General features: G+C 38.9%; 2 protein-coding genes across 13 annotated transcripts; both read left to right on the top strand.

Moving 5' to 3' along the window:
• The first annotated feature begins 4,225 nt into the window (after positions 1-4,225).
• Positions 4,226-76,330, top strand: ncam1 (neural cell adhesion molecule 1). 12 transcript variants are annotated; one of them, XM_023961305.1, is made up of 24 exons: positions 4,226-4,533; positions 37,302-37,376; positions 38,057-38,269; positions 40,673-40,816; positions 42,882-43,019; positions 43,370-43,487; positions 45,007-45,167; positions 47,839-47,981; positions 49,546-49,569; positions 55,597-55,626; positions 59,184-59,334; positions 59,442-59,629; positions 59,963-60,059; positions 62,303-62,473; positions 62,962-63,090; positions 63,441-63,455; positions 64,482-64,514; positions 64,936-64,938; positions 66,434-66,558; positions 66,778-66,958; positions 69,109-69,307; positions 70,038-70,154; positions 70,947-72,005; positions 74,552-76,330. In XM_023961305.1, the coding sequence occupies exons 1-24, from the start codon at positions 4,482-4,484 to the stop codon at positions 74,646-74,648; spliced, it is 3,663 nt and encodes a 1,220-aa protein (XP_023817073.1). In that variant the 5' UTR covers positions 4,226-4,481; the 3' UTR covers positions 74,649-76,330. The 12 variants fall into 12 exon arrangements, with proteins under 12 accessions (XP_023817073.1, XP_023817074.1, XP_023817075.1 ...); XM_023961306.1 differs by lacking the exon at positions 49,546-49,569; XM_023961307.1 differs by lacking the exon at positions 55,597-55,626.
• Positions 76,331-82,466: 6,136 nt separating this feature from the next.
• Positions 82,467-101,764, top strand: LOC101167059 (zinc finger and BTB domain-containing protein 16-A). Its single transcript, XM_004075341.4, has 7 exons — positions 82,467-82,599; positions 83,705-84,970; positions 86,808-86,905; positions 88,902-88,988; positions 94,365-94,535; positions 95,537-95,704; positions 99,519-101,764. The coding sequence occupies exons 2-7, from the start codon at positions 83,814-83,816 to the stop codon at positions 99,746-99,748; spliced, it is 1,911 nt and encodes a 636-aa protein (XP_004075389.1). The 5' UTR covers positions 82,467-82,599; positions 83,705-83,813; the 3' UTR covers positions 99,749-101,764.
• Positions 101,765-102,032: the final 268 nt, after the last annotated feature.

The following is a 102,032-nucleotide window of genomic DNA, read 5'->3' as shown; positions in this document are numbered from 1 at the left end:
GGCACTCTTCTGGAGCGGGGCCCTGCGTTGGACCCTCCCTGCGCAGCGGGGGAGCTGCTCTCCTGGTTGAGCTGGAGCTGGACTCTCTCTCCCCCCATGCCTCTCTGCTCTCTGGATCCGGGGGCCCCGTGGCGGTCCTGCTGGCCCTGGCCTGGGTGGCGGATGTGATCACCCGGGGGGCGGTTGCTCTCCATCTGCTGCCGTGCGGGCATAGGAGGGTTCTGGCTACCGCAGCTGCTGCGGCAGGGATCTTGGTGTGGGGATGGCTAGGCACTCTCCCTCCTTCTTTTTACATTCCACCATCCATTTTAGAAGAACATAAACACTTACTTGAGCACAGGTGTTAGCTCAGATTTGCAGTAATATTTTGTGCGATTGAATGAAATATTTCACACTAGTTGTTTTGAAGGCATAAGTACCGGTATATGTGTGTGAATGATATTTGTATTGTGTACATGTTGACATGTGGACATTTTTGGAGCAAACAGTTATGTTTATAACATTTGAGTGTGTGTGTGGACAGGCCCCGCCCCTTCTAGATTTGTATTACATCTGAACCTGACCGTAATGATAAACATCCAGCAACTTCTTGCTTTATGCTGCTTCATGGTTTTACCCCCCCCCCCCACCCCACCCCCACTTCTATGATCCCCTCCTATCCCCCCCTCTCTAACATCCCTCTCTCTTCTTCCCTCTTTTTCTGTTTTGTCCGGTCTAACACAAAATATTTTTTAAATATGATTAAAATGAATAAAGTTTGGCCTCGATTACAAAAGGGGTTTATTCAGACATACCTCTGCTTTGTCAGAAGATTCATAACCCCTTTTGTTAAAGTAAAATATGTCCAACACAAGAGGCCTTCAGCTTTCATCTGTCTGACCAGTTGTTGGACAGGACAAGTTAAAAAAGAAAAGAAAAAAGTAGGTAGGTTAAATTTGTCATATCGAAAGTTCAACACTGTTATAATAGAATTATTGTAAAAATTTAAAGCTAAATTTTATAAATGAATGGATCAATGGCCACAGAAATGTTTTGAAAAAGCTTATTTTTCTAAATTCAAAAGTTGGATCTTGCATCTCTCTCTAAGATTTGGTCAGAAAGAAATTGGACAAAATGGGCTCTTTTAGCATTAAATGTTGCAGATCTCTGCAATTCCATACTGGTCTGTAGCCTTTGTTTGGTTTATTAATAAAACTTCAGGCCTTAAAATAACCAAATAAAAAATGTACGAAGCCTGAAGGTATTGTGCATACACTCAAAAAGCTCACACACAGGGCTTATTACTATTATTGTTGTTTGGTCCTATATGTGTGTTTGATATTAACAATTGTGTCTTTATTGTGCATCTGAATGTGAATTTCTGTAAATTGAAAAATGTGCCATAAAGTTTATTGAAAGAAAAAAAAATACACTCAAAAAGAAAGTAGATCATTTCTAAGACGGGTGTTTCCGAATCAGAAACTTTTATGAATGATCTCCTCCAAGTATGGCACACCTGCTAATAAATCATACACAAAATCTAATATTTTAACTTTCCCATAAACTATTGTATGAAAAAAATCAGTCAACAAATTGTTATTTAACTTCAAACAAAATCAATGGGAAAAAAACCTTCATTTACAATAACATCCTGGACCTCTCAAGCGTGTTTTTTTGGACTTATTGTAAAGATTGCAGCTCCAGTATATCAAAAAGAGCTTGATGGTGAGCTGATGCTTGGCACTGTCATCTCTGAAGAGCACGGTTTCAGGTTTCAGACTGAACATTCTCAGTTTGTTTGTTTTCCATGTTTAATAGCTTCCATTTCCAAATAAATGTGTGTCAGGATGACATGACGTTCCAAACTGTCTTGGAGTGAGCATGCATCAGCGTCCATATTTGCCTTTTTTTTTTTTCAGTTTTGTGATGGACTTGCTGTCTGTCTTGGGTGTACCTCGCCTCAATGACAGCTTGGATGGAAAAAATGATGGATATAGTTTGTTACCCGAGTTAGCTTTTTTCCCCTGATGCTGAAGCACAAACACCTCTCCCCTTTTCCCTACAATTGAGCAGATTTTCTTCTGCCTGTTTTTTTCTCCTTCATTTCTAAACTGTTCTTTTTTCTGATTTTTTTAGAAGAAGAAAGTGTTATATGCACATTTTTAGGGCCACAGTCAGGGGTCCTGTATTTGGGGAGAATTGCTGTAAAAAGCTGAACTGAGGTAAATAAGCACAATTTTCCCCAAATGCAATTCCAGCCAGCCTTCAGATTGATTTAAGTGCAGATGCACTCTGGGTGATCAGCACTGGAGTATGATTTGTCGTTGTTGACAGCGTGATCACTCTCCTCTTGTACTGTTTCTCTTTACCTGTTTTCTTGATAGCTAAAAATGAATAATGCTACATCAGATCCTGTTTGATTTGTGATGGAATGAACTGTCAGGTTTTTATTTTACAGGCATAGCAGGGCTATTCTTAAAGGATGCATTAATTTAAATCATAATCTGTTTTTGTTTTCCTGTCCTTAAAAACATAAAAGTGGTTGGGTTAAGATTTAGATATTTTTTTTTTACATTTCTGATTTGATCAAATAAGATTTTCCAAGATTCAAGCTGTTTGTGTTTTTTACTTGACTCAAAAACGAAGTCATGACATGATGAAATTCTGGATCCATTTAGACAGCGAGACTGAAAGGCATCCAACCTACTAACTACAGTTGAATTTTCCAAGGCTTTAAATATTCTCCAGCATCAGTTATCATTTATTTAATTGAGAGTCTGCAAACTACAGGACATGTCTGTGTTAATGCTGATGACACATTTATTTCAGCATGTTTCTGTTTGTATACTTCTCCCTTTTCACCAAAAATCAGATCAATTAATGCCTTTTTAAAATGACAAATACATTCAACAAAAAGTTCTGATCTTCAAGAATGTTCAAAGCTAGTTTAGTTGCTCACAGGCAACATTCTCCTCTGATGTTTACATGATCCTGTATGTTGGCTGCTGTAATTTGCTGACTAAAGCTAAATCAGCTTTCTTCAATGTAATGAATCTTCATTGACACATACTGCTACCCAGCTTTAGGTTAAAATTTCAGCCCTCCCAATGATGGATGATAGATATGTTATGTAAAGATCAGCTCCAAAAACCCTTTTGCACAAACTTAAGATAACTTAATAGGCTGTCATCCTATGTGTTACCGGAGCGCATCATACCCATCATTGCAGTCTGCATTTACTGGCTAACTGACATTTATAATTTTATTTCATTATTTTCAATCTTTTTGACAAACCCATTGAAATTCCAAACGCCAAAATACCACTTTATCTGTGCATTTCCTCAATATTCACAGCAGTACTCACACCCTCTATTTACCCATCCCTAAAGCCCACAAAGACTCAGGACAAACCTCATCCTAATTTTCTGCTGCAAGTGATGGGAAAATCTCACAAAAGACATTCACATTGATCTTATTTCTATCTTTTGAAACATTGGCGAAAATATTCTTCACAGATTGTTGCACTTGGATTTAAAAATCTTATTTCATGAAGCATGTGCTTATCATATGTGAGCGTGAATGTATACAGGACCAGATTTAGCCAGTCCCACCATGGGTTGCAGGTAGAGTATGGGTGGAGGGAGGGGGGCAAGTCCGAGTGTGCTGAAGGTTTGGGGTGTCATCTCCCTCCAAGCCCCTAAAGTGCGTTGAAAACCGTTTTATCAGTTCATCCATCAATTTATTTATGCTTCATAAGCTTTACGTTGAATGCTTTTCCTATCCACTATCCTCTGCATTTACCGGGTCTTGGGACATGCACAAGAAGGACACTATTTGTGCCCTGTTGAGGCTGTATTTATCTTTTTTGTATGTGTCAGTCTATGTATGTATCTGTCAATTTCCTGGATAGTTTAACAAATGAAATAAAAAGAAACAATGTTGAAATGTTAAAAACGAATAAATCACGCCACTTCCTGTTCTGATAGTTAGAATATGGTGGTTGCAGCTTGTGAATCTTGAGAGGACCCTCCCATATGTCCTGCCAGGAATAATAAATGTATGAACTGTTTTTGTTGGTGAAAATAGTGGATTTTTTGGGTGACGAATTAGACACATCCTCATGTAAGTCATAGCTTTTTTTCGTGAAGTGAACATCGCATTTCCCACGTTCCCGCACGGGTTTCCCTGTGTATCCTTTTCAGCCACGCGCACTATTTGCCAGCCTAATCTTCATTGAGTGTGCGGAGTGATCCGAGTGTGTGAGGAGGCTTTGCTTGTCAGTCAGACTTTGAACTGAGCACTGGCGCTCATCGCTGTTTATCTGTGACCGCTGCTTGTCATCAAATACGCTCTCGCTGACACTTATCACCGAGCGCCTCAGATACCTAGATTAGGATGAACAGTTGCTGAGCGGAGTCTCGAGGAGAGCACCGTTCCAGGGGCCGAGCTGAGATTAAGCCGTTAGCAACGACGCTTCACGTACACCTTGCTCGGGAGTTGAGATGGTCCAGACCAGGGATGTTTTTTTAGCCTTGCTCTTAGTGGGCTGTACAGGTATGCATTTATTTCTTCAAACATTTCTTGCTTGAGCTGTACTACGACATCTTATACATGGTTGTGACGTGAATATCCTGATTATTTCAGTTATTTTTTAAATGTGGTCAAGAGCCTGCGGGCGGAGGAGGCAAGTCCGCACGCGCTCACTTGCCCCCTCCGCCCGCAGGCTCTTTTTTATATTTGGCAGGTGCATCCGCGGTGGCACTGCGACCGCTGCTAATTAGCTTACTGTTTAAGTAAAGACAGCCTGCTCGCTGATGTGTTGCTATTTTGGTCGGTCCACGAGCAACACAACGAACGATGCTGCTCGCATGACACAAGGGCGCTGCTGACTTAGCACTATTACAGAATCTGACATGATTCAGGAGAGGAAACGTGCTTTAAAAATGTACGAGGATTAATAATCATGTTAGCTACATTGGTGAAGAATGGAAGAATTAGTTGTCTGTGCTTTTGGTGGGACCTGCTTGTTGTTGTCGGTGGAGGGATGCTCGGGGCGCGTGCGCCCGCGCGCACACACTCACTCGGTCACTCCCGCACACTAAGCCTCCTGGGTCGTCTCCCTATCCCTCTCGTCAAAGGTGTACTGTGCCTAAAATAAGCCCGGCGTGCCACTGTGCACTCTCCGTTACTGCTTAACCATATGCACTGACGATTTGAACGTTTTTGGAGGGGAGAAAAAAATGCTGGTGGGGGCTTTTCTGTTTTTCTGGCAGGCATTTACACCAAAGAACAACTTCTACTCTGAATCATTTGTTATGTAATGTGGCACCGCGATACATCCTTTGGAAATGAGATCCTCCAAGTCCAAGTTGTTAAGCGTGTCCTTATGTAAAACTAATTGAGGTGTAAACTACATTAAATGCCATCTAAACACACAAATGTATTTTAATGTGAACCTCAGTAATTTGAAGTGTGAGATGCTTGTTGAAGGCAGTGTTCTTAACTACAGAAGGTTCAGGATTTTCCGTGGGATAGCCTCTTTAATCCCTCATGTTCAATCCGATGTGCAGGGGTGTTCCTCGGGCAAGACAAGGAACATGCAGTGGGAGTAGAGCTTTTGCTGCATTGTATAAAAAATGCACTCTTATTTATTCATTTATTTTTTGCATGGCTTTTCCTAAAACATCAAGCTAAACCTATTCATGAATTATACATTTGATGCATCTAACATTTACTTCCACATTGACTTTTCTTCTTTTATTTTGAAGGCTTGGTCCATTTTGTTGCAATTATTAGCATTTTTTTGGGTACAGCTGGTTTACTTTTCATAACAAAGTTAGATAAACTTTGGTTGATATAAAAATCCAGACAACCTGTTATTAGCTCTTTTTGGGAAATTCCTTTGTGCTTTTAATGTTTTTTAAAAGGCATAAATTATGCTTTTGTTGTTAAGCCTTTCAGAGTAAACTATTTCCATATATAAGTTGAGTTTTGCATGATCTGGGGCCCTTTAATGTTTTTAAATTGTACAGTCGTGCAAACTAGGGATAGACCCAGTCCAATGACAATAGTATTTTTGGTGTTTTTTAACATGTTTTTGTTGCATTTTTTCATGATAGAGGACATAAGCTTAAAATTTATTTTCTGTAAAAGTATTTCTTTATTCAAATCGTTGTGTATCAGGTGCAGACGAAAAAGTGCAGTTTGACAAAGCTTGTAGTTGTTATGTAAACTTTACAATTGGCAGACCACAGGTTCCCTGCTATGCTTTATTTGGATGCATCCACTTGTAGGTGAATAGATCCTTGTACTTCTTTTTTTGTACTTCTTTTTTTCCTCATCCTTGTTGGCATCTGCCTCAAAACTGTACGGCTGGATAGCGCCAATATTGCTCGTCCATTTTTTGTTGCACAGATAATGGTATTTTGGGGTAGTGAGGGACTGTAAGATAGCAGGAGAACGTTTAAACTGAGAGCTCTCAGTAACATGGAGGGGTAGGGGGCAGGGTTATTCCACAACATCAATCCCGCCCACAACTCTTGAGGTGAATTGCTAATTAACTACTGCCGCTCTGCAGATAACTATGTCTTAGAAAACGGCAAAGTTTCTTTTTTAAATTTTGGCTAAAAATAGCATTATAATAGTCAACAAGCACTGAGAACATGTTGTAAATAGATCAAAAGATGATTGGAGTGGGTCTTTAAGCTACCTTGGAGCACATTTTATGTCTATGATTGTGTAGTTGTAGCACACTTGTGGTAAACGCTCTTTTGCTCTGATTTTGTATATACTTACCCACTAAAATGACTGAATTCCCAGAAACAGAAATGTTGTTAATTAGGTTAATGAATTTCAAGTCTCTTGTGACGGCTATCCAGCTGCATTTTGGTAATGAACCAATTAGTTTCTCACGTAGCATGTTTGCTATCTTGCAAGCTTGAAGACGTGATGCAAGCCAAGTGTTGTCTGGCTGCTGACCAGCGGTGTAGAACTCTCTTCTTTACAGGCCATTTCTATTCACCGGAATACCAATGTCCCAGGAATATTTCAGAATTTTTTTCCCCTCAGGTTAAGAGAATGCTCTAGGGGTGGATCATATTTCTGATGTCACAGTTGGATACGTTTACGTACATTTTAGTGGAAAAATTTGAAAAAAATGTAGAAATTTTGTTTTGTTTTTGTGAAGTCTAAATGAAACTTTAAAGATCAAACGGAAGAGAACATTTTGTATACTGCTTTAAGAAAAAAAAATACAATTTTCAGAATAGCATCAGAGGGATTTGTAATTTGCTTTCAGTGTATGTTGTAAAAATAGGTTTTAGGGAAATGGAGTATGCAAATGCTAGAAATTGTGCCAATAATAATGATGTTTTAAAATGTAAATAATGTAATTTAATGTAAAAAAAATCAAACTGTTGCAGCATACATGCTGGGAGCAATATGTAAAAGGGATTAACCCTGTTATGTGTCCTAGTATTGATCCTCTTTTAGGTAATAACCTGTGTTTTCAATCTCTTTTCAGAAATGAAATATAGTCTGATAGAAACTAAAATAGGCGTGATAAGAGAATCTAAGCCCTCAACCTGTAGAACGATAAGAGAATTACATCTCTGCATTTCACTGTACGGTTCTTTTGAACAGGCGAATTGAGGTTTGTCAGGTAGATTTTTTTTACAATGTCTGTGTTACATCATTAGTACAGTGGGAATTATGACATAGTTTCACGCTGGGCTGTATGCACAGCGAGATGGAAGCACGACTTACTGCAGGCAGACTCATACAGCCTCATTGCAAATGCTTTGTAAGAATGGAAACCAGCTTCCAAAAGCTATAACTAAAAGTCCAGAAGCACCATCTAGATAAAGTTACCATTTTCAACATTTAAACATTTTTGCACAGAAATGGCTGATTGTTCATTGAAAATACAACCACAAAAAAGTCTTATTTTATCCAATTTGGAGAAATTCATTTGCAGTAGAGTTGCTTCTTTTCAGGCGGATAATAATGAGTTAGATAATCACATGACTTTTTGAATTTAATAACCTATCAAGACCTACAGTATCACACTCAAAAACTTGCAGACAGACATATTTAGAGCTGAAGCTTATGCTTCATTTCATTGATGGTTAATGTTCCTTTATATTATTTGAACTAGCTGATAGTTTAGTATTAGTTATTATTTCTCGTGGATCTGTTAGGATACATCAATACCCTAAAGTCTTGCTTAAAGGTTGGTTACATTTGGTTTTTAAATTAATTATACAATTCTTTACGTGTTACAATCTCATCAAATTGGGGTGTGTGTGTAAAATTAACAGAGACTAAGAGGATTATTTAACTGTTATGTGTTCTGCTAATCTTACCAAGGATGCCAAATAAAACACAGCCCACTAGCTATCATGTTAAAGAGGTTACATTTGATTTATACCAGTAAACAGAATTATTTCACAAAAATATATTTTAGATAAATTGACACCAACATACAACATGAAAAATTAATATTTCTGAAAAGCTTTAAAAATGTGCCTTGCCAAGATGGAGACTGGAAGATGCCAATCTTTAGATTTAGTTTTTTTAAAGTTCTGAGCCTGAAGTGTTGACTCAGCTTTATCATTTTTTAACCCTTGTGCTATCCTAGGCACTTTAACATTGGTAGTTGGGTCATCTAGACCCACTAGACAGTGCACTGAACCTTTTTTCTTCAATGATTTGTGATCTTCACTGGTGTCCATAGATTACATGAAATCTTTCCACCTTTATCCACCCTTGTCATGGTAGGGAGAACACGTCAATGCAATGGTGGGGTCATAGGATAGTACAAGGGTTAAACAATATGGACTTTTTTTTTTCCTGAAAGTATACAGTTCAGGATTTTAGTGCTACCGTATTTGTGTGATGTCTTTTTTTTATTTTTATCAGTTCCATTGGAGATGCTAAGCATGTTTGTGTGCTTGCCAGGAGCCAGCAGTTCTAAAGTGCAGCCTTTAGAGAACGGCATCTGTAATGTGTTGCCAGACTGGTCTATAACATCCTACTTTGAAAAATGTTTTTGAAGATTTTCCCATCCTCCCAAAATATTTACCCTAACAATTTAACAGGTCCCTTCCCTAGCTCCTGCTGACCTATCACAGTTGACTAATGAATGCAATCTGTAACAAATGATGGATTTGCACAACTGTCCACAGCTGATTCTTAATATTTTTTGGTTTAGATTGGTAGTTTTTAAAATGCTGTTGTTTTACCTATTTTTTTTTACCTATTTTTGTGGATTCGACTTTTTCAGTTGTTCTTATATTTTAAGCTATTCGTCCATATTTCGGAAGAAGACGAAAGAGGAAGGAGGAGGTTTCTGTTCCAGCCAGGACATGACTCTGTTGATGGGTAGTGGAACAGACAGATCCAGGTCTGAGAGGGTTCAGAGGAGATTCTTTGCCTAAGGATACTAAAGAGATGACATTACATGTGCACGTGACCCTTTTTTTGGACTGCAGGAAGAACATAAACATCCTTTCCTGGGGGTTTGCTAGCAGAAGAGGCACAGGCTTTGGGATTAGCAGCTGTTTTATAGTGATTAGCCTCTGCTGTGTTATTATCTTTATATTATTCTTAAGGGGTTTAACTCGTCATATCAAGGACTGATATTCAAAATTAGGAAATTAGAATAGGGAAGAACATAAAAACTTGGTAATTAAACTGACTTGGCGGGCTTTAGTAACGTGCCTACAGTCCTGCTTTTTTAAATTATGCAAGCTATAGTCTTAATTGAAAATCTTTTAAGATCTTGAGAGTAGGGCTGCACGATATGAGGAAAACTCGCGATATGCGATATTGGTGATTAATATTGCGATAACGATATACTTCGCGGTATATAAACAAACAGCAAAACAACCAAAAACATCATTTCCATTTCACTGCAATAGTTTAAAAATGATACTCCAAATGACCCTCGTCAACGTAGGAGGCAAACATCAAACATAAAAGGGCTCATCTGATTGATCAACAACGTAAACGGGTCCTTCCGATTGGTTAAATGCATAAAGGGATTTATTTCATTTATTCAATATTTCAAGTTGCCATGAGATTGTTATAGCAGATTTAAGGTAACCATTTATTGCGATTTTCGCCGTCTTTTGCGGTATGCATATTGCACAGCTTAATGTCGCGATAACGATAAATTTTCGGTATATTGTGCAGGCCTACTTGAGAGTAATGTGGCCTTGTCATCCTTCATAAAAGGAAAGGATTGAAAAATGAAAGCACTGTGATTGTACAATCTTATTGGATATGTAGCTAAATACTGAAAAGTGTTTAGCTAAAACTCAGCTCCTTTAACTATATAAACCATTTTTATAAAAGTGTCAAACAGGCTGGTATTTCCATCGTGTTTGCATCTTTATTATTGTGAGATTATGTGAAACATTCGCGAGTCAGTCACTGCATATTATGCAGAGCGACTTGGTACGTGGAAACAACTATCTCTATAAATCCATACATACATGAGACTCCTGGTTATGTCTGTAAATAGCAGCTTTATGTTTCTTTGAAGGTGAAGGCTCTTCTTCAGTTTGTTCACTGGCAAAACCAAGAAACTTTCCAATTACATCTTTTGGTTTGGCTTTTAGCTTTGAGCTTATACTTGGCTTGCGCTCAGAGTGATCAAACGCTTTATGTCACGCAATACGGCTTGTCAGGCGGATGTGGTGAACAGATCCGGTAGTTTTCTACATAAAACATCCTTCTTAATCAGAAAATAAAAAAGCGGAAAGAATCAGATTTAGCGTATGCATTTTTTTTTTCCTGTCTGCGGCCTGGTACCATGCAGCCCTCGAACCGGTACTGGTTCACGGCTCGGGGGTTGGGGACCACCAATTTAATGGGTACAGGTAGCACGTTGAAAAACGACAAGTTGGGGACACCCAAAATGTCAAAAAGTGACGCAGAGAGGGCCCTGAAAATACGTCTATACATGACGAGTTGGGAGTGAGAATGTGATGGTTGCAATGACAAACAAGAGCTGCACCATTTAAAATGGAGGCACCCATCGTATTAGTTTTGCATCAAGTTCTGATCCGGGTCTGGGTTTGCATGACCCAGCGTCTGGGTCTGGATCCGGACCGCGGTCCGCTAGTTAGTGACGCCTGGTGTAGGGGCTCAAGTAGGTCTTTGGGGTCTTCAGGTGGGCAACCCTTCTATAAGTAGTGTTTGGTTATGCGATGCACTTCATCCATACCCCCAGCTATATTAACAAAACTGCTAATCACCCACCAAAAAGCAGTTACTATACTGACACTAGTGGTTATTGTGATGATTATGACAGTTTGATACACTAACAAAGTCAGCAAAGCTGAATCTACACATTAAGGCCTCATTTCTGTAATGAGAGTTGCTATAAAAGTGATCGTAAGAAAAAGTAAATGTAAATTTGAAAAATATTTCCAACAGTGAAATGATGAAACACAATTAAAGCTAAAATTGCGATGGTATCAAAGCTAGCAAAAAAGTAAACAATTATACAAATATTAACAATATTGGAATAACAGCATGAAAAAGTAAGAAAGACAAAAAAAAAAACATGTGTTTTGCGTTTTTAGTTGTTTTTGATTTAACGTTCTTGGCTTTAAACGTTGCTGTTTGATAAAAAAAGACTGTTTTTCAAGTCAGCCTTGTTACTGGTTTACTTTAAAAATATCACTCCGGTTTTTAAAAATCATGCTTCAAATTCATTGTTTTCCAATGCTTTTATCCCGTCAGTCTTTATTGTTTTATTTTTTTGTGTTTTTCACCCCATAATGCTTTTATATAATGAAAACCTATTTTGTTGAAGCTACAGATGACTAGATTGGATTTTTATATACAGACTTTACCAGGCCTTCTGGATGCGTTAATCTGAAAATAATGATGGTTTCTATGTCAGCAATATTTGCCCATTGGGCAAAAAAAGTTTTTCTCTTTAGATTTCATGTGTCTTGTTGTTGTTTTTTTGCATATAATGACAATATTTGTTTAAAAAAAAACCTTGTCACTTTCTATGGCATATATCAAATGGCTGATTCCCACATTTGCTTAGGCCAACTGAAATATATAGTGAAGGTGTTTGAGAGGTGAGACAGAGGCTCATGTTGTCATTGTAAGAGCAGGTGATTACTACAAATGTTTTTCTGGAACAAAAACTAAAATGTTTCCATGTGTACTTCTCTAGGTTCTCAGTCATCCAGGCTGCTGCCATAAAAATGGTAGGTCAAATACAGCAGTCAAGTGGACGTAGCTTTGCTATCAGATTTGAGAAACTTCTCAGAGAAGATGTGACATAACTTCAGTAACAAAAGATGGAACAAGTCCAGTTGACTGTTTTTTAAAATTTTTAGTATACTTCTTCCATGTGTAATAAACAATAGCATAAAAGCCTCAGAGCAGTTTAAATCTTCTTTCTGTACTGTTGTGGACATTATGATATGGTTGTTTTTTGGTATATTGAACTTACAACCTTCTGAATTAAATTTCTCATTGATGCATTACTTGTATGAGTAAGGAATGATTTTACACAAAAAAGCTGCTTGTTAGTGCTGTACCAAAAACATGGTTGGTCAGCCAGGTCTGGCATACCATTGGCTGGTCAATTTGGACTGGTTTGTCTCACACAGAACCCAAGCGCAAGCAGAAAAAAACCATCAGAGCCTTAAGGTTTGTAAAGAAAAAAGCTGCAACTGAACACAAAGAGAAAGATTTGAGCAGAAGCACAAGAATTCTGGGGAGGAAGAGCAAATTCAAAAGCCCAAATACAGATCAGGCACATTACGCAGATTAAGTACAAATGCTGCAGATCAGAGTGCAATCAGGGACATTTTGAATGTGAAGGACAGGTTTTAAGAGGAAGCACAATAATATTTAAACATACTAACATTAAAATGTGGTCAAAAATTTAGAAACGATGCCTTTGTTAAAAGTCTGGATCTTTGTGTTGTGGCGAGTTTTTCGTTTGACACACACATTACCTTCCCACTGTTAATGGTTCGATTAAAATAGAAAGAGGTTCACTGTCATCTGACATGACACTGCTGTTGCCTGCTGTTACTAGTTTAGAGTGAATTGGGGGGTAGACTAGGCACTGTGTCTGATTTAAGAAAATGAGTGTCTTATCAAAGCTTTATTAAGTAACATGCTTTTGGCTAGGATTTAGCTCTCAGTTTCTTTCATGTACTGTGAAGGGCGGACAGCGTGTGTCCCTTCATGCATGCATGCATGCACATCTTGGTGGAGTCATTACTGGAACACTATAGAATGCATCAACATGCATAGAACTGTAGGAATTTGGATTGCTGTGCCTTGGGCCCACTACCAGTCACTAGCTTATTTAGCTGCATTAATCATTGTTTGGCACTTAAAGATACCACCGTTTCATCATCTGTTAGTTCTGGGCAGTCATTAATATATTTGGGTGTTCTGCTAAGTAATTATTTGTGCGGGAATTCCTGAGCTTCCTAATAAATTGATTTTAAACTCTGTGTCAAGATCGCGCTAATCAGCAAAAGAAAGTATATAATCTGAAGACTGTCTTTGATTACTGTAATTTACTATAATTCAGTCTTTGATAAAAATAAAATCAGTTCAGGGCAAATTTATATGTAAGAGCTTATGAGTACCTGACAAAAAGAAAAGTAGACTCGAACATGAACTCTTCCTCTACCCCTCCGCTTTCTCCTTACTCCTACAGTTAGCCCTCCAAGCGCAGAGTTATGTGTCTTCAATTTCGGCCGTTACTACCACTCTAGGACAACATTAATAGTCGCCGGTCATCTACGTCAGTGCTAGGCCTGCACAATTAATTGCAAATTTATCTTTATCGTGATTTCAAGCTGTGCAATATCCATATCGCAAAAGTCAGCGAAAATTGCAATAAATGGTAAACCTTAAATGTGCTAAAACAATCTTATGCCAACTTGAACTATTTAATAACTTGAATGAATCCCTTTATGCATTTGACCAATCAGATGGAGCCCTTCCCATTGTTGACCAATCGAATGGAGCTTTTATGATAGATGTTGGCCTCCTAATTAGACGAGGGTCTTTTGGAGAATAATTTAAGGTGTTTTGACTCTTATTTAAAATTAAACTTTTGCGGTAAAATGAAATGTTTTTGTTGTTTTTGCTATTTATTTATCGCAAGTTATGTCGTCATCGCAATAGTGATCACTAATATCGCATATCGCAAGTTTTCCTCATATCGTACAGCCCTATTCAGCACCTTGCTGCCATCGCTCAGAACAATTTAACAACATCATGCTAAAACAAAAACTCAATACTTGCACTTGAATGTAAACAGCGAGACGCAGATCACCCTTCAGGCGGAGGGATACCTAGCCTTAAGTCCCTACAGCTTCCGCTTTAAAAAAACAAGTTCGGACGCCACTATAGCTCCAAATGCTATAGTAGTAATCGTATGATGCTGTAGTACTGTATTTGACCTTTTATCTTTGAGACTCTAAATGAAGTTCATATGATTCACCTTAAGTATTCTAAGTTATATAAAACACATAAAATGTGCACACCAGAGGCTTGATGACTGGAAGTATGTTTAGATCTGTTTCAGATCTAAATGTACATATATAAATCAAACATAAAAAGATACATAATCTGAGTAAAAAACTACTGGTAAGTAAAAGTTTTTTTTGTTTCTTGAGTGATTTTTTTTTTCTCCATTCCAAATTAAATAGTATACTTTTTAATCCTAAGTGAAACCCTAAAATGTAAGTGACACATAGATAGCTGACCTACAATGTAAACTATATTGAAAATATATTATTAATTATTCCTTGCTCAGCTAATAAAAAGCCTATAATCATAACTGTAGAAAGATTGGATTTTGGTTTTAATTTATAAATGCTTTTCCTGTAATCATATTGCCAGATAAATGTTGGATTTTTATTTAAGGTGTGAAAAAAGAAGAAGTAAAACATAAATGATTCCTGTTGATGTTGGAGCCCCTTGAGGTAAAGTTGCTTTAAATGCCTCAACCCCCAACACATTCAGCACCGTCTGCGGAGGGATGGACGAAGAGGCTAAACATAAATTAAATAGTGTTGCTTTTGTTTTTCTGGTAGCTGGATGATTAATTCATCCTAAGTGGATGAATGAAATTGTACCCATCCTGGCCGAACATGAACTGCAGCTTTTTTCTGAAAAGTACATATCAGATTCAGCTGCTAATCTGTTTGAAAAAGCCGGACAGAAAAAAAAAACTTTTTTTTTGGCTAAAAATATAACTTTCACAGTATACTGGTAAGTTGTCGTATGTTTAGCTTCAATTTGGAGTATAATAAATGATTGATGTGTCACGTTTATTTGAGTTATTCTAGTTTTTCAGGCTAAAAGGAGGAAGTGGTTCATTGATTCTTTTGATGGTTTATTTTAAAAAATCTAATTAGGTTATTCTATTCAAGCAAAATCTCCTGGGAAGAATTAGCAGCTATAGCTGGAACAGATCCATTCACCATGCTCTATCTACTTTTAAATGATTGCTATGATGACCACTCACTACTTAGGGTTCTCTTGACCCTAAGTGTATTTTTTTCAATTTACAAATTTAACTTTTAACATTTAGCATGACTGGGGTTAAGAATTGTGTTTTCATTTATTTAAGTAGAATTTGAGTAATTTTACACCCTAGTGACAACGATGATTTAGAAAGGAAATCAATGAAGCAACATGAAAGCTAGCAGCAGCAGCTCCTGCAAAGGCTGTGTGCTACCATCAATAAGTGTTTGGTTGCTATTTTAAGTAGCTGATTTAGAACTTCTTATATTCATGTTTGAAATTGTATGCATTAGCAAGCCTTTTGAGATTGTTTGGTAAAACATTCCTGTACGTATGATTTATAGCATAGCTTCTATTTTGACATTAAACTGTCCTGTGATTTTAACATCAATGTTAGACAATGAATTCTTTGTCGAGTGTTTTTTGATTGTCTTACTTGGTCTATGCATTGTCAGTGTGCTCAATTCACCAACATGCATGTTTTTGGGTGTCATACAGTGAGACAAGGTGCAGAGGGACCAACAAATAAATGTGGGAAAATGCTCATTATTTTTCTTTTGGCTTGTTGTGCCCTTCTTATTTTCATTGCTTATAAAGCTTTTACCTAAAACTTAATTACGAACCGTTTTCTTCCAGAAAATTGTAAGGATTGTTCCTAATGAATGTATATTTCTTATTCTGCTAATGGGAGATTACTGGCTGTGCGCTCAGCTTGCTTTAATAGCCTTCAAGGAGTCCTAATTAACCAGACAGTTGTGTAATTGCATGATGTTGTAGTACTATATATGACTTTTTGTAAAACTTTGGATTCTATGGTGCTCCTTCATTACACTGGTACCTTTGATACTTTAATACCAATAGCCTAAATGTATGAGTATTAAGAGTTTTTAAGGCATTCAAAATATAGTTTTTGATATTATTTTAATCTTTTTTTTTTTTTTTTTTAGAAGTGCATATCTCTACCAGGCAATATCATCTAAAACTGAACAGAGGACTTAATTTAATTTATGAAATTGTCACAACCAACCCACTGGACAAGAAACATGGCCGGAGCATTCTCTCTGAGGCAGACCTTGTTGGATTTCCACGGTTAACTCTTTTAGTAGCAGGTTGCTGGTGATGGATGAGAGTTATTCTAAATGGCTGTAGGGTTCACAGATATTAATGGGTTTGATAGCATCTACCTTGGAAATACACACGTAGAAAAAAAAACATACTCTGAGTTTTCATTCTGACTTGCTGAGGACAGTTGCTATAGTTGTGTTTTTGGCCTGTTTCATGTGTTGTATATTGCTTCATTCGAAGCGGGAATACTGGAATAGACATCTGAAAGATTTGTTAAAAAATTCAAAAAGAAACAGACCAATTTGTATTCACTGTGAAGAAAAAAGGAATCTTTATTCACTTTGTAATCATAATTCCAGTTTCATTGAAATTTAATGTTTCTAATATTTACTAGATTATTCTAGCTAATACTCAATTACTGTCAAAGGACACAGAATGCTTTCATTTTCTGTTTTTTTTTTTTAACAAGTAAATAATTTCCATAACGGTACTGTACCTTCATTAACTCTTCTGTCAGTTATAGCTCCTCATTTGTGCTTGGGATTTGTTGGTAGTGTTGTAACATGTACTCTGATACTTGCGATTTGCTCCTGAAAATACAAGTATGAATATTCGTGACGTCCAAGATCGGAGATTTGCGATCTTTATAAATATAGTAGTGTGTAGTAAGAATACAATTCGAAAATGATGTATTTATTGCTTTGAAATGTAAAATATTGTTGGATTTTAAGTTTATAAACTAAAAACAAGCCGAATCCGCAGCACTACTGTCACCAGCAGTAAACAAATCCTCAAAATAAAGTGTTGTTGAAGCTTACCGTTTTCAAAGTGAAACAAGCGAGTGTTTTTTTTTTTGCAGTTGGAAAAAAATGAGACTGAAGTTCCGCTTAGTGACATAAGTTTTGCAAAAACGAAGTTGCTTTAACACTAGAGCTTTACCGCCAGTGTCATTCTTGTGATTCTGTTAACACTTCCAACAGTTGACCCAATTAACGTAACTCCAGCTGATTCTAAAGCAGAGAAAAGCAGCCTTGCGCTAATATGCAGCGTTGCAGAGAAGTAAAGTGATTACGTAATCAATGTGGAACAACTGATTCTACCGTGGAGAAAAACGGCTTTTTGTAGCAGTGTGTGATGCTTTAGTACGTAAACTGTTGCAGAACATTGAGGATTCATCTTACTACTGACCTGAACTTTTTTTTTTTTTTTACCACTCCAAGGCTGCTACGATTTCATTGTATGAATATGTACAATGACAATAAAGAATTGTGATTCTGATTAACCCGAAGTTTGACGAAATAAACAACTGACAAACGCCATTTCTTTCAATTTAAATCTTTGTGATTGTATCCGTTTTGTTGATTCTGATGTCCTGTTCGAAATAAAGTTATAAATGATGGTGATTTACATATAATTTTAATTGTCATACATCCAGTAAGAAGACAAACATAGCAACTGTTAAGACATATTACATAAAAAGTAAGAATCGTGGTTCGATCTGTGAATCGTTTAATGCAGCCTAACATCCCACTGCTCAAGACATATTCTATGATTGTCTGCAACATTAATATACTAGTCTCATCCGTTATTTTCTCTGTCTGCCTTTTCCTGTTCAAAAACCTACAGGATCATGTGATAGCTGTCATGGGATTGGGTAAATCCTTGACCGTCCATTAATACTTTGTAGGACAAAGGAATGGGACATACAGACTTAAAACTATACAATAAAGAGAATTTTAAACCTTGGAAGACAACCCCCAGCTTTTTAGAATGTGGTTGAAAACCAGAGTATCAGGAATCAATTCAAGTCCAGACAGGAAAAATGCTACCTAGGATTTATATCTCAATGTTGTTGGGCATAATTCATAGCCAAACCTGTAACTCTGGTAAACTCTTGACTCTGAAAGATCTTTCAACATATTCTTCTGGGAGACTGATTTTGGTGTGTAGTTTTTATGTGTAGTTTTTATGAACTCTTTGAGCTGGAAGACTTGGACAGACATTTCAGAACAAACCCATTAAGGATACCAGAAAATCTTCGATAACATATTTGACTAGTCAGAGAGCACTCAAAGGAAAATAAATGTACTCTGAAGCAATTGGAAAGGTTTTTTCTTGCAAACATTTCTGTGCTCCAATTTCAACATATTTTGCAAACCCCTGATGATGCCTTAAAGGGGCAGTCCCATCAGTTGCAGTCTTTTATATGTTCTTCATTAAGAGATGCTAATTATACTGAAACTATGACCATAAATCTTGGTCAGCCAAAACTAAGACCGATTATGTGGTGAACCCAAAATGGAAAAATGATGCTGAAACCGACTTTCACATGACATTTGTGGAGAGCACATGTTGTTTGCATGCATATTATAGATAAAGCACACATTATTTATTAATCATTTGAATAGTTCATTGCAAATGTTACAGTACTTGTTTACAATAGGTTTTATTTGGTTTATACATTTATATATTTTACCAGACTTATGTCCAAGAAATAATAATTTCTCACAGGACAGTATGTCTTTGTTTTTGGTAGGCTTGATTCTGTTGGATCAGGTATGAGGCTTCAGCCTGTTGAACCAGCATTGTGTTTCGGGTTTGCCCCGTCTGGTGACAGCTGGGATGGACTCTACCAGTCCTCCAGAACAGGAAGAGGCATAATAAAAAAGAAAGTATTGACAGAGAGTCAAATACAGCTGATTTCTACATGTCTCAATTTCTTTTCCTCCATCAGCATTAAATTGTCAGGAGACTGGTGTTGGAGCCAGAAAAAATAGTTTTAAGGCAGTGATCAGCAGGGAGCCCTGAATGCTTTGCTTTATGGTGTAAAAGGGGAATTTATAAAGAAAATTGTTTTTCTGTGCTTGAAAACATTTTTGATGTACTGAAACAAAAACCAATTCAAAGGATTTAGGAAAACCTCTTTGATGTCTTTACTTTGTTTTGGGCGGTTTGTTTTTGAAAATGTTATACTTTGAGCCTTTCAGATTTACAGGTGCTGGTACATTACTGATTCACCTCTCCATCTGTACTTATGTCCTGTAGTCATTCTACCATTGCCGTGCATTGCAGGTGGAAAATTCAACGGTAGCTACTCACTTTGTTCTCGCTATGCTTTCTTTGTAGGACCAGGAATGACATAATGGGAAAGAAAGATCTTTTCTGTAATCATTCTTCTTTTTTTCCATTTAGTTCATTTCTTTGAATCCACATTTCTTTAATATCTCAGTTTAAACAACTCAATCATTAGTGGTTAAATCCTATTCTTGTCAGTGATGTTTTTGGTCTGTGTTATGTTTAATGTACATCTTTGGTTAAAATGGGATCAAGGTAATTACAAGAGGGCTAAACGGTATCAAATTAGCAATATTATGGGGTGGCCCTGGTACAGAGGTGGGCCAGCCGACCTCTGATCAAAGGACTGCAGGTTCGATACCCGCCTTGGCCCCCATGTGTCGAGTGCCCTTGGGCAAGACACCAAACCCCACATTGCCTCTGGTGGTCATAGGTTGTGCCAGTGGAGGCACCATCAGTGTGTGAATGTGTGCATGAATGGGACTTTGACTGTAAAGTGCTTTGGGCCTTAAAAGAAGGTAGAAAAGTACACGCCAGTTACCATTTTTTTTATGATAATAAACAAGACACAGGAGAAAAAATGTGTAAGATTCAGTGGTGTGCTAATAAGCCAGTTGTATGGAAAATTTGCTTCTATTGGTCACTATTTGATTGGTTGGTGCATCTTTAAACTGTTAAATGGATACATCAACATAATGCAATAAAATGAATGAACATATTTTAGAAGACTTTCAAATCTCTAGCTGAAGTGCAACATTTCCTTTAGAACTTCATCGAAAAATGTAAATAAATGTCAACATTTTCCATTCTGCTGCAGACTTAAATATGATGTTGTATGGATGAATTACCATCAGAGTTAAATATATCACTTCCCTGGGAATGTGCTGTGGTCCACTATGCAAACCATAATCATCATAAATGTCGATGCTATAAAATCAGCACAAACCGGGGTGACCTTACAGATGAATAAAACCAAATATGAATATATACATTTGTTTTTAAAAAATGCTCAAGTATTTGAAATAACCAACATCGTATTGCAAAGCCAAAATCTTGATTTTTTTTTTTTTGCTGTTTGTGCACAATGTGGGCTTTTCGGAATAAAGCAGCAAAATGAACATTCCTAAAAAGAATTGTTCCCTAGGTTGTGTTTTTTTATTTTTATTTTGGTTTCACTCTAATAGCTCACCACGAGATATAAAAAACAAAGTTTACAACTAGTGCCAAAGATGATCACATTAGAAGAATCAAATCCATCATGAAAAACGAACAGAAATTATAATGTACTACTATAAAGTCAATACTCAGTGTTATATATCACTGTGTTCTATGTGGAGGTAATAGAAAGCTTAGTGCTAGGATAGTTTTTCCCCATCCAAATAATATAGCTAGGATTTAATTGAATGTGCATTAAAATATGGTGTTTTCACTGTGGCATTATGAGTATTAGTAGTTTTTTTTTCTCTAAAGCAGCTCTTGGAATGGGATGGTCAAAAAGATTGTTTACAATGCTGTGCTGCATTTTCAACCTATTCTTTCTTTGTATGCATTAAAAGTGGGCCTCTTTTTGGCGTGTTTGTGATTGTTGACATTGTTCACACTTCTCCTGAAAGAATTTTCTCACAATGTGATTCAATGGCTCCTTCTGTCTGAACTCCCATCTTGCTCTCTTTGCCAGAAGAAGCCGGATGTGTCATGGCGTCTGTTGTGCAGCTCTTGTATAGAAAAAATAAATAAGAAGACTCCAAGACTGCTAAAGCAGATAGAACCAGTAATGTTTACCAAGCCAATTTAGACATTTTTACCTGTTGTCTAAGAATTGGAATATGGAAACAACAGGTGGTACTTCATTAAAGACTGCACATTGTTTGCTAATGGCATCAAGATTAGATTTTGCCAATGCACAATGAACATAATAGCTATGCTGATACTTTTCACAATGACATGCAAAAACATTTTTTTTAGCCTCTTATTACCTGGAAACTCAGTTGTGTCCAAAGAAGATGTTCAAAATTTAAACTTAGAAATCTATTAGATGTGGAATTTTATTTGTACATCCATCCGGTCTCATCCATCAGGCATCATGTTTTCTTAAATTATAGAAAGCTTGTCTTTTTTACGACTGTACAGAAACTTTGCTGTGCATCGCTAACTGGAACAACATTATGGTGATGGCAGTGTTTACTCCCCCTGTCAGTTTGGAGTAGGGCTGGGCCATATGGCCTAAAAATAAAATCTCCCATTTTATTTATTTTTTTAAATTCGATTTCCGATTTTTTTGGCTTCAGATGTTACACACTCAAATTTGTGTTTCAAAATGGACAGTGACTGACGGACGAAACCACTCGTATGAATGGTGAAATGTTTTAAAAGCGAAAATGTAAAGTTAAGTTGCCATAACTCAAAGACAAATTGGACAGTGGTTTTAAAATCTGATAGTCAAATTAGTTCAATGATAAGCCCCAGTCTCTTTATTTAAGGTAATTAGTGAGGACAAAGCCTCTTTTTTTTTCTCAAATCGGCACTTTAAAATAAACGTTGTCTTCATTGCATATAAGCATTGTGACTCCCTTTATTTTGCCATCAGTTAGTCGTCCCTTTCGTTTCCCCAACTAGTGCAGAATGCTACTACTCGTGACCTGGTTGGGATGCACAAGAAACTATATTGCACCAATTTTGGCTTCCCTTCACTGGCTACCAGTTAATTTTAGAGTTTATTTTAAGATTTGTTAAGTTGTATTGAATCTTGAGACAATTTTGTACCCTTGCTCCTCTCTGAGCTGCTCTCTCCCTACACTCCAGCTCAGTGCCTCAGGTCAGCTCATTAACTTTTGCCAAAAGTACCATGGTCCAGGAGGAAGCTCGGAGGGGAACAAGCTTTTTCTTTCTGTGCACCGAAGCTGTAGAACACTTTACCACAGGATAATCATCTTTCATCTTCACTGTCCATTTTTAAAGCATGTCTTAAAATCCTCGTTTGGTTTTTGGTTATCATTGTTGAGTTTCAGTGCAGGAAACGTATCAGTGTAGCAATAAAGTGGTCGAGAATATATCGTGTGTTGGTTAATTATACAATTTAAATAGCGATATGTATCTCAGTTTATATTTGGGAATCTATCCTAAAAGAAATTTCAGTCATGTGGTGAAAACACTTTAACTATTTTTTTATTCATGAAGTAATTACAGTGTAAAAAAAAAAGACAATGGCGCCGCTATCTGTATGGCCCTAGCAGAGAATAATTATTCCCTAAACTAGACCCACTTCTACTGGGTGATTTTCCATCCCATACACATTCATTACATTGCATACCTTCATTAGGAGAGAAAGGAGAAATGCCTGTAAATGGTTGTTCCCATTCATATGGCATGCCTGTCTTCTCTAACAGACTGCTGACATTCACAAACTATTAGAAGTAATTTTGACTGAACAGGGTCATGGAACTGTTCAGCTGGAGGAAGTAGGCTACCACTCTAAGATGTTAAGGATGTTTGACATCACCTGCTGTGGGATTCAGCTCAACTGTAGTGCACAGTATACTATGTTCACACAACGTTCTGTCTAACTGTTATCAATAAAACAATATATTCCTAAAGTAAAACACAAAACTGCATATCTGAAATATTGTTTGTGAAAAATTAGGTTTGCAATGAATGGGGAATTTGTTTATGTATTTATCATTTTTGATCTAGGCTCAGCTTTCTTTTAACTTGGATTTTAATAAAAAAATAGGTTTACAAGAATTTGTGGAAAATTTTCAATAGGAGAATGCCTTATTTGTAGCTTTAATTATGTGCTCTATAGCTAGATGACTGAATATTAATTAAATGACATGGTGACATCCCTTACTATAATATATTATGGTAAATGTGGAGGCAATTGCGATTAGGTCTGTAATATATTGAAGTAAATTTGTAAAAATATGTTAGACAGCAACTTCCTTTACTAGGGAAGAGAAGAAAGAAGATGCCATTTTCACATTCATTGGACTAAGGTCTTCAGTTAATATGTTTGCATATACATTTGACATCACTGTCTGTCATTGTGCATCAAGAACACCAATCACCTTCGGCATAGCGGAATGAAGATGCTTTCTACTTTTCGGGAGGAAAAAATGTGCAAACTCACTGTTTTTGAAAGGGTTTCTAACCTTTTGTTAATAATATTGAATCATTTGGCCAGAGCCTGGATCACAGGCAACACAATCTAGTAATATTCACTTAGAATTAACTTAAAACATCAATAGAATCTCAAATCCCTGTTAAACTAGGTTCCTTTGTAGTGTATCAACCATATCTAATGGACTAGAATAGCTTAATTTTAAGCATAGGATTGTGGCTATTGTGCATAATTTCATAGAATTATGTAAATGTTTGGCCCATAACGAGGGAAATTTCCACAGACCTTTTAAAAATATATAGGTTAATAGTGTTTTGTACTGTAGTGTCTGTCAGATGAACTTCATTTGTTTGTCCAAAATCTGTCCTGGACATCATGTTTGACATGCTTATTTTTTATTTTGTTTAAAACTATGGTTGCAGTATTTCTAAAAAGAAAAAATGGTGCTGTTTTATGCATACTCGAGTTCATGTGTAGCAAAAAAGTGACGTTTACCTTTCCTTGACAGCATTTAATGAATATTAGGTCAACTATTTCTGTGAAAAGTTGTCTTGAATAATTATTCAATTCTATTTTATTTATATAGCCCAAAATAACAACAACAGTCGTCTCAATGGGCTTCATACCGGTAATTGTATAATAAACATGAATTCCTGTTAAAACGAATCATTAGATAAAAGCCATTTATTCCTGAGAATTGGTTGTGCATTCATGTTGTCCTTGTGCATGTGCATTAGTAACAGGATTTGTCCAGAAACCTGCATGAAGCACTTAGTAAAAACCTGTAAAATGAAGAAAAAGCAGAAGAGAAGAGAAAAACATCCCCTCCTTCATATTAATTACAAACTTTTTTTTGTTAAAAATATTTAATTTCTTATTTCCCACTTTCTGCTATCTTCTCTGGAGACTTTATCCTCAAGAAACAAAGCTGTCAACTCTCTGGAGGCCAGCCATGTCCCTGTGTCTATTTTTACCGTCAAGCCTCTGATTGGTCAGCAAGGTGTGTGGATGCTCACGTTGTGTCATAAGGTACCTCTCTACCATCTGTTGCCCGAAGATGAGCTGTTTTAAATCTGACCACGCCTTACCAGCCTTCCTCAAAAGAACACAAAACACAACCTTAGGCTAGCTCTGCACTTTTGTGATACCAGCTATATATGGGGAAGCTGGACTTTCTTTACACTAAAATCAAGAAAATAGTAATTGAATCCCATTTGAGTTGGATAACTTTTTAACCCTTGTGCTATCTTAGGCACTTTAACGTTGGGAGGTGGGTCATCTAAACCCACTAGACGGTGCGCTGAAACTTTTTTCTTCAATGATTTGTGATCTTCACTGGTGTCCATGGATTACATGAAATCTTTACACCTTTATCCACCTTTGTCATGGTAGGGAGAACACGTCAATGTAAGGGTGGGGTCATCAAAGATAGCACAAGAGTTAAGTTTAATTTTCCTGCAAAGTATTTGTAAATATATGTATTTTGAAAAGCACAATAAATTTAAACTGCTTTTGGATATGTTGAATTATGCAAAAAGCAAATCAAACCTTAGCAACTAGAAGTAAAACATACAGATTAGTGTAGCAGGTGTATTAACAGGTGGCTTCTGACTCACTGTTTGCATCATCTATGAGCAGAATTCTTTATCTGTTTAGGTGGTTGTGTGGATTTTACTTCTATATGAATGCCTAACAAACTGAAAAATAGCAGGAGAGGCCATTTTCTTGTAGCTCTGTGAAGCAGGGCTCTGTCCAGATGTAGCATCTTACATTTTTTTAAGCTGATAATGTTTGAAAGGACCTACAGCAGCTGGAAAAAGGGTTGTTCTAGCAGGCTGGATAAACACGGATAAATAGCCCTAATTAAAGCATTAACCAAAATTGAATTACTTTCGGTTTGGGCACATAGAATGACCAACAAATTACCACAATGATGCTGCTATCAATTAAGGATATGCCGGACAGTAACCACTCAGATATAGCAGCCCACAGGGAGTTTGCTAAAAGGCACTTAACATTTTTTTATGCCACAAAGAGGAAAATCCTCTAATCTGAGTCAAGAGAGATACCATTTTTAATTAAAGCTAAAAGCGGTGTGCAAGCACCCACAAGGGAAGTAGCAGCCCCACCCAAAGCAGCCTACTGTCGTTCATCACGTTCTGCCATTTTTAGCAGAATTTTTAGGTTAAAGCTTTAAGACAACCTCATGCTCTGTAATTTTATAGTCCAGTAGACTATATAACACGTGTTTGCTTTATAGTGTAGTATTTTCTTAGCATACGCAGTATTTCATTTTTAATCCTTACAAACACACATTTGTCATTTAGGTTGGCTGCTGTTATAGATTGTATTGATATTTTCAGGCTGAGACCTCCTGGGAAATTTTCAATAACTTTCTATGTATTTGGGCTGCAGTATTGCAGGGTTTTTTTTCAATAGTGACACTTGGCATACCTATAGTGAATACTATAGTATAAACCCTATAACACTGTTTGGTAAATAAACAGCTCTGCTAACTACATGGAGATAGATGCCAGCACTCATGGTGTTTTTAAATCATGTCAGACAACATGAAAATGTCAGTTTTAGTACATTTCTGTGAATTTTATTTGGTAATAATGTTTACTTACAGTCAAAACAAATTGGTAGAATTGTGGTCCTTTCTGCAGCATGAAGTGAAAAACTGTTTGGGATTTCCAGAAAGGCATAGAACACTGATTTCTGATAAAAAAAAATCTCCCCAAGAGTTTCAGGATCTCCAGATGGGATCAAGGTTTACATTTAAACAAGACAGCTACATGCCAAGAAAACACAGACGTGGCTTTGGGAACTCTCTTTGAAAGTCCTGCAGTGACCCAACTAGCGCTTGGACTTGAGCCCAGTGGAGCATCTCTGGAGAAACCTGAAACATGGCTGAGCTGTACACATTGCTTTAGTTTGGACGGTTCTCCCCTGGTAGAGTAACTGCTACATTGTAAAAATCTTTCAAAATAAAATAATGTGTCATTAGGACTGTGTGGCTAAAAGTGGCAATTGTTTTCATGACATTGCTTAATTCGCATGGCTTTTCTTGGCTGATGTGGTTACAAATTCCACTGAAATCTCTGCTAATGATGCCTGCACTGTTGCTTTCCCAGTGGCGAGCTTTAAAAATCAAAAACAAGAAAAAAACTGGTAATTCTAAACAATTTCCTTCTGTATCTAAAGTTATCTTCAAGACTGATTATATTCAGAGAGGAAGCATCTTTAGAGAAAACGTAAGAGTGGCAAAAATGAAATGAAACAAATAAGCTTTTATGGGTAAAAAGATCAATTTTGTACTATGATCACAAGCCACTGCTCTGATTGTACAAAAGGCTACAGCGTTTCTGTTTTGTTTGGGATCTCATTCTGCCGTTTTAAATCAGGATTAATAAAAACAAAAAACTATAAAGAGATAAATATTTTTATTGTTTTTAACTTTATGTTCTTAATAAATGAATATGTGTTGCACTTTGAACAGGAAACAAAAGTACTTGTAACCAAAGGCATAATGTGAGGACAGGAAAACCCCAGCTGAGACATCATTTTTCTGGGTGACCCTTGTTTTTAAGCTGGCACTTGATGCCTAGCAGGATATTCCAAACTCTGTTAGATTTTGAAAAATCTCCACCAGCAGATGTCTGTGATTGACTGCTGGTGGTTGATGTCCAAATGCTCAGCTCTAGCCAACTGTTTCCATGCCAGCAAGCAGTGAAAAGAGAAGGCCACAGAGCCCATTTTTTAATATGCCACATATCTGGTCATGAAATCTGTTTATGCACCTGGATATTCTCCTTTTTATTAGACTGCTCTCATAGCTGTCTTTTTCATGTTGAGTTTTGATGGAGACATACTTGTACATACTTTTAGAATTGAATCCTAACACTCTGGCCTTATGCTTGATGTCGAGACGACTTTCAGATTTTCTTCCTATCTAATATATAACTGTAACTTTGTGTTTCCAAACACTGCCCCCCCCCCAAAAAAAAAAAAAATATATAAATATATAAACTAAATTCTCAAGCGCAGCCTCTTTGCCCTGCCTATTGCTCTGTCTGGCCCTATCCAAAATGATGCATTCCCTCTTATTGATCCTTTTTCCTGGTGGAGTCACAGGCAGGCTTTTCCGGCTCATCCCAGCTTGTCTGCCTCATGAATGGTCACACAGAGAGAGCTGTGTATAAGTGCCAGACTGGGGTTCTGTGTTGTCAGAGGCATCTTGTGGCTGAGTGCTCATTTTGTCTCCCTTTCTTCAGCCCTCCTTCTCTTGCAGTTCTCCTCGCCCCCCCTCATTGCTGCAACACTAATTATCATTGATGCATAAAATTTTGCAGAGGCGGCTGCTGTTGTTGTCTCATTTCCTTTTTCATCCTAATAGTTTTCTTTAAAGGTAACAAATTAGAGGGTTTCAGATTTTGAAGGGAGAATGTCGTGACTAGCACAAACAGGAAATCAGTGGTGGACTGTTGTAATGATTTATCTGGAAGAATGAGCTTCTTCTTTGTGACAGTCTGATGATTCATTGTGTTCACAGAGATGTTAACATTTCAGTCTTTATTCCCGCCACACAAGCTCTCTTTTCTTGTTTGTAATCACTACCCATGGCACTAGTTAAAAAAAATCTTTCAACCCTCAAAGGAATTCCATCCTTCTTCATCCGTTCTGCTTTTCTGAATATGCGTGCTTTTTTCTGACACACTGACAGATTACTTTCTCAGTCTTCATTGCAGTCTTGCTGCTCCGTTGAAGACTATTTTTTAAAATTAAAAATGAAGTAATAATTCCAATCTCTTTGCATCAAATATGAGTTTGCCTATCATACTGGGTTGTTGTCTTTGTAGTATTTGACATTTAATTTGCGTTATTTATTTATTTCGTGTCATTTTATTCCGAAAATAAATATATTTTTCCTGATATTTTTAGTGACCCCGTTTTCAAGCCATATAAACCCTGATTCATACGCAGCATGGCATGATGGGTCACTGACGCTCAGCTCTCTGCCTCCCTGGGTTTTTGTTGTATGGTACACAGCTGAGGCAGACGCTGAGGGGCATTTACACTAAATTGCCTAAATAAGGACAAATCCTATTGGCCATTGAAGCTCACTGTAGCTTATTGACTCACAGTGTATCTTTAGCGTAGTGAGGAAGAGGAATGTAACTCACAGAGCTAAATAACCATCAAAGTCACCTCATCTTAACTCTTTTTTTTTTTTTTTAAGAAAATAGATCTCTTGGCTGCACTTGCTCTATTGCAGCTTTAAAACACAATTTTAAAAGAGTGATGTCTAAACGCGTGTTCGATTTTTGCCCAATTGGATAAAACAGACAAATATAACCTTCACTAATCAGGCATAGCTTGGTTTTTCAGCTGAAGCAGACTAAACATTAATCAGGAGCAATAAAAACATGTTAATTTTATTTAAAATGTTGAAGTAAGAGAGATAAACATTTGATTCGTGATTTAATTTAAAATGCTTTTTACGTGTTTTAAAAAATACACAAGTGTGGTCATTTTTATAGAACCATAATACTTGATCCATGAGCAGAAAAAAACTTTCCTAATTTTCTCCAGTTATAAAATGAATTTGGGAAGAAATATGATGCTTTTTTATTTATTACAGCAGCCAAACATCTCTTCCAAAACAACAGAAAGTATGTTGCAATAACAGATGAAAATATGCATTGTCTCCGCTGGGACAGCTCAGCGTCTGCTGCCTCATCCCCTTTGTTCTGATCTGTGTTGTCTTATTATGTAACTCATGAGTATGACCATTACGTCAGTCCATCATCTGATAATTTACACCCTGGCTTTTAATATCCAAGTATCAGTTTATTTAAAATGTGTAATTTGCTTGTTGTCGTGACAAAATGTATTATAAATATCAATGCCTGTTATCAATTCTAAAATTGAACAACATGAAAAGGTGTGATGTCAGTACAGCATGCATTGTAAATAGTCCTGGAGAAAGGAATGGGATTTTAGATATTAAGTTAAAGTACAATATAAACCAGATGCTTTTGGACAGAATTTAATAAAATTCAGGTCATGTTTGTATTAATATTTCGTTTTGGATTCATATATTATTTCCCTATATGTTATTGTGCTGAAAATATTTGGTACTGGCTAACAATCTGTCATGATTGTGTGGTTTTGCAAGCTTAAATGAAATATGCTGTGTTGAAAGCCAAACAAATAGCTATGCTTAAGCCTGGGGCTATAACAAGAGAGGCAGGCGCTTGGTTTATTAACAATTATACATGCCACTGTGAGGAAGATAGCTGGTCCAGAAATGTTGTCTTTCCTATACAGAAGTTGGAGTAATGCATTACAAAAACCCTGCAGGAAGTTGTTGCGATCTCTTCTAATCTCTTTGTGTTGTTTTGACAATCTCCATAATGCAAATAGTCGTTCTTCTGAGGCTGTCCTTCTGCGTCCAATCAGACTGCCATAAAAGTGAGAGGGACCGCGGGAGAGGAGGAGAGCGAGGAGTGATGTCAAAGGAGGGGGGAGGGGAGCTGGGCAAGACGTTTCCATAACAACGAGTAGAAAATGAGTATAACTGTTGAGAGACACGACTAGCAAGCAAATATCCTCTTCTTCCTTAAAACTAGAAGGTCCTAAATACAATCACTTTAGATGTGCCAGTTCAGTTTAGGACTGGGATGTTAGTGGTGGTGCTTTTACGACTTAAAGGCTTTACAGCATCTACCATTCTTTCCACTATTTAAAGAATGGAAATGGGTGTAATGCATTCAAAGAGAAAGAAATCCTTATCAATGCTTTATTCAAAGCTCCTTTTAAGTTACAATTTCCATGCATACTTTTTTAATTTTATTGGTATGTCAAAAAAGGCTTCTAGTTATAAGTAGAAAATTGCTTAGATGTTGGCATTAAAAAATATTGGAAGAAAGTAAATAAATAATTCCTATTTTTGTGATGGATATACTGATGAGTTCAAAATAAGGCCCTTTATTTGTCTAATATTTGTATTTTTCTGCTCCTAACATCAGTATTTTCTCTTTGCTGCAATGTTGAAACCCTGCAATCATTGTCTTGTAATGTATTATTTGTATAGAGTAGTAGAATAACTGTGTCCTAATGTTTTACGGCGTCTTAGATCCTCTGATTCTTTTAATAAATGTTGATACAAGGTTAGCCACTCGATGGGAGTGTATCCAAAAACATTATCACTCTTACTGAAAGAGGCACTTCAATCTTGATGACTTCTTAAAAAATATTTTCTATTGTTTGCTTTGGCAAAGCTGTGGCATAATATTGGTTTTATACATGTTTTTTTTTGGTGTGCAATTTTAGTTTAGTCTTTTATTTAGTGAGGACTTTGGCTGTTTTCCTCATTAATTTAAGAAAAACCTCTCATTATTGGTTATCTTAAAGTGATTATCTTAAACTGGGCAGCAGTTTAGCTCAGGCGGTAAAGCGGGTCCTCCAACAACCGAAGGGTCGGGGAATCGATCCCCGCTCTCCCCAGCCAGCCGTCGCCCCTGTTGCGCGGCTAGTCTGTAGCTCACCGCTCCCCCCAGGAGTTTGGGTCAAAATGCTGAGAAGAATTTCCCCATTGTGGGATAAAGAAAGTATCAATTAAGCAATTAATTAATTATTATAGAGAGTTGATTAAACATTCTCATGTCCTACAGGGTTGACTATTCAGATATTTGGAACATTTTGAATCAATGTCCGCAATTCAGTACCATAACACGTCTAAAGATGTAAGCAACAGCAAGGCTGTAATAAACATGAGGAAATATTCAAAATGAAGTAAGTTCATGAAGAGCTGTGTTTAAATTTTAGATATAGAAAATTAGCATCCAGGTGGTGAGAGATGGAGCTTTCTCCCTATTGTTGAAAGACGCAAGCGTACCTCTATTCCTGAAGTCATGTACGGTACTTCACACAGAAATATCCAAATGTTTCAGACTTTGTGGTGGTACCGCAACAACCTAATCAGTAAAAATGTTTGCTTCTATGTTATATCTTTCTTCCAGTGTTAATTAGTTAAGTTCACTTTAACTTTACAATTGCTTTCATCTAACGATGGCATAGATGTAAGCATAAACCACCAACTTTTTAGAGTTTTCTAACAGCTGTTGAGCTTTTAAATATTTAGTGGAATGGTACATGTGAAGGAGGACGGCTGTTATCTAAGCAGCTCTTTTAAGGAGCAAATCATTAATGGTGTGGTCCTATGCAAGATGGAGGTTTAATTAGGCCTTAAAGTGAGTAATACCGAAACAGAGGAGAAGTTGGTGAGATGTAATGATAAAATATCATGCACAGGAAGACTGAGTAGTCCATGCTTCTATAAGCTAACATATTTCTTTCTGTAAGAATATTGCACATTTTGCTTTGACAGTTTGAATATTTTACTAGAAAAATGTTTTAAACAAATGCTGAGGCCAGCTTCAGAGAGAGAAATATATAGACTATAATACTTGGGCTCTCATAGGGCGATTGTTAGATTTCATTTGTCCTTTCACATGCAGGCAGCAACATTTTCACTTATTTAAGGCAGTCAACTTCACAATAGAAATGTTCAAACAGGTGTGGTTCCAACCCAATTTTCTTTTCTGGAGTTAGATGTGATTCACAGTGCAATTGTACTGGAGGTACATTTGTATTAATTTTGTTGATTTACTTTAATTTTGATATTGTAACTTAGCTGAACTAGAGGGCTGGTTATTTGATTCACAGGCAAAAGTAGAATTATTATGGCTTAGTCATAACTGCCCTTACAGCTAGATAAGGGCGGTCTGCAAGCAAAAAGCCTGTAGAGGTCAACCTCTGTGTAGGTGCATGTGACTGTGGCTCAAATATTTGCCCTTTCTTTTGTAAAGGTATGAATTAAATTACTTTTATAGCCAGCTAAGCCGGAAGTTTGACTTTGAATCAACCCAAGACAAACCTATGTGTGATTTGATCACAGGGTTTGCCTATCATTAAGTATGATGGCCACATGTCTTCTAATAGAAATTCATGCTTTGAAAAGTGCAACCCCAAAAATTCATTACTGAGAACTTTTAGGAGCTTGTTATGAAATGTTTTTGTGGCAAGTTTCTCACCAGAAGTTGTTTTCTTCCCCCTCTCTTTTAACATCAAACTGACGCTGATGTAGATACTCCTTCCACCATTTCTCCACCCTTTAACCCTAACTTTAACAGCCCCAGTTGAACCATATGTCCACCACACCCTACAAAAGCTGTTCATGGAAGCCTTACTTATCAAGATACAGCACTGTAGGCATCCGCCCTGCCTGCTAGCTTTCCAGACTGCAGTTTGATCATTCATCTGTTAAGCCATCCCACAGCTTTATTTTTTTTTTTTTTTATCAACAGGGCCCTTACCTCACAACCCACAGGACTCAAAATCTCTGCTGCTCCACACGAAATACAATTTTCCAAGTGGTTCTGTTTTTAGTCAAGCAATTGGTTTGGACTAGTTTTGGTAGCACAAGAACAATATTAAGAAATGGCAAATTTGTGATGCAAAATTAAGTGTTTCAGTCCTTTTGTTTCATAAACTACTATGTATGGAGGTATAGTAAATGAGTGTGCTCTTACATGAAAAATGGGCAGTGATACAACCATGGCTATGTGCAGCAGCATCCTGTCCAGTGTTTAGCTAGAAAAGTCCAGAGTGCATCAGAGATGTTCTAATACAACCACAAAGGCCAGATGAAAAAAAGCAGGCTGTGCTAGAATTCTCATCTGTATAGTATCCTTTACATTTTTGTGTGTTTTTTTTTTTTAAAGAAGGCAGTACCCTGCTGAAGGGGACTTACATTTGAGATCCAACTCATGCCAGGAAAGATGGGTTAAGGCTACATAAGACTGTTTAAGGTCTGCCAGCTGCAACTTCAGATTTTTTAAGCCCAAGGACATGTTTTCATTCATGATATAATCCCTTTCCACTACTTTTATTACTCATAGTCGCAAACATATCCATGCATAAGCAAGCATATTTATTTGCTGGTATTAAATTCTATACTACAATGCCTCTTTGATAGTTAAAACCTTGTGTATTCTTTAAAATGAAAAGACTGTAGGACGTTGAGAATTGGGGTTAGTGCAGTCATTTTTAAAGGCAGGATGCTGGCTTCGTCATCTTAATTCTGTCATGTTGTGATTTGCAATAAAAAGCAGCACAGAGTAAGCTATAAAACCATTGGTTTGTTATCATTAACTATGTAGTGGTTTCTTTTGTCCATGTTACAATACATGTAATGAGGTTTTTATTTTCTCTAACTGAAAACGCAAAGGTTTTGTTGATGACCTACAGAGACATAAATTATTGACAATGCAAGCTGCCTCCTAAAGTCATGATCAGCCCACATCCAAATATGACATTGCCCACAGCTATAGTAAACGCTATATCACAGTTGAACTAATGCGAGAATCAGGCTTTTAATGATGCATTTTAATTGGCCTTTACTTTCTTGTTTGTATGCAGGAATATCAGTCAACATGCAGCTGGAACTGCTGGTCGTTTTGTGTACATTCAGAAATCTTTGGGTTCATGTAAATGGACTTTCAAGTGAATGTACTGTATCTCAGAATTTTGGAACAGTTTGATTTTTGTATGGACAGTTGCTATTGTGTTGGTCACAAATATTTAATTAGCCATTCCTTTTTGGAAAAATGATTTGTATCACTGACCATGCCGATTTTTTTATTTTATCTTATTGTATGGGTACAAATAGAATGCAATTGTATATGGATATTTTTCTGTTCAGTGTTTTTTGGTGTTTTCCAAATGCACAAGAATGCTAAATTTAACTGTGGTGGAATTACATGTTTCTGCTGAACTAGGTCACTCTTTTCTGCTTGAATTGTTGATTTATCTGTAGGTCTCTTAGCCAGTATTTTGTTTAAGGCCTTAACAACCAGGACGCTACGGTTGGGGCTTTGTTACTCTTTTTATGTTCAAGTTTCTAAAGCCCAGTGTTGCATTTACTGAACCAATTAGTCGGCCTTTGCAATACTGTTCTTAAAGATATCTCTCTCTTTATCCTATGTTTTTTTTAATTAAAAGAGCTTTTTAATTTAAAAGCAGACCAACGTATTTTTCTTTCTTGAAAAAAAATCTTTATTCTTTTAAGAATAAGTATATATTCTTCAGAAATTTCCTGTGTGAAATTACAAATCCATATTAAAAAGAAAACAGATGAGTAAAATATTTTAAATTGTGTGTAATTTAAATAAAGTCTTGCTCTCATATACATTGTATTTAGTGTATAAAGAGAAGTGATAGACACATAGATATTTTTACAAGCAGTAATGACAGGCCAGCTGGCAGCTGTATGTGTTTTTCTAGCCCTCAAGGGTTTAATCAAATTATAAACAAAAATTCTGAAGCTTTATGGCAGTTGTGGGTAGTTTGTCAAGCTGTAAAAGCTTCATTTATATAGTCTTGCATACTATTGGATGCAAATTAATGATTAAATATAATACTTAATCACAATAAAAAATAAGTTATGGTAGTTACATAAGTGCTAAAATAGACTTTTTTTTATACAAATCAACATTGCAAATGTCTTAATTCATCTTTACTGTTAATGCTACTGTATGCCTTTAGTATGCTATATATAGATTAGCATCCTGTGCATTTATATTATTTTATGGATTATACAATAAATCCTTGACCTGTTGTTTGTTTATTTAAGAAAAAAAGTAAATTATAAAAATATATAGAATTTATTGGTCTGTAGTTAATTTTGATGACAGTGTTGACAAACTAATGTTATAAGTACAAATTACTCATTTTTGACCAAATGTGAACAAAATGAAAATGAAATCTTAGTACAATTTGGCCCATTTTGACAAATCCTCATAGAATACAAAACTAGCCCTTAGTCTTAGAACATAAATCTACATTTAGTTTCAAAAATAATGACTATAAATGCCAGTCTAACTTTTCAGCGTTTATTGAACTTTAAAATACCATCCCTAAAATTGAACCAAAATTTTCAGATTTTTTTGAGTCTTACATCAAAGTCTATTGTCAGGAGTATGGAGCAAAAGAGTTTGACTCATTTTATTATTAAGATCCTTATTTATAGATCCTAGCTCTCAATGACTGATTCTGAGAAAAACTTGGAAAGATTTTGAGGAAAGACACAAATTAAAAAAATAACTTAAAACCGGGTAAGATATCTTGAATGTCTAAAAACAAGGGTTTAAATATTTGCAAGGATCAAAGAATTTGCAGTCTACCTAGCTACTGTGAATGAAGCAAGTTTTTGACCTGTGGGAGGGAGCCATAGTGTCTGAAAAAAACCACATGCATGCATGGGTAGGGCATGCAAACCCCACACACAGATAGACACACGTTGGACTTGAACTAAGGGCTTCTCACTGTGAGGTGAGAGTGCTTGTCCCTAAATCACCATGCAGACAATAACAAACCGCACTTCTTCAGTTTCCAGGTCCATCAGGTCAAAGGTCTAGGGATGCAATGACTCATTGTTATAATATAGAGTAATAAATTGATGGCTTTTCAACTGTTTTCCTTTGGTTTTTCACATGATGTAATCTTGTGTGAATGTTGTACTCCCAACAGATGAATTCAATTCAATTGTATTTATTTAGCCCAGTATTAAAACAATAGCTGTGTCAATGGGCCTCATACGGGTAATTGTATAAGAACATGAAATCAGTCATAAAATGCAATAGGTAATTGCTAAACTAAACTATACAGACTAAGCTAAACTGGGCTTCCCTGTCTTTAGACAATGAGCAAAAGCATAAGGCAGAACATAAGTTCCATTTGTTTTCTTCATATCCCTTTTTGAGTTGCACAGTCATGCTGATAGGTCCTCCAACAGTCCAAAAACATGCTTCTTAGGTTCATTGGTTACTCTAGTGTACCTAGGTTTGCATGTGTGAGTGTGTGAGAGTGATTCTGTGTCCTGTAGCCTATTGGCTGGTGACCTGTCCAAGGCGTACCCCGCCTTCGCCCAACAGTAGCCGAGACAGGCAACCTCTAGACCCCGAAGTTAATGTTTCATTTAGGGTTTGTAGATTGTATTGTAAAGATTTTGGCAGCACGATTGTAACAGTTTCTGCCTGTGAAGCATACATCACAAAATAGAAGTTCTTTTTCCCTGTCTTCTTCTTTGTCTTTCACCACAGTGAAATATTTTATCCTCTGGATTCTTTCTGCTTACACCCAACCACCTTCAGGTCCATGTGGTTATCTCATTTCTTACAGGAGTCACAATAACAATGTAGATTTGAAAGTACCAGGAAAACTCATCATTCATAACGATAACCAATCAGTTTTCTCTCGTATTGTTGTCTGTGATCATCCAATGTGTTGAAACAGCCATGGACAGCAAACACACAATAACAATTTATAATTGTTGGTGAATATAACATGTTCAGACCCAGTGCACAAAGGAACACATGTCAAAAACTACAATGCCAATTCAACTGTTCCGTCTCTACTGAATTAGTTGTTATTCTGATTATGGTTTCATATCTTTTTCTACTTGTAGTCTGTTTGGAAGTGCAGATCATACCAGCCCATGGTGAGATCAGCCTCGGGGAGTCCAAATTCTTCATGTGTGAAGGTATGCTTTAACACATTCCTTACTTTATTTTTACCTTTTAAAGCTAACACTGGCGATTTTTAATTACACTTAGCTATATTTGGAAATTTTATGATTGAAAAAAAAAAAATTTTTGGCTGTCTTTTTTCAATTTAATTATTAAAAAAGATGATATATTGCATACTGTAACATTATTGTTTTTTTAAGTTTTTTTGGATGACTATCTTAATCAATTGTAAAACATTAAAACATTGCAATGTGATTAAAAAAATATTGCAATGTAGTCAGACCTGTTGGTGGCAGAATGTGTAGGACAGCTAACATCTTCCCATGTATGGTTGCTCAGTTAAGTCTGGATGTGAAAGTAAAAACGGATAAGTAGGTACAAGCCATTGTCATTTCCAACTATTGCAAAGCAGAAAAGCAAAAGCATTTTTTGAAAGAATTGCAATTGAACATTTGCACGTCATAGGAATGTCCCCTTTTTCAAAATGTCACTTTTTTTTTATTATCACCTGCACATGTAAACTGAAAAATGGCTAACAAATATTTCTTTGACATTTCCACCACAAATCATTAGCATTTCCCAGGCATATGGTGGAATTTGATTACTAACACTTTTATTGGGTCTGCTGGCAGTAGTTGACTCCACTGATGTAAAATTGCATTTTTTTTGTGCTTTTTTCCTCTTGCTCCTACAGTAGTTGATGGCACGGCCAAGCACATAGACTGGTTTGGCCCGAGTGGGGACAGAATAGAGCCGAACAGACCAGACATAACGGTAACCCGTAACGATGACTCATCCTCCACCCTCACACTCTACAAAGCTGGGAATGAAAATGCTGGGACCTACAAGTGTGTTGCTACCAGTGGAGACAAACAAGCAGAGTCGACCGTCAATGTAAAAATCTTCCGTAAGTATCTCCTCTCCTCAATCCATCTTCATCTCCTGACTGGAAAGTCATAAGTGCAGGAAAGCGAAAATAATCCTGCTTTTTGAACTCCCTGTGTTTTCTTCACTGCTCAAGGGCAAAATGGTTCTGCTTTTTTTTAAGTGAAGATTTTTCATCACCTCAGTAAGCGGTCGAAGAAGAAGGCTGTTTAATGATCCTGTCTGTTGTGCATTTCATGTGATTAATGGCTTTTATTTTCTTTGAATGCAAACCATCAGCAAATGTCCATACCACATGAAATCCTTTCCAAATCGAACATTTCTGTTATTTTTCTGCCTGTTTTCTGTTTTGTTTTTTTTTTCCCCTCGAGGGAGTCATCCATGTAAGCAAAACGCATTAGTTCGTGGATTATTTTCTGAAGCAATTTCAGCTTTTTCAGTTTGTGGCTTGGTTCTATCGCTGCTAGATTAGCTTGGAAAAATGTACTTTATTAAGGCTAATGTAGCTATTTGTAAACTTGATTAGCCCAGTGGAACTGATTTCAAGCAGTTTCCCACACAAACAAACTCCCACAGCTTTGAAAGTAGACTTTGTGCCATAGCAGTTGTGCTCACGCCAAGTCCTCCCATGGACTGGAAAACAGGACTGTTTGCCTTACAGTATTACATGGATTCTGTTGTTCCTGTGTCCATGCTCACACAGGGCCAGTGTAATTTAAATTTTTAATGAGCAGAAATGCTCAAGACTCCACAGAACCACTGCAGTCTGGAGCTTCAACTCCCTAAATCGTGTAACTGATGGCCGACAGTATGCCAACTATTCATTTGTCTGGATTCATTTTTGTATCAGAAAACACAGGAGAGGGAAGCCAAAAAAAACTTGATTTCTCCTTGCAGAATTGACTTTTCATTTGAATTGTCTTTTCTTTTTTCTGCTAGCTGACTTTATGTTCACACATTCTAACGCTTAGGGCAGCTAATCTTAAGTGTGTCATCAATAGGACCATGTTCATATTTGTACTCTTATCGGTTAACACTGACTGCTATTCAGTAAGGTCAAGTTTCACCATCAAAGGAAAATCAAAACGTATTACTTATGCTAACAAATAAACTAGGGTTGTGCCGATGGACGATATCATCGTCCATCGTGATGGGTGACTGACATCCCGATGGAGAGACCACCATCGTGATGCCACGCCCCCGCCACGTTGCGAGTCGACACCATAAGCCGCGGTTACATGTACAAAATATCTTGATGGGATCAATGGTCGGATTAGAATCCAACCGTGTACATGGGCCCAGAAAAATGTTTTCAGAATATAAAAACGTTCACTAAGGTCACACTTTCCGTCGGAATAAATCATTCGCACATGCGCAGTAGGGTTTGAAAAACGGAAGGATATAAATTCCGCCGAGCGGCTTTTTTTTTTCAAACTTTATTGAATGTAACAATTCAATACAAAACAATGTTAAACAGCGCCGAGCGGCTATATACATTGACATGTCAGCTCGGTAATATACGAGACGATCTCCTAAACGTGCCTTTAATAATGTTACGGTTATTATGAAACACCTGTTCGCTCATCATTTGAATTTTAATCCGTGTGGTCAGTGCTTTTTCTGAACGAAACCAGGATCGCAGTCTTAAATCTCCCATACATACCGCTCATGTACCCCCCCCCCCCCCTTCCCATCAAACACAAAGCTGTAAGTCCGCGCTCCGCCAGTCCACTTCACTAGTGAAGTGCGGGAGTGGACTACTTCTTTTCTATTTTGTTTGTTACTTTTTTTGTTAAAGTCACTTCCGTCAGTTTATACTGGATCATCACGGATTAGTCATTAGTTGGGAAATAAAATGAAAAAAGCAAAAAAACGAATAGCAGTTATATAAGAACGAAAAATGTAAAAATACCCCCCCCCCCGACGATGTCATCGTCCATCCCGAAGGTTGACAGCAAACATCGTCAACGGCCAATTTAAGGGACATCGCCCAACCCTAAAATAAACTCAGCTTTTCTTTTCAAAACCTCAATGCTTTGTTTGATCTTAAGTCTTTAATGAATGTTTTTACAGGTCAAAGGTTTTTACTGAAATTCATACAGAAATAAACAGAGAAGCTCTCTGCCGCTTTTCTGAGATGTTTAGAGCTTGACCAGAGATGAGTCTTTGGCTTTAGAGACTTGTTTGTCTAGATATTTGAGTTTCTGAATCCAGCATTTTTTTAGTTTAGTAAAACTGTGAAACTATGGTAATATGAGGATAGTTGATTTGCCCAAATTGTTCTTTAAATACCATATACCGACATATCTGTTTATGTGGTGCAATAATATTTGAACCATAAAGCTTAACATGACTGTTGTGGCTTAATTAGAATAACTCAATTTTTTTTTTAGTAAAACTCTGCTGTTGTTGTTTTTTTTGGCAGAAAAAATTACATTTACAAATGCACCCTCTCCTCAAGAGTTCACCGTTGGAGACGTTGCTAACTTAGTTTGCGATGTCGTCAGCTCCCCTTCACCAACAGTTCTCTGGAAATATAAAGGCACCAAAATACAGATGGAGAAAGATGGTAAGAATTTTATGAATAGTTAATCGTAAAATTTCCCTGGATTTGACTGTTTTATGACCTGAAATGCAAAATTCCTGTTGGCATAACTTAACCAGTGGATATATTTTTGTTTTGCTCCTTGGTTGTCTATGACAGTGGTTTTCAACCTTTCTTGAGTCAAGGTACACTTTTTCCTTGACAAAAATCCCGCAGCACACCAGCGACCAAAAATGTATTAAAAAAAAAAAAGGAGAAATTCCAGAGTCAGTACTGATGTACAGTCCTTCCACCATCTAACGTTGATATTTTGTAATAATTGAGGCAAAAAAGGCTGGAAGTTGCAGCTGTTTTTTCTGAAAGTTGTAATAAAGGTTATGATAGTTTTCAATAATAATTTTCAACTTAATTACCGGTAGTTGAACTTTTGCCCTGTTTATCAATATTCGGTTTTATGTAGCCTCACAAAAAAACAAATAAAAAACAATATATCTTTTTTCTTAAGTGATTTTATCTCATCATATCTTTAAGGGTAAATTAAAGCTCACACTGTCACTTTTATATTTTAAACTGCAAAGGATCCAATACAAGGTGCTTGATCTTATATTTGCAGTTTTTCCGATGCCAGAATCTTGAAATTGTTCATGCACCGCCGCTGGTGCATTTCTTCTCTAGGGTTCAGCCTGCACATGAAAGACAAAATTAATTTGGTCTGAATTTGAAAACACAACCGACTCTGGTATTTTCCCTTTTGACACTGGGCAATATAATTGTGTTGATATTTTTCACAAAGAAATAATAACTCCAGCTCATGTGTGGGTTATAATAATATTTTGGATTATTACACTGATACGTTTCCTTTTTGTTTCATTCACTGCTTCGCTCAAACAGAAGGATATCATGTAACATTTGGTTGTTTTTTTCTTGCCTCAATCTAGTGTTAAAAGTGTTAGGTTGAGGTTGAATAAAGTAATATACCTTGAATGTATGATGCACACATTTTATGAAAGACTACTGGAATGGCCAAGAATGATGAGAGAGAATCTTTTTTTTAAAGTTAGTTTTTCTCAAAGTCTCCAGTTAAACATAACCAGCTGGCTCTGTTAGATCAGACAAGTAGATAACAGGAACATTTTTATGACAAAGCAAACCCATGAAATGTGGAGAACGAACATTTTTAGAGGGATTTGCATAGAGTAGGGCTGCACGATATGAGAAAAACCTGCGATATGCGATATTTTTGATTAATATTGCTATGACAATATAACTTCCGGTATATGAACATATAGCAAAACAACCAAAAACATAATTTCCATTTCACGGCAACAGTTAAAAAGTTACATTCCAAATGACCCATAAAGGGCTCCATCCGATTGGTCAAATACATAAAGGGATTTCTTTGTTTTGTTAAATACTTTAAACTGCCATAAGATTGTTTTGGCATATTGAAATTGACCATTTGTGCGATTTTCGCCATCTTTTGCGATATGCATATTGCACAGCATGATATTGCGATAACTATAAATTTGCAAAATATATTGTGCAGGCCTAGCATGGAGATATAAATGCCTCAATCATGTGACCTATAATAATGGGAAATTAAACTTTTACAATCTTCTAATGTATCAGTATGTAAACATGGACAGAAAAAGATGAGGAAAGGCTAAATATTACAAGTTTTATTTTGATTTTTGTTTTATTCATACAAGAGGATTGAGCTAAGAGTGTAATATGTTGGGTTCATATGCAAAGAGTTTTTTATTGCAGTTTTTAAATAATTCAAATCTTTAATAATCCTCTTTATTTTTACTTCAAGTGCCTCTCTAGCCAAACCTAATTTGTTTAATATATTTTATTTTTTCTCTTTAGACTTTACACAGTATTGGTTTAATATAAAATTATAGTCCATTACTTAACCTTGACCTTTTACTAAGTAGGATTCATCAAATCATATTGTGAATGGATACACACCAGAGACCGCAATTATTTCTGCACTTAGATCTGCCAGCTAAGAAGAAAAAGGTTTCATGCTGAACATTTTGCAAATATAAGTGTCTGATAAAGATTTTTCTCCTCCTCATCCTTTCAGTTCGTTTCAAAATACAAAGCAACAACCACCTTCAGATCCATGGTATAAAGAAAACAGATGAGGGTTTATACACATGTGAGGCTCGCCTAATGGCCCGCGGCGAGATTGATCTGCGTGTCATCAAGGTCATTGTAAACGGTCAGCATCCTTTTTCCCCTCTTTTTTTCCCATTGGTGCATGTTTTGTTCCAACAGGTGTCCTTTGACAATTCAGTAAACTGTGGATGCCTGGAGGTGAACATGCCTCTTACCACTGTGGATGCAGTTGCCGGGAGCAACTATGCATCAAAGATGCTACATGCTAATGAATTCTGTTTCCTTTCACTTTAAGCTAGAATTTTGAATGCTTGTTGTTCCAGTGTTTGTCCAACCTACTTTTTTCTATTTGACTGTAAATTAAAATGTGTATGTATATTTTTGTATTATAATGTAAGATTTTTTGAATATACTCTTTGATGTTGTATACATGTTTCCTTCCCAATATCTCAGTTCGCCCCACTGTCAGAATATTGCAGTCAGAACTAAATGCCACTGCAGACGTTGGCCAGCCCGCCAAAATGACTTGTGCTGTTGATGGCTTTCCTGAGCCCATGGTGACCTGGACAAGGTAAACTCCACAGACATGTAGAAACTGTCCAATCCCCAAACTTTCCTCTGCTGTCTGTTGTGAAGAACAAAACAAAACCATGTCTGCATCAAGAGCCTATTTCTTTATAAGATCTTCAAAGGTTAAGGCAGGTCTTTTTCTTTTGAAATAAAAAAAACTTGTACTGCATTTTATTAGTTGATTTGGTGATTAGAAGGTCTTTACATCTACATTGAGCTGAATTAAAAAATCTATAAAATTAAAATACTTAAATTCAAGCAATCAAATTTGTGCTTTACAGATGTTTTGCTGGGATGATGGATCTCATTAAAAAAATCCTGATGATACAAATCTGCAGAATTACAGCTTTACTTGAGTTTTAAATTGCACTAAAAAACTAGAGAGGCAGATCTAATGAAAGGGTTGTGTATTAATAAACAAATATTAGTTATCATTATCCTAAAAGGTGGCTTCTGCATCCTAACATTGTTTCTGTAAGTTTAAGTCTTTTTTTTTTTACCAGTGCATCACTTTCTGCATAAAAAACTAGCAAATAAAAATATTTTAGTCTTTTACATGTCTGAACCTGTAAGAAAGATTGTGTTAACGTTGGCAGTAAATTGTATTTAGACAGAAACTTCTTACAGATGTGAATTAGACATTGTACAAATACGGAGTATACAATGTACAACTGAAGAAAAAATGTTGCATCTAATTCTTCTGACATGATGTGAAAAAGGCTTTTACTGGATTGAATATCTAGAGTTTGTCAACAGAAAGAAGTTGTTGCATTTTTTTTCCTTTTAGCTTGTACAATAAGGAACAACTCTGCCATCGATATAGGATAGATAAATATTTATAAATATATTTATATATCAATCTGTGTGCACCATAAATTAGTAAAACTGAAAGTGCGTTAGTGTTTGTACAAAAGACATTTGGTTATTAGAGATTACCTTCTGATTTATTCATTGCAATAGGACACTAAAGGAGACCAAGAGAAGCATAACGACAAAAGCCACATTATCTGTGTATCTCAATACTCCCATTGACAGGATCCCGCTCTGTTGAACTGTTCCCATTCATTCTGTTTCCAAGACAGCAGTCCACACTGCAAACCCCAGTTCACAAAAGTTCAAACAGCCTAAGAACTACACTTGGCCTGAGCGCCTAGCTTTTTGCTGCCCCAAAGCTAGTTTTACATTGATGCTGCTTGTTGAAATGTTCAATCAGAAAACAAACATTCAGTCTGATCCAGAGCTAAGTAATAACCTGCTTTTATATTGACTGACAATTTTCACTCAGCTGTGAACTTATAAAAACATACAGCGTTTGTTTAAATTTGCTGTAAAGGTTAAATGTCAAGCGTTCAGAAAATAAAATGCCCCTAACAAACAGATTTCATTTACTTCTGAGACATTGGCATTTTTCCCCAACTGTCCTTTGCCTTTCATCTTGACTTAGTTACTACTATAAATCCAAGTAGGCAACATTTTGGATAAGCTCATGTTGTTATTAAACACTTTTCTGATTCTTGCAGAAATGGAGTCGACCTTGAGCCAGGAGAGAAGTACAGTTTTAATGAAGATGGCTCTGAAATTACCATAATGGATGTCACCAAACTGGATGAAGGAGAGTACACCTGCATTGCCAAGAACAAGGCTGGGAAAGATGACAAGGAACTCAGTCTAAGAGTGTTTGGTAAGACAGATTGTTTTATACACAGAACGCATAGAAACTTCTTGCAGTAGTTCCAAGTGAGTGGGACTGAGGTATATGAGCATGTATGTGGGGGAAGAATAACAATAGTATGCTTTTTTTTTGCCTCTTTCTAAAGGCAGAAAAGGGTAAGGTGTTGTTTTAGTGTGGGTTGTTCTTAAAGGAACAAAGCAGGGACTAGTTTAGTCAAATGCTTTCAAATAATATGTTTTGTCAGTACATTGTAATTGTTGTCTCTCTTTTGTCTTATCATACTAATTATTTTTAAATACATGATACATAAAGTTAAGTCATTTTATTAGTAAATGTAGGAAATTTAGAAAATCCACCCCCCTACCACTTGAAAGCGGGCCACACAAAGTCAGCCAGTAAGTCAATTGTTCCGAAACTTGGACATGAGACCACATACCTTTATTGAGGCACCTGATTGGCAAGTTTATAACTTGAATCACTTGCTACAGAAAAAATATCATGAAAAAAATATTGGATTTATAAAAAGGTAATCCCCCCCCCCCCCTTTTTTTAAAAAAATATACTGACTGAGTAATAGCTGTTTATTTCTCAATAGAAGTCTATGGGATTTTCGCATCCTGGAGCCAGTGGGTACTTCCTGTTTGTAACTTGAAGAGGGAGGGGTCACTCAGTCCAGCTCAAACAGTCAATAGACAAACTGAATGAAGAACCAAATGTTGTATTTCCACTATCTGGAGGCAGATTACTCTAGGAAGAAATTTCCCAATGACTCCCATGTCAAATATGGAAAACAAACGCATGTGTCCTTTTGTTAAGTGGACCCTCTTGATTTGAACTGCTTTATTTCCTATTTATGACACCTATGGGGTGGTTTCTCATTTTATTATTAAAGCCCACATTAGCATATTTTTATGGCTATTTGTGCATTTACTGCGCAGTGTATTTATGTTGAGCCATTAGTGTGATTTTGTGCATGGCCTGGGTCACTTGCTATTGTTGTGTTGAACAAAAGCAGTTTATATGGCTGATAGGAGTAACATAACATTAAACAATAAAGTCTGTAGCTTTAAATCTATTTTAAACGATGTATGAGTTTCAGCTCTCGGCTCATTGCTACATACGGATCAACCTGACAGTTTGGACATTACAAGTATTTTCAATTGATCTTTTATTGTGAACACACAGCAAGCATTAATTATTTACACAGTGGTTTTCACATCATTCTAAGTGCTCATAAAAGGCCTCCCCATTAATGTTATCATGTAACACCAAAAACTTTTATTTTGCTACGCTTCTTTTGCCTGACAAACTCATAATTCATGTTAGGACATCACAGATAGCTCATAATGTGTCTGGGGTGAAGATGCATGGCGCATGTCCAAGTCAGGCAGGAACCAACACGCCTCATTATGGTCATAAGCCAGTTTTTCTTAATGAAATAATTGATCAAAATGATATGTAATGCTAATGTACATATCCCCTGATATCATAGACACAGGGGAGGGGAGAGTTTCAGAACAGGTATTTATTGTTTGATTAGTGAAAATGATTAAGTGATTGAATGATTAAATAATTAAATACAGCCCTAGATTTTGTTGGCCAGTGGAACAATCACTTTTTGAGTTCTCATTAGCAACACCACACCTGCCACTGTGTGGATAAGAAAGGGCTGCAGACTAGAAGGGGAGCAGAGGTTATGTGGTTCAAAAGGTGGTATTCCTCCGGTGTGGTGTTAGAAAACATGCATGAACCACCCTGCAGCTAAATATGAAACATTCAGAAGAACCTACTCACTGCTTGTTTGTATTTTCAATATGTGCACATGCATTCATTTAGATTCATTTAGAATTTAAGCAAGCAAAGAGAAAAAAGACAACATTTACCAGACTTTATTTAAAGATAAAAAAAGACAGTGAAAAGTGAAGAACAAAAAGTTACTCTAATATTGAATTAGTCAAGAAAAGGAATCATAAGACTGATGTATGAAAGTAAAAAAAAAAAAATCTTTTTAAGAAAGATCTCCCTTTAGCAGAACCAGATTTAGTTTAAGAACATTTCTCCCTCAGCTAGTTGGGGTTGTAGAGGACTAGAACAATACAAATAATTAGAAAAACATTGAAACATCTTCTTTAAAAGGAGACAGAAACCAGGAAAAAGCAGCCTGTGCTTCGTAGGATGGCCTCCAGAAGTTCAAACAGTGAGCCGTGTAATTGGGGGTGCAGCTTAAGGTCACTCGGGCCATCCTTAAATATATGTTTTTTCAAAAAATATCTTTTTAAGTCTGCCCTCCAAGCTTAGGTTGTCCAAGGTTGAAGTTTCTTGATATTCACTGAAGTAAAGTGGATTCAAACTCATGCAAAAGTAAGTGTATTATTCGTTTATTTTGTGTATTCATAAAGGGGAATAGAAATTATGGGCGCAGTGAGGAGCACTCATCAACATGCCTGTAATGTAACACCCACCTGGCTTTGATCCTCTCTTGTCATGTTGTGCTTTGCCTTTATTTAAGATTAACCCATTTTCACTGTGGCTTGACAGTTTCAATGAAAAGAAAGAAAAATAAATAGATGGATTTCATGCAAAACATGCAGGAAGTCCCAAATCCTGCTCTTAGTTTATAGTTTCCTGCCACATTGTTCTTCCATAGTCACTGTCGTAACTTTATGTTCTGGTCTTGCAGTCAAACCCAAGATCACATACATTATGAACCAGACGTCTTCAGAGATGGAGGAGCAGGTGACTTTGACGTGTGAGGCTTCAGGAGATCCAACTCCCACCATCTCCTGGAGCTCCGGTGATCATGTGTTCACCGAGGGCGAGCAGGTAAATTCCCTGAGGCAGAATGCTTGGATGGATGCGTCTGGATAATTTGGCATCCAGGGTTCATTTTTTTGTCCTGGGGTTAGATGCGTGAACAATTCAACACACCAGTTTTTTTTTCTTTTTCTATTTAAATAGCAGAATTTTTTGAATTTATCTGCGTTTGTTACACTTTTCTACCACAAATGCACACTTTTCAAACAGTTCCAGCAGATAAAACTGAAAAAAATAGGAAAGACAATGTAAGGCTAGTTCTTTTTTTAAACTTATTTGTACTTTTTAATCACCTTATTCTTTTCCGTAAAGCTTTTTTTTTTTTTTTTATTCCTTCCACAGTTTGTAGTTACACAACGGTAATCATCGTTGTGTAACGGTGTAACTCACTTATTCAGTGTTTGATATTCCTCATAGGAACAATTCTTCTTTTATGTCACAGAGAATTTGAAGCTATGTTGGGTTTTAACTGTAGGGATTAGACTTCTGCGCATGTCCACTTACTATCCTACTGTTTTGGAAACTTAGAGAATTCTACATTTACATAACCTAATTCCTGGAGAAATAAACTACAAAAAAAGCTTCATGTATCTGCCTCCATTCTTTAAGCCTTTAGAAACAGAATTTTTTGCCTCCTGAAAAAATTCACAATATCTGCAAAGCTACCTGTATGCGTTTGAAGACTGCATTCCTCGTGCCTTTTCCATATCTCCATGGTGAGCAAAATGGGAAAGGGCATTGCTTGTTTTTGTAGCGATGCACTTTGTGAAATTGGGATACAGCGAGCAACAATAATCAAAGAAAGAGCACAAAGCTGCAGCACACCGGTGAAAGAGAAGAATTGAATCTCTTTAACAAGCTGCAATTTTCAAGCTATATGTGAATTGTTATGGATGGGTTGGGGGGCTTGGGCACTGTCATTGCAAAAGTGCCTTCAACGAGTTTTATGGTTTTGATCATTTTCCCATAATTAGCAGTTGCCTTGAAACAGCTCAGTGGGTCTCATGTAATTATCTTCATAAAATACAGCCGGCAAAAGAAACAAATTCACATTTGACTGGAGTTTCCCCAGTGCAGAGAAAGCCAACTCAGACAACACAACTGTGGCATTCCCAAAATAAGCATGTAAATGAAGGCAGCTGATGTATGTCAGCTACTCAATAAGCACTTGAATCCGTAATTTTTTGTTTTTCAATCACTTTGCCATATATTAGTGCCAGTGATTGAAAAGTGGTTGAATTCAAGTGTCATGATATCAGTACACACTTTGCTGTCATGCTTCTGATTCAGTTTTGGTTCACAACCAGCTTTTAACCTCACATTACATCATGAATCTCCGCTATGTTCCTTTTGCAATTTTCTTTTCCCCCCAATACCGAACCATCAAAAGCAATGAATGCTTGATTGGTATATCGCACATCTATTGTCTACATGTTCTGTCTCTTGGAGGTGTTGTTGTCTTTCTGCAGATGAGAGGTAGTAAAGTAGCGAGTGCTCGTGAGATATATACTTCAGTTTATGCAGAGAGATCTTGGAGCCAGTCCATTACATACACTACATTTTCTCCCTACAGGCACATCTAAACAGGATCTATCAGGTATGAAATCCGCGTGGCACAGAAATGTAGTGGAGTAATAAGTAAAGGATGCCTTAAGCTGTGAAAAAAATAAAGAAATAACTAACATCTCCCACAGAATTTGCTCGTAGATAATTTCCCATAAGGTTCTTGCCAACCTCAGGGAACGATCCTATCTGGGTTCATGATGTAGACTGCTGCAGGATTTGCTAATGTGGTCCCAAACGTTGTGTGGCAGCAAACATTTTGGGCTCACCTCCTAATGTCAGCCACAAATTGAATTAAGAACCTAAAAGAAAAAGGAAACGCCATTTCTGTGTCGCTTCTACCTGATCATTTTCAAATTTTTTCATTGCAGCATGAGATTGCCTGGACTCAAGCTGAGCTCAGTCTGTCTGTCATCCCCATAATACGTTAGTTTGTCTAACATTTATGTTGGTTTCATTCAAAAACTGAGGGTGCTCCAATAGAAGTCTGCTTTTTAAATGGTAAGAGTTCATCTCACTTTAAAGTGAAGATTTTATTTAAAACAATATAACTGGTAAGGTCTGAAGTGGAAGAGAGCCGTGCAGTCATTCTATTTCTGAGAAAACTAGTCACTTATTGAAATCTGTTCAAATACAGGCAGACTGCAACAATCTTCTTCCATGCAAATATGACATTTTACAGCCACCTGTCAAGTCTGTTAGATAGTTAAAAAGTACATTTTATTGGAGCATTTCTCTCAAGTGCAAAGCACACTACCACCATGTGACGCTCGTCGTGACGAGCCTTTTCTGTTTTTTTTCCTCCTCGTCCACACACCAACAGCGGCTCGGCACTCATGAATGCATCGCTGAATAACAGTCTACACATCTCCGCTCCCCTACGCAGCGCCGAGCTCCCACGGGAAAGCGTGTGTGTGGAGCACATCTAGCAGCTGGTGTAGCTCCTCTTCTTTTGCTGTCAGAGACCGTTCAGCCTGTTGTCTTTTTTTTCGTTTTAAGGTGTCGTAATGGATGAGTAGCGACTCATTAGTGGGGTAGAATAACACTTAAGGCTTAACATGTCACCCACTTTTGCCATAAAAACCTCAGCTTCCTTCAGATTGTTTGTGCCAATGCCAAAGAAGGTCTAACAGCAACCTGCCGTATCCATTCGTTTTGCTGGATTTTGGTGTTCTACACCATGTTCTCCAGCACCTCAGGTGACAATGGTGGTATTGTGTTTTGCGCTGTTTGCACGGTTCAAAGTGTCTTTACAGAAACCATTAGCAGCCACAACAAACCGTAAAGATTGCATTTGACTGTCAGTCAGTAAAAAAAAGACTTTTTCTGTGGCCAGCCCATGGATCCACAGAGAAACGGCTGCTAATTGTTCGGCCGTCTTGAAGTGTTTTCTCCGTCTGATATCCGTCCGTCCGACATGCTATCTGCAGTCATCACAGCAGCTTCATTTCATCCGGGATGAATGTGATAAATGTTCCGCCATTCATTTGGGGTGAACATGGTGAATTGAAATCCTTTAAAAGATGTGACAGGCAGCATGTTTTCATTAACATCTTGAGGTGAGATTTTCTTGTCGGTCAGACAACCGTGACTGATCTGTACTGTGCCTTCAGATGTGCGATGCTGATTAATAGCTGAAATTAATTAGTAACTCATATAAATGAGTTTTCACTTCTTAGGCTAATTTGATGGTCAGATGCTTTCATTTGTTATAAAACAGTCAGTGGGCATTCTTAGGATTTTACATTGAAGTCTTGCATTTTGTACCAGCAAATCGTGTATTAAGCGCATCTGACATTTTGTCATTAAAAGTTTTATGGGAAGCCAAGTGTCAGAAAGTATGAGTCTGTAGTCTATTAGTTTGGCTTTGATAGAATATGCTTGTAAAAAACCCGCTTGTTGTTTATTAAAGGGACAGTGAGGAAGAAAAACAGTTTTTTGTCTTGAGTTCTATCCACCAAAAACATTTTGCCACATGAAGCTCTAGCAAATGAGTTTAGAGCTTTTTCTTTTTCTTTGCATTGATGCTTATTGGGAAACAGTCTTTCTATTTTCCTGCAAGACTGCTCTGCAAGCTGCTTTGGATCATTTGCATGGTGTTGTATACCTCAGAAGCTAACATTATCAGTGCTAAAGCTGTTGTATCCTGGAGCTGAGGATTTGTGTGTGTGTGTGTGTGTGTGTTTGGTAAATGCCACAAAGATCCTTGTCTGCCTTCATTTGACCCTAATCCTATTCTACTCTGGTCTTGGATTTGAAATGTTATTACAGGGAGAATCTACTTCACTCTGAATAATGTGCAGGGCAAAGTATTAGCAGACAAAAAGCCTTGCTCCTTGTGTATGAGCAAAGAGCATCGGAAGGGCTATGGATTACGGTACCACACAATAGAACACTGACAAAATGTAAATGTGGCTTTTGTTAAAGTCACATTTACATTTCATATTGTGTGCTGATCTGTGGTTAAGTTTGGTTAAGTCAAGTTTACAGATAAAACGCTCTTCTGTTTGTTCTCTGGAGGAATTTGTCTTTTTACAGGAGACTGTTAATAACCAAAAATATATGTAAATGAAGGATTAGGCAGGCTTTTTACATTATCTTTCTGAAGAAATGTTTTCCTGTTTTGAACTTCAAATCATAATTTTTGAGACATTCTAAAGCATTCAAATAGAAAAAGAGCTAATTATAAAACTAAAAAGCCAATAAATGTGTCCAGTAGTTTTAATTAAAGAGGCTTTTGTCTTTTTTTCTCTTCAGTGTCTTGTGTGTTTAAGTACAAACATTTTTTCAAGATCACAAATCCAATTTAATGCCTGTTCCGTCTAAAAGTCCACCTAGAGTTCTTGCTGAAAGACTTGAGGAGAAATTATTGGTTGTTACATCATGAATGATTTGCTTCAAGAAGGAAATTTGAATTAATGTTGGGTTTCGGGGGCATTTGAAGAGGCTTTCTTCAAGTGTTGTGTGCCCCTTCAGAAAGACGTCTCTCCAAACACAAGCCTGTTAGGTCAGTTGTTGTGTGACGCAGGCACGTCTCGACTGTCAGCTTTCTGCGGTGCTCTGGAAAGGCTCCAAGCCCCGGCAGTTAATGTGACAGAACTATGAAATGCATAATCATGAGATTTCCGTCTGGTGACACCCAGAGAATGAAACATTGCCAGCGGTCTGTTTAGTAACGTGTTACACAGAGAATTCCTCCATTTTTTTGTTGCTACATTTCCCTTTTCACGCTGACATTACAGTTTACATGGAACCGAGACGGAGGATTATTGTCTGTGGGACAGACAGACAATGAGTGGGGAAGAAAAGGAGAAATGCCAGGGGTGTCATCACCATATTCTTCTTTGCATTAGTGTTAAAGAAGCGATTGTGTTTGGTTGTCTCCCGTTGTGCTTGCTTAAATCTTCTGTCACCTTTGTCTGAAGCAAACACTTGTTACTAATACGTCAGGGAAACTTTGCAGCTTATCTGCTGGAAAATCTCCACTGAATACGTGGATAGGGTGTTGATTTCTTCATTTTCATCCTCTTCGGATATGACAAGAACCAGCGCTTCCCATCCATCCTCCGCATAGATCAATTCCAAGACGTCCTCTGTGGAAGGAGCTGCTGCAGACAGGTCGAGCTGGGAGCCCCAACTGTCTGCAGCACGCAGTCCCTCGTTTGATTAAGCGTCCTGCTTGTCCTCATTGTCGGGCGGCCGTCCGTCGGCAGAGAATCTGCAGACAGTTTAGCTAGCTACCAAAGAAAAGTTTGAGATACGTTCTGAAGGGAGAAGAGGTGTTTGAATGACTCTACAATGTAGCGCTGGCTATTTTTAGAGGGGTAACACTAACCTCCTGATCAGCAGCCAGTCAGGATTGAGGTATCTGCTTCTGAGGAATATGCAGGGTGTTTTTTTGGGCTATTTTCTGGGGCCTAGGATGATCTGCATGCAGCAGCTACTATATATAAAATTATAAAACCCTGTGTGTTGTTCTGGGCAGTTTACAGTATCCTTTTCTTTGCACAAGGCTCTTATTTTAGGGGAAAATATTGCTCTCCGTCTCTTTTGTGCCTTGACCAATTGAATAGCAATACTGATGAGCATAATGGGAATATAACTAAGCTGGAGGTTTATTAACTCAAGCACACCTATAGGAGCCCTCTGCTGAGATAATGAGGATAATCCAGAAGCGCTTTTAAATGTGAATATTGATGGTTTGATTCACTGTTTTGCCCCACAATTACTCCAGCAGATTGCTTTCATGTATATGACATTTTCTCACCGTTGCACCTGATGAAATGGCTGTTTATCATTTCTGCTTGTTTCGCTTCAGTACTTCTTTGCTACGTAGGCCATCTCATCCCATTGTCATGCTTAACATATTTTCATCAACATCATGAAATCCACAGAGCATGCTGTCCAACAAAAAAAAGCAACAACAAAAAAATCTGAAAGCAACATTGTCTTGTGGAGTTTTTCCAGTGTTGTGATTTATTGGATGGAGCATGCTGTCTATAGCAGTTTCAAGTGTGTTGTGGAGAGACTTTAATTACCATGGTGCAGAATATTTGTTTTTAGCTGAATGCCAATGAATTGCAGGGTACTACTGTTGATCCCTTAACATTGATGCTGATGGTTTTTTTCAGTTTGAATGTGATTTTACTTCCTCAGTATTGTTTACAGACGTGCATGAATATCAAACTCATGGGACGTGAGGATGTAAAACAAAGACTTACATTTTTAACTGATTGTTTATGTTCTATAGAGCTTCTTTAAGAATACATTTTGGTGAAAATGTATTGTTTTGATTGAGAAATTTAATAGGAGATTCTTTTTTTTTTTTCTTCTTTAGATTTTTTACGTTATTAGTGTCCTAATCCATCCTATTCTGTAAAAAAAAAAATCCCAAATGGCAAAAACAAAATATAATAATACTATGAATAGATGAGTTGTAGTTGTCTTAATATATAGACAACAATGTATTTTCTTTCCTTTCTGGTAAATACATTTCAGTTTTCTGGTATCTGGTTTTAAACAGGTGGATTTTGTTCACTAAGTGTAAAGTTTTCATCTACTTTTTTTAAATACAGCAAATTCTTTTCTACAATCAGCTTTTATAAGTTAGGATGAAGCTTTGTGAGTTTATTTTTTTTGCGTCAGAGAGATCTATTTAAAGACCAAAAATCCCAGGTTCTGCTCAGGTAGTTCCACTCCCTGTCCAGGTCAGCTGCAGTTCAGTTTGAGTTGAGCTTGACGGGTACCAACCCCTTTTTGGAGAGTATTACTGCTTCAGCACATGCTGAACACAGAAGAAATTGATCTTCCTCCATAGAATTTACCAAAATATTTGCATAGCAGCATTTTCCAAAGTATTTAATGGTGTTATGAGTCAGCAGTTTTTCCATCCAAAGCCAACATGATTATGTTACCCTGTAGTGGATAGAGTTGTTCATTCCACTGACAATTACAATAAATAAAAATAACAATAAATAAGCAGAAAGTACCTGTAGAAACAGGTCTGGTTTACACCCAGTAGACTTTACATGAAACAGCACTTATAGCTTAAACACCAGTCTATGCTGTTACCCACACAGACATAAAGCCTGTGTGTTTAGGAACCTGGTCATCTGCAACAATCCACAAGCTCCTGTAAGGCGGTCGACCAGCTGAACACATGCTGCCCAAAAAAGCTGGGACTGTGGAGTTTCGGCTGGATGTGCTGAACTAACACGCGCCTGGGTCAACTCTCATTCAGGAATGAATGCCACAGATAAAGAGGACACAAAAGAACAGCATGCAGACCTGTTTGGAGGACAGAATTTGCAGGAATCTTTTTTTTATACCCCACTACAATGTAGTGTTTACATAGCGCTGAATGGGATGTTTTCACTCAGTTGGCGTATCTGCAGAAAGAACCCTGATCAGCCAATCGTTTCTGGTTACTTGTGTGGAGAATCAACTAAAGAAGACATTTTAAAAAGCTCCATGCAGTATGCAGCGTTCCAGATTGAAGGTGATGAATATTGCTTTCTAAGAATTTGCTTTGCCTTCTGTCTGTCGTTTCTGTCCTCTACAGGCATCATGGACACGGCCTGAGCAGCACAAGGTATTCTAAATGCATGGCTATTTTTTTTTTCTTTTCAAAACCCATTCATCACTCATGTCAGGGAAGTCACAGTCAATTCTGGATGAGTGTGGATCAGAATTCCTGATCAAATGGGGGGCTGGAGGGAGTCTTAACTCTGATAACAAGGTAGTAGCAAAAACGGACCAGTGGAAGTCTCTTCTAGTCCTTTAGTAAAAGCTGATAATGCTGCCTGCACCAACCTTTCACTGAAATATCTATTTTTTCAGGTGTAACACTTGCACTGTTCATCTGGCCGTTTTAACAAACCTTCTGTCAGATCTTTATAATAACTTCCATGCTTCTGACATTAGTGTGTTACTTAGATTATTGCATGCAGTCTTCAAAGAAGAGGAAAAGCTTTTGTGCGAATATCAGAACCAATCCCCGCCTTGAGATGTGAGAAAATTAGCTCCATAGAGTTTCCTCCCAACATTTATCCTTTTGAATGACTTGACTATTGATTATGTGCACTTTAAATAATGGAAATGTGTATACTTTGATAGTTATAAACAAATTCCATGAGATGTGAAGACAGTACTGATGATGTTTTGACACCACTTATGATCAGCCCTTTTCAATTGTGAGTTATAGATCATATTTAAAAAAAAATGCCATGGCTATTTATACTTTTGTTGTATTTGACAGCAAATTTGTATTTTTAGATCATTTGTTCACTTAAATAGTCTTCCTATTTTTAAATGAGAGGGAGCTTTGCAGTAAAAGAAGCTCATCCTTCTCTTGACGTCTTGCTTGAATAGTTTTGAATATTTTTTTCTTTTATCTTCATTGTTTTAATTCATTCATATTTCATCTCGCTGGATTCAATAGTGAATAGAGATCCCAAGCTGCCATGCTAAATTTGAAAGGTTTTCTGGTTTTTCAACAGCATTTCCCCCCAACCACAGTTTGTAGTCATGCATATTCATTTTTGAGTGAAGTAATAGTATTTCTGACTTTTCTGTGCTCTGAGCTGATTACTGTGCGCTTCTCTGCAAGACACATTTTAACAAATCACACAGGAGGGGAATTGGAACCTGGATGAGCATGAGCATACTGAGTGTTTTCACTTAAGCGCGAGTTCATTTAATAAGCCGCGTGAGGCAAGGCACATTTGTATTCCAGTCCATTTAATATTTGATCAGACATGAGTTTACCATGTCTGCAGTGTACTTTAAATTTTATGCCCTGAGAATCCCTGCCCTTTCCGTCAGCTTTGCACTGCAGAGAATCTGTTTTGGAGCTCTTCTCTCGGTTGAGTTTGATTAATTTATCAAATCTTTGTCCTTGATGATTTCTTCCTCGTCTTTTCTGAAGAACATTTTGACAGGTGCAAAGCTGTACACGCATTTCTAGAAGGTGCAAAGAATTGGGAAATAATACCCAGCATGCTATACATGTCTAAACTCTACTTTATTTATTCCAATGTATCTGCTTCATCTTTGATGTGTGTTCATATGAAAGCACTCATACCGATGCTGGCTCATTAACTAGTTATTTGCAAGTGGCGTGCTGCACAGATGCAGCATTTGGTGACAGTACCACAGGGGTCCACTAAGAATGCTATCTGCACAGGGGTCAGAATAAAAGGGTAGTGTTTGTGTTATGTAAGTGTCTCCCTTGTCCTGCTACCTGCTATGCATAATGAATTCCCCAGACGAGCTTTGTGATTTGAATATAAATACAAACTAATGTGGGTTTCTGTTACACGGCTGAGCTCTACTGCAGCCTGTGTGAAAGATTGCTGTTAGTGTGGGTCTGTGCCTTTGAAGGAAGCTATGAAAGCAATCGAAAAAGCAACTTGGAAACTACCTGAAAGGAAATCATTTTTACAACACATTAACAAAATATTTGTGTTACTATTGGAAAAAAGACTTTTGTATTCCCTTTTAATTCAGTCAACCCTGATTGTGCCATTATAAGCCTGAGAAAAAGATCATTTTATGTTCATTTACCAAAACATGGTTTATATGAAATCTGCAACTTGAGAGGAAACTATGTAGAAGACATTTGATAATACAGTTTTTAAGGAAACGTGCCAAATGTTTAAAAAAGATTTTGACATCATTATTGATAGTAAGCTAACAAAATCTAAAATGTATTATTAGATCGTCTCATCTTTCCTGTTTTATTACTAAAGGCTTTAAAGAACAATTAGCAAAGTTGTTTAACACATTTTAATATAATAATTGTGATATTACTATTGTGCATATGGTGTCAGAATAACATTCAATTTTCTTAAATATTTCTTTGCAAGGGAGAATAAACAACTTTTAAACTTTAAAGTTCCCAATTTAATTCAGAGTAAGAGGGGATTTTTTTTATTAAAAAAAATCATTTTGGAAAAGATTACGAGAAATGTTTATAAGATTTATCATTTCATCGATTTGTTAGCCATATTCTTTTAAAACTAAATGAAAAATATATTTAATGTGAAACCAAAAGACTGTTGGAAAAGGTTGTGTGGGTTTGACACAGACACCAGGACATTAGATCAGCTAAATGGAATCATCGTGCATTAGCAGAAAGTTAATTCTCCCCTCTTATCTGCTCATCTTCTGTGTTACATAATGTTACTTCAGAGCGAGTGCATGTTGGATCATTATGTAGTCATCAGTTGTGATAACATGACTACAGTTTCTGTTGAGTTAATGCAAAGCAAACAAATGAATCTAGATTTAGAACATTTTTGGGGTATTTTGTGATTACAGTGATAATTGGTGCTGCTGTTGATGTGCATTTTATATTTTCTTTTTACTTAGTTGACCTACATCAACTATTATGAAAGCTAAATAATTCTTGCAGTTTTTACCACCAGGCGTCATAATGTGTGTGTGTGTGTGTGTGAGGAGCGAAGCAGTTAAAGCTGCTTAGTTTAATATTGTAGGACATTAAACATTGCTTTACATTTCAGTGAGAGCATTTGAAACCATGAATCTTTCCAGTCTGATATATTGGAAGGCTTCATATGATTAGTCCAGTATGAAGACACTGAGAATCTAATCAAAATGTGTCGTTGGAGGACTTGCATGTTCAGTGCCTGGTTTCAAATGTGATTTAGCCTTTTTGTTTTACTCTGAGATGACCGTGTGAAAATTAGCAAACACTATTTAGGGGGAAAAAATGAACATTTTCTCGCCTAAGCAAGTCAAAATGTGAATTACTTGAAAGACTACTCAAAAGAGGAGTCTGGAAACTGTCCATTTAAGCGGATTGGTTCATACTAGACTTGCATGGTAATCTTTTTCTCCTCGGTTTTGCATCAGCAAATTTCACAATTAGGTACAGACAATTTAGATGCCCTCTAATGCTTTTCAACATCAAATATTTAAAATCTTCACTGCCTTGTCACCTGTGTCCTTATGTCTCCAAGACCTTGTGGAGAAAAATGTGTCAGTTCCATTCATCAAATGTCTGTACGTTGTTTCATTTATTGTGAAACGTCTTATTTCCTATTTGTGTCTCTTTGTTTTTGTAGATCTGCACTTTTTTTTTTTTTGAATTTTCTCTGAACCAAGCCTTTTTCTGCTGTAATTTAGAGTCCAGACGGGAATGTTGTGGTGAGGAGTGATGCTCGTGTGTCCTCCCTCACTCTTAAATATGTCAAGTACACAGACGCGGGTCAGTATCTCTGCACAGCACGGAGTGCCATCGGAGAAGATGATCAAAGAGCGTATCTGGAGGTTCGCTGTGAGTACTCCTGTCTTCAAGTAGAAGAGAAGTGTGACTGAAAGAGTCAGCTTTACCTAATCATACGGCGGAAGCAAAGCTTTAAGTTTAACATGTTGATTCTATAGACACGCCTAAGATCAGTGGGACAGTGGCTGTGTACACGTGGGAAAGAAACCCTGTTAATATCACCTGTGAGGTCAAAGCCTTCCCCAGTGACGTGTCAACCGTGTGGCTCAGAGATGGACTGCAGCTCCCCAACTCCAACACCTCCAACATCAAGATATTCAGGACTCCCACAAGCAGCTACCTGCAGGTACATTGGCTTTAAAGATTCATTTAGGCTCTAGTATATGTACACATGCACACCGCTCTTCTGTGTCTGGTCCCACCTTGTTATCAACATTTCATGAGGATAGGCTGGAAGTGATGGAGGGGGAGAGGGGTATTCAGCCTCATTGTGTAGAGAAAAAAAAAACACATGAATAATTCAGTAATAAGAAAGCTCAGAGTGACGAATAGGAAGAACTCTACTCCAAGGTGCAAATGAAAAGGTCACTTTTGTAATGCTTCACACACAGGTTTGATCATCTGTTTTGTGACTTTGCTCCTCTTGTACTTACAGTTTCATTCTTATTCTCACCTTCAGGTTACCCCCGAGTACGAGAGTGATTTTGGGAGCTATAACTGCACCGCCTCAAATGAGATGGGTACAGAGTCCAAGGAGTTCCTCCTCATTCAGGCTGGTTAGTTGTAAATAGTGTTTCTCATATCTTAATAATAATAATAACGGATTGGATTTTTCTGCGCTTTTCCAGGTGCTCAAAGCGCTTTCAATGTTTCCATTATTCATTCACTCCTCATTCATGATCAAAATGTTTTCCCCAAAATTCGGAAAGGAGATAAAATGGTGTAAGAATGAATACAAATGAAAACATAAAAAATTGCTACAAAATTACAGTCTTACAAAACATGCATCTTCTGTTCAAGCATAACGAGAGAAAAAACATAACGGTTGACATTTTTGATGCTTAATTTGCAGCGTAAAGTCATACTAAGCTTCCGACTGTTTACTGGTCCCGTTTTTCATGAACTGACATCTTACAAAGTTTTTGAGGGAAGTAACACTTTCATCCTGAAATGTATCATCTCATTATCCCTAAACCTGCTTTAAACGGATGAAAAACAGGAACGTTGTCTAAAAGATCAATAACATCCCTGCATTTGTTGTGGCCTTTCTGATCCTTTCTCCATACTTGCAGCAGTGCAGCATCAAGATTATTTATTGAACATCTTTCTCTTCCAAACATCATCCATCCATGTGGACCTCTCTTTAGCTTCTTTATATAGAAATTGTTACAGGTTTTTTTTTCTCTTTTCTTTACATAAATTGCATTTTTTCCTGGATAGGTAAACATGAAAAGATAGCAAAGACATATTCTTGTTTTTCCTTTTGAATTTTGTTTTTTTTTTTCATTTCTTTTTTAACACCACATTATGTTTCTTTCTTTGTGTCCCTCTGTTCACTGCTACCATTTGTTTCCACTGTTTCAGGTCTGTTGCTGTGGCCGTGTTTCCTGTCAGTTTTAAAGCAGACAGAACAGCTTGTTTTTGTGTCTGCAGGCTCTTCTAATTAGGGGCTGATTTGTAGATTTTGAGACTTGTGCAGATCAGGCTGAGCATCAATGCCGAACTGCTTAATCGATTTGATTTCAGTTCACAAGTTCACAGTTGGACTCATTCAGTCAACTTTGTAAAATAACAAAGCAAAATGCTCACGTTTGCTGAAAAAAAACGAATATTTTCTTCATACTACACATTTAGCTGAAAAATCTACTCTGTGACCTTTCTCAGGGCATTGTTTGTACAGCTACCTAATAGATTTAGACAAAATAGGCCGATGATTTATCAACCTTGCTCCCTTGTAGCTGTTACAGGACTGGAAATGTTTGGTTCAGTGTGAACAGAGATGTTAAATTACAAATGCAGTGCCCTTTTAGCATAAATGTTGAAGTTGCAGAATTGTCACATCAGTTTTTTGTTGCTGTGCTCACTCACACTGGAAATACAACAGAACAGAGAGACAAAGCTGGACTTGAACCACAATCCAAAATGGACGAATTAGAACCTCAGTTATAATGATGCTGCCTTTCTTCCCCACTTCAAAGCAATACAGTAAAACCTGAGCCCAACAATGTGTGAGATCCAAAGCAGCTGCCAGTTCTGTCCTGTGGACTCATTCACATGATTCATTATTTCAAATAAGGTCATTTTCCCCAATATTAAAAGAACAATTAGGGATGAATACAATAGTTTTTAGCAGTTATACTTAACAGAATGAAAAAAGTCTCTGTCTAAATATTTATTTTGTTGTTTTCAAAGAAAGATAATTGTTTCTTTGATTCTTAGTTACTTTGTTTTTTTTAGTTCGCTTTAAGACTTTGGATTAAGTTTTAAAAGCCTGTGTGGCTCAGTTGTGTGTTCCCACACTGCAAAAACAGAATTTAAAGAAATTTGTCTTATTTTCTGTCTTGGAGGAAAAACAATCTTATCAGAAACATTTTTCAAGAGCAAAATAATCTAAAACATATCTTAGTGACTTGAATTTTTTTCTTAAAATTTTTTGGGAAGACTATTTTTCTTATTCCACTGGAGGATTTTTTTGCTTATTTAAAGATACAATAATCTGCCAATGGGGTCTATATTCTTGACTTATTTCCAAGGGGCCTGTTCTGGCACTGCATTGTTTATCCAGCGACAAAAAGCTTTTATTAAAGAGTTTGCACTTCAAAAAACAAATTCATTTGAATACATTTCGCTGAGCCATATCTAGGTAGCAAATCATTTCCAGTCCACGATCCACTTCAGTCCACTGCAGTGGCTTCAGTTGGGACCATGGCTTTAAAGGATCAGTGGAAAACAGCTACTCCCAGCACTGCAGTTTGACAATTGTTGTGTTGAACATGTTGTCCATGCCTCGTCTGCACAGAGGTTCCATCGGTTCCATCCATCGTTGAAGTGAGACCTTTCTCCACCACCGCACTGATTCAGTATGAGGAGCCGGAATCTACTGGGGGCGTACCTGTTCTGAAATATAAAGCGTTGTGGAGGATGAAGGGCAAAGGTGACTGGATGCAGAGAGTCTACGAGGCCACAGATGGTAAAAAAAACAAGAACACTTGCTTAAATTAAAAGTGCAGTTTGTCTGTGTTCAGTACTTATTTATTTCTTTACTCAAAAGATAAGAGAAAGCAAAATTAGTAGCTTTAATTTTTCTTTCTTTTTAATTTCTTTTTAATTTTCTTTTTCTTTCTTCCTATTAAATGGATTGAATTGGGTATTATTGAGGTGTTTTGCTTTCATACATTCCAATGATGGGAGGATATCAAAGCCTAGATGCTAAGCCTAGATGGAACAAAGTAATTCTATTTTATCAGTAAACAACATAATAAAGTTAATATGTTCGCTTTATTTCTGGTTAATAACTAATGAATCAGCTGTTTAAACAGTGTTGAGGTGAATTGAGAAATGTGAGAATCTTTGTTTGCTAGTGAGGGAAGCAGTTGCAGGCTCCATCTTGAATGAGGCCGATGTGTTTGATGTGCGGCACATTCAAACAAAGCCGCTCGGCTTTTGGTGTCTTCACAGACTCCAGCAATGAGGTGACCATCACCGGCCTCAAGCCTGAGACCAGCTACGAGCTAAAGCTAACAGCCATCAATGGCAAGGGTGAAAGTGAACGCAGTCTCGCTGAGTTCTTCAAAACGCAGCCTGTTCGTAAGTGCACGCTTTACATCACACTGCAAAGCTTTTCCCAACACTCTAGTCATTTTGTATTGAATAGAACTAATAAACAAATGTCTTTTCCATTAATAGTAACTGTGCGTGGTGCCTTGTTTACAGCTTTGTGTCAGTGGCAGAGGATTAAAACCTGCTTAAATACCAAAACGTGTTTTACTTGAACATGAATCACACCTGCAGCGATCTTGAGCTTAGTTTAGAGGGCCCTCTGCTGGTCGGGCATGTGTGTTACCAGAAAAATATTTTACCATTTCTATTGTTTTTTTCATTTCATAATTGTAATCCCTCGTGTTTTTATCCATTTGCTCATCTGCCTGTTTTGTCAGGTCCCGCTTCCAAAAGTAAGTCATTCATCTCTCTGCTCAGGTTTAAGCCTCATGCTCACCTTTAGTTTAAGGACATTGTCATGGGTTTATGATTTCTACTCTGTAGTAAAGCAAAAATGGGGATTAAAAACATTGGAAAGCACAAAATAATGTTGTAATGCAAACATTTTAATTTTTATTTCATATAAATTTTTTTGGGCTTATATTGTTCTAACAGTCTTTCAGTTTCTAGTTAACCCTTGTGCTATCCTATGACCCCACCCTTACATTGACATGTTCTCCCTACCATGACAAAGGTGGATGAAGGTGGAAAGATTTCATCTAATCCATGGACACCAGTGAAGATCACAAATCATTGAAGAAAAAAGGTTCAGCGCACCGTCTAGTGGGTCTAGATCAGGGGTGTCAAACTCATTTTCACTGAGGGCCACATCAGCATACTGTCTGTCCTCAAAGGGCTAGATATGACTCATACACGTAACGACATGTAATGAAAAATAAATGTTACTACTCCTTAATGTTAAATAACTCATTATTTATTTGATATAACTTTTTTAAGTGACAATTACAGTTGCATAGAAAACGTATGTTTGTTTATTACTCTGGCAAAAATCCTTTTAAATTTGATTCTGTCAGGTTAGGTTATATTGACAAGTCCTAATGTATAGTTGCCCAATCTGATATTTCAAGTTCGATTCCCCCTAGATGTGAATAAATACACACCAATTTTTATTTTTTATTTAAAGAAATGAAAAACTTTTATGTTCTCGAAAATAAAATGACATGGAGGGCCACATTTGGCCCCCGGGCCTTGAGTTTGACACATATGGTCTAGATGACCCAACTCCCAATGTTAAAGTGCCTAGGATAGCACAAGGGTTAATCTAGCACTCTTTCCTCTGTACCTTAATGGTAGAAGTCGTCTGTTTGTGGGTTTTTGTTGGATAAAAGCTGCTGGGAATTAGTCCTCATGCATTCTTCAGTTGAGAAGTGCTGCAGAATTTCAGGTAATTTGATTACTTTTCTGTTCCATGTCTCTAGACAACACGTTTCCTTTCTTCTCTGAGGGCACAGGTTTGTTCTGTATGGAGGATTATAGATTCAGTTTTAGTGCTGTGGCTTTTCCTTTCCCTGCAACACCAGCTAGTCGATCTGTTGATGAGCTGTAGTTGTAATAACTTCAAAGCCCTGCAGATACAAATGTGCCCGTTAGAAAGCATCACCTTTTTAAGTTCTGAGTATTTTTTGCCTCTCCTCTGGAGTCATTCAGACAGCTTTTACTTTAATTGAGTTTATAGCTGCTAAATACAAGAAAGTTTAGTGTCTACTGGTGACATGAAAGCTTGTATTTAGCTCCGTTTCTTTGTTGATACCTGTAGCTGGTTTTTGTCTCCAATGTCCTTTATGTTTCTCTGGTTTTTAACCCCTCACATGTGTCCTATCATGTGACTGTTATTTGGCTTGCATGGTGCTGGTGACACTCTCCACCCTGCAGAAGGTAACATAGTTGAAACAAAGATTTATTTTTAACCTTTAACTGAAGTTTATTCTGTGCTTCTCTGCATTCATGTAACACACAGATTAGCAGACATCTGCTTTGGGAGAAAAATGAGCGGGAACTACAGCTGCCTTCCTGGTGTTGCTTAAATTGTCTTGAATACAATTGATAGTCTGCTTCCTGGAAGATACCAACTCTCCTTTTCTGGGTGTCTTACTATAAATCAAGTGGGTGAAAAAACAAATCAAAAACAGGGATTTCCCTAATTGCAGGAAAATCACTTTTCCATTCTCGACTTTTTTCTCCTTGTAGCTTCCTGCTCTGATGTTCAATCAAGTTAAAAACCTGCTTTAACCAATGAATTCTCCATGCTATATTTAATGCTTAACAATAGTATTAACTCATTCACTAAAATGTCTGAAAATTAAATGAATTTGCTTTTAAATATTGTTGATTAAAGACCCACTCTGATGAAAATGGTATTTTTGGTGTTTTTAATGTGCTCTTGTGGCATTTTTCTGATGATGGAGGACATTATAGAGAATTAACCCCAAAACTGCATTTCTAAATATTCCTTTATTCCAATTGTTTTGAATCAGGAGCAGACAATAAATGCCATTGGAAAAAGATCGTATTTGTTAGATAGAAACTACAGTAGCTCCCTGCACCACTCCATTCTGATGCATCCACGTAGGGGTTGTGAGGAGCTGTAAGCTAACGGGTAGCTCATCTATGGGGAATAGGAAGGGGGGCGGGGTTGCTCCGCTACAACGATCCATCCCCAAAGTGAATTTTTATTGAACTCCAGTTGCTCTGCAGAAATTATGTCCTAGAAAATGAGACAGGCTGTGAGATTTTGGCTAAGAGCGTCATAATTATATGTACAATACCACAGAAATCTTTGCAATAGATAAAAAGATGATCAGGGTGTGACTTTAACAAATGAGTGTTTTGATTTCTAGAATAATTACCAACTAACTTACATTTATTATGAATGTGTTTCATGTCATTGTTCTTCCTTTAAAACATTACATTTTACACTAGCATATAGGTTTACTGTGATATTTAAAATCACCAAACTGTTCAAAAAGTAACTAGCTGTTTTAAAAAATAACAAGATATAAGGAATGTAGATGGATTTGGAGCATCTGGCTCCTGCAGTGAAAGAAAACAAGACTGAGAGCCAACAATCAATGCAAAGTAACACCGATTGTTGGATCAAAAACTAGAAAATCTGTAGTTTTCCTTAATGTCATTCATCAACTTCCATACGTGTGTAGTTCATAAATAGGACACCAGTAAATGTTTTTACTCTCAATCTCAAGAACCAAGAAGACAACAGCAGGGAAATCTTAAAGGAGCAAAACCTTCTCACTCTGCATTCACACTGCAGAGAGAATGTCTGCAGACTGTTAGATCGTGACTGAGAGACCAGTGAGGAGCACATTTTGATTTCCTCTGAGAATCCTGTTTTTCTGTTCTTGTGGGATTTTAGGAAATCCCAATCCCCCCAAACTGGAAGGGACCCTGCAGCCTAAAGGCAACTCCCTCAAAGTCAGCTGGACCAAGCAGGATGATGGCGGCTCTCCCATTCTACACTACCTCGTCCGCTACAAGCCTGTAAATGCTGCTCGTCATTCAGAAACCCTTTTTTATTTTTTAAATCATAGTGTTTTTTTCAGCAGCAAATACTAAAGTTTTGTTTTTTTATTGTGCAATGAGTTATTAAGCCAATTTTAGATAAAATAATTTTTAAAATGGTCAAAACTTCATGTAAAATCATTTGAATTTCGACAACATTGAGTAAAATCTACACTGAAATCCCATTTGTGTCCACAGATTCATGCAACAGAGTGGAAACCAGAAATCCGGCAGCCCAGTGACAGTGAATATGTGGTTCTGAGGGGGCTGAAGTGGGACACGGAGTACAACATCTATGTGGTGGCAGAAAATGAAAAAGGCAAATCCACGCCAGCAACCATGTCCTTCAAGACTTCCTCCAAGCCAGAAGCTATTCCAGGTACCCTCCCACAGGTCACTCACACCAGAGTGTGCCAGAAATTCCCCTAAGAAGTTAGAAACTAAACCTTAAAGCTGAAAATCGCAATCTAGTTTTAGCCGTTCAGAGGGAAGAATGGCAACTAAATAAGTCTACAAAAAAAAGTCCTTTGGGGCAGAAATGATTTTCCGGTGGACTTTCTCTCTTTAAAGTTGTGACAGCCGTCACCGAATTACTCGCAGAAATAGGGCAGGGACGTTCCAGAGAGGATGAAAGCATTTTACTTTGAATTTCTTTACCTTGTCCTCACCTTAAGTAAAAATACTTGCTCTCGATCTGGGGGCAGCCTTGAAATTGGGGCTTAACTGCAGCTAAAAGCTTTTTTTTAAAACACAAACAGCGGGAAAACCCTCACGGCCCGCTACATTCCCTGTTGGAACCAGACCCTGTTGAGGCATTTGCTGAAAGATCACAGCTGACCATTATGCCCTCTTTCTTTTTTTAGTCATTTTCAACTCACCCACCTCTGAGTCACCATCAACATGGTGTGGTTTTCCCTTGTGCTGTGCTTTTGCTTTGATGTGTTGCTGTTTTTTTTCCTAAATGCAAAAAACAAAAAAAAACAATCGTTTTTATTTATTTATTTTGTTCACTTTTGGTTTTCAGACCTGACGCATATTCACTTTCTTTCTTCCTGTGTTTTCCCCACCCCTCCTTTCCTTTCCTTGATTTCCTATGTGTTTACCTCCACCTGCCCCTTCCCCTCTTTTCCTCTGCCTTTTTTTTTCCTTCTCTCTCGTTCTCTCTTCATCCTCTCGCCAATCTTCCTGCTCTATTGCCTGATCCTGGACATTGGTGTGGTGGACCACCTGAACATTTTCGTCCTGACCTGTGTGCATTTTGGTCTGCTGTCCTCCATCCACAGCCACTCAGGGCTGCTCATCTGTGACATGCACTTTGGTATCACTCATTTTGTCCCTCATCACTGTATTCCTCCTATCATAGTGTGGGATTTGCGTGGCGCCTGGAGAGGAGCGCTTGCCTTTTCTCTGGCCTCTGCTTTCACACCTTAAACAGACTTTGTCTGGGACAGATGGGTTTCTGTTCCAGAGGACAGAAGGGTGCTGTATTGCTCTAGAACAAACCAGACAGCCGTACAAAACCAAAGGCGGTGGAAATCCTTCACTTCCTGCCGATGTACACTACTCAGCAGTAGCTCAGATAGTTCTCAGCAATAGACAACAGTGTTTACAGCCATGAACAACTTTGAACCTTCTTCTTTTTTTTTGTTGTTGTTACAAAAATAGCAGCTAAAGGCGAGAGAAGAGGGCTGAACCTGTCTGTTTACAGAAACACTTGTGTTCGTCAATGTTTCACAGAATTATGCAGATTCACGGTAAACGTTTGGAAATTAACGTTGGGAGTATTTAGAAGACGAGTGAAAACAAACGTTTGTAAAGTTTTTAGTGTTTATAATGACCAACTCTAAACAGAATCTTATTTTTGTGATGATTACTATGAGAGACGTCCTGGTATTTCTCATGCATGTTTGTCAAATGTCACTTGTAATTTCACAGTTTGTTTCATACACTTTTTATTAAAGAGTGAGCCGTTTTAGTATCTATCAGAGGCACACCAAAAACACACACACACACACACACATATATATATATATATATATATATATATATATATATATATATATATATATATATATCTTATTTGAGGAACTTTAAACAAAGAATGAAAATGTATCGAGGTTTTGTTGAAACAATGAAAAACTTGACATATGTGTTGTCTAAAGATACCCTGCATGTTACTAACACATTATAAACGTTTGCTTGTCCATCAACCAAATAAACTGGCTTAATATATAGACGGCTGTGGAGTTGTAAAGACACATTTTTTTGGTGAAGATCAGCTCTGTGCCCAAGTCCTTCATAAAATGTAATGACTGACAAGTGCACAAACCTGTCGCAGCATCAGAAATGCAGAGGAAACTAGAGCATGCCAGTGCTCACACTGAGGCAGGTGAGTTCTTTTCTGCCTTGTAGAGGTATTTGAGGTCAGAGTGACAAAAGTAGTGCTTTTTGGTTTCATTTGTTTGTTTGTTTTTGTGCGAAACTGTGACCTGCTCTTCCTGTTCAGCGCTCTCTTTCTGGTCTCCACAGACTTGGACGACGAGACGGCTCTCTCTATGAACATTATTCTCTGGGCAGGGATCCTTGTTGTGGCATTTGTGCTCCTGCTTCTGGCTGTGGATGTCACCTGTTTCTTTGTCAACAAATGCGGCCTCATCATGTGCCTCTGTGGTAAATCGGGCACGGGGACAAAAGGGAACAACCTGGAGGAGGGAAAGGCAGCTTTCATGTAAGTCCTAAATCCATAACATCATATAATCTGACAGGGTGACCAGGATTAGGATGTGTGTTGTGAATACGTAAAAAAAAAAAAGAACGTTTTGTTAAAATTAGAAATTTGAACTAAAAGAAATCCACTGTTCATCATTAAACAGGAGAAATCTGCTGCAGTTTTAACTGCCGCGCTGTTGCCAGGGACATTTAAATAACCCGCGCTCTTTGACATACTGTTAGTTTTCAACCGTTTACATGGTCAACAATAATCAGCTGATTCTGAAACGGAGAACAGTGGCTTTTTAAATTGCCTGTGCACCAATATCCAACACTTGATGAATGTAACTTTACCAAACTGTTTTTGTGTGCCTGTTGCCCAAACTGGGGCCGTATTCTACTGCGTTTTATGGCAGTGAAATGTTGTGATCCGTTCAAGATATGCAGACTTCTAGTTGACTATTTATCTGTAAAAATAAGCTTGAAAATACATAGCGCTGGTCATAAAAATAAGAATAAAATTAATACCCGGCCCCAAATCCTCATCTGATCATGTCGGAAAATACGTGATCAGGCCCGATTTCCGATCACATGATGAGATGGGGACATCCCTACTTAAACAGTTGAGTTTGGACAACTGAAAGAATGTAAACACTGGTGCTAAAGCTCTAGTGTTAAAAAGTTAAAATCAAATTGAATATGAAAAAACAGGAGTTTACTAAGATTTTTTGTTGCTGTCATTTTTGCAGGAAAGACGAGTCCAAAGAGCCGATAGTGGAAGTCAGAACAGAGGATGAGTGCACAGCCAATCACAATGCAGCAGGGCCGATAGAACCCAATGAAACCACGCCTCTCACTAAACCAGAGTGAGTAAAAGCAGCAAACCTGCCTTTTTGATAGCTCAAGTCTGTTTTTTTACCTGTTGTTCATTGTACTCCACTTTCAAGAACAGCTCTGTTATTAAACTGGATACAATTTTAACCTTGGATTTTATTTTATTTTTTTATTAAAAAAGTTGATTTCATTCTTGAGTGGAGTCCACTGGACTGTGTTGCTTTTGCTTCAATTCCCTTTTAGAAGGATTAGCGTACTTTATGTTTCTTCTCTAGCCGTTGGACATTTCCTTTCTCGTTAATATGAAGGTTGAAGGTTGAAGCAATACCAGTCAGAGACACAAAGGCCTCTATTCCTCTCAAGTGTGGTCAATTCATAGAGCCATTTGGTTATCTCATGTTGGGAGTGTGGAAAAATCCCAACATGCAGTAAGAGACTGTCACTGGTACTGTTTAACCTGTAGAGGTGGCTCCACGTGGTGCAGTAGTTTTCCACAGGAAGGCTGGTGTCGCTTTTGAGTACGTGAGGTTTCTGAGTCAGTGTACTCCATGTCAGTGTGTAAATGGGGTGTTCCCTTTAATGTTCACTCACAGCATGATGCCCTGTTTTTGTTTTTCCTTTTTTGCTTCTCTTTTTTTCTCTTCTCTTTTTTTCTCACTAGGCTAAAGATTTGCTGTTGTTTTTTTAGTTGCTCTGTCTGTGTTTGTGTGGATCTCTGAAGAACAACTAACCCGTCTGCATGCTGTCGTCCGGGCCACCCTTCCTCTGTCACAGTCACCCTGGTGTCTAGTCTGTGTGTCTCTGTTCTCTCCCTGCTCTCTCAGGCTGGTGGCTTCTCTGGCACTGGACACCCCTTCCTCCGTAGCCACCAACTCTGACACAGCCACCGCAACAAATGAACCTGCTCAGGACAGCCCCTCTAGCGAGACCACCACTCTCACGTGCAGCCTGTCGACCCTGGCCAACGAGCCCTCACCCACCCCTCTCGCTGCTCCGGCCCCAACCCCAGAATCCAGCACAGGCCCGCCGACCCCGGTCATCTCCTCCAGCGCCGTTAACGCTAAAATGGCCCCTCTGCTCGAACAAAGAGGAATTATCACACCAGATGAAGAGGAGAAACTAAACACTCCTCCTTGTACGCCTGAATTTCCGAGACCCCAGAAACCTGGAGCCCCGATACCCCCAAAGCGCAGACATTCTCCGAAACTCGCTGCTCTAAATGCTAAGAAAAACAGCCCCCCTGTCTCACCTCTAACTGCATCGTCGTCCTCCCCTCCCACTCCAGAAACCAGGAAACACGCTCCGAGCCCTCCTGTCACCAAGCTCGTCACACAGCCTGACGCTGCGCCCTTAAACACAGACGTACCAGCTCAAACCGCCTCCACCCCGGCCCCCGCTGCCTCTTCCAAACCAGACCTAGATTCTAAACTTGCTGCCCCAGATTCTAGTGGGGGGACCTTTCCTGCCTTCAACATAGACAAACCCAACGATGTAGCCGTTAACTGCAAAACCACTGCCAAAGCTGGAACCTGTAACTCTCCAGCGGTGATTCCTAAACAGCCCAATGGTGACAGATCCGCCCCAGTGGTTTCAGACCCCCGCTCACCTTTACCTGTTACTGCAATCTCCAACGATCACCTCATGCAAGCGTCAGACGTGTACGATTTTGCAGCCTGCGCCGCAGGCTCCGCTAAAGCAAACTTTGACTTAGAGCTGACAAACACAGGTAGGCGCTCGCGGCCCCAATCAGACCTCATTAGCTTAGCGAGCCCGTCCGCTGCCCTCTCTCTGCCCAATGGAGACGGAGCAGACCTCCCCCCCCCAGGCCCAGTTGTGGAGGCTTCAGAGACTCTGGCCAAGACCGCTCCTCCTGTCAACGATGAGTACGGCTCCCTCTAGAGGTTTATTTGTGTGTGTTTGTGCGTGTAACTTGTAAGCCCATTCATTCACCACCGCATCGTGCCATTACCCACACAATATGGAATATTGTTATGGTAATGACTCTGGGAGACTCGGTGAAAGTTTCAGATAGAAGTGATCAGATGGTGTCTTTGTATGCTCGTTTGTGACCGTTTCTTCATTGTGAGGTCTTTACTTTACAACATTCATGTCAAGCATAGTTGATTCTTTTTTTTTTTCTTTTTTAAACACAAGCTTTTAAATACACACAACTTGATCAAAAAGTATCGAATCACCACTCTGGATTTTTTTTAAGTGGAATTTCATTATTATTGACTCATAAAAAAACTATTTTGGTCAGTCAGTTTCTCACCAGCAGTTAAACTGTTTTCTTAAAGATCCACTCCAATGAAAATAGGGGGTTTGGGTGTTTTTGTAGTATTTTTCCATGACGGAGGACACATTTAAAGAAAACTCTGCTCAAATTTGCATTTCAGCTTACTACTTTGTCGTGATTTAGAAACAGAGAAAAAGAGTAGATTTGTGATGTGGACACTAAGCTCATAGCAGTGGAGAGGGGAAGGGGGGGGGGGGGGGGTTGCTCCAGAGTCAACGTTAACAGTTCTGTTCACAACTCAGAAGCACATTTCTAATGAACTCCTGCTGCTCTGCAGAAACTACGTCCTAGAAAACCACACAGTTTCTTTTATTTAGGCTCAGAACAGCATAACCATAATTAACACTGAAAACAGATCAAACGATGATTGGAGTGGGTCTTTAAGATCTTCTGAACAATGTTTCTAATCTTCTTGGGTTTGGAGCAAAAGGCAAACTTTAAATAAGTTGCTTGGAGTAGTTAACTGGCAGATCTCTTTGAAAGTTTTTGGGCGGGAGAAAATGCATGTTTTGACTCCTGCAGGTGTCATTTTTAGTTTTTTAGTTTTTTTTTATATATAATTCATATCTGCCATGTATGGAAATTCCCCTTAAAACTCCTAATTACAACATGTTTACAACATGTTCCAAAGCATGAATACTGTTACATTTGTTGCGCCGTCTTTGATTTAGTTCTTGTCAAGCGATTTATTGTCCTGGAAGAGTGGTGATTACAGATTTTTTGTGAAGGGTTCTTAGAGATTACTGCACACTAAAAGCACACAAAGATCGACCAAATGTCTCAGCCTCTTTAAAATCAGCTGAAACTATTTTACATTCAAATGATGGTTTTTCTTTTTCCTGAGATTAAACCTTTTGTAGGAAATGACTTACTGATAGGTTCAATATGAGAAGATTTAATAGACCTTCACTCTCATGCTTTTTAATTTTAAGAGTCAAATCCCAAATGTCCAAAGAGCATTTCAACCTTAGAAAAAAAAAAGGGAAAACTTTAAGAACTTTAAGTAGTGATTTGATCACACTCCCTCTTGTGGAGGCAGCATTTCACTGTGGCTCAGTCCTCAGTAAACAAGCTTCTGTAGAAACCAAAATGATATTGGGACACATTCTGAAAGAGTCTTTAAAGACCCGTTCCAGTGAAAATCCTGTTTTTAACATGTTCTTGTGGTATTTTCTGATGATGGAGGACTTGTATGTAGAAGTATTTTTTATACATGTAGGGGAAATTCAAACGTTACTACTGTTCGATGATGTCATCAATAGCTACCAGTCGTCTATGTTAGCGCGTAGCTGCCAGCGTTTTGTAAATGCATAACAAGATTGATTTTATAACTTCAAAGAGTCATTAATAAAAACAGAAAGTCATTTCTTACATTTAAATCTAAAGTTCTGTGCTTCAGAACACACCCGCATGAAGAAATGCGTTTCTCCTCCACGCTTCGGTGTAACGCAGGTCACCCTACCGGCGGAGGGATAGCCAGCCACTACAGCCTCAAACACCCCTACAACTGGAGCAATAGGGAGGGAGGAGCCAGAGGGGGAGGGAAGCAGTTCAGATTCGACCTATGGTCTAGAAAACGACTATTCTTAGATTTTAGCTAAAAACGGCATAGTCATGATTAAAAGACCACTAGGAAGGCTTTTAGACTAGATATAAAGATGATGGGAACGGGTCTATAAATCTTACGGTGTTGTGTCTCAGGCTGTTAGTGTCTGCCTGTCTGAGCGTTTCCAAAAAGAGAACACCGAGGGGCTTTTCCGCTCCGGACGGCTGCAGGCAGCCGCTGCAGATTTGAGATTAACATGGAAATAATATACCATAAACTCGAGGCTAACCAAACGTATCAAAGCCTCTTTTCATTTGTCAGACATGTGCAGTTTGAATTTCCAAATGTCAGGCAATGCAGTTTGTGGGGTCAGTCATTATCTGTTTAATTTCTCCTTTCGTTGTCGAGGTGGTGAAGAAATATGTAAGAAGACGTCTAACTCCAGTGTCCTCTTACATATTGGGTGAAGATGTCTTTGAGAATAACCGGCTTCCGCTGTGTTCAGCTCCAGTTTGCTGAGATGCATTTGTTTCTCCGGGATGTCCACCTTCCTAATTTGAGACCTTGTCCCTTTCTTCCCGCTGCAGGAAAGTCAGACTGGAGGAGGCAGACTTGCCGAACGCCCTGATCTCTTCGGCACATAACAGTGTCGTACAGACAAATACCTTTGAGAGCAAAGTATGATGGGCCTGGCGGAGCCTCAGCCCGACAGAGAAACACTGCAGGAGCTTTCATTTCTAGTGCCCTTAACACCACACTCCCAGCAACACAACAGCGCACTTTGGCTGTGCTTTCTTTTCTGGTTTCATTTATGGGAAGTTTTAACGCCTGGGAAATGTATTTATTTTTAGGCCACGAGAGACTGATTTTATTTTTTTATTCTTACTTTATTTAATTTATCCAGTTAGAACGATTAACACTTTTGTCTTCTCATGATGATTGTTGGTCAACTCTTCATTGAAATTGCAACTGTACAGAGTCAATATGAAAAAAATGTAGATGTAAAAAAACGATATAACTACAAACTATATATAGAAATGTTTCTGTTTTCTTTATTTTTACTGTGCAAGTGTAAAACTGTTTTGTTAGTATCACTCAGTAGCTTGTTCTGCATGTTTGACCTGCAGGGGATTGGAGTTTTGTTTTTGTGTGTGTTGTCTGCAGATGAACATGTTGCAGGGGTGTTTCATATCTCACAGACGTGCTGAAGGTTCAGTCAGATTCTCCATGAGTTTTTAAGAGTGGCACCAGAAGAGAAGGATTTACCCGACCAACAGAATCCCATCCCAGGACCGCACTGCAGGAGCCAGATCAAAGTTTGAGCGTTCGATCACTTTTATTCTCACCCGTTACTGTCTCTGATGGAGAGAGCATCGTTGAGGAGGAAAACAGGTGGACCAAATTGTTAACAGGAAGTCCAAAGAAGAAGAAAAAAATTGGGTTAAAAGGAATTGATGAAGGAAATCTATGATCCTGATCTAAATATACGCCACTTCTGTGAGAGAGTACAGCCATGACGGCTGTACTTCCTCTTCCTCACACCGACACAGATCAAAGCTCTGGCTTCACAGTTCGGTTTAGGCTTTGAAGCAAAAACAAAAAAAAATAAAACGTGGGGGGGGGGTCTTTAAAATTGTTTTGTACTATTTAAAAACGACAAAGATTTAGTTTCCATTCCTGCCTGCAAAGCTTGTGCACCGTGCCTGTGTCTCAGTAGATTGTCTCGTCATCGGTTTCTATGATAATCTGCATAGTTTTGTCCGGAGGGATTTAAAGTACTCCTTTTTATTTGACGTATTGTTAAAAAACAAAGGTATGATCAGTGGACTAATGTGGTCATTATAACACATGTAATATCGAAAACATCAGTTTCTGGTCCCAGCACTATCTATTCCCAGCTATAGTGAAGGAAGGCATTGAGCCTTGGCATGAATTCAATCAGTACTTCATAACATATAACTACAAGGCACGTAGACGTGTTTGTGTGGGGAAAACTGTTCTCATATTGATTTAATGAGTGTAACCTGGGGGCTTGCTATGCCATAGTTTCACATGCTTTCATTTTTTTCCCCTAGTTGTTATTCAAGTGTTCTGTGATGCATTTTTTAAATTATTTTTTTTTGTCTTTTTCTATTAAAAATGATGGTCAATGTAACGTCCGGAAAGCTACAGATTCTGAGAGTAATTGCACCAGAAGCCAAGCCTTACTCTCCATGTCCTTCATCTGCTGTTACCAGACCACCTTTGCACCCCGCTCCTTGGACACTCCCCTTTTTTTGGCTTCATTGGGTCAAACTCAGAAATGATGTGTTGTGTACAGTCTGAGTGATAACCCATTTACAAAATAAAATTTAAAAAAGATGAAATGGTTTCTGAATCCAATTTTGTCTTGGCCCATTTCATTTGATTCTCCTAATTTTCTCTGTCATCTCCCTGCTTTTGTCTGAGATTAGATTGGGATTCATAGCGTGCAGGGGATTTTTTTAACCAGCAGATGGCGCCAAAGTCGTGTGTTTGGATTCGTTTTTTCGCCTCGTCATGGGGACGCGGGATTATTCTTTTTTTCTCAAAGGTTAGAGTACACTCGGGTTATGTTCAGACTGGAAATTCTTCGGACTACTTGTTTATATCACTTGGTAGTAAATAAACAACTGTGACGTTGCGCTTGTTTTGGAAAAAAGTAAACTTAATACTTGGTCATAATTAGAAAACTGTCCCAGTGGGGTTTGATATTTTCGGCTGCTGCTTTCCCCCCTCAAGGCGTTTGCTATGACAGGGACACTGTCAACACGCACACCCACCCGGCGTGGCGTTTAGTTTCAGGAAGACCTCTTACCCAATTTCATTTTTTATTTTTTGTATTTTAAGGTCAGAGCAGGACCGGTGTTTTCACGCACTGAATTAATCAGTTCTGCTTCTCGTTTCAGGACAACGAGCCGCAGCTCCGCAGTTCAGATTCCCTTAGATCTCTCTAATTGCAGCTTTGATGGACAGACGATCATTCAGTGTCGTCCTCCCTATCAAGCTTTGCAGCCGGTCCAGTAAGAAGCGCACAACCGGGAGCACGCCGGAAGTTAGGCGAGTGGATTTCAAATTAAAACCGTGAAAAGTATGTTTTCAAAAGTAGTTTTTCATTCAAAAATATGTGTATAATTACTTTTTTTAGTATTCCATGAATTGGATGATAAGTAAAAATCTGATATACGGGTGTAAAACAAAAATGTAATGTAACAATACTCTACTACAAGTTACAAACTTATTTTAGTGTATGATTAAAAACTTTGAATGTTTGCTTTTTTTCACTATCTTTGAGAAAACTCATTTTTTTAAGTTTTAGTAGGATTTAGTTCAGTTAAAACTACGGGTCTCACATGTTTTGACATTCAAGCCTTAAAGTTTTTAATACAAGTGTCACTCAAAGTGTTTTACATAATACAACCTACACTAAAAACTCCATAATTCAAAATACTTATTTTATTTCCTTTGAGTTTAAAAAAAAACCTCAAGAAAAAAAAACATAAATTAGGTTAAAACAAAACCACTATAACACAAAAAAAAATTACAATTGCCCCAAAAAGGACCCAAAAGTGCTGCAATTGGCAGGCCACAAGCTTCACAGACGGCGGGATCCATACGTCTTTGTTTTCCTCGTCTAAGCAGGAATCTGATTCAAAACTGTATGGCTGGACAGCTCTGATATTTGGTTGTAAGCTAGAGGAGAGCATGTAAACATAAGGATGTTGGGAAGAAGAGGCAGGCTTACCACAGTCCAACAGTCCCGCCCACAACTCAAGCAAATCTCTAGAACTACCGACACTCTGCAGAAATGATGTTGTAGAAAACAACACAGGTTGTTAATTTTGGCTAAAAACAGCATATTTATAATTAGAAGACCTTTGGGAACTCTTTGAAAATAGATCAAAAGATGATCTGAGTAAGACTTGAAAGGCAGTAAATTATTAAAGGCCAAGAAAATACAGTATCAGGTAAAACATGTACACAAATTTAAAAGAGATTTAGAGCAACTAAAATCAGCAGCTGCTTGTATTTTTTTAGCTGGTTGGTGCTTTCACAGCATAGGCCCGAGCATTAAAGCCCCACTGAGCCTTTTTGGATTTTCACACCGTTTGAACAAGTACGTCTACATTTTTTGATTGTAAAGTTCCTCTCAGTCAATATAGAATATTAGAATTACTGATACAAAGAAGATGCTAAACCATTAGATATGTTATTTGATAAAAGACATTTATTCTTTACTGAACTGACAATCAATGAAAAAGCCAAAACAGATATAAGATCTCTGCTAAAAAGCAGAAATGTTTTTTGGTGGATCTTGATAAGGCAGACTGACTGTGCAGCGTGTTCAATAAACCAATTAACATCTTCAACAAAACATACCTGACAGGTGAATGGCTCCTTAACACAGTCATCACTTCACAACATGGCTCTCCTGTTCACTGATTCCCACAGCGGAACAACTGTGGATCAGGCAAAAACCGCATAAACTCCCTGAAAAAAAACACAATGAGTCCGAGGTATTCCTTCACCCCCAAAACTCCCCAGACACCAAATCTGATGGCATCTGTGGGAAACAAGCTCAAGCAGCAGTGACCCCCCCCCCCACTTCAACAACCCACAGGGCCAGAACAATTCATTTCTGCATGGCTGTACACAGAGATCCTAACGTCTTTGTGCTCATCGTGACGGATCATTTCAGAAACTGCAATAGTCTTGAAAGCAGTTAATCGCAACACTGAAAAAGGTTGTTTTTTTCAACTGTCAGTTGCAAGTGAACTGTCAATTGTGACATCAGATGTCCCTCAAATGTCAGGGACTTTACCCCCCCCCCCCCCCCCACACACACACACACACACACACACACCTCCCCAACTCTTTAATACACTTTAACAGCTGAACACAAAAGGCATTCCCACCACATAGGCTTAGCTTAAGGACTGATCTACCAGATGTTTTCAATCTTTGTGCTGTCTAAGATGAGGCAAGCACAATTATTTTTTTTAAACTGAGACTTAAGATTTACACAAATTTGTATATAATTCAAAACAACCATGTTGAAGAATTATCTCATACCGCCTTAAATATCTGCAGTGAGTGAGCCTCAATGACATCAAACTTTGAAACCACTGTGCTTTACACACAATACACACTTTAAATGAGCCCACAAAGGAAATGGATCTGAGAAATTCTGAAATGTCTTGACATTTTTCACACAAATAAAAAAAAAATCTCACTAATGTAAGAAAGAGATATTATGCAACTGACAGCAACAGACCTTTATAGAGGAAGGATCTTTGTCACAAACCTCCAAAAAGTACAAGAAGGACTCAAAGACTTAATTCTTACACATAGAATTCCATTAAAAATTTAGAGTTTGATTAATTCTAGCTCTATTCTTTTTACACTTTAGCCTTTTATTAATATACAAACAATAAAATAAGAGACATTTTTTGTGTGTGTGTGTTTTTTCTACAGCAGTTAAAAGCTTGTTTTGTTTATTTAAGCATCCCAGACGAGATAACTTTACTTCTGGAGTTGTATTTTCACAATAATGCTTCTAAAATACTTTGCCCCTTCGCCCAATAGTAGTCGGGATGGGTCCTGCTGGGAGATTTGATCCTGACGGGTACCAAGTTGTGCCGAGCCGCTAAAATTGTGCTTCATTGTGCAGCGTTCTGCTGCCAGACCTTCACGCTGCAGAACCTCAGATGGCGTCTGTACCATTGACCTAACATTAAAACTGGCCGCCTCTACTACGCGAATCGTGTTTGGTGTGAACGCAGCTTAACCATAACCCGTAATCCTAAACTTAACCCTTCCTCTGCCACCATGCAGGCAGGAAAAAAGTTGTTTTTGTTTTGACAATTTTGTGTGAATAGTCCCTTTCTTTTTGGCATTTCATTATTTTATTTTATTTTTTTGCTGTTCAAGTAAATTCAACAATCTGCATCTTTAAGCATTCAAAGCATTTTTCAGGGGCTTGTCAAAGTTCTTTTTGGTGTGTAATTTTATTAAATAGAAGGGTCTGGTTACACACTCATTTTGTCATTCCACACATTGTTCAAAAGGTGTCAAAATATGTCACTTTTCACAGTTTCTTTATCGCTAAAGATAAACTTTTGAGAAAAGAGAATGTCGGTGTCATTTATGCCTCCCAAACCCCCCACCCTCATGTCAAGATCTTCACTCATACAAGACATATGCAGAAAAAGAGGGATCAAGGACGGGGCTACTCAGCTCAGCACCAACGGTCACGCCCATGATTATGGAAACAGCAGCTTCAGATGAACATGAAATATGATTTTTAAAGACATTTAGGTTGTGGGATTGTGGTTAAAAACTTTACAATCATGATTAAAATACCACTGGAACTGTTTTTTTGTTTGTTTTTTTAATTGTCATGAGGGACTTTAAGAAATCCATTTTTTTCTCTCTCTCTCTCTCCTTATTCTTGTTCCCTAACAGCGTCTTGTGATTTTTTTCACTTTTAGGCCTTTACTTTTGATCCAAATCCCTATCTTAGTTTTAAACATCACAGATAAGACGCACTGTTTGTTAAATTATTAGTATTTACTAGAACAACCTGAGGGTATTCCTCCTTTTTTTTGTCTTTCTTGTAAAGCTGTGTGTTGTTCTAAACCAGTGCTTCCCAAATAGGGAGGTGCGCCCGATGCGATGCCAGGGCAGTAGTGGCGGAGTTAGGCAAAGGCATTACGGGCAATTGTCCGGGGCGCAAATTTACCAGGGGGCGGTGGAGACAGCAGCTCAGTGCTTGGAAAAAAATCTGCGCCACTGCTGGTTTCCTATTATCAGTTAAATGACAGAGTTTGTAACAGCCTGAAACTGTGAACTGCCGTCCCTGCAGCTGCTCCTGTCTCCTGTCTCCTGTCACACACGATAAGTAAAGGGGAGGGGTAGTGGGCTCAGGCTGTAAACGGGGCTCGTGGAGCGCTGCAAGTGCAGCCTGGATTGCGCAACACCAGGATGACCGCGTGCCTTTAGATAAATGAGCTCATGCTAATAATGTCATTCTTTATTAACTATTGTAGACATTTTGATGATGTGTCTTTATTTTCCATAAATGTATTCTTTTTTTCATTTGTGGTTTAGTTGGTGTCAGTATTTGATAGAAAGACAGCAGGTAATGCAGGAAAACAGCTGCACTTATGAGATCATGGATAAAAAATCATTTAGAAAAAAAATCAGCACATGTTTTTTACCTGTTTCTTCAGACTAAAAACATTAAATATACTGATGCTGCTGTGTTAATGTTTCAGATCAATTTACACTTAATATTATTTATTGATTGAATCATTTTTCTCCGCATCAAATGGTTCAGTTGGTCAAAATGTTTCTAGTTTAAACTGACTGACAGATTTTTTGATTTCAGGCAATAAGCTTTTTTTCGGTTTCAGACTTCAGCAGGGTTTCAAAACAAAGGTAAAATTTGTTGAAAGTGGATTTATAAAGTATTTTTTTTCTTTTGTTAATGTTAGAAGATACAATTTCAGGTATACTTACAAATGTTATAGATACTAACCTAATATATTGTCACCGCGCGAGTGTGTGTGTGTGTGCGGGGGGGGGGGGGGGGGGCACGAAATATTTTCTTTTTCCTAGGGGAGGCCTGGCAAAAAATAATTGAAAAGCACCGTTCTAAAAACAGTAAAGCCCTGATATTTCCAATAATCCTTGATTTCCAGTCCTCTCTTCTGTTGATCCTGGAGAATCCATGAATATTCTTCAGGTTGTGGCTCTGAAAATGAATGTGTCTCAGCGTCCCCTTTGACTTGCAGACTGCAGTGAGGATGAGGAAGCCAAAGAAATTCCCTCAAGTTCCTTCAAATGCTGCGGATTATTGTCCTATTGTCCATGTCCATGTCAGATAAATTGTAAGGTTTTCTGAATGAAAATGATTCAATTCATCTAGTTTTTGTCTCTGGGGTTGCTCTACTACCTTAGCAAGTAAAGGAAAGCTATATGATTATTTTTAGAGGCACTGTGTTTTAAATTATCTTCCACATCTCCGACATTTTTCAGAAATATTCTGTCAAGCGTCCTGACAGCTGAATCATTTAGACATACCCTTGTAGGCATGAATCAGCTTCATTTTCAATGTATTCATTTTAATTTTGCTGTTGTATTTTTGTTTTTTCAAATTAAATCATAAAATTGTAAATTGAAATAAAATCTAATCATTATTTGCTTTATCGGGTACTGTGCGCTGTCATTCTAGAGATGAGTAGAATCCATAGTATAAATAAAATTATGGAAATGAGCAGAATTGTATTAATGTCTGTGTTGAAAACGAGGGAAAAATTACATTTTTCAAATAAAAGTTTAATATGGATTAGTTTGACTCAAAGACAAAAACTGATCAGTTTGTAAGTAAGGGGGGTTGGAAGCAGGTGGGGCACACGCGCACCTCCTGCTTTCAACACGTGGAGTTTTATTCTGAAAGTTGTGCGCGGAAGTGCGCCTGTCCCTCGGTGGGATTGACGTGGCGGCAGGCTGATGATTTGCTTACTTGGAGCAGCACTGACTTTGGAGCGGGTACTGCGAAATGTGTAAGCATGATGTTGCCTGGATGATCGGCGGAGGACGTTAGGAGAGGAAGGTAAGAGTCTCCGTCACGCGCACTTCTGCCACCTTCTGATGGCTTTTCCGTCTCGTCGCTCTGATGAACTACTTTTTCAGCGTTGCATCCATTTAGTAAATTCTACACATTTCTAATTAGCCCGAATTGTCAGGTTTTGTTGTAGTCTGTCTCGCAGTGACTATGCGGGAACGCCAGCAACTCATTTCGGGGTTTTGGCAAACTTGATGGCGCTCAGCCTGAGTGGCAGATATTCCACTAAAGCGTGGGAGCCACCGGACTATTACGCACAAATTGGGTCTTCTATTTTCGGACAGGACATGCTCGAACGCACTCACGGTGGGGACGGGGAATGAGCGCGCGCGCGCAGGATTGATAGTCCCGTTGCGTTTGGATGAAAAGGCGCATTTAGCGCCCGCACCTGATGCGCTCTGATGCTGCGGTTCCTTAAGGATGCCGCCTGCCGGCATCACTTGGGGTGCTGCTGTGCTGTCCCTGTTCAAACCTGAAGAGATCCTCATTCTGGATTTTTTTTTAAATGTTAGTTTTGTAAGGGGAAAAATATTTTTTAAATCATTGACTGATTTTTTTTAATTAGAACGCGGTTTTGTTTATCTCAAAAGAGCCTAATTGGATCAAAAGGAATTGAAAAAAAAGACAGGTTTTGCCGTAAAAAAATCCTACCTGTTGAGTCCAGATGCGCGAGCATGAAGCGCCTGACAAATCTTGACAAATTGAAGCGTCACCTCTCAGTATGCAGACAGCATTACAGCGACGTGACTGCTCTCAACGAGAGCTCAGACTAATCACCTGCAATGGAAACTGTTGCTTTGCGCTCATCGACCTGCTGTCTGTCTGCCTTTGATTTTTTGATTAAAATACATAAACAGTTCTGGCCCATCAAACACAAACCTCTGAAGAAACCTTTGGGGAGTTCATATTTCACAGAAAACGATGAATACTTCATGATTTTCTTCATATGGCTTCAAATGTATTCCTTTTGATGGAGTAAAGTTAAAAGTGTCCATTGGAGAGAAGCCTAATTAACTGTGCTTAACATCAAATTGTTTTGCAGTCAGGCCTCTAATGATTCTCTGTCTTCCCTTCTTCTCCACCCAAATCACAGAGCTGCAACCAGCTGAAGGCAAGTGAAGCAGGCGGCAGCACCTCATGCTCGGGCTGAGCAAAGGTCCGAGGGGTTAGTGCTCTTCCAAAAAAAAAACATAAAAAGAAAGATGGGTGTTCTCCAACTCAACAATCCCACTCACTCGAGCACTCTCCTGCAGCGGGCCAATCAAATGCGCTTGACTGGCACCTTGTGTGATGTTATCATCACAGTGGACGGCCAGGAGTTCCCTGCGCATCGCACCGTTCTGGCCTGCACCAGCAAAATGTTTGAGATTTTGTTCCACCGCAGCAGCCTGCGCTACGCTCTGGACTTCCTGTCCCCAAAGACGTTCCAGCAGATCCTCGAGTACGCCTACACGGCCTCACTCCAGGCCACGGCCGAGGACTTGGACGACTTGCTATATGCCGCCGAGATCCTGGAGATAGAGTATTTGGAGGAGCAGTGCCTGAAGGTGCTGGAGACCATCCAGGCGGAGGAAAGTGAGGAGGTGTCGATGAGGAACCACGGATCTGGAGATCACAGCCGAACGCGGCACTGGAGGCACATGCTCATGTCCAAGAAGCATTCCATTCAGGATGGAACCAACTGCACCACTCCCACGGCGCTGCACCACCTGGCATTGTACCACGTCACAGAGAGGAGCTCTCCAGGCCCCGAGCCAGAGGCAGGTCTGGATTCAAAGCTGAAGCAGGACTCTGAGGCAAACATGGAGAGTTCCCAGCACTGTGGCACAACTGTCCCCCAGGACTCATCCGCGGATCCTGATAGAAGTATCAAATCCGAGATCATGGAGGTAGATGATCTGAACAGCAGTGAGGGCCGGGGGTCCAGCGGCAAGGAGGGGAGCTGTGTGTCCGACCAACCCAGAGGTGAGGGCCCGGGGACGCCCCTCAGAGGCAGTGTGATCACCAGTGCTCGAGAGCTGCACACCAGTCCCGAAGATGGAGGCCAAGTGGTGGGGAGCGCCCTCGACTGTTTTCCTGGGATCACTGACAAACACCTGGCCTCAATATACTCGGTGGCCTCAAACCACACGGGGGAGAGCCTGCCGGTGTCAGTTTCCGTCACCTCTTCTCTGGCTGTCCCCCTGGACCCGAGGGCCTACAGCGGCCTGCTGCACCAAGGCTTACTGCACCGGGAGCTCCTGAGCAGGCTGGGCCAGTTTGCAGCAGGAATGAGGCATGAGAGCCAAACCCAAGGCCAGCAGTGTTGTGGTGAATGTGGCCTGCAGCTGCACAGCAGGCAGGCTGCAGAGCAGCACAGGTAACATCCAAACTCACCAAAACTACTTGCCTTTGTTTGAGGAGGAAAAAAATCTCTGTCAGTGGGTTTAAATTATAATAAGAAAAAGTCAGCCTTGGTAAATTAGAGTTTTATGACACATGAGCACTACTGTTAACCATGCAGAAAAGAGCCTTATATACAGGAAATTAATGTCTGTTTTTCTTAAGTCCTACATAGAAATAAAAATCCTTCTTGATACTTGTTTGCACAAAGTGCAACTCACACGTCAGACTGCCTCTTTAGGCCATTTGCTATGCATTCCTCTGGATCAGCAGCCCCTCAGCAGGGACCACTCGCATCACACTTTTTAAAAATCTTCTTTTGTTTCGTCCCCCCCACTTGTTTATTTTAGCTTCGTTTATGAACTTATCAGTTTTTGTTTTGTCATTGTGCACTAAAAACTTGCCCAGTGTCTTCATGAAAAGCTCATTAACTTGATTGCAGATTTTCCTAATTGTGTGTGCTCGGCAGTATTTGACTCATCAGCAATGATTAGAAACGCGGCGATTCCTAATATGCTGCTAACACATGACTACCATCGCAGCTCTGCCCCTGCTTCACGCCTGCGGCTGACATTTCAGCTGCATGCCGCTCCTAAAAACAGGAGAAAGGGAGAGAAAACAAAAAAAGGAAAAGCTCCCCGTGGGATGTTTAGAGATGCGCATTCCGTACTCATGGAGATGGACAGATGTCTACAGGGTGAAGGAGAAGTGTTGGTGGCATTGCTTGAGGATATAATGAGTTTGCTTGTAACCAGGTCACTGAGCATACACCTGGTCTGCAGACTGACATTTCCCAGTGCTCACAGAGGCATCACCTGGAACAGTTTTCTAAAGAAACTGATCATCTGCTTGCAGCTAAAAAAAAACCATGTTATTTCGCTGTTGAGTCTATTTTAAAATGTCCTTTTTTTAAATATTTCTCCAACTTTTACTAATAATAGCTCGGATGGTGTGTTTTGAATTATTGACAGTACAAAAATCTATAGGGAATCAATTTAAAATAATTTGTTTTTATTGTTTAAATGAGATTGAAATGGGGATGGAAGCAAATGCATAGCTTCTGTCTGATTTGACCGGGGAACTGCCGTCTATTTCGGAGGAGGCTTTAAATATTATCAGACATTAAAAAACCCACAAAATAATCAAAGATTGACTTGAAACCAGAGCAAAGCAATCTTAAACAGCAGTCAGAGTTGCAGGTTGATGTTGGGTGTTAAACTGCACGTCAGGCTTCATTGTAACCACCAAGAGTGTTTCTCCACAGACTCTTTTAGACCATTTGCTGTGCTGTTGTTGAAGGGGGGGGGGGGGGGTGATGTAAGGATAACAGCACAGATGCGTGCATGCTGGGATGTGTGTGATATGATATGATGGGTTTTGCTGCCGGAGGAGCTTCAGCGAATCTTTTTTTTTTCATTGCAGTCACACAAAAACCATGTGTGTTTGTGTGTGTTTGTGCATGCTTACAATATTAGGCAGTGAGTTGTGCGTCTGTGTGCGTGCCTGCTGTGTTTTGGTGCCGGCGAGTGGAGGCATGCGCGTGTCTCTGAAATTAGCCAGATATCCCTTTTGTCTGTGCTCTTCCAGCATTCATGCGTTGTGATCCACAACTCCTAGAGCCTCTCTAGCTAATGATGCTGCATTCAGGGAAGGATCCCCGCCAGAATAAAAGCATGCTCCTCTTGTCTGGAGGACAATGATGCTCCCAGGTTTTGCGGGTTGGGGGGAGTAAGGAATAATGGTCTTTTTTTTCTTTTTTTATGCTGATTGATCCCTGTCAGATGAATGAAATCATTATTAATGTGTCTTCACAGGAGGCTGCATAACGAGGAGAAAGGCAGCGCCTGTGAGTTCTGTGGCAAACACTTCCAGGACAGCATGCGGCTCAGGATGCACATGTTGTCTCACACAGGTACTCTGCAACCTCCCCACTCTTTTAACTCAGAGGGGTCCAGTGGTGGTCTTCATGAAGTCCTTTTACATGCACCTGCCCCCCCCCCCCCCTCCACTCCACTCCACCAACCCACTAGAGTGGGTACTGCTGCTCCAGATATTTAGATCATGCTTTCTTTTCCACGCTCACTCTTTCCTCTCTGTCTCTCCCCGTTTGAATCTACTGAGTTTTTATTTTTTATTTTTTGGGAGACGCTGGCCGCTTGCCAGCTCTGCCCCTCCTGAGTGATGACATCATGAGCCGCCGGCAGGCCTGGGTGTTCTGCCAGCGCTCCGAAGCGTGCGTGATGGCTCGTTCGCAGATGTGTGTCCAGGAACACACTGTACCCAAATGCAGACTTAATCAGACCTGACTGCTCTCCCAGCTACTTTATCCAAAACAGAAAAGGGGGGGGGGGGCTAAAAATGAAACTAAAACAGAACCAGAGAGCTCCATTTGAAGAGGAGCGCAGAGGAGGTGGCGTCCCTGTCCCTCCCCGCCTGCTCTTTGACGCCTGTTCAGGAATGACACACTGCTGGCAGATGACAGAGGAGCTGCTCCTTGAAAACTTCACCTGACTCTTCCTCCTCTGCATCCTCCAAACACTCCCATCGTTTGCTCAAAGACCTCTGCGGCTTGTTTTGATTTTCCATCTACAGTGACATTCTTAAACAGGAGCAGCAACTTTGACCGATTTTGATTTTTTTTTTTCCCGTCTGCATCCCATGTGTCAACCTGTAACACAAAGAAAAAAAGTGATTTTTTTCTTTTTTCATTGTCACTGTGTATTTCAGTATAGCAGCCTTAGATCCTGCTGGTTGCTAAGGAGCGAGTCCTCCACCGCTCTAATGGGCTGATTTGGTATTCAGCTCAATGCTGGCTCTTATTTTGGTATGCCAGACAAAGTGTTTTGATGGAGGACGATTGCAGCCGCGTCTGGAGACAGTTTGATGGTTTATGGATGAGAGCACACTCTGTGCCTTTGACTGCACAAGACAATGCACTATGTTCTCCTCTTCCCTTATCACACAATCTCGCACAACACAACGGACAGCGTCAAACAACATCAGGATCCGCAACACTGCCTCGGCGTTACTACTACACAAGACTACACTCAGCCAAAGTTTTATTTTTGTTCTCTGAAACAAAACGAACCGTTCCAAAACACCGACGGATTGTTTTCAGAAAAGTGTAGCTGTTAGAAATGAACAGATTGGGTCTTTTATGTTATTTGTGCGCAGCTCTGGGAACAGTGACACGCTGTGTGTGGAGAGGCACCGTCAGAGTTGAAAGAGGACCACATTTAGGCTGTGGCGCTCAGAGTTCCCAAAGCTTGTGGGTGTTTTAATGAGTCATTTTAACTTCATTTAAAGCCAGCTGAGCAGAAAATAGATCAGTGAATGAGCCCTGGGCCAGTATGGATCTGCAACCGATTTACATCTCAGTGAGAGCCAACCCACATCCAAACAGCTGCGTGTAACACAGACAGAGGAAGTGTGTGCGTGTGTGTGTGTGTGTGTGTGTCAGTGCAGGTGTTAGGTGAGGGCAGAAGAAGGACTAAACATGTCTGCGAGCTTATCTCCTTCATGTCATCGGAATAAACAGGAGTGACCTGGGAACTGTAGGTACTGTCAGGGAGATGGGATTTGGGATGTCGGCTGCATTTTTTTCCCTAATTTGTTTGTTTTGCTTCTTGATAAAAAGCATCTGCCGCCGGCAGGGAACACCCAGTTCTTCTGTGGCCTTTCAGGCAGACAGTCTGACCACTGTTCACAAGCTGACAACAAGCCAGGGTGAATAAAACATTTTAGATCTGCTCCTATTTTTGTCGTGATGGAGGATCATTGACCTTTTTATGGAGGTTTCTGTTATCTTCTAACATTTCAGAGTCTGGGACGTTCAGGAGATCTCTTTATTTTACCAATACTGCAACACACACACCAAAGCATTCTAACAAGTTTGATGTCATCTGCAGCTCCTGCCGAGGCGCTGGTGTGTGACCAGTGTGGAGCGACCTTCTCCTCCGAAGAGGCTCTGGAAGCCCACAGGCTAACGCACACAGGTAACACGCACGCCATCGAACCCAAACAGCGTCCGAGGACATAAGCCATGACTCCGAAAGTCGCAATCACAGATCTAAACTGGCTTGTCATGCTGGCGGGGTTCAACTGTTCCTGTCATGATGCTCCATAATTTATTAACGGGGAGGTGGGGGGCCCCTCTCGCATATCACCCACTCATTTCTCCTGGCATCCAGATCCCAGAGCGCATGCCACTTCTCCACAGCCGCAGAGTTACAGCTTCGCAGACACACTAACCTCCCCTTCCCGCTGACGCCAGCTGTGAAATTATTTACCCGACACTCGACAACAACACCTTTGTGTTTCTCAATAGGCACAAATCAAGAAAAATGCGGATGTCACATCCTCCCCACTTCTACCGAAAGTCTGGCATTAACAGTTGGCACTTGGATGAGTCAAAAAGAAAAGTATATATCTATGTATGTATTTATATAAATTGCGTGGTATTTCTGGATTTTACTCGGCAAAATAGCTGTACAGACTTTGAACATCTTGAAAGTTTGAGAAAAACTTATTTTTGAGCAAAAATGAAGAAAAAGACACAAAAATGACCCAGTAAAACCCCCCAAACTTCTGTTTTCTTGGAAATTAAAAATACTATAAGTATTTTTTTTTTTTTGGATCTTGTGATTTTCCATGTTTGAAAAGAGAGGAAGTTGCCAGACGCTGCAAACGTCCCACAGTGTCTGAATCCACACCTTTTCTCCTACTGTCAGAGAAAGGTGATAACCTTCTCAGGAGAACTGGCACGTAACTGTAACTGCAGGTGGCACACAGCAAATGAATAGTTAATGGAGGTGGACATTGAGGGGTGTTAATGATGCCCAGAAGTTTCTACCTTCATCTCTGAGTTGTAAACGCCTGCATAGCTCACTTTCAGCCTGGCGCTGTACCCAGAACAGACAGAGTGCAGGAGAGCATTACTCTTTCATCTTGTCATGATTCTCCGTTTGGGTCAACTGTGACGCACTTTCAGCACGACAGGTGACTCCAGAGAAACAGGTGGCTGTGTTGAAGTGGTCCTGTTTATCCCCAAACTCCGCAGCTTCTCCTTGTGACACAAATAGGAAACCAAAGAGGTTTGTGTTTGGAAGAGCCCTGCTGCCTCTGAAGGGGAATTTGTTTTCATATCTCTATAGCCATTTCAATATGTCAGAGGTGAATGGCCTTGGGCTGCCAAATGGAGACGTCAATGTGGGGAGGGTGGCTGCAGGCTTCCTGGTGTTGGATGCCAGGGGTAAGAGGAAAACAACATCATGTGCTGCTGTTTACTCCTCAGCACAGCACCGTCACAGTCTCATCTGACCTACTTGTCAGGGCCCAAAATAAAAAAGAATGGATCTGTCTCTAAATTGCTCTCACAACAAAGAGGTTTGTTTCATCGGGTCTAGCGGCGGGCGGGTTTTTGGGGAAAACCCATCCGTCCTCGACAGCTGCAGCAAAAACCCGATTGCACCACTGTCAAAAGGAGAGGTCAGGTGGAGCTTTGTGCCACTTTGCTGTCAGGAAAAGGTCATGAGTGTGGTGCCTCTGTGTTCCTACAGCAGCTGCACTGTTGCCACACATTATATAGGCTGCTTCATCAAGACAACCTCACCTTCAGTCCAAAGTCTAATTGAACAGTCCTGTAGTCTGTTCAGACACAGCCAAGGCTTTCTGATGCCCTCTCCTTAATGCAGACCTTTTAGCTCGCCTAATTGCGTGTCGGTCATCATCCTGCACCCTGACGTGAACACCCAGTTGTGGCTCATGTAGGGCTTCGGCTGAGCAGAAGGCAGCTCTGCTTGGCCGTTTTTAATGACATATGCAAAGAGAAGCTCTGTCATTTTGTGTGAATTTAAGCACAGAACATTGTAAAAATTCTAGGAACCGAAGCCGTGTTGTGACCTCAATAAACCGGACCACGGAGTGGTGCTTAAACAAGAGCGACGCATCTCTTGTTGCATTAATTATTGAGTCGGCTGTTCGTCACTCGGGTAGATTAGCGGTCTACTGTTGAGCGCCCGGGGTTGTTTAAGGTACCGTGGCTTTTTATGTGTGTGACATCTTGGAGGACGCGCCTGCATGAGCAGAAACCGTAAGCATGAATGCACAAGGTCATGTGAGGGCTGGGACATAATGCAGCCAGCATGACTGTCTGTTTAACCGGCTGCCACAGAGGCTATGATCATGCACACTTTGTGCACACTAACCGGAGCCTGGGGAAACACTTTATGGTGCTTTCACACTGCACATCAATAGACCATAAAAACTCCAATCTGCAAAATGTCTCCTTTTGAAGGCTGCTAATGATTTGTTTATTTTCTAAAAATGTACTAAAATGCGGTCCAATTTTGCAAGTGGTGTTTATCTGTTTTCCCAAGTATTTCGGCAGAGATAAAGAAGTTATCCACGAGCCGATAAGTGTAATTGGTGGACATCGAAGTTAAAATTAGCTCAGAATAAATATACAGATTTGAGGTCATCGCTGATACAATCTTTTGTTGGGTGGATTCACTCCCAGATTCTAAGGGTGGGAAAACTTTTGTTCGGCCCTTGAAAAGAAACAGGCTGCGCTTATTTGTGAATGAAGGGATTAGCTCCAACACTTCACCCCAACAAGGACCATGATCCTATCTGGTTGCCTAGACACATGGTTTTGTTTCTTAGGCAGCGTGAGAGCCAGGCTGGCTCTCACCTCACCTCATGGAGTGTATAAAGGCTGACCGTGCTAAATCACATTTTATAGATGGGGTTATGTTGAAAATGTGCTGTAATCTCAATCCCAGACTCAGATTTTGACATAATCCAACATTGGAGGGGCAGTTCTATTCTTTCCGTTCACACTTTTTAAAGTACAGTTTATGCAAAGATACGCTTTTCCCACTATCTAACTGAACTCCCACTGAACACAATGCTTTGTCCACCCACCCACCTTTGAGAAAAACCATTGATTACACAGCATTTACCCCCACAGGGTGCTAAAGGTCATAGAGGTCAGTTTAGGCCTTAAAAAGCCAAATCCCAGCCCATTGTGTGGCTGGGGTGAGAAAGCAGAGGCAGTGGCAGTGCTCTCTCTCATAAAGAAGCCGCTGTGCACTTATTACCAAAACTCTGACTGACTGCACATCCTTTTGTTTGCAGAAGTTAGCAGAATGCAGCGAGGAACAATGCCACTGCTGACACGTACAAACACTTCTTTGCCCCCAAAGGTTTTGTTTACACTTCAAGATGCATTTTGGTATTTTTATTTTCAGCGACGGATGCAGAGAATAAAAGGACTACTGAGCTGTTGTCAGGGTGCCTCAACCTGAGATCAAGAGTGACATTCTTGTGTCAGGATGAGCATCATTTCTATTCTCAAGTTTCCGTATTGTTGGTGACAGAGGGATCAAGATGCATGTCTGAGCGTTTGGGAGAGAAACAGTTTTACCTCCACCAACAAACTAAACTTTAGCAGCAGACTGAAAGAAGCAGACAAGGTTCCCTTAAACGGACTTTTTCTATAAGTGATGGTTGGTAAAGACAGAGGAGAGTGTCTGAGCTGGATAATGTGACATTCAGTCCCAGACAGTCAGATGGTCAGATTGGAGCGGATAGCACTCCCTCTGCTGGCTGCAGAGAATAAACAAGACGAGGGAATGAGAGCTTCACTTTTTTTTCTCCTAAATCTCCTAAAAAAAGCTTTAAAAAAAAAACCTGGCTGGATCATTATCCGGCCTTGTGTGCTGTGAAGTGAGCTGGCATTAGTGGAGGATGACTCAGACAGAAGGTGAAGCTGCTCAGACTGAAAGGATTTCCTGTATGGTCAGCGAATGCCGCCAGCAGAGGCGTTGAGAATGGAGCGTCTTTTGTTTACAATTGAAATATTGTTTTCCGTGGGTGAGAAAGGGTCTTGGTCATTAGCCGGTAGCATAAAGACAGGAATTGTAAGAGTTGCACCAGGAGCCTATGACTAATGGGCTTGGTCAATGAGGGCCTGAACCTCATTGTGTGTCCTTTTGTGCAGAAGTCCAGAGGCTGAAACCTCTAAACAGGTGTAGTCCATTCCACTGGATGGCCTCCCTGATGAACAGATAGGGAAATGTCTTTCATAGCCCCTTTTCCTGTTAATAATTACAAATCTGTTGCATTACTTTTGTCTTGAAAGCACATTCGTTTTCAGATGCTTTTGTGCGTTTTTTGCCAAACTGAAATGATGAATCTGTCGGATTAATCCCCAAAAAACGCAGTTTTCTTCCGTTTGTTTCTTTGACTCGTCTGCCTGCTAACTTGATTGAACCTAAAGCAAATGTCTGACACTCTCCCCTCTTAGTATGAGTGTGCTGTATCCCTTTCCCCGCGTTAATTCCAATTTAATTGCCAGTTGCCTCAAGGCACTTCAATAACAGTAACAAATGATTTGATTTAGTGGACCTCATCAGACTGCATTTTAAATGCGACACAGAAACCCCACTTGAATTCCAATGAAGTGCTGGCACAGTCCTCTGTTTACTAATGATCCTCTGCTGGAGATGTCTGATTGAATCTAAGTCTGGAGCAATGGGACCCTGCTAGTGTTGTAAATGATCTGCAACCTGAGCAGATAGAGAAATAAGGACCTCATAATCTCACATTAAAGCCTCCCTCTTCAGAACATGCACAATAAGCCAGTGCCCCAGTCTTGCCACGCAAATGAATTGGAACGGGCGTGAATGCCGGAGCAGATTTTTTTCTCCGGTGGCGTGTGGATCAAGTGTTGACGGAATTGCAACAAACGGATCGTCCTCACGTAGCCATTTTGACTGAAACTACACTGCCAGTAACTCCCCATCTGTATTCCTCTCCACACTCCATGCAACAGGGAAAGCAGCCCCAAAGAGATGCCAGGTCACACACAGGATTAAACTGGATTGTGTGTTTTCCTGCAGTCCTGCCTTTAATGGCTTGATATCACTACTTAACATTCTGCACGGAGCATGTAACGTAGACATCATTTAGGGTGGAGCTACTATCAGCTGCTCTTTGAGCGCACAGACAGAGGACTTCACAGGGTGAAGCTGGCTCCTGATGGGGAATGAAGAAAATAATTACCATCTTAGCACACCAGGAAAGGAGTCATCGCTGGTGTGATTGGCATGCTGCGCATTATGTGGGGAAAATTCTTGAAGAAAAACAATCACTTTCATGCTTTAAAATAGAATGCAGAAGGAGTCGAAGCTGAAAGCGCCTGTAGGCTTTTAGGGGAGTTAGTTTTAGGTAGAGACACTTGCTCTTTGAAGGAAGCTTTTCCCTCAGAGGACTCACACAAAGTAAAAGTGACCCAGTTTCCCCACTTAAGGCCCTGTCTGTGTACGGTACTGAAATAACTCTGTGTCTGTGTCTCCTGCCATCTCCAGGGACTGACATGGCGGTGTTCTGTCTGCTGTGTGCGAAGCGCTTCCAGACCCAGAAGGCCCTGCAGCAGCACATGGAGGTCCACGCAGGAATGCACAGCTACATCTGCAGCCACTGCGACCGCCCGTTTCCCAGCCACACCACCCTCAAAAGACACTTGCGCTCGCACACGGGTAGGAGATCGTCTGTGGTGTCAGATCCCGCCGCCAAGTGTCAAACACACGCACGCCGAAACAGAGACAAAGACAGCTGTGTTTATTTTTATATATGGGTTAATTTCCCCGGGTTATTGACTAATTTGCATGTATCTTTTCCCCACTCCTGCTTCTGCCTCCCCATAAGATGACTCACCTCTCTGATGACAGCACTGTACCTTCATGGCCGGTGCATATTTTGCGCAATTTCATCCTGATTATATTTTGGGTTCTTAGACAGCCTTGGGGCTCTGCAATTCACGGCTGTCAGTTCTTGTGTGGTTTACCCGAAATGATAGAGCAAACCCAAATAAATATTGAAGGAAAAGCAAATGGAAATGACTTGTCTCTGTTCTACCGAGGGTGAGTCTTCATGCCGCAGGAGACGGAGAGATATTTACTGAAAAGATGTCCCCTTTTCTTCCTCTACCTTAAATAAACACTCCCAGCTGTCAGGACAACTTGACGTCTAGACGGGAGAAATACATAATTGATGTGAAGAGACAGAAGTGAAGGGAGTTTTGGCCATGGTAGCGCATCTTGTTTGTATGCCATTCTGCTTGGAAGTAACATTTTGTAAATGTCAGCTGCTCCATGGTGGGGTGGGGGGATTGGGGAGAATCGGCCTGTAATGAGGAGAGCAATGTATCCTCTGACTTGGCTGTTGCTGTGGACACTGAGATAATGAGGCTCATAGGTCATTGGAGATGAGTCAAACCCTCGTGCGAGGAGAGAAATAGATTATCTACAGTATAGAGAAGAGAGCGACACATGCCCAAACGCTTTTTAATAGCCTTTAGGAGAGTCCTCGTGTCGTAACATTAGCAACGACTGAAAGCGCATCATTTCTCGTACAGAAAGGCCCCTGTGACTATTTGGCCTATGCAGCTACATATGCCCCCTGCCATGTCGTGCCAAGGGATCAAGTTAAGACTTCATTGCTTCTCTGAGTTGGGGTTTTGACACAACTGTGTTTTCAGGCGATCACCCGTTCGAGTGCGAGTTCTGCGGGAGCTGCTTCAGAGACGACGGCACGCTGAGGGGCCACAAACGCATCCACACAGGAGAAAAGCCTTACGAGTGCAACGGCTGCGGGAAAAGGTTCAGCCTCAAACACCAGCTGGAGACGCATTACCGCGTTCACACAGGTGGGACTTCAAACTGGAAAACGTTTTTCCTTTTTGAAATACATTTATGTTTTAAGTAAAATTGCTGAAAGGGCTTTATAAAAATAGGGAAATCTGGGATAAAATAAAAAGTTGAAACTTGAACTTGATAAAACTATGTGTTTAATGAATGCTGTAGAACCTGTTAATCCCCCCCTGAAATCTGTGGTAACACTTCCTCATGTCTGCCACCTTTTATGCAAATGTAGCTGTGGATCATGTGGCTGATCCAGTGTGGTGCAAAATTCAACAGAAAGTTAAAAATACATTATAGAACTAAAAATATGTTTTTACTAAATATAAACAGTTATGGTTGGAAAAAAAATGCTTGAAGATTTTCTCACTTTTTTTTTTTTTTTTTACATGTTATGGTTTCATTTATTTTATATATCAACAAAACATTTTCTTTAAAAAAAAAAACACATTAAGCCTCGTTACCACTGAGTGGTCCAGTGGTCCGGTCCAGTCCGGCATTTTGAGCGTTACCATTATAAAATGGACCAATTAAGCTGGACTGAACCGTACCATTTTTGGGCCACTGCCTGTTGTAGGTCTATAGAATAATGGAACGGACCGGTTAGGGTGGAGCTTCTGTTGAAACCCGTAGATTGGCTCAAAGTCATTACAACAAAAGAAAGCGCCAAGAAAGTGGCTGTATTCCTCTTCGCTGCCCACCAATCTTCTCTCAAGAAACATTAAATGGTTTGTTTATACGAAGTACCAAAAGCCACGTGAAAAAAAAACAAAAAAACGAGCTGCTAGATGACTTCCATTCTTGTTGGCTTCACCCTACACGCCCCGTGATTGTCCAACTTTGAGTGGAAACGCTCACCTGAAGTGTTTGGACCATTCTGACTGGACCGAACCAGACTGCACCACTCAGTGGAAACGAGGCTTTACAACAAACAAACAGTGAATGTCTATAAAACCATCCATAACAAGGCCAATACATTTAAAAACTGCATAAAAACCTGCAAGTTGTGGCAAAAATGTATTTTCATGGTTACAATGGTAAAGAACATATACTTATGTGGTAAATGGTGTATACTTCCTAAAATATAAAGACATTGTAAAAAGATATAAAAAGATTTGCTGGTCCATGAAAAAGGCAGGGAGAGGGGTTGGGTCGGTGGGTCTACTAGTACTCCTGATTTGCAGAAATCTTGATTAAAGTTCTAATTTGATTGCATTAAAGGGATTAAAAGTTGGTCTGCAAACATTTCTACAGCCCATAGTTCTTTCCATTATCTATACTATTGATCAGGTTTTGTTCATGGGAATGTTGCTGATTTGTCGATGAGCTCAAAAAGCCCACAAACTTCCTGATTTCCGGTGCAACCAAACCAACATCCCCGCCACGTGTTCAGTGATTCTGAAGACGCCACAGACAGTTATCAGTATGCGGGTAACACCTGAGTGCGCGCTCTGCCGAGCTCAGGGCGGCACGAGTGGGCACAGCTCACTGTCTTCACATTTATCAACGAAAACGTGTCACATGGTGGCTCTGACAGGTAAAAAAAATCGATCAAGCTCGTCTCTTTCTTTGTGAGAGTTGTTGCTGTCTGTTAGATCATCCTGCCAGACAGCTGGCAGCTCCTTCAGTGCAGCTCTGTGAAGCTAGTCAAAAGTAATAACTTGACTTTATTTTGTTTTTTTCAACATTTTGGTCAAACGCTGCCTGACTGAGATACCTGAGCGCCATATTTGATGGCATCCTACATTGTTCTTTAAGTTGTCCAGTTTCCTGTTAGTTAGTTGTTCCTCACTACATTGACAAAAAACCTTCTTCTACTTTAAAGAAAAAAATGATTCATGCTTTTTTAACTTTTTTAACTTTAGTGCGCACTGATTATTTAAAATTGCATCTTAATTTGTCACGTTTTTTTGATTCCTTTTGCAAAAGAAACAGATATTTTAGCAAAGAAATTCAGCTTTTTTTTTTATTTTTGGACCTAATTTTGGTGTGTTTTGTCTGTTGTCTATAGACTATAGTGCAATACTCAGTTAAGTGTCACACATTAGGCCAAACATTTGAATGTAGTCAGTCTCTGAATGGCACAGCTTCAAATAGAACTGTGCAAACATATCTCAAAGGACCATTTAAAAAAAAAAGAAAAAGAAAAAGCTACAAACAAAACCTGTTATCAAGCCTGTCTGGCCACAGGCATGTTTGGCCTAAAGTAAGCAGAGTTGTTGGTTTGTCTCCAGTGAATAAACCATTTTTTTTGTCTCACAAACTCTCATAAAGAGAGGAATAAAGACACAATTCTAAATAAATAGTTTTGAGTTTAGCTGTGAAGACACATTCAAATGATGGAAAAAAGAGGCAGAAAATATGGAGGAAAAAATCTGAATCCAAGAAGTTGGTGATTATTAGTTTTTGACTCACAAAAACACAATTTAGCTTTTCTTATGACTTTTTGCTCTATTCTACTGTGTGCACTCATAATTATTATCTCTTTTATTTCTTCTTTAAACTAGTGTTCATTTGGTTGTATTTGTTAGAAAACGTCTTTTAGTTCTTGTAAAAAGCGAGACTTTCTTTGAACGTAGATGCAAACCTGAATTAAACAGGACCCAGTTTTAAAATAAGGCACACTGTCTTTTCTACAATGTATTTTGATTACACAACAAGCCAGTCTTACACTATTAGTTACAATTGCAAACTTAAGACACACAGATTCACAATTTTAGATAGTAGATTTCCAGAAGAAGCGTCCCTGATTCAGAAAGCAGCATTTTGCTGAGTCCTGCTTCATAATAAGTTTAGTTCATGAAAGTCTCACTGCAGTCATCTTTTGATCTATTGGAAAAGCATTCCCAGTGGTCTTTAATTATGCTCATGCTGTTTTTAGCCTAATTCAAAAAACCTGATGAGGAAAACAGAGACGATAATGGATCTATTTGACTACAAGCTGAGGCATCAGAATGGAGCGGAGCAGGGAGCTTGTGTCCCGCTGATTGTATTTTCTACGCCACACTTGATCTTTTTCAAACTTTTTTCGTCTGCTCCTGATTCACGACAGTTTGAATGAAGAAATTCCCAGAAATGTAACTTTTATTTAGATATGTCCTCCATCATCAGAAAAAAATGCTACAAGAATACGTTAAAGTCCCACTCCAATGAAAATGGTGTTTTTAACATGTTCTTGTGCTATTTTTCTCATGATGGAGGACATACATGATACATGAGGCCACTGGAAATAGATTGTAGCAGTGTCACAGAAGCTACAATTAGCAGGCTAGAAGCTCCTCGCTCTGCTCCATTCTGATGCATCCACTTGCACACTAATAGATCCATGTCCGTCTTTGTTTTCCTCGTCTGAACTGGAATCTGGATCAAAACTGTACGGCTGGATAGCTCCAAAATTGCTGGCCATTTATGTTGCAGTGGTAATGTTAGGGTGGGGGTGTGGAACAGAGTGGAAACAAAGAGATTACAGGAAGTGGGGGCAGGCTTACTCTATGCCAACAGTCGTCCTGTCCACAATTGAATTTCTAATAAACTACTGCCGCTCTCGAGAAACTATGTCCTAGAAAACAACACAGGCTTTTTGGCTAAATGCGACATAATTATAACTAAAAGACCACTGGGAACACTTTAAAAATAGATCCAAAGATAATAGGAGCAGTACTTTAAGAAAAAAACACAATTTTGATCGGAGTAGGTCTTAAAGCTGAATTCTCTGAAGTACCAGAAATATGCACAAAAATGACAAGAGAGAAAATAAACTGCATTCACTGCTGGCTGTTGAAATTAATGCTAAACTGTTGCATCTTTTGAATTTCCCTTTAGGCGAAAAGCCATTTGAGTGTAAGTTGTGCCACCAACGGTCTAGAGACTACTCCGCTATGATCAAACACCTGCGCACGCACAACGGAGCTTCTCCATACCAGTGCACCGTCTGCCAGGACTTCTGCCCAAGCCTGGCTGCCATGCAGAAGCACATGAAGGGCCACAAACCGGAGGAGGTGCCAGCTGACTGGAGGATAGAAAAGACTTACCTGTATGTGTGTTACGTCTGAGCAGGATTTACACCCAGGCACAGTCTCTCTGGGGGGGTGGAAAGTCCTGTTTACTCCTCTGTTCATGATTTTATTGTTGAAGGATTACACTTTCTGCAGGGATATTACTATATATCCCTCAGAGATACTATGGTTTTTACAGTGACGGTGTGCAAAGTGTACACATTCAGGCTACAGCTAATGATCAATATCGGTAAGATTGGTTTTACTATGAAAAAAGTGGCCAAAAGTGGTTTTAAAAAAAATCTATATTTTTAAATAAATAAAGGAGGAATCTGAAAAGATTCTAATCCATAGATTTAACTTGCTGTTGTGTGAAGCTGGGAGGCAGGCAGCAACACACACTTTGGATGTAACACGTTCAAAGATTAATGAGCTGTGAAAGCTGACAGTTTCCGGATAACTGTTGTCTCTCTTACTGAAGTCACTTTTTTTCCACGTGGTTTTGACAGCTGCATCATTGAAGGATGGTTTAAATGGCTGTGACTGCAGACCTGCACGTGCAGCAGGAGCGTTTCGGAGTCATCGTGAAACCATCTAGAAAACCGCTTTTCTTTTGTTGTGCAGCACCTGTTTGAAATTAAAAAAAAAGAAAGCCCAATTGGCTAAACTTTGCACAACCGTTTCCTGCAAGTTCTTTTATTTTTTTTGTCCTGCTGTTACATTTTGGATATTTTCTTTGAAGTTGCATGTTTTACTTGAACTGTTGACCTCATAAGCTTGATATCTTTAATTGCCCCGTCTCTCTTGCAAGGGGTGTTTTATTGATTTCGATGTAGCTCGCTCACTATTTGAGTTGCTCTCGTGATAGCTTTTGCTATTTATTCGTTTGTTTTATTTGTTACCAAAAATGTGCCGGTTGTCATCACAGAGTCTGTCTCTCCTGGGATGTTTTGCCGCTGAGCAAGCCCTACCTCTACTCATTTGTTTTAAATCCACCCGCAAATTATTCATACACTGGTAGGTATGATTTAGCAACAGACGTGGTGAAACGTAAAAAAAAAAAAATGTGACAAGCTACATGTAAAAAGTCACTGAATTTGAAGTTTATCAATGAAATGACAAAAAAAAACATTTTTTTTATAAAATATGGAGAAAATTGAACCTACAAGCAGGTTATGTCAGTCGCAGTGTAGCCGTAACGTACAAATTGTCATGTGATTCCCCTTTGTGCGCCTGTCAAAGGCCTTTATAGAGTTAAACATGTTGTATTTTTGTATTACTGTAATTGTTTACATTTGGTATAATTTGACAAACATCTTAATGTGAGTGTTTTATAAGTCTGATTTGATGACGATCCCTCCCTTGTGCCTCTTTTTTAAGTGGAGCATCAATGTGCTTGAGTACATGGGGTCTTCGTTGTTGGTAGGTGTTCCTGGGTGTTCATTGTTAATCTTAAGACTGTCATGTAGATCCACTTTTGTCTCAACTTTACAAATTGGAAGCAGAATACTGTGATCGTGGCTGATAATCTGATGCAAGTTCGAGCAATGTAAAAGTAAAAATAAAAGAAAGACCAGGCAGGAGCTCGTCGCAGATTTCTCTCTTTGGAACGATGGCGTGGTAAAGCATCTTTGGGCCTAACCAATGCCTTCTTTAGTAGCCAACAGCACTCAGTGCCATGAAAACACCCATTCACTGTATCTATTCTACATGAACATGCACTATAAATGGATTTTCTCGGTGGACCAAAAGAAATAGAGCACTTTTGTTTTGAAAGGGTTTTTTTCTTTGATCTTCGTATGTTGTGATAATGCAGCTGTCTTTTATTTGATGTGTCCTAGAAGGATATGATTAGCATTGTTTAGATTATGTCACTGTCTGTCTACCTCAGGGCCAGATCAAAGCCTGACCTGGTATCCAATCAGGGTCGTTCTTCTTGCCATGTGTGCAGTAAAACCCCTCTTCATTACAAGCTTTGTAACACAGTGTGTAAGATTGTTTTCTCCGTGTGGATTCAGGCACAACTCTGTGTATGTCAGTGTTCAGTGGCATGGTTTAAAAAAAAAAAAAAAAAGAATAAAACAATTTACTATTTTACGCATCACGTCTCATTTGCCTGCTGTTTTCTGCTGTTGGCATTTGGAGAAGCATCGCTGTTTCTGTTTGATCTGATGAACCCCCACAGGCGCTTTACTTACTACACCCGACATGCTCAAAATATGAGCCGTCTTTTTATTTTAAAGGGGTTACTAAATATGTAAAATGTATGCATGATTAAAACATGTTTAGGAGAATCTGACTGCTTTCATTTCTATCCAACCAAATGCTTTTTTTTTTTTTT

This window comes from Oryzias latipes, chromosome 13 (assembly GCF_002234675.1).
Source record: "Oryzias latipes chromosome 13, ASM223467v1".
NCBI lineage: Eukaryota > Metazoa > Chordata > Actinopteri > Beloniformes > Adrianichthyidae > Oryzias > Oryzias latipes.
The sequence above is the reverse complement of the archived record's forward strand: the minus strand, read 5'-3'. Positions and strand labels throughout refer to the sequence as shown.

Bases quoted from the DNA above. Each gene is read 5' to 3' on its own strand.
- ncam1 (XM_023961305.1), top strand. From the start codon at position 4,482: ATGGTCCAGACCAGGGATGTTTTTTTAGCCTTGCTCTTAGTGGGCTGT. The intron at 43,488-45,006 runs GTAAACTCCACA...TGATTCTTGCAG, and splicing joins CCCATGGTGACCTGGACAAG to AAATGGAGTCGACCTTGAGC. The intron at 72,006-74,551 runs GTACGGCTCCCT...TTCCCGCTGCAG, and splicing joins GCTCCTCCTGTCAACGATGA to GAAAGTCAGACTGGAGGAGG.
- LOC101167059 (XM_004075341.4), top strand. From the start codon at position 83,814: ATGGGTGTTCTCCAACTCAACAATCCCACTCACTCGAGCACTCTCCTG. The intron at 88,989-94,364 runs GTAACACGCACG...TGCCATCTCCAG, and splicing joins CCACAGGCTAACGCACACAG to GGACTGACATGGCGGTGTTC. The intron at 94,536-95,536 runs GTAGGAGATCGT...CTGTGTTTTCAG, and splicing joins ACACTTGCGCTCGCACACGG to GCGATCACCCGTTCGAGTGC.